This window comes from Nelumbo lutea, chromosome 8 (assembly GCF_056320005.1).
Source record: "Nelumbo lutea isolate HS-2025 chromosome 8, American lotus-T2T, whole genome shotgun sequence".
NCBI classification, from domain to species: Eukaryota; Viridiplantae; Streptophyta; class Magnoliopsida; order Proteales; family Nelumbonaceae; genus Nelumbo; species Nelumbo lutea.
The window spans coordinates 30,848,727-30,969,715 of NC_142691.1; the positions used below are offsets into that span (position 1 = coordinate 30,848,727).

Sequence of the window (120,989 nt, forward strand, 5' to 3'; positions counted from 1 at the left end):
CTGCACTTTGGTTGCAGTGGAAACTTTGTATCTAGTTCAGTTTTGATTTCATTTGTTTGTAATTAGGTTTTCATTCCTATTTGATACAAAACTTGTATTTTTCTTTCTTTTGCACTCACTGTTAGTGCAAATTTTGCATACAAAAACTGATGCAATGCAAAATTTGCATCCCCTTCCTCCTACTTCAATTCTTTTCATATAAAGTGGGGAAGCATAATATCTTGCATTGTACCTTATTGCTAGACAAATAACCCTTCTCGTTAGGGGTCAACAGTATTCGAAAATTCAATTTCGAATTCAAGATTTGACATAATCGAATCGAATTTGGATAATTTGAATATCTAACCGGTCAAATTCGGATATGACCTGATTTGATTCAATAAATATCTGAATTTGACCGATTATTTAATTCTTATATATAATACATATAAAATTTTTAAATGTTTTATATACTTTATATAAATAAAATATTTATTATATATATTTGTTAATTACCTAAAATAATTAATTAGTCTAATTCGAATCGAGTCGAATATTTGAATATTTAATCGAATTTGAATTCAAATATTAATTTTCAATATCCATTGGATATTGAATTGAATTCGGATATCAAATTTTTTATTTGGATTCAAATTTGGATGTTGCCTGATTCAATTAGAATTCGATCCATTTACACCCCTACTTCTCGTATATCCATTTTCGTTCGTTTAAAGTGAAGGTTGTTTTATTTTACTTCCTATTTTATTTCTCACAAACAAATAAGAGAAAATAAATCTAAACCAAAAGTAAACTAGGCAGAATTTACACTCAGCCTTTTTGCACTCCATTTACACCAATAGAGTAAACTAAACTTGTATTGCAACCAAACACAACCTTAAACCCAAGGCTTGGCCCCAGCCCGACCTTCCATTTCCATCCATATTAATGAGAAGTGAGAACTAAAAGAAAGGTCAGATGAACACGAGTGTGGACCCCCAGAGCTTAATCCTTGCTAGCTAACGCAGTGGGTTCAAGATGTGCCAAGGTCGAACCCAGCCCAAATTCCACAAGACCCATATAGTATAGAAGCCATGTGCCCCCAAGGCCAAGAAAAAGCCCAACCCAAATTGAAACTTTAGGCCCACCTGACTCCATGTCTTGTCTGAAACAAAGTCATGCATGTGTTGTACCAGAAAATTAAAAACAAAGAGGGACAAAAAAAGGCATGTCACAGCCGGAAAAGAAACCAGACCTCTTATTAGGATAAAATGAGACTTTCCAGTCGAGAATGTTGATTCAATCTGGACATAAAAGCGACCCCTATAGATTTGTTTTGTTATCATTCAAAGGCTGAGAGAGAGAGAGAGAGAGAGAGAGAGAGAGAGAGAGAGGTGTTATATGACAAGACAAGTAGGTCTCTCTGAGAGGCTAGCTAGTGAGTGGTGGTTTCTGATTGAAATGGGTTGATGGTGCAAAGGAGGTGGTCGTCCAGAAACCCGGAGTGGTGTTGTCCACTAAACCCATGATATCATGCTTCTGAAAAGCAAATTCAACAGAGGACGGACGGAGGACCCTCTCTTTTCCCTTCCTCCCGCTCTCTCTCCCGGCCCCTCTCTCTGCTACACCATGATAGATAGATGGATATTCATGGGGATTCTCTCTATGTGTTTGTTGTCTGATATCGCTTCGAAATTAAGCACATTTGAGCTAGCTAGACGCCTAGCTACTGGGTCTCTAGGCTTTGTCCTCAGCTGTCTTTGCTCTGGAGCACAAAGCAAAAACAATGCAAAAGAAGGCAACAAGGCGGCCTCTAAGTGAGAGCTCATTATGTAGCTTTTGTTTCTCTCCTGTCCTGTGCATGCAATATGAGAAGAAAGTGTCAACGTCTAAACAAGCGATATGCTCTTGCATGCAAGGCCTCAGTTCCGCAGTTTGGGGCGTTTAGTGTTTCTTCCACTTCCCCCACCCCCACCCTCAGCCCAGACCAGATGAATCCAAATGACTGTGCTTGCTGTACATATCAAAACTTCTGTACAATTAGGACTAGATTCGTTATATTCTATTCCAGTCCACGTGTCATTTCCCCATGCAAACCAACTATACATATTTGCCACGTGTCATCTTCATAGTGCTTTGATTTTTAACTTAATTGACCTTCTGGGTCATCAACACATGTGCAGCCAACACTTGCCAATCTAGAGTGTCACATATGTTATGGTATATATTCTCATCTTCTTTTTTAAAATTCCCAATTGCCATTGGTTTGAGGCTGAAGAGAGGATTTGGTCTGAGCTCTAGAGTTGGTCCCCCATCCAAATTGGGCAACTAGCTGGTAGTTGGCATCCTTCAGCTGTATCATGGTTGGTCAAGATTTGCCACATCACCCCTTCGATGGATAGATGAGAATGTTATTTAGAATTGGGATAACCGGATAAGAACATCTTATCTAGAATATCTTTACCCCAAAATAGGCGACACTTGGGATTCATCACATGTTTAGGGCAACTCCATATCAAATATATTTATTTTTCTCCTAGGAGGGATGTTACTAAGTTTATTTTATTTTTTCCTTGGAAGCCAACTTTCTTTTTTGGACCAAAAAAAATGTTAGATTTCTGTTGTTGGTTGTTTTCTTTCAGTAGGCATTGTGGCTAAGGTTAGAGTTTGGTAAGGGTGTTTTCACATTCTTCTCCATTCAACCTTTTTCACCATTGTAAATTAGACCAGAAGCCTACACAATCTGGTGGAAAGAATATTTATTTTCTTAACAGCTTATGAATTTAACGACTTCTTTTCTAACAAAGAAGTGGCAATAGCATTGTGGACTATGTTGCTGACATGGACAAGTATGATGTACACATGGCTAACCCAAATGACTGGCATATGTTGCTGCAGTGCGACATGTGCCGACCGACGTCTTTCGCTTTTATTTTTCTCTCTCTAGAAACTGTATAGAAAGGGCTTTCTTTTGCCACATAGGATAGGGAAAATGAGTAGTTGTGCTAGCTGAAGGTTGTCCAACATGTACCCCCATTTAGCTGCCACATAAAAGTTTCCATGTTTGTGTAGATTTTACATGATTTACACAACACTCATATATGATCTTATAACATGGGACACAATCAAATGGAAAGATTAGCTATTATTGTAGGGGAGATAACCGGTGAAGCCAACAATATGATCATTTCTATTCAAGGGAAGAGGGCTAATGAAGTCCTTCAATTCCTGCTTTTTTTTTTCTTTTTCTTGTAGTTTGTTTGATTTCTTTCTGGATCATCAATTCAAACATATACAGTTCTATACTCAATTGACCAGTGAAGCCTAATCACCCATGATTAGGCTTTAATTGTAGCTTTTTCTTGTACTTTGAGGCTTGAGGGACAAAAACAGTCATGACATGGTGGGCTCATAATCAGATAATGATATAATGGGTTCTCCTACTTAGCATATTTTAGGCCTCTATTTCAACAGTCATCACCATATGGTCTGTCAATCAGATATGATTTGTGACTCAGAGTCAACTAGCTTCTAACTCCAAACGAGTCACCCGAGTCATGATAACATTTTATATATGTGTGCCCCTGTGAGCTTGGGAATATGAGGTAAGGCATGACAGCAAGAGATTAGGGATATATTGATAGACATACAGTCGTTGACCTCTCTATAGTAAGTTGATGGTCCCTACCAAGTCATCATCATCTGGTTAAATTAAAAGTGGTAGATCACCATTAATTTATGACCGTAGGATCATGGAGACGATGAGTTGTCTGTTGGGTCCCATCCCATGGGACACGTGGGACCCACCAAGGCAGAGAGCAAGAATCTGTCAGTCACAACTGCTACAACCATGAACAAACAGGAATCTCTAAGTGCATCTAAGAGCAGGAAAAGGGAAGCCAATAATATTATTATTTTTTTTTTCCTTTTTGTTCATTTCATTGAATTGCCAAAAACACCCTCACATGGACATGTGTCCATCATACAGAATGCTGTCATTCTCTTTATGAGGATTCTTTCCTCCTTTGAAAGCTGTAAACTAAAGAAAACTCACAGAACCTCAATCCCCAGAAAGCTTTACCCAAAAAGCTACTGATGGAAACACTTCCCGAAATCATCCCAAACGTTGGAGACTTAAATCTAATTAAATAATGGAAGCTAATTAAAAAAATTGACTGAAAAACCTAGTTAAAGCCTCAAAGCTGAGCTACTCCTTTGTTAAATAAAGCCCTCTGATTATTAATCAATCCGTATATTGGGGACATTGTCTCATGGGGTGTCACTTCATCCCTCTTTCTTTCTCTCCATCTTTATCTATCAAGCAATTCTTTAATGATGGTTTGTTTACTTTTTGGTGTGATTACTTAGAGACATGATCGAAGTGCCGAATCCCACGTTAAACAGTTTATTTATTTTTTTTATTCTAATTAAGCTTAGTAAACAATGTTTTAAAACACATGATTCCAACAAAATTGGTGTAATTATGGAGGCGAACTGTGTTGGGATATTCGAGGATTAAAACCCTATGAAAAAGATATTTGCCTGATTCTACATCCTACTCCTTTTAACATTATCTGATTAGTCAATAATTCTTCATTAATGGATGCATTCCATTCTTTATTAGAATTTAGAATCTAAGCTACTGCAATCAATTGGCCGGTGGAGCTACAGTTAAAATTAAAAATACATGGGCACATCAGAGCTGCATGCAAATTTTGCACCTGTTTCAGTTTTGCATCCAATTTGTTTGTTACTATGATTTGCACTTCTATCTGCTGATGTAAAATTTATACTTCAATTTTCTCTAATATACAGTGGGGATTACATCAACTTGTTTCTTATACAGTGTCAGAAAGAAAGAAAGAAAGAAAGAGTGCAAAACAAATTGAGCCATAGCAATAAAAATGCTTTTGTGGAATTGACCAGGAAGTAGAGAGAAGGGAGAGAATCCATGCTACATATATTTAAATAATTCTCAGACATTTAATCAATTAAGGCTGTGTTTGGTTTGAAGGAAAAAGTAGGGAAAATGATTGTAAAGGTTTCCCTACATTTCCCTTCCTTTCCCTACCTTTTCCTTCAAATTAAACCAAACATAGCCTAAGTATTTGATTTATAAAGTTTAAATATACTGTAAAAATATATTACAAATTCTGAAGGCACATTGCATAGACAAAAGTCTCATGTGGTTATTTTATTTATATGCAAATAGGTGCTGCAGGTGATTCAATGGAGATTAATTGGCTTCTTATTGCTCCCACTGTAAGTTGACTATGCATATAATATTCTTCTTTACTCTGATACTACACATATTTATTTTTCTAATTAATAAAATATTAAATGATGGATGACAACATCTAATAATTTTAGTATCTTTTTGCAAATTTTTAGGCATGGCGGGCATATCGTATTGTATCTTTTGAAAAAGATATGCCCCAAAACACCTGTTTTTAGAATCCCACCTTTTTTTAATAAAAAAACATATTTTTAGCTTCCTTAAAAACCAAAATTTGAAAAAATAAAACTAAAAAAAAGGTGTTTCTATGTACTGATACGATACTGTCGATATGCGTATCATATCGATACTTTAAACCATGTTTCTAGGAGTTTTAGGATAATTTTATAAACACATGTATATTCTATGGTATAATGCCACATTAATTATTAGTAGTGGTAGATTGGTAGTGAAAAATGAACCTCAAATTGTAAATATTGCAACATGAGCAAGGTGCCAACTGGTTGGTTGGTAAGGTATCCAAATGGTTGTAGTAAAGACTTGGATCGAATCCTACCTTGTACTAAGGAATGGTAAGGCCTCTAGCTGGTTGTAGTGGAGACTTGGGATCAATTCCACCTTCACCAGGGTTCTAGCTAGGAGATATGTGTGTGTGGGGGGATGAATTACTCCCTCTCCCCCATTTACCAGAAGAGGAAGAACAAAAAGAGCATCCAACCAGGATGTACATTAAATTGCTTTTGGTGCAATGTTTCCAGATTGAATGATTTCACAAAGTTGATAAGTTGATGAGCAAAACATCACATGTTCAAATGCCTAATAAACAAGTCCTATTGCTATGTAGTTCTGTGGGTGAGCTTATACATGTTCATTGCACTGAATATATTATATGCATTAAGATCAATATATAGAGAGAGCATTACCATTGTTTACTTGTAACCATTGTCCTCCAATATGTTTTTATTGGATGAATTTATCACACATAATGCTTGTTCAATGAATATATTATTCAAACCTTTTTTCTTTTTAATGAAATTAATTATTCAAATCCTTTAACTGTTTTTTTTTAATTTCCATGTACAATTCCATTAAACAAATCCATCATAATCATAATTATGCTAAGTGATAAATGTGATTAGAGAGATTCCTTTGTGGCTTCTAGAATCCTCCTAGGCCTTGCTCAGTCTCTTATGCTTATTAAAGTGAAACCCTTTTTGTACACTAGACTAATTTAATAACTTTTACTCCATAGCATTATAGATCAGTTTACTCTCATGGGTTTGATGTAAAGCCACACAAATTCAGTGATCATAATCACCCTAATCGGGAATTATTAACTAAGGTTAACCTAAATTAACCTCTACTTCAATTGAGAGAGAGAGAGGACAGCTTGCTAATTACTTGATTAGAGACTTGGTTGAATAGAATATTATTTTTTGGTACTCCTTTGGACTACACTAGACTCTAGAGGGGGAGAGAGTATTTATTTGTTTGTTGTTGTGTGAGCCAAGGCTGTCAAATAACCGTTTCATTTACACGCTATTTGACGCTGTGTCAAACACGTCATGAACTGATAAACAGAAAGGCGCGGTACGCGCGGAGCGTTTTATTCTGTTTATTTAAAAAGTAAATGACAGATACCACCCTGTAGTTTGGGGATAGTGATATTTAGTCCCCGTACTCTTATTTGTGAAAAAGACCACTCAAAACTTTCAGATTTCAACCTTTGAACACTCCGTCAGTTAAGATTTTATTTCTTTCTCACCTAAGTGAATGAGAAAGAGATGATGTACTTTGACCTATCCATTTTTGTTAATTGGCAATATTGTCCTCTTATGATGTCACCATGCTTAATTCAAAAGGGTGTTTTGGTAAATTAGTGTTTTCATGAATCCGGGGCTGATTGGGAATATCCGATTCTAATTGATTAACATGGTGTTTGGAAGCGTGGGCGTTTTTTAGGACCGATTTTCAAGAAAAAACACCCATGCTTCCAAGACTCGTTTTTCACAAAAAAAAAAAATGTTTCTGCCATGTAGGCAGTGAACAACACTATACTGTTTAGTAAGGTGATTTACATCACCGTTTTTCATGTACAGGTAAACACCACATTGGTCAACCGTTGGGGGAAACGGTTCACTGATGTTGGCGTTTCATGGATTGGTGGGGTCCCGATTTTCGAGGCATGCCCAATTTTTTAATAATTGGTTGAACCAAACAATGAGATACATGGACGTTTGTTGAAATACCTATGTGGATCTAATGTGACATCGTTTTTTTGAAAAACAACCACAATTCCAAACATCCCCTAATTGGGTGGAATTGGAATTCCACTCCTGACACCCTCTATTTGAGAGAATGGCCATTCCCTCCTCCCGATTTCAATTTCCATTAATCAAATGGAACCGCAGTTAATTGAAAGGGGTAAAGTATTAAAACCTAAAAATTTAGAGGGTCTTTATTGTAATGAAAGTTTAGGTGGCTAACTATCACTAGTACAAAGTAATGGGTAGTAGTATGTAATTTACCCTATTTAAAAATTAAGCTTCGTCTCTCTCTTCACAGACTACACTACAGGGAGGGGAAGAGAGGGAGAGACAGTGAACGGTCAGGGATCGTTGGTTTCTCGTCCAGATTTTTAGATTCGCTCATCAGAAGCTCAACACTCTCAGAGAGCATATGAAGCAGAGAAAATAAGTAGGTGGGTCGTCGAAAACAAACTCTGAAAATCGACAGAGAAGCAAAAGGATTAAATTTCTAAACAACTCCTCAAAATCTATCTCTTGGAAAAAAAAAAAAAATTTGACCTCTGCGCATGGATTCTTGTGATCTTTCCATCATTTATTATTCTCTTGTTTCACATGCTATCTCCCTCTCCCTCTATCTCTGAGCTCTATATAAGACTCTGAAATGTTTTTCTTTGTTTTTAATGCTTAAATACGTTTTTTAATGGCACTGAAGGCTCTGGTTCGAGTGGTCACTTCGAGAGATTTCTGTAACCGCGTTGAGATCGCCTGAGAGAAATCAGATACTCCGGGCCGGGATAAAGAGTCAAGGTAGCTGCCGTTTTCGTGTTTGGTTGACTGTTTGTATCGGGTGGTCAGTTCACTTGAACGTCTGCATCTTCTGTGATCGATGTCGACACCATCTAGCTATAGCAATGTAGTGGATAGTTTGGTTGAGAACAAAGAAAAGATTTTGATCCTTTGTTGCATTTGACTTCATTGCTTCTCAGAGATGGATCTATCTTTTGTTTGATTAAATTTTTTTTTTTCTTGTTTACAATGCTCTATAATTCATTGTTCTTTTCTTATAAACGACAAAACTTCATTTTAGGATGAAAGATAGAGCGGCTTATGTGATCTCTATCGTTGGTTAGAATCGGATTGATTAGACAGAAACCATTGAAGTCCTATAATGAATTATAGCCTTTTGGTTTCGTTAGTGCTGTAAATTTTATACATTATTAGTTTTCTAACAATATGACTAAATTACATATCAGACATATGGCTCATTATACTTGTTACAAATGGTTTTATAAGAATAAGGCATCTCGATTATGATTTTGGCCTTCTAAAATTACCTAATTGAGAGGTAGGTATGACTTTGTATGCTATTTGTATGGCACTACAATATTTCACTGTCCTTTTTTTTGTTGCGTTATTCTTTAAATTCACCAAAAGATGGCTTCTAATGGGGTAATTGGTAGAACTGTATGAGGCTTAAGGACTGAATTATGGGAATGAAGTATCTATTAAAGTTAGTGACAATATCCTCTATTTAATTATGATCCATTTTTCTTAAGAATAGCCTGACAAGTCCTCTGGTATGCCTACCACATCTCCATTACATTTTGGATAAGGAATTGCAAATTTTAAAGTGTAGGGTATAACAGATTGGGTATAGGATTTCTCAACAAGAGTTGTTATATAAATAAATTAATGTTTCCTATATATATAACTTAAAGTAAATCTGTTGACTCTCTGCTTTTCCTAATTTGTGCTTAATAGTGAAATCTTTTGTCAATTACCATATATTATTAATGTTAACTGAAGTTCTTTTGTTGTGACATATCCAGTCACTATTAATATTTTTTATGCAGGTTTATGAATTCTTTTTTGAGCTTCCAACTATGAAAGACTTACAAGATGGTGATACTTGTCTATTTCTCCTAGTGTTATTTGTCTTGTGAAACTGATACATTATGGCAGAGTTAAACCAAAGTTAATTTAGATGTTGAAGCTACAAGCTCGTTCTGTATAGTTCTTTGCTTCTAAAGATAAATTGTGATTTCAACATACATTGAATGTGATACTTAAGTTATTTTCATGGTTTGTGAGATGGGGGCTGATTGTCCTGAAGACATGGACATAGAAGTCCTTTCTTCAATGTGGCCTGGTGATCTTGGTCATGAAGTTGGTAATCAGTTCAATGTGGAAAAGCCTGGGATTGATCAAGATATGTTAAAGGAGGTTACAATTAATGAGGAGCCTTCTATTGTTGACTTCAAGCGCCTCCTAGAATTAACCAATTATAGTGAAAGGGGGTCTTCTCAGATGATGTATCTTGTAAAGCAGTGGGAGTATAAGCAGGCTAATGCTGTTCGTCTTCTCAATGAAGAGCTTCACATCCTTAACAAACAAAGGCAAGAGGCAGAACTCAAGAAATTGGAGATTCTTGAGGCACATCAATTTGAGGAAGAAAAGAATGTTGGTGACAAGCGGTCAATTTCCATATTGGATGAAGTCTATGATTTATGGGAAGCTGTACCCAGGAAAAGAAATGATGTTATTGTTCAAAATAAGAGACTTGAAATTGATGCTGAGTATGACACAATCAAGTACTGGAAGCAAAGGGCCATGAAATTGGACAAAATGCTGGAGGCAAGCATCCGAAGAGAGCAAGTGCTTATGGAGAAACTGCAGGAAAACATTAAAAATCTGGAAAGGATGTCTTCACCGGTAGAAGAATTGTCTCAGATGTTGAAAAGAGCAGACAATTTCTTACATTTTATTCTCCAAAATGCACCAGTTGTCATTGGGCATCAAGTGAGTTTATTTTTGTACTACTTCCTCAGTGGATTATGTGTGTATTGCAATTCTGTTAGGTAGTTCTTAATTCTGGTTATGTCTGCATGTAGGTTGACATTACATTTCTCTTTTTTATTTACTTTAATTTGGTTTTCAATCATTAAATGTGATTTTATATGAATTCTGCTTTTTGATCCTGAATTTTTCTTCAAGAAGTTAAATTTGCAAAATGAACTGGACATGATACAGTAAACAAGGAAAGTTTCTCTCTGCCTATTGTTGAAATGTTTATTTTATAGAATATCATTGCACAAATGGTTCTTTCATCCTTTTATTTGTGACTGCATTATCACTTTCGTCTTTACAGTTTCCATTACCTACCAATGGCGTTGAACGATCTCACATCCACCATTGCTACTCTTCTTACTGTCCATTATTTTTTACACAAATTAGAGAATATTGTCAAATTAAGCTGCCATTCTCATAAGGTAACTTTTTTGAAGTCCAGAGTCAACTAGCCTGGTGCTTGAATTTCAAACAGTTTCTACACCATACCATCCTTCAGAACTTCATTATATGTTATCATGCTTTCCTCTCTGTTCTCCATGCATCTGGTAGTTTGCTTTCAGGAAAGATTCTTGGAAACATATTTGCGTTTATATCATAAATAGGGTTAATTAATATCATTATGACTATATTTTGAAAACATGGGTTGAACTATTAGATAATATCTTTAAGAACTTCCAATTATTGTATGATCAACTTCCCCCATCTACATATTTGTTCTAATGGTATAACATCCAATTTTTACTGTAGTTTTTTGAATTAATTTCTCTGATGAAAAGTGATTCTCTTATTCCTAATTATTTTTCCTTTTGTTAATTGACACATCCGTAGTGAGTAATTTTCTTTCTAAAATCCTTTTGTCAGGACAAAGACATGAGGTACCGGTTCATTTACAATCATTTCCCTAGTTTGCAAGAGAAGGTAATTTGTTGATCATTTCCTTCATGAAGTTGAAATTATGCAATTGCAGTCTAAATGTTGGTTGATGTCAATATTTATTTCTTGTATTAACTAATTGAAGGTAGTGCTTCTTTGTAATGGGAGAATGATTTTCTCCTTGAGGCTGTGATTGTTTCTATGTGAAAGGGACAGAAAACAATGCTTTTGCCTTAAAAGAGGCAAGAAACCCTGAAATCTTGCAGATTGAAAAATTGTTTGATTCTTTTATAAAGAAAAAGATAGAGTCCTTATAATGGACAATTTTGGTAATTCTGGGAATACATCGCATTGACAAAGGCATACTATCCTCAAATTTTCTGATTTTTTCAGGACATTATAGGGAGAACAGATCTGGAGATATTTTCTGGTGCTGGTGTTAAGGAATCCCAGGACTTCAAGAGAGAAGTCATGGAACGTGGAATACCTGGAAAGAGGGAAATTACGTTTGAGACAGAGTTATTTGGATCAAAAACATTTTTGATATATGTGGAACCTGTTTTTAGTAAGATGGGAGATAAAATTGGTGTGAATTATGTGGGAATGGATGTAACTGACCAGGTAACTTATTATAAAAGATTCAGTGATTCTCTCTGAACTGGAATTTTTATTACCAGGTTCTGTTAATGTGTGAAAATGGTTGTTTTTTTTTTACTTGTACTATTTTTATGCAGTAGCAATCATTGATTCTGGTGTTTTCTAAACTTTATAACACATTCAGATCTTCACATCTAATTGCATTTAGACACTGGTTTAGATTACCTTGTACTTGTTCATTCTTGTAACTACAAACTGGACCAAAAATTGATACTTAGTGCAATATGAGAACTGTTATATAGGAAATTTTGTTTATGACAAGTTATGGTTTCAATCAATAAAGTCTGAACTTCATGCTTGACCCAATTGTTTCAGTTGGTAGATGTACACTATCACAAAACAGTTTAATTTATCTCAAACAGAGAAAAATCAGACACTTATTACCCATAAGTTAAAAAAGTTATAGAAAAACAAGCCTATGATCTCTGACTGAAACAGCTTCATGTCACAGTGAAGTGTGGAGACACTTGTTGTACTATAGTTCTATGGTCCCTGTTGTACTATAGTCTTAGCCTCTTATTTTTTTTCTTTTTACCTTTGAGCCCTCTAAGGGCTCTGTTTGTAATTCTTTATTTTTCTTCTTTAGCCCTTCAAGGAATCCCTTGTAATTATACATAATTAATATATATTTTGACTCATTGGGGGTGGGAGTCAATTCATTCTGTTAGACACCCCTGAAACCTTTGGTGTACTCATGAACTGGAAGATTGACAGAAAGTTGTGTAAAATTTACATAATTAAGAAACCACCTTTGGACTACTTCTATCTTTGCATGTCTTCCTCATACATCATATGGCAACGTGTTGTTATAGAGTGTTAGTTTTGAAGTTAGAGAAGAAGAAGAGAGAAAAAGAAGAATGAGAGACATGGGGCTGCAGCACCTCTAACAGCCCCTAATCTTATTATTTATAGTTTTAAGAGGAGTACAATGACAATTTTCCCCTGATTAGTTGGCAGAAAAGAATATATTAGTATAATAAGGCCCAGGCCCATTAAACCTAAGAAAGAAACATAAAAGAGGGACACAAAACATAAACAAAACAGTGAGCCTAAGCCCACAATGCTAAGTCTCACAACACTCTCCCTTAAGCTAAGCATAGATACCTTTCATGCCCAACTTGCATAACAACTCCATAAATCTTGCCCTGATGAGCCCCTTGGTAAAAATATCGGCTAGTTGTCTCCTAGATGGCATATAAGGAATATAGAGGTCCCCATAAACAATTCTTTCTCGCACAACATGTCTATCAATTGTAGTATGTTGTCTTGTCATGTTAGATTGGGTTGTTAGCAACATGGTTTTCGAACCGCCGTTGACCCGGACGGTCGGACTGTACAGCCCAGGAACCGTCCAAGCAACCAGTTCTGTTTTACCCCAAACCCAATCCTTGGCCAAAAACCGTTGAAAAAGTCAACGACCCGTTGACCCGGGTAGTCGAACCATCGACCCCAAACCTGTTCAATGTTTTTTAGCTGTTTTTTATTTTTAATTATTTTTTGTCAGAACGGGCTGTCTGTTCGAACCGGACGATCAGACTATCGACCCGGAAACCGGTGGCTAGAATGGTTCCGTTTTCAGATCATTTTTTAAAACCATGGTTAGCAATGTTGATTGCAGCTTGATTATTTTTTTGATCAATAACACTTTCATTAATTCATCAGTAGAAAATTTACAAGTGGAAGACAAACACACTTATCTTTCAAAAGTCACAAAGAACTTCAAGAAAGGAAAAAATACAAAGATACAAAGACACTACCATTACAGCTTAGCCCAAAACAAAGAATCCCTTTTTGCCCCTTGTTTTGCTAAACCGTCAGCTAAGGAATTAGCTGATCTTTTAATCCAACATGTCTTAACTTCCATCTCCCGCACCAGCCATTTGAATTTCCTCTTCTCATTATTATACTTCCATAAATCATTTTGATCTTTAGTCTGCCACCCTATCACCACTTCTGAATCCCCTTCAATTATAAGTTTCCTGATGTTCAATTCCTTAGCTTTCCGGGCTCCTTCCATAACTGCACATATCTCAGCTCTAAGGGAGTCACCCACTCCAATTGGGCCTGAGAACATAGTAGAGATGACCCCATTATCATCTCTAAAAACACCCCCGATCCCCGTTTGTCCCGGGTTTCCTCTACTGCATCCATCAAAGTTTAATTTCAAGAATCCACTAGGTGGGGGGGTCCAAGCCACACTCATTACTGACTTGGTCTGCGTGCAATTTGCAATTTCACCCCACTTCCTCAACATGTCATCCACAGTGTAATCTGTGAATATTTCCAAAGATTTCAGCCACTGTGCCACCCTAAAGTGTATGATAGCCCTCAGATCTGCTGGCCCTCTCTGAGTTTTTGAGAATATCCTGGAGTTTCTTTCTTCCCACAGTGTCTAACATACTGCAGCCCTTAGTCCTCTCCACATTGTCTTTCCTCTTTTTAACCGCCACCTGAAAAAGGAAGGGGAGAAAAGGCCCTGCATGTCTGATGGGGGATTCCAGCTGCATCCAAATAAGGAGAAAGCCCAATCCCACAATAACCTCGCGAAGTGGAAAGACACCATTAGGTAAAAATTCCCCTTTTTAACCGCCACCTGAAAAAGGAAGGGGAGAAAAGGCCCTGCATGTCTAATGGGGGATTCCAGCTGCATCCAAATAAGGAGAAAGCCCAATCCCACAATAACCTCGCGAAGTGGAAAGACACCATTAGGTGAAAACCAGTCTCCCCATCTGCTTTACACAGAACACACCACTGAGGTGACAAGCAAGTATTGGGTCTCTTCTTTTGGAGTAGATCACCAGTGTTGATTCTTTCCAGATAGGCTTCCCAACAAAAACTACCAACCCTAGGAGGTATAGCTCTACACCAAACCTCACCAACAGGGAAAGGGGACAAGGTAGGACTGGTGGACTGACTTAAGACTTTGAAGAACGAAGCACAAGAGAAAATGCCATTGGGGGTAGGTGTCCAAATTCTAGAATCCGCCCTAGTGGGGTCTAAGACAACGTTATCAAGAAGTGCAAGATGGCTCGAAATACAGTCGAAGTCTGAGTCCCTCAAATCCCTTCTTAGACCCAAGTTCCACCCAATCCCAGAAATGGAAGAGGACGGGGTGGTGAAAGACGAGATCGGCTCATTTTTCAAATCAGAAAGGGCATACAAAGACGGAAACTGATCCTTTAGAGGGGCGCTCCCCACCCAGGTTTGTTCCCAAAACTTTATGGAGTTACTGGAATTCAAGTCATACCTGATATTAGGAATGAAAACTGGTAGCAGGTCATGAATGGCTTTCCAAGGAGAATTGCTTGTGATCCTAGCTCTGATTCCAGCGTCCCATCCATTGTGCTCCAGCCCATGAATACTTGCCACTATTCTAGCCCATAGCTTCTCCTTCTCCAAAGGAAACCTCCACAACCACTTCCCCAGTAGAGTCATATTCCTTCTCCTAATACTCCCAAGCCCCAAGCCACCACACGACTTACTCCTACACACTATTTCCCAGCTAACTCTATGATCCCTCTTCTCTTCTCCTGGCTCTCACAGGAAATCTCTCATTATCTTCTCTAATCTGTTAGCAATCTTTACTGGGATTTTAAACACCGACATGAAAAAGATGGGTAAGTTAGCAAGCGTGGCCTTAATTAGTGTAATTCTCCCACCAAGAGAGAGGTAGTTCTTTTTCCAAGATACCAATCTTTTTTCAAACCTTTCCATCACCGGGTTCCAGAAACTCTCTCTCTTGGGATTATCACCTAATGGTAATCCTAAGTAGTTCAGAGGCCATCTCGAAACTTCACACCCCAGCACTTCAGCACTCTCCCTGATCTCTCCCTCCTCCAAATTCACCCCCACTACACAACTTTTCCCAAGGTTAACCTTCAAATTGGACATTTGCTCAAACAGTTGTATCACCGACTTTAAATTCCTGATAAACCTCACATTACCACCTTCACAAAACAGAATCGTGTCATCAGCAAACTGTAAGTGAGTGAGGGGGGTTTCCACCCTCCTAACCCTCCAGCCTCTAATGAGCCCCCTAGAATCTGCTCTGTGAATCAGTTTCCCCAAAACCTCCGCAATTAAAATGAACAAGAAAGGAGAAAGGGGGTCTCCTTGTCTTATACCCCTACTGGCTGGAAAGAAATCTACCACTGTTCCATTCACTAGCACTGAATAATGACAATTCCGGACACAACCCATGATCCACTTACACCATCTAGCCCCAAACCCGAATTTAGTTAAAACTTTCCTCAAGAACTCCCAGTCCACCAAGTCATAAGCCTTTTCCAGGTCCAGCTTACAGACCACTCCCTTTTTCTTATCCCTCTTAAAGTTCTCCACACTCTCATTAGCAATTAAAATCTGGTCTGTAATTTGTCTTCCACTCACAAAAGCTCCTTGATAGTGTGCAATGATATCTGGCAGTACCTTCTTCAGCCTCAAAGACAACACTTTTGCAATGATCTTATACAAGCTATTAACCAAGCTTATTGGCCTAAAATCCTTCAGGTGGGATGCATCTTTCTTTTTTGGAATTAAGGCTATAAAAGTAGAGTTCACACCCCGATTGACAATTCCTCTCCTGAAAAACTCCTCAAACACCCGCAAGAGATCATCTTTCAAGATATCCCAACAATCCTGATAAAAAGCCATTGTAAATCCATCCGGCCCTGGAGCTTTTGTTCTATACATAGAGAACACAACCTCCTTGATCTCTTCTATATTAAAGCTTCTTTCCATCCTTCTCATGTTCTCCACCCCTACATCTGGCCAATCCAAACCTTCTACCCACACCCTTCTACTCACAGGCCTTCTTAGAATAGATTTAAAGTGCTCCACACAGGTCCTGGCAATCTCCTCTTGCTGTACTAACTCAATCCCATCTACTACCAATTTGGAGATAAAGTTCTTCCTTCTCCTGCCATCTGCTAGAGAGTGGAAATACCTAGTGTTTCTATCTCCCTCTTGCAACCATTTACACCGATATTTTTGCCTCCAGCTAATTTCCTCCTTGTACAGGCATTCCTCTAACTGTCTTCTCAATTCTCTCCTGAGTACATTGTCTTCCTCTCCAAATTCTCCCCTTTCCTCTTTAAAGTCAAGGCTTTCAATCTTCTTCATCAAGTCTCCCTTTCTTTCTTCTGTCCTCCCGAACTCCATCAAATTCCACTCCTTGATTCTTGCTTTCAAGAATTGTAGTTTCTTATGGAATCTCATCCCCTCCCACTCCACCGACGGGTTACACTCATGCCACCACTCCCTCACTTTGTTAGGAAACCCTGGATGAAGTAACCACATATTTTCAAATCTAAAGGGGGTAGGACCTCCACACCTTCTTTCCTCCTTACATAACACTATGGGCCAGTGATCCGAGGTCACCCTTGGGAGAGCTCTAGCATCCAAGGTTCCCCAATGTTCTTCCCAATCCAAAGAGAACAAGAATTTATCCAGCTTAGAGCAAATGGGTCTAGATTGGAGATTTGACCATGTAAATGCCTTATGTGCTAGGGGAATCTCTTTAAGCTCAAAGGCATCCACAAAACTGTTAAACTTCCTCATGCTTTTTGTTATCCTCTGGTTAATCTTATTAGACTCTTCCGAGAATCTAATCACATTGAAATCCCCACCCATGCACCAAGGCCCATCCCACAACCCTCTAATATTAGCCAGTTCCTCCCACAACTCCTTTCTCTCTCTGTAGTCATTCGGTCCGTAAACATTTGTGAGCACCCACATATAATCATCCTCTTGCTGCTTAAACTTCATGGAAACCGAGTACTTTCCGATCAACTCCTCCAGACCTTCAACCACATCCCTCTTCCACATTGTTACAATCCCCCCGGAAGCACCCCACGATGGAGCCGCCACCCAGCTAATCCCCCTGGCTTTCCATACACTCCTTGCCCATTTGTCATTAAACTCCATTCTCTTCGACTCTTGCAATAGCACAATGTCTGGGTCATACCGTCTTATTACCTCTTTTATTGTTGCTCTCTTCTTTGCACTCCCAATTCCCCTCACATTCCAACTAAGAATCTTCATTCCGTTTCTTTTTACAAACCCCTTGCCACCTACCCGCTACTTTCCCCCTTTCCTTCTATCTCCTTTTACCTCGAGCTTCTTGTCTCCTTCTACATCTCTCTTTAGTCTCTCTACTTCACTCACTCCTCTTCTTTGTTATGATCTGCATCTTCCTCTTCTGTAAACTTTCTTTCAACTCGTTCAAATCTTCCAGCCTACAGCCCAACTTCCCTACAAATTTTGCTATCGTGTCTTCTCTCACCGATTCCACCACCCCTACCCTTCCTACAGAATCCCCTTCATCTCTGTCCACCTGCCTTTCCTTCCTCTCCTCTAGTCCCACCTCAGTTCTTTCCTCTCCAACCTTCCTCCCCTTAATGTTACCTCCCTCCTTCCTTGCTTTCTCCCCGTAATCCTCTCCATCTCTACCCTCATTCCTTTCCCTCCTCTCCACTAACCCCTCCTTTCTTCCTTCCTCCCCTTCCCTCCTCCAAATCAGCTTCCCTTCCACGTCCTTAAACACTCTTTTAATGATTTCCCACACTTTTCCACTCCTATACCTTTCTTCCCGCACCTTCCCACAATCCTTCCTTCCCCTCTCCCCGTCCTCAGAGAGCCCGCCTACTAGCTCGGCTGCATATTCATGGGCTACAGGACATGGTACAGGAACGGAATCTGGAGCCAAAGACACAGGAGACACATTAGTAGCACAAACCGAAATCACATGGTTACTTGGGACTGATGGACAAGCTAGAATAGGACTGCTCCCGGCCTCCTTCTATTGTTCCGGAGGTTGGTAAACAATTATCTTCCTGAGTTGTTTGGAAGTACTTCTGTCCTTTGGTCAACCTGGTGATCTTTTCACTCTACCCCTGGGTCACCCCTAGATGGCGTATTCCTGCTCTGCTTCTGGTTCACCCGGTTTTCCCCTTCTGATAAACCTTGCGCACTCTGTGGTCTTGGGAATGAGACAAGCCGATTGCAGTCTTCACCCTGGAATAATCTTGCAATATTCCACCCTTCCATATCACCTCCAGCACAGCTATCTTCATCGTTTACACTGCCCACGCTAGAGCCATCAACAGAAAGGTCTTCCGATTCATCATCGCCTTCACCGCACTGCACCCATCCTTCAAACTTCTCTTTCTTCTCTTCAGTTCTTCCCCTAGTGAAACTTGGCTTCAGCCTCTCTGAGAAGCCTCACACGGGGCTAATCTCCTTCAAACTTCGTCGAGAGACCCACTGTAACGCCCTCTTCTTTTCTGGTTTCCGGTGCTGCATGCAATCCCTCTTTTGGCTCGCAGCTGGGGACGATGATAGACCGTAACCGATGTCTATCATAGTCGAAGCCCTAGTCACGTGTTTCTTTGAAGGCTCACGCGCCTTTTTAACAAGCTGGGTCGGGCCCGCTAACCTGTTTGGGCCTTTAAACATACCATTAGCAGCCCACATGGGCTTTTGCTTTGGCCCAATCTTAAATACCCGCGAGCTCACGTGACTTTTAAGAAGGTCACGCACGTCCAACCCCGGCCTCGGTTTGGTTTTAACAGGTCTAAGTTCGGTTCTTCCTTGGACCAACCCCTTTTCCTTGTTCAAAAAAGTCTTGAAGCTGGTTACAACCTATGCAAAGGACCTGCCACCCTCCAGACTGTTCACTTCTTCCACACGCGAAAATCCCCCCCCTGCCTGCTACCCTTTTGTTTCTCCAGCAAATGTTTTTCCATTTTAGTGAAAGTACTTTTCTTGTTTGAATCCTCCAACCCTTTCTTGCCACACAGCTCTTCTTCTTCAACCTTCTCATCTCCCTCCCTACGAGCCTCTTTCCAGAGCATCGATTCAGTGGATGAAGCCAGCTACACTGAGTAGCAATGCCTTTCGACTAGCACCTCTATCTTCCGAGGAATCTCCTCAGGTTTTACTCCATTCAATAAAATTGAAGCTGAACGAAGGTCTCCCCAAAAGGCACCTCCTAGTGATCCTCCACACATCAAAGCAATGGCTTCAGCAGTTTCTTGCTTCCACAAGTGAAAGGGAAGACCTAAAAGACGCACCAACACTCCATCTTCAACAAAGAAATCTTTGGAGTTTGATCCCGGACACCATCTTGATACTGTGAAATTTCCAAGTTTAGCTTGGATATTTAAAGCCTCAACTTCTACTCTGTTCTCAAGCAGATCCAGCAAAGCCTTGTCCTTCTCAAAAGGTGTTAAAATAAATGTGCTCTTCAACTTTAAACTTGCTGTTAACAGATCCAGCAAAGCCTTGTCCTTCTCAAAAGGTGTTAAAATAAATGTGCTCTTCAACTTTAAACTTGCTGTTAACAGATCTGCAACTTTCCTCCAGTCAAGAATGGGAGCTGAAGCTTTAACTATCAGTTTTCTTTCCCAATCACCTCTCTGTATGTTTACTCCCATTCTGTAATTACCTGCCCCAGCTATCACTACAAGATTCTCTTGCTTAATATTGTTCACCATACTACTAGAACTGCTTATCTTCCTTTTTACTATTGCCTCTCTTTTAGCACTCAGGCGTTTCAGCAGTTCACATAAGGCTCCATGAACTGCCTTCCAGCCCTGACTCTTCCTTCCTTCTGGAAAGCAGATCATCTGCTTTCTACCCTTGCCAAAAAATTCTGTCAAGGAGATAAAATAACCTTTAAGGTTTCTCTTACACTCTACAACAAGCCTTCTTCCAGTTTCTGAGAGAAGCTCTTTCCAATTATTTTGCTTGCCTTTGTTACTTGCACCTTCCACAAACTCCTTGAGCCCTTCAATTACCCTCAACCCTTCTAACAGCACCATCCCTCTCTTTGCTTCCCTGATTTTCAAGCTCAGCTGACCATTTAATCTCAGTTCCTCAAATAGGAGCTCCTTAGATTCAATCTTCAAAGCTTTTTTCCAACGGCCTACCTCCACAAATTCTCCCATCTCAGTTCCTCACCCTCTCACCCTCTCACCCTCTCAGCAACCTTCTCTTTGCTTCACCCTCTCACCCTCTCACCCTCTTACCATCTCAGACAATGGCAACAGATGAAAACACAGTTCATCACCCTCTTACACTGTCACCCTCTCACCAGCTCAGACAATGGTAACTTGTTGAAAACAAGGAAAATCTTCACTATCAGTAACTGTGTAAACTACTAAGAATCATCATCATCACCCAAGCCTTAAACAAGAATCCTGTTTCACCTTTATGTTCTGTTTAGTGCCATATCAATTGTTAAAATTATGGGCACTTAAATCATTTCTGACTACTTCAACCCATGTCCTTTTTGGTCTACTCCTAGCCCTTTCTAGCCCCTTCATCAGCACCAGCACCAGCACTAGCACCACCATCATCATCCAAGCCTTATCCCAAGTTCCCAACCACATTCGGTTGGCAGCATGAATCCTGTTTCACCATTCTGTTTTGTTTGATTGCAGCTTGATTATCACAATGCAACTTTAGAGGCCCGGTCACATCTATCCCCAACTCTTTTAAAAGAATTTGGAGCCAAAGCAATTCAACAACTCCATGAGCCATAGCCCTATATTCAGCCTCAACACTTACTTTTGCTACAATAGCTTGTTTCTTGCTCCTCCAATGTGACATGACTACCACCTACAAGGTTATAGTATCTAGATGTAAACTTCCTATCTCCAAGAGAGCCTACCCAATCAGCATTAGTATAGGACTCCACCTTTATTTTGTCATGTTTTTTAAATAGTAATCCCTTTCCGGGGCATGTCTTCAAGTATCTCAAGTTCCTTTCCACTGCCTTCATATGTGTAACTTGTGGAGAATGCATAAACTGGCTAACCACATGGACTGCATATGCAATGTCAGGTCTAGTAAGGGATAAATAAAGCAGCTTACCAACTAATCTCTAATACCCTCTTTGTCAGGATGCAATTCCCCATCATCTTCCTACTACCCATGATTCTGCTTTATAGGAGTATTTGTTGGTCTAGTTCCTAATTTCCTTGCCTCCTTTAGAAGGTCCAATTCATACTTCCTTTGGTAAATGTAGATTTCCTCATAGGATCTAGCCACCTCTATTCCCAAGAAGTATTTTAGAGGTCCCAAATCCTTAATTTCAAGCTTGAAGGTGAGAAAGCCTTCAACTTTTGAATCTCATCTGAACCATTTCCAGTAACCACCATATCATCAACATAAACAATCAACGTTGTTAGTTTTCCTTTATTTTTTATTTTTTTAGAATAAAGTGTGACCAGCATTTCAACATTGCTTTGCTTGTACCCAACAACCTTCATTGGTTTGCATAATCTTTCAAACCAAGCTCTTGGAGATTGTTTGAGGTCGTATAAGGTCCTCCTTATCTTGCACACCTTTCCTCTCATGTCATACCTTGGATGAGGATCCATGTAAACTTCTTATTGTAGATCTACATTTAAGAATGTATTCTTAACATTCAATTGATGTAGTTCCTAGGAAATGTTGGCTACAAGAGAGAGTAACACCTATATCTATATAGTGTTCAACTTAGCAATTAGAGCAAAGGTCTCCTTATAATCAATACATTCTTTTTGGGTGAATCCCTTTGCAACTAATCTAGCACCGCACAATTCTCTTCCCAACCGGTAGATCCACTAGCTCCCAAATGCTCACCTTCAACAAGGCTTTCATCTCCTCATCCATAGATTCCCTCCATTTGGGATCAACAATGGCCTTTGAGTACTTGGAAGGAGTAGAAACAGAAGACAAGGTAGAAATAAAAGAGTGATGGGCAGGAGACAAGCGGCAATATGAAACAAATTTATTTATAGGATGTAAAGTACATGAATGCTACTAGGTCTCTCTATCCCTTCCTTTGATAAACACTTAGATGTCTTTATTCATCAACTTGAGGCGCATTTGCTTCAATACAAGGAGCAGTGCTAAGAGGATTTTCATCACCAGTAGTCTCAACTAGACAAGTAGACTCAATAGGAGGAGAGCTTGGGGAGAGAGAATCAAAGGGAAAAGTTGGAAGAGAAGAAGTAGGGGCTGGGACAAAAGGAATATCCTTAGAGGAAGTCTCTTCCACCCTACTAGTCTCCCCTTGAAGAGTCTAGGGAGGCTTAAAGAAAGATTATGACTCACAAAAAGTGACATTTTTGGTGATGAACTTCCTTCCAATAGTTGGATCAAGACATTTGTATCCCTTTTGTGGAGGAGAATAATCAAAGAACACCCCATGGATTGCCTTAGGGTCCAGCTTTGTCCTTTTGGATCCTTAACATTGATGGAATTGGCACAACCAAAGACCTAAGGAGGCAAAGAGAACATAGGTTGATATGGACAAAGGACAAAGAAAGGAGTTTTCATTCCCAAAATCCTGGATGGTATTGATGATATACAAGGCTGAGTACTGCATGACACCAAAACTTCTTTGAAACCTTGCTTTGAAACAATAGAGTATGAGTGGTTTCAAGTAAATGTCTATTCTTCCTTTCTACAACTCCATTATGTTGTGCTGTGTAAGTACAAGACGAGTGACGTAAAGTCCTTTCATCTTCAAAGAAGGCAGTTAGAGAATTCTTGAAATATTCAGTTGCATTATTTGAATGAAATTGCTTAATCTTCCTTCCAAACTAGGGCTGTTCATGAATTGGGCCAAACCGGTTAAACTGATTAACCCAACCCAACTCAATCCAAGTTGGTTGGTTTTATTAAATTTTTGGTCGGCCTCGATTTAAAGACCTAAATAAACTAATTGATCGGTTTGGGTTGCAGTTTTTGAATTTACAAACCGAGTAAAACCGATACATAATGTGTTATAGCCGTTAAAAACAAGTCAATTATCTGATATATACTGTAGACTACTTTTTCTAAAACATCACAAGACAATGGCATGACCTATCAAGTTTTGTAGGTCTGCAATCCTAGCCCCTACCCCCTAGGCCTATTTTTAGGCAAATGTGTACACTTCCTATGCATTGTTTAATTCTTTATCACTTTTTCATTAAATTTGTATTTTGATATTTGATTAAAATATTCAAATAATTATTTATTATCAAAACAAATGTCATAAAATTTGTACCAGACAGTCATAATGGTTTTTCATTTTTATTTTCAATTTTCATGTCATTTCATACAAACCCCAAGCTGCAACCTATAAACTGCAAAAATACAATAAAATGGTGGATATCTTGGTTCGGTTAAAACCGACCAAACCAAGCATCTGACAGCATTATTTTAACTGGTTTGTGTTATTTTTTGGTTGGTTTCGGTTGGCTTATTAGCCACCCCGAGATGGTTGGTTCGGTTGCTAAAATACTATGTAACCGAACCAAACCGACATGTGAACAGCCCTATTCCATACCATGTCTCAATCATCTTGTAGAAAACCATAGTGATTCTAGGTACTTTCTCTCGTTCTTTCATCAAGTGGATCCAAGTACATGTTGTAAAATGATCAATAAAACTAATGAACATGGAAGTAATGGGTGAAGGACCCCTGACCTCTGAATGAATTAAACCAAAAGGAGCACTGACTTCATTGCTAAAACTTGGATGGTTTGTTTTAAAATGTTGAGACATTTTGACACACATGATAGAAAGACTTTCAAGACACTTTTTCAAATAACTTTGGAAACAAGACTCCTAACAACAGAAGAGACAAATGACTCAATCTAGCATGCTGGAGATAGACCAAAGTACTAGACTCCTTGCATTCACTGATATGAGTGGATGATGCCTTAAGATCTGAACTGATGTTTTCATTGAGATAATAGAGACCTCCAGACTCATGACCACTCCCAATCATTTGCTTTATCAACCAGTCCTGGAAAACACAATGACTGGGAAGAAGTCACAATACAATCTAAAGTTTTTGTTATTCTATAAATTGAAAGCAAGTCGGCAATAAAGTTAGGGACATGCAAGGTAGACTTGAGAGAAAGGGCTTTTCCAAGTTGAGTATTCCCTTTCCCATGAATAATAGAGAGAATCATCAACAACCCTCACTTTGTCTTGTCCGAAAACTAAGTGCAGAAGCAATACTTGTTTTGGAAAAAGAGAAGGAAGCAATAGAGGACTGTTTCAACCAAGCCTTAGCCTGATTGAGGATGTCTACTTCTTTAGGTTTGAACTTGGGTAAGCTATTTAAAGGAGTAGTGGTCTGTCTCATACCAGAAGAGTTATTAGTGGTTCCATTTTTGTGCATTCGATCCATCATATTTGAAATTGCTACATGTCCATGGGGTTCTAAACCTTTACTTGGTTTTTTATCCTTCCTTAGAGTTGCTGGTTTTAGATAAGGGTGCAGAATCCAGCATTAATCTTTGGTGTGTTTCTCCCCACCACAACGAGAATACTTAAGATTTTTCTTGTCTACCCCTTTCCAACTATTTTGAGTAGCTGAAGAAAGAGTAAAGTTTTCAACCTGTTGTGTAGGAACCTCCACATTCATCTCTTTCCTCCTATTTTTTTCATTTCTGATTAGGTAAAACACATGTTGAAATCTAGGGAGTTCATCTCTCCTCAAAATTTGAGACTGAATACCATCATATGAAGAGTCTAATCCAACAAGAAATTTAAACATCCTTCTTCAATTTGTTTTTGGTACATTTCCCTATCTTTAGAAATTTTTTAATCAATGATGAGATGATGATCAAGTTCTTTTCAAAGCCCTTCAAGTGTAGCAAAGTAAGTAACAATGGACACATTTTCTTGGTTCAAAGTTGCAATATCATGTGTCAACCTATAAACCCTTGCATTTTTTTTTCTGTTGTCCATAAGTATTAGATAGCTTCTCCCAAATTTTATCAAAAAAAAAAAAAAGATAGTGCTGAACTGTCATAGCAATCTTTGGTGTCATGGAAGATGGCGGCCATGACATAACCAAGCATTTCTCTCAGTTCAACTCCCATAGGTAAGGTCTTCCATCTTTGGTTCCTTGACCTGTCCATTGATGTATCCTAGCAAACTATGACTTGTAATATGGAGTTTTGCAGAAATTGACCATTCTTTAAAGTTATATTCGTCCAATTTCACATCAGTAATTTGATGACTAGGGAAACTAGGGTTTTCACCATGTTCAAGAAATCTTCACTTGATCTGTTTTCCTTTGGGGTTACTTCACTTGATTTTTAGGATGGCATTTAACCTTCCAAAAATTCAGCTATAAAAGAGGACAGCACTATTTCCACACTGGAACCAAAGAAGTAGTTTTAGTAACAATGTTTCAACTCGGGTTCTGCTGTAGCTTGCACAGGAACACTAACAACAACCTTTCAGCTTTGGTTCAGCTCTATGCTGAACCAAAATTAACCTGTGGTCTGAGAAATCTTTCACTCGTGGAGCATACCCAAATCTTCCACTCATGTGGTCCGAAAAGTCCCTTGAACTACACCTGCTTGCAGTCCACAAACTTGATGTCTTGACCTGTCTTCTACAGGTCACTCTAGTAGTCCAAGGGCTAGTACAGCTCTGTGACTTTGTCTTGCTCTTGTAGAGCATACTCAAACCTCTTCTGGGTCTCCCTAGATCTTCTTCCAAGGGAAAAACCCTAGGAGGAATTCAGCAAACCATTACAAATACTAATTTTTTTTAAACAACTTAGAAATAGAAAGAAAGGAGAAAGGAAAAAGGAAAAAAGCAACAAATGGTTTGAAGTCGATCCAGAAGAAAAACTAGTAGTTCTTTGATACCATGTTAGGTTTCATATTAGAGAAGAAGAAGAAGAATGAGAGAAATGGGGCGGTGGCACCTCTAACAGCCCCTAATATTATTATTTATAGTAGGGTTTTAAGAGGAGTACAATGACAAATATACCCCTGATTAGTAGGCAGAAAAGAACATATTTGGACAATAAGGCCCATGCCCATTAATCCTAAGAAAGAAACATAAAAGAGGAGCACAGAATATAAACAAAACAGAGAACCTAAGCCCAGAACGCTAGGTCTCACAACATGGAGCAGGAAAGATTAGTTTTTAAATTTTTATTTCAGGAAAAATTTGTTCCTTCAAACATGAGATGCTTCACTAGAATTTTTCAAAGTGTTAAGTTACTTTCTTAGAAGGTATATTTGAGACAACATAAAGTAAAACATGGATCATTTTTGTTGAGCTTCAGGAAATGTTTAAATAGAAAAATTTACATATTAAGGACCCTCAAACCCATTAAATTTACCATCAGTAACAAGTTTCAAAAGTTTAATTTACATTGCAAAGTAGGTTATTCCATTAAACAGGCAGTGTGGCATGGCAGCAGTGTCATATCAGTTTCTTGCTTTGATTTTACATGCCTTTATTTCTGGGTTGAATCAGTTTCACTTTATAAGACCAGAAGTTGTTTTTTGTGATATTGTTTTTGAACTTTTCTTCCTCCTTTTTACCATTTATTTATAATCATGGTTATTGAAGTGTATTTATGGAAAAACACAAAGAGGATAACTGTTTTCCTCACTGAATAACAGGTGAAAAAAAGAGAAAAAATGGCAAAGCTTCGAGAAGAAATGGCTGTTCAGAAGGCCAAGGAAACAGAACTGAACAAAACGATTCATATAACAGGTCTGTCCATTTATTAATCATTGAGTACTCTTGAAATTCACAGTGTCAAGCCTCTATGTTTGCAAAAACATCTCAATTGGTTTCATTCTATTCTTCTTGCAGAGGAAACCATGCGAGCAAAACAAATGCTAGCAACCATGTCTCACGAGATTAGATCTCCCCTTTCTGGTGTTGTTAGCATGGCTGAGATTCTAGCCACAACAAAATTAGATCGTGAGCAACGACAACTATTGAATGTCATGTTGTCCTCTGGAGATTTGGTTTTGCAACTTATCAATGACATTCTTGACCTTTCCAAGGTTGAGTCAGGTTCGAAGTTCATCTTTCTTTGTGTCTTTTTAAAGTATAACTATTTTTTTTATGATTCTAGATTTTCCTTTTCAAAATTTTAGTTTTAGAAAAGGAAAAGGAAAATGATACTGATTGTTTGTTTTTTATAATAGGAAAACTGTTCCATCCATTGCATAGGGAGTCCTTTGGACTGGCCAGGTGTCCAATCCTTCAGTTCACATTAGCACTATCCCCCATCTTGTATTGATGGTTTCCCCAACAAATATTAGCAGTTAAGAGTTAGAATTTTTTAATGGCTTTCCTGATGACCTGGTAGTTGAGATGGTCATGGACACTTAGCATCACTCTGAAAGTGGAGGTGTAGGATCAACCCCATGAAACATTAAGCTCCTTGTGGGATGGCTTGCAGGCTTCATGTACACCCTGCACTATCCTTATCTCAGAGTCCCTACTAATGATAACTAACCTGCTAACTTAAGGTCTAACCTTGGTTTGATGAGAAAGGGCTTGATAATGGGCCCAACCAAGGTAACTCCAATGAACATTGGCACTTCAGATTATGACATTTGAGAAAGGGCTTGCATGTGCATAGCCTGCCCTTATGTTGAACCTCCACCTTTAGCACAAGGCACAGTATTGTTCCATGCATTGTTTTCATAAGTTGGTGTGCATACACATGTTAAATTGTATATGCCATGTTGGCCATTAGTGAAGGCCACCCCACAAGAGGATGTTGTTGGTCTAGGACTCCCATGGTTTGGCACCCAAGGAGAATTGCCACCCAGACCCAGTCACCCATCAAAGAGTATGCTAATCTTGTGAGGGGTAACCAATAGAAAGCACATATAGGCAAAGAATATATTGTCTTATTTACAACCCAATCACTCAACATAGATGCACCAAGATTTTGCATGCTGAGCACATGTAAACCTTTATAGGCTCCCCTTCTCAAGTCATTGTTGTCCTTGATGATTCTCAAGTATAGTTAACAAACATTTGTTTCAGATTCATCCACATTGTTCTAATTTAGACTCTCTGCTTGAAACAAGGCCACCTTGGTATACCTGGATTTTACCTAATATTGGTTTCCGCTATTGGGAGGCTTCAACTTCCCCCTGCTAGTCATCCTAACTGCACCCATCAGCTTGGGTTAATTAAACCATGCCATGGCTATGTGTATCCACCCTTGTAACTATCTTCACCTTCTCTGTTTTGGGTACTTATCACACTGTGGAGAGTCCGCCTTTATTCTACCTCAAAGCTTGACCTGGTATATTGATATAGTCTCCCTCTTGGAGTTGGGGCCAACTTATAAACCTTACTCTTCAACTTAGACTCCCTGTTAAGTCAAGGATTGCCTAATGAACTCACCTTTTGGTTTAGTCTCCCGTGTTAGAGTCAAGGCACATCCATGAATTCACTTTGTCAGTTTAAACTAACATTCTCAAGTCAAGGCTGCTCAATAAGCTTGCTCTATTGGTTGGAGCATTGATGGTGTAAGTTTACCAATGTTGCTACCAAACATACACCCAATGAAATTATGTGTTGGCTTCTGTGGAGGCTTTACTCAAAGATGTGAATCAGTCCTCTAATATCAGGTTTAAAATCAGTGATTAACAGTACAAATCAGATCTGAATGATAGTGCAAAGAGAAGAGGTAAGAGAAGAAGTCGAATTAGTCTTCCTTCTCCTCTAACCCTATTTTTTATTAATCTCTAAAACAAATTGATGATGACAAGTATACCCTTAAGTGGGCGGCCAGCTTGGCAGTTACATAAAGAAAATAAAATAAGAACAAATAACAGGCCCATTAAGTGAGGCCCATCAACATAAAATAAAAGATAAAATAAAGGATATCACATAAGAAGCTGTTAGGGCTCATTCGGCCCAGTCTCTTTACATTCCCCCTCAAGCTGAGCATAGATGTCAATCATGCCCAGCTTGCTTATATAGTGTGTCAATTTCCCCTTGGGAACTCCCTTGGTCAAGATATCAGTCAGTTGCTCTTCTGATGTGATAAATGGTAAACAGACTTCTCCTGAAGAGACTCTTTCCCTTATGAAATGCCTATCAACCTCAATGTGCTTAGTTCTGTCATGCTGAACTGGATTATGTGCAATGTTGATAGCAGCTTGGTTGTCACAATAGAGCATCATTGGTTGCTCGTAGTCCACCCCCAATTCCTCTAGAAGGGATCATAGCCATAGTAATTCTGACACACCATGAGCCATTGCCCTGTATTCTGCTTCAGCTGAGGATCTAGCAACTACTGATTGTTTCTTACTCCTCCAAGACACAATATTCCCAACAACGAGAGCACAATAACCAGAGGTGGACCTTCTGCCATCAATACATCTTGCCCAATCTGCATCAGTAAAGGCTTCCAGCTTCAAGTAGCACAGAACCCTTTCTGCAATAGCTAGATGAGTATCTCTGGGAGAATGCATAAACTGACTGAGAACACTTACTGCATAGGAAATATCTGGCCGAATCATGCAAAGGTATAACAATTCCCAAGCAGTCTCTGAAACACTCCCTTATCAGACAACGGTGCACCATCTGTGGCAAAAAGTGGGAGTGGAGATGGGTTTAGCTCCAAGTTTACCAGTGTCAGCAAGAAGATCAAGGACATATTTGCGCTGAGATATGAATATACCATCCTTAGATCGAACAACTTCAATGCCCAAGAAATACCGAAGATCTCCCAAATCTTTAATTTCAAATTCAGAGTGGAGAAATGCTTTTAGTTTACTGGCCTCTTCAATGTCATTCCCGTGACCACAATATCATCAGCATAAACAATCAAGGTCACCAGAGAGTCATTTCTCTTCAAGAACAGTGTATGATCAGATTGTGTTTGAATGTAGCCAAAGGAGACAAGAGCAGCCCGAAATCTCTCAAACCAAGCCCGAGGAGATTGTTTGAGACCATAAAGGGATTTGTGTAGTTTACACACCTTGCCTTTCATTTCTTTCCCATACACTCCTGGAGGTAGAGACATATAGACCTCTTCATGCAGATCTCTATTCAAGAAAGCATTTTTAACATCAAACTGGTGTAGGGGCTAGTCAAAGGTAGCTGCTAGAGAAAGCAAGACCCTAACTGAAGTCATCTTAGCTATAGGAGCAAAGGTCTCAAGATAGTCAATGCCATACATTTGGGTGTAACCCTTGGCAACCAACCTAGCCTTATACCTCTCAACCGAGCCATCTGAGTAATATTTAATGGTAAACACCCATTTACACCCCACTGGTTCCTTCCCTTCCGGCAAGTCCACAACATCCCAGGTATGGTTCTTATGTAATGCTTCAAGTTCAGTCATCATAGCATCCCTCCATTCAGGTTGAGACAATGCTTCCGGTACAGACCTGGGTATCACATTTGAAGAGACAGAAGCAAGAAAGGAGTGGTAGGAAGGAGAGATTGGAGATGCAATGGGCTGTACACTTCCGCTTGCCCTTGCGAAAAGCAATAGGAAGGTCAAGGTCAGGGACGGTCGAAGGTGGGTCGATAGAGGGCTGACTTGTTTCCTCAGGAACTGTGGGAGTGGCCAGATGCTCTTCTGAAGGAGTGGGTCCAGTGGAAGAGGTGGACACCCCATGATCAGACTCACAAGGGATGGGAAGAGGAACAACTGGAGACATAGCAAAGGGTTCATCAGATTTCTCCCCCTCAAGAGGAACACTAAAGAACGGAGTCAACTCTGCAAAGGTGACATCCCGAGATACAAAGCGGGTGCTACGAACTGGATCAAAACAACAATAACCCTTTTGTGTAGAGGCATATCCCAGAAACACACACTTATGAGCTTTAGGTTCAAATTTATGCCTTTGGTGACTATGAATATGCACATAACAAGTACTCCCAAATACACGGAGAGGGAGAGAAAAGAGATCTTTATCCGGGAAGAGAAGACTAAAAGGGGTTTTAAAGCCAAGGACCCTGGAGGGCATACGGTTGATTAGGTAGGTAGCAGTATGAACATCTCCCCAAAACCTTACAGGAACATGGGATGCAAATAAAAGGGATCTGGCAACCTCAACCACATGTCTGTTCTTTCTTTCCGCCACCCCGTTTTGTTGTGGAGTGTAGGAACAAGAACTTTGATGAATAACCCCAAAAGTTTCAAGATAGGTGGAGAGGGTTTTCTCAAAATATTCCTTAGCATTGTCAAAGCGGAATATTTTGATACGGGTATTAAACTGGGTGAGGATGAGTTCATGAAAATTTTTCACAATGATTGATACTTCATCCCGGGATTTCATGAGATAAACCCAAGTATAACGAGAATAATCATCAATAAAAAGGATAAAATACCTATAGCCCCCTATGGTTGGCATGTGATATGGCCCCCACACATCATAGTGAATAATATGGAAAGGAGAAAGAGATCTTTTATTACTGATTGAATAGGAATGTCTACAATGCTTTGCTAGCTCACATGACTCACAATGAAGACTAGATAAAGACACTCCTTTAAACATATCTGGTAACAAATGACTTAAAGCAGAAAAAGACAAATGACCAAATCGAAAATGACATAACGAAATTTTGTTAACAGACTCTTGACACAATTGACTCTAAAGCAACTCTATGAGGTGATCCCAAGGCTTGATCTGGTGCGTCCAATAGATATATTCCGTTCGCCTCATGGCCACTCCCAATCGTCCTCTGAGACTGTAGGTCCTGAAAAACACAATGAGTGGGAAAGAAGGTTATGCTGCAGTTCATGGACTTTGTTAAGCTACTAACAGATAAAAGGTTTGTGTTAAGCTTAGGAACATGGAGAACAAAAGATAAGAACAGGGTGTCAGAGGTCTTTATATCTCCTTTACCAGAGATGGGGGCAAGTGACCCATCGGCCAGGGATATTTTCTCTTTCTCAGAGAGGAGATGGTATGAACAAAAAAGGTTAGATAGGCTAGTCATATGGTCTGATGCACCGAAATCTATAATCCAAGGGAGTTTATGATTACCTGAAACTGAAGCATGATTTGCTGAGGCATATGTACCTGAGTGAGCAAAAGCCGATGAAGATGATGTATTGTTGGAAGGGTGAGTTGAAGAAACCGTAGCTTCTAGGTGATTTAGGAGCCTCCCATACTTCTCAAAATCCAGCTTCATTGCAGCCAATTGCTCAATAGTTGATTTTTCTTCACTTTCCTTACTTCCCCCCTCAGGCACTGTAGCAACATTAGCAGTCTTGGATTTTCCCACCTGACTGCCCTTCTTAGGGTTATTATTGTTCTTAAACCTATCGGGAAGAAGTTCAGGATGAAGCTTCCAGCAGGTGTCCTTTGTATGTCGTGGTTTCTTGCAATATTCACACAACTGCTCTCTTTTCTTAGTAGGGCCCTTCGGTTTCATTCCTGCATGTGCAAAATGTTCTGTAGATGGATTCTGCAACTGCACCTGCCGCCTACTCTCCTCACTACTTATCATAGCATATGCCTGTGAAAGAGTAACCTCATCCCTGGCCAAAATGTTCTGTCTGATAATATCAAACTCAGGGTTGAGTCCAGTGAGAAACTCAAACACCCTATTTCTCTCCACTAGCTTTCTATACATTTCAGCATCCTTTTTACTCTCCCATACCACTGTTTCCATAACATCAATTTCCTGCCATAGGGACTTTAGTATGGAGTAGTAGATTGCCACACTCTTCTCCCCCTGTCTCAGGTTCTTCACATCACTTTTCAATTTGTATGCTCTAGCTACATTCCGTTTCTGTGAATAGGTCTCAGTTACACTGTCCCATATCTCCTTAGCCGAAGACGTCCAGACATAGTGCTGGCTTATATGAGGTTGCATAGAGTTGACTAACCATCCTATAACAGTATAGTTCTCTTGCATCCATCTTTCAAATTCAGGGTCTGTCTCTTCGGGTTTCACCTTGCTGCCTGTGAACTCGAGTTTTTCTCTACTACAAACAAAGATTTTTATAGACTGTGCCCAAGCAAGATAGTTCGTCCCATCTAGCTTAATTGTGGTAACACCCGTCAAAATGGAATCTACTGGAGCAGGTCCAGAAGTTGGCACCTGCTTGAACTCACTTCCATATGTCTCCATTAATCAAACGAAAATCAAAGAACAGAAAATTTTGACTATGTGAACTTACTTGAAGTCAAACCAGAACTTGGATGCTTGAAAAGCTAGGGTTTTGCTCCGTCCAGCAGATGGGCGGGAGAGAGAAGACACTGCCATACCTACCAGAGTAACCCAAACTCTTCCAAACCTGAACCGCTCCTTTAGCAGTCACAAGACACCTTCCAAGCACAGACCGCCACACCCAAGCTTCACCTTTCCTGGTAACTCGAAAATCTCTAGTCGGCTAGGGTTTCAGGCAGCAGTAAGACAGCATCACTTCTTGGCAAAATTTGGCCAGAACTAAACTCTCCAAACCCTTCTACCAACTAGGCAAGTGATTCTCTATACTATAGAGAACCTATCTCTCCATACACTCTCTTGATTTTAGAGTGTACAGGAACAAAGAAAAAAAAGAAGAAAGAGGAACTGAACCCGCTCTGATACCAAGATGTGAATCAGTCCTCTAATATCAGGTTTAAAATCAGTGATTAACAGTACAAATCAGATCTGAATGATAGTGCAAGAGCTGTGTATGTCGAAGAGAAGAGGTAAGAGAAGAAGAAGTCGAATTAGTCTTCCTTCTCCTGTAACCCTATTTTTTATTAATCTCTAAAACAAATTGATGATGACAAGTATACCCTTAAGTGGGCGGCCAGCTTGGCAGTTACATAAAGAAAATAAAATAAGAACAAATAACAGGCCCATTAAGTGAGGCCCATCAACATAAAATCAAAGATAAAATAAAGGATATCACATAAGAGGCTGTTAGGGCCCATTCGGCCCAGTCTCTTTACACTCAAACAGTCACTGCTTCTGTTTTCTCCATCTCATGGACGTTCCACCAATGCTAGGCATGTCTATGGATGTGCTTCATTTAGTTCTTGTGCTGCTGTGCCTCAACAAGTTTTCCACCAATCTTCCATGCCAATATTGTGGCTTCCCACCCAAGTATCCTTTTGTTTGTTGTCATCATATTTTTGTCAACCAGTGAAAACCCCAATTTTGAACATGTCTTTGCAAGGTTATGAAACATGATCCATCCTTTAATGAATAGTGATGCAAGCATATTGTCTACGCCCCACGAAAATGAACAATTGTTCTTTGTCCTGCGAGAGAATGCATGCACCACACACTCTGCCACACAAGTTACAACATTATACCTTTTGTGGATGTTATCTTTGTGTCTTCCCCTGCATAAACTTTGCCTTAGGGTCATTGGAATGGGTAAAATGAGATGAGGTTTCTTCTTAAGCTAGACAATTTTTTTTTGCTTCAACTTGGTGTTGAATGGGAGTGCTATTAGACCACACTACCCAGGTGTCTACAACTTGTTTTTGCTTTCTGGATACAACTTGGAAAACCTTCTTTCTATTATATAATTTGTCATGATAATGACATTTCTGCACCACATAGGAACTCCAAATACTACTTTCCGTAGTTATTTTATTTAGAAGCAAAGATGACTGTCTGGCATCCCAATCCCTGGCAGCCAGGAGCAAACCTTTTGATGAGAAAGGGCCTTCTAACAAGCCCAATTGAGGCTTTACCAACAGCCGGTGGCACTTAGGATCATGATCATTGACACATGATGGGGGTGAAGTCGTTGAACCTCATTCCCCTTGTAGGCGCCCATGTGTGCACAACAGGTGCTTTATTTTATGTGTATACGAGAACTGGTTGGCTGAGGACACACTTGAGTGCATAGGAAAAGGATAACCCAGTATGTCCAACCATTGAGTGGCAAGGTTATAACATGTGCATGGTTGACTGACATGTTGCACCTCCACGTTTAACATGAGGTGCAATGCTGGTCCATGCACTGTCCCTATAGGCTTGTGTGTGTGTGCCCATAAGGAATCCTGGTAGCCACGGTGACCATTAACCAAGGCTGCCCCACAAGGTGATGTCGGTTTAGGAGTGCCCTTGCCACCCAAGGAGATTGACCACCCCTTCTTAAAGAATGTGTTAAGCTTTTGAGGGGTAACCAGTAGAAAGCATCAATAGCCAAAGAATCACATTTTGCTCATCTACAAAACTGCCACTCACCATAGGCACACCGAGGGCATGCTGTGCCCATGTAGTAGACTGTCACAGTATATCACCTTGCCCCTATAGATGCCAAAGACACATTACAGAAAAAAATGAATTATAGTTTTCTAATATAAGACTTGCCCTCTCAAAAAGGGATTATTATTGACATGTGGCTAATTTGGAGTTGAAATTTGCTCCATGAATGGAGGCTACCAAGGCAAAGATCTGGTGCCCCTTTCGTCTCCCAACTAGATTGCCACATGGAAGATTACTGGCTTGTTTAGAGAAGCTCATTAACCACCTAGCAGTACTGCTCCCTTACAAGTGGTGAACTCACATAAAGTTCCAAATGATTATCCAAATGTTGGCACCAAACCCTTAAAATCTTACAGAATATTGTTGACATGACAACATTAAATTTGTTATTCTGGTTTGCAGTTTTATGGTGATCTAAATGAGGATTTTGAATAGGAGCAATAACATGAAATAGGAATTTTAACAGGTGAATATATGCATCCATGCAACACTAGGAAAAAAAAAGAAAAAGTTGAAGCAAGAAAAAAGCATTTTGCTGAGTTTTTTTTTAGTTTCATGTAAATCTAGAAATTTACTCGATGGTCACCAATTCATGGACTTGGCAAACTCAGATGTTTATTAATTTAGTCTTGAAATCTGGGATTTATGAAGTTAGGGATTCTGATGTTGAGGAAGTGATTATGGATGAGACTCATGAAATTGAAGGGACAGTTGATATTAGAAAAGGTGATGGAGATACTTGTGCTGTAGAGACTGTAATTAGTCCTACTGTAGATGAGAATTCGACAAGAGAAAGTTCAGAAAATAGAAGAGAGAGAAGAAAGAGAGATAAGAAGAAGAGAAAAATCGTAGAGAGGAGATTTCAGAAAAAGAGTAGGTCAGTTAATGATTGCCACTCCACTCAATTGCTGTTTATATTAACATTTAAAACATAGTAGACTTACAATATTGCCCTACTGTTAACACAAATAAACAGCAGCTAACATAACTGAAATAACCTAACACTACTAACATGCTAACAGCAACATAAATAACATGATAACTAACTCTACACTCCCCTCAAGTTGGGAGTAGATATTAATCATTCCCAACTTGCGTGCAGCTATCTCCAACTTGGTCTTTGGTACTGTCTTAGTGAAGAGATCGGCAAGCTGCATGTTAGAGGCAATATATGGAAGACACACTTCTTGAGAGGCAATTCTCTCTCTGATAAAGTGTCAATCCACTTCAATGTGCTTAGTTCTGTCATGTTGAACTGGATTATGGGCGATGTTAATAGCAACTTGATTATCACAGTATAGCATCAGGGGCCTCTTAGAAGTAATGACCAATTCCTCAAATAGGGATCTCAACCATAATACTTCAGCCACACCGTTCGCCATAGCCCTGTATTCAGCTTCAACACTAGAACAAGCAACAACATTTTGCTTCTTGCTTCTCCAAGAGACAGGATTTCCTCCTACAAAAGCGCAATACCCAGAGGTGGATCTCTTATCATCAACACACCCAGCCCAATCAACAGTTGTGTAGATTTCTATTTTCATGTGACCATTATCTTTGAAGAGTATGCCTCTGCCTGGACATCTCTTCAGATAAGCAAGGATCTTCTCAACTACAAGGAGATGAGTGGTTCTGGGGGAATGCATATACTGGCTAACAACACTGATTGCATAAGAAATGTCCGGTCGTGTGAGGCAAAGATAAAGGAGTTTTCCAACCAACAGTTGAAACATAACCTTGTCTTCAAGGAGCTCTCCCCCTTCTACACTTATCTTATGATTTTGTTCAATAGGTGTGTCAGCAGGTTTAACACCTAGCTTCCTAGTTTCCTACAAAAGGTCGAGAACATACTTCCTTTGGGAAAGAAAAATCCCATGTTTAGATCATGCTACTTCAATGCCCAAGAAAAATACATTTTGAGGCTTTAGGATCAAATTTAGAGCAATGAGGCTTAAGAATCTAAACAAAGCAAGTACATTGAAAGGTCTTAATGGGAATAGTAAACATGTCCTTATCAGGATATATTATAATATGTTGAATGGAATTTTCATGTCTAGGACCCATGAAGGAACTCGGTCGATGAGGTACATAGCATTGTGGATAGCGTCCCCCCAAAACGTGTGGGAACATTGGAGTTTAGCATAATGCTTCTTGCCACCTCCAATATATGCTTATTTTTCCTCCCAAAAACCCCATTTTGTTGAGGTGTATGAGGACAAGTGCTTTGGTGGATAATTCCATGGTCAATGAAGTATGAGGCCAATGATTTTGCAAAGTATTCTTTGGCATTATCAGATCTGAAAAATTTGATTTTGATCCCAAATTGGGTCAAAACCATCTGAAGGAAAATCCGAGTTAGGGTAGGAACCTCATCTCAAGAGCGCAAAAGATAAATCCATGAGAAATGAGTTTAGTCATCAATAAATAGTAGGAAATATCTATACCCCCTCCCCCCAAACATTAGTATGCACAATTTCAAATAGGAATACTACTTTTATTGCTCAAAGAATAGGTTGTTCTACAATGCTTTACAAGTTCACAACTTTCACATTTTAAACTAGACGTTTGGACTGACTCAAATAAACTGAGAAATAAACTCTTCAAAGACTTAAATGACAAATGACCTAACCGATTATGCCAAAGCATAACCTGACTCATAGATTGAGAAATTAATAACCTCCCCACTTCTTTATCTTCCCCATGTAAATGCCCTCCCAATAGGTAGATTCCATTTGTCTCACAGCTAATCCAAATCACATTCTTTGTCTCTAGATCCCAAAAAACACACCAACTAGGAAAGAAAGTCATTGAGTAGTTTTAGTTTTTAGTAATGCTACTAACTAAAAGCAGGTTAGTACTAAGTTTAGCAACATGCAAAATTGAGGACAAGGAGATTGCATTAGACAGTCTAATGTCTCCCTTGCCAGAGATGAGAACAAGGGAGTCATCAGCAATAGACACTTTGTCTTTGCTAGAGGATAAGCAATAAGTAGTAAACAATGAGGATAAGCTAGTCATATGGTCAGATGCACCTGAATCTATAACCCAACAAGGTTCATTGTTACCTAGGAATGAGGCATGATATGCTGAAGCTCTTGTACCTGAATGAGTGAATGCTGAAGTGGGAGTAGCTGATGTTGTAGAAGGTAACTGAGATGAGGGGGCTGAAGTGCCAACTTCACTTTCCAACTAAGTCAAGGCAACTTGGACAGCAGCTAAAGTGTCTAGAGATGTGGCTCTTGTGTTCGAGGATGATACACCATCAGTAGTAATTGCCACATTAGCATTCCCCTTTTTGTTTTTGAGCTTTGTTGGAATTAGATGTGGATTCAACTTCCAACAAGTGTCCCTTGTGTGCTTTGGTTTCTTGCAATGATCACAAATTACTTCCCTCCCATCTTCTTTCTTCATATACCTTTTGTAAAATCCCTATTAGATTCTAGGTTAAAGTAGAGAAGAAGAAGAGAAAGAAGAAGAAGAGAAGAAGAAGGAGGAGAAGAAGGGTTCGGCCAGATTAGGAAAAATCAGTCCACCTTTAGCCGACCCACTTGTATTTATCTCCAATAACATAGTTACAAGAAAGACCATATTGTCCCTCATAAGTGATGGGACACATAACTTAAACTTAAATAAAATAGACCTTTCACTCTCAAATAGATAAACCCAAATGACCAAAATACCCCTGATTTGTGTATTCTAACACCTTTCCTTGTCACCCCTAAACTTCAGTTTCACTACTGTTAGGGCTGATTCCATAGGCTAATATTGTAGCATAACCTTTCTCCTACTTTCTTCACTGTGCACTAAGGAATAGGCCTGAGACAAGGTTGCACTCTCCTTGGTGAGAAGTTGTTGCCTCACAATATCATATTCTGGATTCAGATCAACTAGGAATTCAAAAACTTTATTGGTTTCAACCTGTTTTATGTATGTCTGTGCATCTTTTTGACTTTCCCACTCAATTGTCTCTAGGTGATCAATTTCATGCCACAAAGACTTCAAATTAGAGAAGTAAACTGAGACCAGCTTCTCCCCCTAGCAACGTTAAGTGGCTGGGAATAGGTTTCTCTCATGATGTCCCAAATTTCCTTAGGAGTTTTGGCCCACAAGTAATTTCGGCTGATATGAGGCTGCATGGAATTTCACAACCAAGTCATAAACAAATAATTCTCCTAAGCCCATTTCGCATATAATGGGTCTTCCTTGGCTGGTTTCTTTACATGCCCCATCACATAGCCTAATTTTCCTCTTCCCCTAATAGCCATTGTAGCTGATTGAGCCCATTCCAAGTAATTTGATCCATCAAATTTGATAGTGGTAATCTGAAAATTATTTTCAGTCATGTTTCCAGCTCCCAACACACCTTCCCCTTGGGTCTTTAACTCAGTTTCTGTTATCTTAGACTCACATGAGAAACCCTAGGTTGGCTCTAATACTAAGTTGTGTTGTAGAGACTGTAGTCAGTCCTACTGTAGATGAGAATTCAACAAGAGAAATTTCAGAAAATAGAAGAGAGAGAAAAAAGAGGGAGGGAGAAGAAGAAGGGGAGAGAAATCGTAGAGAGGAGATTTCAGAAAGAGTGTGGGTCAGTTAATGATTTCCACCCCACTCAGTTGCTATTTATATTAGCACTTAAGACATGGTAGACTTACAATATTGCCCCTACTGTTAACATAAATAAACAGCAGCTAACATAACTGAAATAACTAACTTTCTAACACCACTAACATGCTAACAGCAACATAAATAACATGCTAACTAACTCTACAGAGATAAAAGTGGAAGTAAAACTTTGGGGCTTCATATTCTTGGAGATAGAAGTGGAAGTAAGTAATCTAATTATGAAGCCCCAGAGAAATCTGATGCCTTTGCAGGATAAAGGAAATTATAATTTGGGTTCCAAAGAAAACATTGTTAATTCAAGGTCAGATTTAGATCAAAGAAATCTGAGTCTAATTAAAGGAGATGGGGTTGGGTGTAGAGGATAGAGAGACTGGTATAGGTGGCACCAGTTTAGTTTTCTAGTAGAAACGTGGTCCTAGATTTGAAAAGAATCAATGATGATCAAAAGGTGTATAAGTTCCTGGAGAGTTTATTTTATTTAAGTATTTCATTGTAGGGTTCTTTCGTGTCTTGTTTTTTTAGAGGGGATAGATGTTATTTGGTATGTCTCCTTTTGTTTTGTGGTTTGAAAAGAATCAATGATGATCAAAAGGTTTATAAGTTCCTGGAAAGTTTATTTTATTTAAGTATTTCGTTGTAGGGTATAGGTGGCACCAGTTTAGTTTTCTAGTAGAAACGTGGTCCTAGATTTGAAAAGAATCAATAATGATCAAAAGGTTTATAAGTTCCTGGAGAGTTTATTTTATTTATTTCATTGTAGGGTTCTTTCGTGTCTTGTTTTTGTAGAGAACATTGATGTGGGTCCCACAGCTGTGGTCCCATTCTGTCCGTAGGGTAGAATGTATCTAGTCACAGCTGTGGTCAATTTGTTATTCTGTTATTCCTAGTTGCTATTTACTTTTCAGTTTTATATTGTTTGTTATGTGTTAGCAGTTATGATGTAAACACCAAGGGCAGATATGTTCTTTCATGTAACTAGCATAACATATATATATTAAATTAAAGTGGCAGTGGCAGAATAATTGACATTCTGTTCTTCTCCTCAAAATCTGTGTTCTACTGCTCTCTCACCACTCTTTCTTCTACTTCTTCTTCACTTTCTCTTCTCATCGAACCTGAAATTTCTTAGTGGTCAAGACTGATAGCAGTCTTGAACACCTACATGGTATTAGAGCTAAGTTAGGGTTTCTCATGTGAGCCTAATACCAGCCGATCACATGAGAATCTCCTAGGACTGGAAGCTGAAAAGGAGGAGTTCGCAGACTGATTCTTGGAGATCGCCAGAGGTGCTAGCAGCTATTGGAAACTTGCTAGGGTTGCAGAGTGTTGGTGGTCAGGAAGGATCAGAGAAGACTAGGGTTCGGGTAACCTTAGAAGGCAGCGAACAATTTTTTCTTGTAAGTTGTTTACTTTCTAAGAGAAGTTCTATCAGAGAAGATAGGTTGGACCTATCTGGAGGGGAAGGCCGAACCATTCTAGTTTTTTCTCTCTTCGATTCACTAGGGTTTTACAGCAAACCCTGGACCGAACTGTCTCAACTGTGTTTCTCTCTACTCTAGGGTTTGAAAGTGATTTGCGGCAAGCCCTAGTGTTTGACTGAACCCTGTGATCTACCTAGAGTTACCCTTAAGTTTATTGGTAGGTCTGATCAGATTCTAGGGTTTCTTATTAACCCTACTGCAAGCCTATCTATACAGTTCTGTTTGGATTGTGGAACTGAATTGCTTACTTTAAGGACTGATTAAAACCCTAACTTTCCCAAGCATATCAGATTTTTTTTAAGCTGTTCTCAGAGTCCTAAGGGGTTAGAGCTCTACGGACAGCTACTGCTATGTTGGCTAGTTGGTTTCAGATCAGAATTATCTCAGTTTTGTGCACATACACTGAGAATACAGATCAAGCCTATACTGTTTTGATTGTGATTGGTAGTTCAAGTGATGTTTTGAGACTATACAGAAATGGAGTTTAAAAATCAGGCAGAAGGCAGCCTTGGGAACATCAGTTATGGTAGTATTTCTGAGATGGGTGGTCAGATTACGACCGTAAAGTTTGATGGATCAAACTATTTGGAATGGGCCCAATCAGCCATGATGGCTATTGGTGGAAGAGGTAAATTAGGGTACCTCTTGGGAGATATGAAAGAACCTCCCAAGGGAGACCCGACATATACCAAGTGGATGCAAGAAAACTACTTGGTTATGACATGGCTGTGTAATTCTATGCAGCCTCATATTAGCTGGAATTATTTGTGGGCAAAGACAGCTAAGGAGATATGGGATGTTATGAAAGAAACTTACTCCCAACCCCTTAATGTTGCCAGAGCATATGAATTGAAATGTGAAGTGAATACCCTTAAACAAGGAGAGAAACCGGTGTCGGTCTACTTCTCTACCTTGAAGTTCCTGTGGCATGAGATTGATCACTTAGAGACTCTTGAGTGGGAGAGTCCCAAAGATGCTCAGACCCATAGAAAGCACATCGAGACAAACAAAGTGTTTGAGTTTCTGGCAGGACTGAATTCAGAATATGATATTGTGAGGCAGCAGATTTTGACTAGAGACAGTGTGACTCTCTCTCAGGCTTACTCATTTGTACACATTGAAGAGACCAGAAGGAAGGTTATGATGCAACCTCACCCACCCACAACAACCTTTGTAGCGGTTACACCCAAATCAGGGGGTGATTCAGAGAAGGACAGGAGGAGGGAAGACAAGAAGGATGTAGTATGTGAACATTGTAAGAAGCCCAAACATACAAAAGAGACATGTTGGAAACTGCATCCTCACTTGGTTCCTGCGAAGTTGAGAAACAAGAAGGGCACTGCTCATGTAGCCATGAACACTGATTCAGCATCCTCATCTGGCACAAAAGGAACATCTTTGGAGACCTTAGTTGCAGTTCGGGCTGCCCTAATACAGCTAGAAAAGGAAGTTGGAAATTCAGCTCAGCCACCGCAGCCTCCATCAGCCCCTGCCACATCTGCCTTCGCCCATTCAGGTACTCGAGCTTCAGCCTATCATGCCTCGGCTCCAGGTACTACTGATCCTTGTTGGGTAATAGACTCAGGTGCATCTGATCACATGAATAGCTTGCCTTCATTGTTTACTACTTACCATTTGTCTTCCGGTAGGGATAAGGTATCTATTGCTGATGGCTCCCCGGTTCCTATTTCTGGGAAGGGTGACATCAAGCTTTCAGATACTATCTCCCTGTCATCTGTCTTGCATGTTCCTAAGCTTGATATTAACCTTCTTTCAATCAGTAGTATTACCAAGCATATGAACTGCTCAGTAACCTTCTTCCTTGACCGATGTGTTTTTCAGTACTTGGAGACGCAGAAGGTGATTGGGATTGGCTGTGAGACGAATGGGATTTATCTACTCGGGGAGCGGTTCCGTCAGGGAGAGTCAGTTGAGAAGTTGTCTTTTGTTTCTCAGAATGTGAGTCCGGTTATGCTTTGGCATAACTGATTAGGTCATTTGTCTTTTCGATCTTTACAGAGTCTGTTTCCTGCTTTATTTGAGTCTATTGAGTTGTCTCAGTTACAGTGTGAAAGTTGTGAGTTTGCTAAGCATTGTAGAAAGCCTTATTTATTGAGTAATAAAAGGAGTGATAATTCTTTTGATATTGTGCATACTGACGTTTGGGGGCCTTATCATATCCCTTCCATGGATGGGTATAGATATTTTTTGTTATTTGTTGATGACCATACCCGTTTTTCTTGGGTTTATCTCATGCGTTCACGAGATGAGGTACCTTCCCTGACCCAAAATTTTCACCAAATGATCCTAACCCAGTTTGATGCCAAGATCAAAGTTCTCAGATCTGATAACGCAAAGGAATACTTTGCTAAATCATTGACATCTTATCTTCTTCATCATGGGGTTATCCACCAGAGCTCTTGCCCTCATACACCTCAGTAGAATGGAGTTGCCGAAAGGAAGAATAGGCACATTTTGGAAGTGGCTAGAAGCCTCATGTTTACTTCTAATGTTCCTATTCGCTTCTGGAGTGATGCTATCCTCACGGCGGTATACCTTATTAATCGGGTTCCTTCCAGGGTCCTTGATATGCGATCTCCTTTTTCCCTTCTACACCCACGTGAGGACTTGTTTTCTATTCCCCTTAAGACATTCGGTTGTATTTGCTTTGTTCAGCTTTTCGGACCCCATCGCTCCAAGTTCGAACCCAAAGCCTCCAAATGCATCTTCCTTGGTTATGCACAAACTCAAAAGGGTTATTGCTGCTATGATCCTGTCTCTGGGAGGAAGTTTGTCTCCATGGATGTCACTTTCTTTGAGGGGACACCCTATTATCCTTGGGTTTCCCCTCAGGGGGAGAGCAGTGAGAGTGGGGGTTTGAGTTCTTGTCTTCAGGGGGAGAGCAGTGAGAGTGGGGCAGTTCCTTTACCTATTCCATTGGGTGATGAGAGCTGCAATGGTGATGGTAGTCAGAGGGATCAGGAGTTGAGGGAGAGCTGCAATGGTGGGGGTGGTCAGAGGGATCAGGAGTTGAGGGTTTATCATAGGCGGTGCAGGCAGGTTGATCCTGATCATCAGCAGTCCAGGCCAGCTCCAATCTCATCTACAGCTCCAGGTCCAGATACTACAGTCCCAGAGCCCACAGAGACTTCCCCTACAGATGATCTTGACCTTTCGATTGCAGTCTGTAAAGGGAAACGACATTGTACCACATCTACAGCCCACTGTATTTCCCATTTTTTTCCTATGATCGCCTATCTCTTACCTACAGGACCTACCTTAGTTCCATTTCCAATGTCCCTATTCCAAGAACAGTGCAAGAAGCCCTATCCATCCCTGAATGGAAAGATGCAATGCAAGTTGAGATGGATGCCCCGTTGAAAAACAACGCCTGGGAGGTAGTTGATTGCCCAAAGGAAAGAAACCAGTTGGATGCAGATGGGTATTTACGGTGAAGCATAATGCAGATGGATCTATTGAGAGGTATAAAGCTCGGTTAGTTGCAAGAGGGTTTACACAGACTTATGGCATAGATTACTTGGAGACCTTTGCACCGGTAGCCAAGATGACTACTATTCGAGTCCTATTGTCCCTTGCAGCAAGTCACACTTGGCCTTTATACCAAATGGACGTGAAAAATGCCTTTCTGAATGGAGATCTGCAGGAAGAAGTTTACATGCGTTTGCCTCCTGGATTCTATGATGCAGAAATAGGTAAGAAGGTCTTCCGGCTCAACAAGGCTTTGTATGGTTTGAAACAGTCACCTAGGGCTTGGTTTGATAGATTCAGACTAGCTCTTGTGAAGTTTGGTTATGTACAGGCCCAGTCAGATCATACCCTATTCATCAAGAGGGTGGAGTCCTCTTTGACACTACTGGCAGTATATGTTGATGATATTGTGGTCACAGGGAATGATAGCCATGAGATTGAGTCTCTTAAACAGCTTCTTCATCAAGAATTTGAGGTGAAGGACCTTGGTGTACTCTGGTATTTTTTGGGTATTGAGGTTGCTAGATCCAAACAGGGGATCTTTATTTCTCAGAGGAAATATGTCCTAGGCCTGTTGGCAGAAACTGGAAAGTTAGGTGTCAAGCCTGCAGATACACCAATTGAATAGAACCACAGGATTAGTGCCGAGAGTGGGGAGCTTCTTGAAGACAATGTTATGTTCTAGCAATTGGTAGGAAAGCTCCTATATCTCTGCCTCACTCGGCCAGATATTACTTATGTTGTTAGTGTTGTCAGCCAGTACATGCATTCTCCTAGAACCACACATCTTCTTGCGGCAGAAAGAATCTTAGCCTACTTGAAGAGATGCCCAGGTAGGGGTATACTATTCAAGAACAACAATCACATGAAGGTGGAGGTCTATACGGATGCTGATTGGGCTGGGAGTGTTGATGACAGAAGATCCACCTCAGGATATTGTGCCCTTGTGGGAGGAAACCTTGTCTCCTGGAGAAGTAAGAAACAAGGTGTTGTCTCCCAGTCAAGTGCTGAAGCAGAATACAGGTCCATGGCCAACGGAGTGGCTGAAATCCTATTGCTAAGATCTCTACTTGAGGAGTTGGGTATTGAGTATGAGAAGCCCCTGATGCTGTACTGTGATAATCAAGCCGCCATTAATATAGCACATAATCCAGTACAACATGACAGAACCAAACACATTGAAGTTGACCGCCACTTTGTACGAGAGAGGGTCTCATCTCAAGAAGTATGCCTCCCTTACATCACATCCAGTATGCAACTAGCAGACATCCTCACTAAAGCCGTATCAAGAAAGAAGCTAGAAGCGGATCTATCCAAGTTGGGAATGATGAACATATACTCCCAACTTGAGGAGGAGTGTAGAGAACATTGATGTGGGCCCCACAGCTGTGGTCCCACTCTGTCCGTAGGGTAGAATGTATCTAGTCACAGCTGTGGTCAATTTGTTATTCTGTTATTCCTAGTTGCTATTTACTTTTCAGTTTTATATTGTTTGTTATGTGTTAGCAGTTATGATGTAAACACCAAGGGCAGATATGTTTTTTCATGTAACTAGCATAACATATATATATTAAATTAAAGTGGCGGCGGCAGAATAATTGACATTCTGTTCTTCTCCTCAAAATCTGTGTTCTACTGCTCTCTCACCACTCTTTCTTCTACTTCTTCACTTTCTCTTCTCATCGAACCTGAAATTTCTTAGTGGTCAAGACTGATAGCAGTCTTGAACACCTACAGTTTTGTTAGAGGGGATAGATGCTATTTGGTATGTCTCCTTTTGTTTTGTGGTTGGATTGTTTTGGTTATTCAAGGGGGTTGGGGCGGTTCTTTGGAGGTGAAGTTTGTTTATTTCTTCTCTTGGGTGATTGTTGCTCACCTCCCTTTGCATTCTCTTTTTATTTCTTTTGAATTTTTTTATTATCAAAAATGAATTTTGAATTATTCCCTAACGATTCAGGATGCTGATTTGAGTAAGAAATTGTAATAATCCAATCTTTCTATTTTTTTATTTACCTGAAGATGAAGGTTATACTGTTATAGTTAATAATTAGATTCAACTGCATGTGTTGTATCAATTGTTGGTCTAATGACATCTGTCTAATTAGTTGATCCATGAAACTGAAGCTAATAGCTGTCCATTAAGTAACATCCTAGTCAAGAACTTATTTGACAAGTTTGAATAATCTTCTGCTTAGTTTTTTTTTGGTAAAAATCTCCTGCTTAGTTGATCTATCAGGAGGACATTTCTAAGATTAAAATGTTTTTACCTAGACAATTAGATCTCCTCAAAGTTGACTACGAATTTTTAATCTCACTTGGTTATGCAACTAATATATCCAGTTTTATCTATTTCTTTCCCTCAGGAGTTATGAAGTTGGAAGCAACAAAGTTTCGACCAAGAGAGGTAGTAAAGCATGTACTCCAGACTGCTGCAGCATCATTGCAAAAGATGCTAATTTTGGAAGGGCATGTAGACGACGATGTTCCTGTCGAGGTAAGAGCTTTATCAGCTAGTTTAACTAAATTTTTATTATGTCAAATATATACATATATTACATGAATCAAAATATGTCTAACTGCACCATTCTTTCAATTTGTTGCCCCTCTTTTTTTAATTTAATTTTTAGAGTTACAATTTTTCCCTCAAATGGCTAATTGCACAATTTTTAGAGTAACAAAACCTGAGCTTTCCCTCAAGTGTCCAAGGATGATCATGGGTTGAGTTAGGCTAGGCATCTAGGATGCCTGTATAATCAATAAAGTTATATTTAAAAAAAAAAACCTAAATTTGAATCTAAGTTTATATTTAAAATTATAGAATATATATGATACCAGAAAACTTATAATCAAGGTTCAAAATTTCAATACTATACACCCCATATTGGGTGTATCATTTCATACCAGTAGCTCCCCAAAATCCCAAATAAGGGGTATTTTGGAATTTGGTCATTTTCAGGGGCTAGGCAAGCCTAAAACCGACCCTCCTAAAACAATTTTGAAAAGAAAAACAGAAAAACAGTTATGAAGTATCGAAATACCCAATACACTTGCCCATGCATATCGGGCGTATCGATACTTTATGCCTTGCTTATAACTGATCAACTGGTATCATAAAAGTGGCAACCAATCAGGTAGTATTCATCAAAATTTACAAAAGAGTTTTGATTGGTCAAAGCTCTTCTAGTATCAAACATTTCCAGTGTCATAGATATACCCTAAATATTTTTATATTCTATAAGTGTTATTTATATAATTCATATATTATCTATGTTATATTATATTATTTATATTAAATTTCCTGGATTGTCCAGGCCGGGCAATGCAGGGTTGGACAGATATAATCAACCCTACAAATGTGTCTCTTTGCTTTTGTTTATTGGAGAGCATCATAGTTTTCAAGGTGCCAAGGTGAGGCTAGGTGATAGGGGGCACCTTGTCGTGTAGTCACCTAGATGATGGATTTTTTTAATCCTAGGGTAGTTCCCTAGGTTCCACAACCATATTTCCTTAATAACTATGCATATTTTTCATAAGAAAAGTATAAACTTCATGTTTAAGTATAGAAAATCAACATATTCATGAGAAAAAGAAGAAACAAATGAAAATTCAAAAAAATATTGGGGGCTGAACCCCTATTTTGTTATAGGAAAAGAAGAAAAGAAAAGTAGAAGAATATAATGTGTTGATTAGACAATCTTAAGTCCTTAATTTTTTGAGGTTACAATTATAAAATAGACATTTTAAAACTAAAATATTCACTTTGTGTGTTTATGTACTAATTTCTTTTATTATTTTCTTATTTGCTAGGGTTTAATCAACACAAACATTGCTAAATTCTGTATTGAACCCTCAAAGACTACAAAACCTGAACCAAATAAGTAATGAAGAACTTAAAATGTTGTCCAATCAACACATTTTCTTCTTTTTCTTTACTAATTTTGTGTGTTTATATACTAATTGCTTCTTCTTCTTCTTCTTCCACTTTTTCTTTTCTTCTTTTCCTATAGCAGAAATAGGGGTCAGTCCCTATATTTTTTGAATTTTCTTTTCTTACTTCTTTTTCTACTCATGAAGTTGGAATATGTTGATTTTCTATATTTTAACATGAAGTGTATACTTTTCTTCTGAAAATTATGGATATTTATTAAGGAAATATGATTATGGAACCTAGGGAACTACCCTAGGATACATGTTTTTAGTTAAAAAAATCCATCACCTAAACGCCTAGGCGACAACGCCCCCCCTATCACCTAGCCTTGCCTTGGCACCTTGAAAACTATGGTTACAAGATTTAGATTTAGTACCCATTTGGGAGGGCTGAAGCATAGTGGCTTCTGGCTTTCCATGGTGATCCACACATGGACAACCCATAAGCTATGTTTGGTGAAAAACCTGGAGAGCTCAAATTGGCTATTAGTCAGTCATTTGAAGGGATGTCTGCTTCAACCTCTTTGAATAGCTTATCCAGAGTGCTTCAAAGCAGCTGAACAAGCTTAGCTGAATCTTCAGATCTGCCCTCCCAAAGAGGCCCTTATTAAAATTAAACCAATACATTTTGATTTTTGACAGGGTAAATTTGTAAAACAGTCCATTTTCAGGTATTACAACATTCAGATATTCAAACAGTTCAAATGCACTCAGAGGTACAAAAAAGTTAAAAAGCAAATTCTGACTAAGAGTTCAGAGCCACACTCGGATCATTTTTGCTTTTCAGAGATCAGAGTTCAGTTCTACCAAATTCAACTTTAGTAAGTGAATCATACTGGAATAGTAAACCAATCATCTAATCACTGAATAACAATTTGTTCTTTTAGGAAACGATTTTTAAACAATTATGATGATTACAATGAAATATTGGAAATTTTTTTGATCATGTTCTTAAAATTTTAAATCTTAAATGTATATAGTCCATCAATGAAATTTGAAATATTGCTAACATATCGGCAATGTATAAGAGATATTAGAAAAAGATTCCTAGAAAATTTCGTATCACCACCTAGCAAGATGTGGAGATTTTTGGGAAATTTCACCAAACCTTGCCGATATAGTGAACCATGGTGGGAATGCAGGAGGTAGCTTTAATAGGTGATAAAATGAGGGAAAGTAGACTAAAATGGTTTATTACATTCATTAAAGATCATCTACAGCACTAGTAAGAAGAAATGATCTGTTGCAATTCGAAAGGTCTAGATAGCACAATCATGTAATTATACCTTTTCTTAACCATATTTCTATATATTTTAAACATTTGGTACGATCATCATTTCTAGATGGGCTTATTGATGATTTGTTATTTGTTCTTAATATCAGATGATATTACTTCATTTCTTTTTCTGCTAAAATACTATGGAGATAGACAATTTCAAGTGTTCTAGAAAGTGTAGGTCCAGCTTCAAGGTTAGTCTCAAGGAAAAGTCTTCAAGGCTTAACCTTGAGGCACATGCCTGAAAGTATGAAGCACATGCCTCACACCTTAAGATGTCTTATTTGTGTGTAAGTGTACTTGTACATGTATGTATACATGTGCATGGCTCTATGTTTCAAAATATTTAAATCCAGTTATATTTTTTTCAAATGTTGAGCTTATTAATTTTCCCATTAAATGGATTTCATATAAATAAGCTAGGGAACACATCAATTTGCTATTTATCATACTTCTCACAAACAAATATGACAAAGTCAAATCTGAAGCAAAAGAAACAAGAATTTACGTTAATGCAAATGAAAATTTCCCTACAACCAAATTGAGCCTTAACCAGTGTTTTAAAAGCACAAGGTGCAAAAAGGCGCAAGGGCCATTTTGTGCCTGAGGCACAAGGCGCAAGGTGAGGCACGCGCCTTTTTGAGGCAAGGCGCAAAATTAAAAAAAAAAAAAGCTAAAAATTCAAAAAAAATTGCAAAAAATTCAAAAAAAAATTATAAAACATAATATTAATAAAAATATAAACTTAAGTTTTAAAATAAATGTTTTAAAAAACCTATTATCTAAAAGTAAAATACATAAATATAATATGTAAAGCATATTCAAATGAGAATTTAAAAATGAAATAAAACATATAAAACATTTTCAAGCATATAAAACCCACAATCTCTTTTTTTTTCTCAATTGCATCAAGTAGCTAATGTGACATATTGCATTCCTAATTCTACGAGCCGCCTTTGTGCCACGCCCCTCGAGGCAAGCCCAAACAAGTCCTTGTTAGGGTCTTAAATTCTTAGATTTCACATAAAAATAATAATTTTATAGTTTTAATTGCTTTTAAGAAGATATTTTATTAAGATGAATGAATGGACAACATTACCAAATAGGGGATTCTCGAAGCTTCGATGAGTGAGCGAATCTATGAATTTAAGACCTTAACATGGACTTGTTTGGGCTGGTCTCGAGGGGCGTGGCACAGGGGTCCAGGGGCGGAGCCCCCGGCCCAATGGCCATATTCAATAAAAAAAGGAAAAATCGGCAAATTTTCAAAAGGTGCACGCCTGGACTAAGGCGCAAGGCGCACCAGGCGCTTGCCTAGGTGCACCAGGTGTGTGCCTTTTGAATGGGCAGCACCTAGGACCTAGGTGAGGCGCCTACCCTAAAATGCACCTTGCCTGAGCGCCTAGGCGCGCCTTTTAACTCATTGGCCTTAACCATCATGCCTCAAGGCTTTCGCCTCACTCACCTAAAGGTCCTGGTGCCTTACCTGATTCCACTGCATTTTTAACACTATTTCAAACAGTGCCTTCAATATACTGCTTTGATGCATGGGTGATCTTTCTCTTGCTTCCATTGCATTGTATAAAAGCTCATTGTGGGGTGCATCCATGTTTTAGGTTATTGGTGATGTTTTGAGGATTCGACAAATTCTTACAAATTTGATCAGGTAAGAATTTAAGAAAGGCCCATGATTATTCCCATATTATTTTGGTAGATTGTCTTAACACAGTTTGTGGTTCAAACAAGATGCTACATGGTCTTTTTTGGACATTGCCGATAGAATGATAGGTGGTTTTTTTCTGTTTACTTGGAAAATAGTTTACAATAACAGTTCATGATTTAGTTACTCTTGGCAGATCCTATTATATAATTTAGTATGTTTAAAGTCATTTTCATTCCTCAACAATGCAAAATAATTGAAAGGTTCCAAGTATTTATGTTTTAGTAACATTTGGCAAGATTAGATATCTAGTTGTGTAGTACTACTCTTGGTGTTCAAATCCCTATTGTCTACATATAGATTAAAGAAAACGGTATTTTAATTAAAAATATTAGATCATAAGTTTGCTTAAAGTTATTGGCTTAATTTTAGTAGAGGGTAGCAAGAACATTGAAGGATAAACAATTCATTTGAAAAATATATTTCACCAGCACTAAAAAATGGAAATATAGTGAAGTGTAATTGCATGCTTCTATCTTAGGTTTTATCCGATTTCCAAAATTTTCATCTCAATATTTTTCCAAGATTTTAGTAAAATTGGAAGATGCAGTAAATTCCGTGCTGGAAATCATTTAGATAAGTATACATTTCGATTCTTTTTACAAGAAATCATTTAGATCAGAAGGTATTTTTCTAGGGTTTAGTTATTAACAGAGAAAAAAAAATTATATATTGTGCTTTCCCACTTATTCTAAAGCATATATCCAATGCTGAAAATCTTTGATTATGCATATACTGGAATGCTTTTTAGTTCATTGAGGAATAACCATTGGTTAGCTAGTTCATGTGGTGCTTATATCTCAGATCAAATTAATAGTAAACTCTTATTATCTTACATAAGAACTATGCTGTACGCTGATAAAATACAAACATGCTTTTAATTCAAGCTAAAAATTCTGATTACCAAAGAAAATGTCTGATCAAAATTATAGAACATTCTTAATTAAATGGGTCTACAAGTTGTTCTAGGTTGCTGAGTCACAGTTCATTATGCAGTACATTCTTAGTGATCCCAGAGAAAAATATCCCATGCCTTGTTATTAGATATTTGTCTAACTTTTTGACAAGTTTACCCAAATTTCTTTTCACATTATTATGCACCTATTGATCATTCTGTTCCTGGCAGCAATGCAATCAAGTTTACTCATGAAGGGAAGGTTGGTATAAACCTTTATGTGGTATCAGAGCTAGATCCTGGCAGCAGAAAAGGATGCCATCAAAAGTTCATCCCAGATCAGCCTTCAGTTTCAGGAAATATGCTGAAAGAAGATAACACATCTTCATCTCTAAGTAGCTATAACCAGAAAAGAGAACATTGTCAAAAAGGGTGGAAAGGTCTTGAACAAAATGGTACCCCTGATTCAGGACCTGGGACATTAGGTAGAAAGGAAACTTCAATTGATGGAGATATGGAGAATCTTTCTCACCCATGTGAGAAAACAGTTTGGATACAATGTGATGTATATGACACAGGGATTGGAATTCCGGGTATCGTATTATTATCTTTATGATATTGCAACAGTTTGTTACTTGAAGAATCTGACAATGTCTTTCCAACTCTTTGTTTTATCTTGCAGGATTTTGTTTGATTTATAATTCTATCTTAATTTCTCTTATCTAAATTAGGGATTTGTTTGTCTATTATCATGTGCAGAAAATGCATTGCCTACTCTATTCAAAAAATACATGCAAGTCAGTGCAGATCATGCTCGAAAGTATGGTGGAACAGGATTGGGCCTTGCAATCTGCAAGCAGCTGGTGAACTATATTTCCTCCAACATGTTTCAGATTCCAACTTTTTGCTTGTATAATCTGTATGAAGCAATCATGTTTTGACAATTGATAATGATAAGGCTTAGATGCATGTGATAGTGTATGTTATAAACTTGAAACTAGGCAATGAAAACTGCCACCTGTAATAAAATATAACTAGTCTACACTCTACAGCGCTCAAGGTTAAAGAGAAATATCAGGCTGAATATTCACAGGTTTGAGTTTTAACTTCTTACTGTAGTAGTTTCTTTCAATAGTAGTTTATGCTTAACATTCTAACTACTATATTTTGTACTCACCAAATAAATACAGATAAAATTTATACTTGAACTTGTCAATCTGAGAATGGTTGGGATGTTGGGGTATCTAATAGGGCTTCTTGCTCCTCACCATGGAAAGCAATTCACAAACTTCTTCCATTGTTTCTCAATCATGTCAGATTTGATCTCAATTCAGGTAACAAAATCAATTTCTGGGAAGATGTGTGGGTGGGTGATTCTTCGTTAAAAACCTTGTTCCCCTCAAACTTTCGCTCTCTCCTATCTCAAAGGCAAACCAATTGCTGACTTCATCATCCTTTCCCCCTCCCTGTCTGGTTTGCCTAGAATCTGGGACATCGCTGAAATGTGAAGGATTCAGAACTGGGTTCTATTTCCTCTCTACTTCATCTGCTTGAAGGGGTGTTTCTAAACACTTCTAAACAAGACACTAGGCTTTGGACACTTCATCCCTCTGGAGCTTTCAGTTGCCCCTCCTTCCAGTCCTTGTCTTCTCCTGTCCAACCTGGGGTACCCTTCCCTGTACAAGAAGTTTAGTGTTGCCCTATTCCCCACAAAGTGGGTGCTTTTTGTTGGGAGGTCTATCATGGTGCAATAAACACCTGTGATTTGATGCAGAGGAAGAGACCTGACTGGTGCCTTCCACCTAATTGATGCTGTTTGTGTGAGTCGAATGGTGAGACTGCTTTTCATATTCTTGTCTCCTGTCCTGTTACTAGTAGTATTTGGGATTGGTTCTTCTATCTGTTTGGATGCAGGTGAGACACCCCGGTAAGCTTGGAAAAGGCTGTTTGACTCATCTACATTCAGATGGCCCAAAAGAAGAGGGAGAGCACTATGGAGATGCACAAGGGCAGCAGTGCTATGAGTGTTGTGGGAGGAAAGAAATCTGAGAATTTTTTAAGAGAAGAAAAGATGCAAGGAAGAACTGATAGAAAGTATCACGATAAAGGTGACTTCATGGGTGAAATCTCTGAAGTTATTCTCAGACTTTATTGTGGATGATATAATCAGGAATTGAAGAACAGTTGCTTCTTTTTCATCTGTAAAGAAGATCTTAAAGGATAGGGAAGATCTGAAATTGGAGGAGTTTTGGTAATCTGGGAAGATCTGGAATTGGAGGAGTGATAAGAAATTACATGGGCTTGTGGTGGGGCTGTTCTCGGGCCCTATTGGAATGGGAGACTCCACTACATCTGAACTAAAAGCAGTGGTCTTTGGGATACAAAAAGCTAAGGATATTGGGGTGAGAAAGCTTGTTGTGGAAGGTGACTCCAGAGTGGTTTTAAGCTGGCTAAAGCAAAATGAAAAAACACCCTGGATTTTTAGAAATGACATCAAGAAGATTAAAAGTTTATCTTTTGTTTTTTTTGGTAAGAAGATTAAAAGCCTACCCAAGGATATGCAGTTATTAATTCAGTGGTCTCCAAGATGGCAAATGGATTTGCAGACCAGATAGCTAAACAAGGGGCTAACAGGGAACACTGTTTTTGGGCTCAGTTGTAAGGATGAAAAGTGAAATCTGGTAGTTGGCATATTAAGTTATAGTGGGATAGCCAAGGCTACTCATAATCTGCAATTTTCCTTATATTAATGGAATTTCCTTTCATTGATTAAAAAAAAAAATCTGATCTTAGATTCAGTGCAAGAAAGAAGAAACAAGAAGAAAAGGGGAAAGAAGGAAGAAAGGAAGAGAGAAAGATAAGAAGAATTTGGAAAATGTGAGTGAGTATCAGGTTGGCTCACTCTTCTTTTATTAATATTATAACAAGAATTGATGAAATTACATAAATACCCTTTATGTCTATTATTACTATCTCTATACTCCTCCTCAAGTGGAGCAAAATAGATCTCAAATATGTTCAACTTGCACAAAATGTCCAATAGTTTTGTCTTGCAACTCTGTTAATGAAGAAATCTGCTAGCTGATTTGGTTTGATTCCCATCACAAACATCACACCTTAAGCTGGGAAGGAGAGAAGAGATAACTTTCTAGGGAGAAGGTAGGGAGGCCTGTTATGCCTGACTGATTTATATTAACAATTTAACATTATCTGTACAAAAGAATAAATCTAAATGGAAAACTCTTTTTTTCCATTTCTGTAGTCTTTAATGATTATCTCATTATGAGTAAGATTAAATGGCTAGCAGATTTTGAAGGTTTGAACTTTTCTCATTTATGTAATGACTGGGAAAATATGATATTTGGGTCTTAGTTGAGAGAAACAATTTTAAATGTTGTAGAAGCTTAGATGTTCATAGTTTGTTATATAAAGGGGGATAAGTGACTCCATACTTTTTGACATTGATACAAACTAACACATATTACCTACCAGAAGAATATATGCATGTATATGAGGAATGCTAGAAAACAATGATTTATGTAGCTCTTGGTTTTCTCCACCCTACAAACAAGGTGGGCCCACTAAAGATATGTCCAGATTTGTCTTTTGGTGTGCCTTTTCAATGATCCCACCATGTCTGTAGGGTAAAGTTTCAAAGAGTTGATTAAACTCATTGTTTTTTGCTTATTGGCATTCCCCCTCCTCTCTCTCTATCCTTGTTATACAAATCTTGTTTTTTTCCTTCTACTCTTCTGAAGGGCCATAACTTCCGCAAAATTGTGACACACATTGTTATCTTTCCCTACCAAATCAAACCCATGTCCATTTCTGCCTCCTTTTGATTTTTGTAAAACCCTCAACTTGTAACAGGTCACTTTTTTCCATCTGGTACAGCCAGTGGTCTTCAATGTTTATACAACCTTCTGAGTTACCTTTTTTTTTTTTGATAAATAACAGAAACTTTTATTAAAAGATATTAAGAGAAAAAGATACAAGAGGAGGGGTAAAATCTCTTAACCCTCCCAAAAGGTACATTTCAGTTTACAATATTGCCCGGAAAAAGTTGACTCTTCCCACCCCTTGTTTGGCCGCCAATGAATCTGCCAAGGAATTGGCACTCCTCTTGGTCCATTGAAACTTGATTTCCATGTTTTGAGTGAACTGTCTAACTTTCTTTTTCTCATTGAGATATTTCCACAAACTGAAATCGTCTATTTGCAGCCAATTGATAGCCAGCTTAGAATCACCTTCCACCATCAGTTTTCTGATATTCAACTCTTGGGCTCTTTTTACCCCTTCCAGAACATCCAATATTTCAGCTCTTAGAGAATCCCCCCATCCAATAGAACCAGAATACATGGCAATAATTCGACCTTCTTCATCCCTGAAAACTCCCCCTATACCTGACGGGCCTGGATTTCCTTCGCTGCTACCATCGAAGTTCAGTTTAATGAACCCCAAAGCTGGAGACCAAACTGGGTTAGATAAACTCTTCATTGGATCTGACGAAACGTCTTCTTTCCACTTCTGAGCTACCTTATTTTCATCTTCTCATCTACTGGGTCAATACCTAGGCTTGTGGGAATACAATCATTTCTAATTTTACCCTTATTAGTCTTGGTACTCATCTGGTTGCGCATACTGAGATCACCTTCACTCATTTTATGTTTTTCTTTCTTTACTTTTCAATATTTTTTTTTATGACATTGACAATCTTTAGCTGTATTTAAGATTCTTCATTTTAGTCCAATTGATGAATGGAAAATAAACAACGTTCTCAAATCATTTCTCTACTTTGTTCACTCCACTATAATTATACAGGTAAAAATACTTTTCGATCTCTATAAGAATATACTATAAAATGAAGGTAGCAAAACTGGTTGATTGAGGAATATCTTGTTCATAAATCATAATGATACACTACTATTGCTAAATATGTAATACCAAATAAATTTCCTTCCCTCTCTAATTAAATGTATTAAAGTTATACTGTCTGAACAAAAAGAAAAGGAAAACAAATTTGCCTGTGTTTCTCCATGGAAATAGTTTGGCACCTATAGTTTTCCCAGAAGGGATAGAAGATGAACCTAAATTTCCTGATTCCCTATATGATTTGTTGATTAATGTGGTGAATATCATAGGTTGCTTTGACCTTATAATCGTGCATTAGTAGGGCTTGTATATCATAGCAAAATAAATGTGTGAACCTGGTTCATGGGATTTGTGGACTCTTTTGAAAAAATATAGTTTAATTTGAGGAATATGCCAAATTCAAAAATGCTTCAGTGAGGAATCAATTCTCAAAATATTGATGAAGCTTCAGTATGCATATACATATTTTGATGATTATAACATTTTTCCGTACGCTTTCAACTTGACAATCTGGATGCATGGGATGCAGGTTGAGTTGATGGGAGGTCATCTTAATGTGACCAGCCGTGTGAACTCTGGTTCTACATTTACATTTGTTCTACCTTATAAAATTTCACCCAAAGAGGAGCATTCTGATGATCCTGATGAACTCTCGTACATGGATGAACATGAAGGTGTATTTGATGCCAATATTGATGATACAGATTCTGGCATCTTTTATTTTCAACCAGGCACCCTAGGTTCTCTCTTCTCACCTGCTGGATCTACAAGGACTCAAAAAGCACCAACAAACAATATTGGATATGGTTTTCCCAATAAGCCCAATGGCTTGCCAGAGGAATCCTACTCATTCCCTTCTAATAACTGCACATCAAGAGAGACAGCTTCACTTGAGGATGCTTGTTCAGTAGCTGATGGTGCAGAGACATCATCTGAACCTGAAAGTTCATCAAAGCAGAATCTAGACTCTGATAATGAAAATTCCACTGGTAGAGGCAAGCAATGCCAAGTTCATTCAAATGGACAAATTAAGGGTTCTAGAATGGATACCTTTCACTTGGAAAGAACATGCACTGAAGTTGGTGAAGTGGCAAAGGCAAACAAGCATGCAAATACATTTGAGAGGCTGGAGCATGAAAAATCAAAGATAAGCCTCCACAGCATGTCTAGTGGCAAAACAGAACTTCCCAATTCAACATTTAAGTCCAAAATTCTACTCGTAGAAGATAACAAGATTAATGTAATGGTGACACAGTCAATGATGAAACAGTTGGGCCACAACATAGATGTTGTGAATAATGGAGTTGAAGCTGTGCGTGCTGTTCAATGCCATAAATATGATCTAATTCTAATGGTAATCATTTCAAACCTCATGGTTGTATTATTTGTTTTAAAAATTAGCTAGATTTATGAAAAGGTCTACCACCATTTTAGTACACATACACTTACCATAGGATAATATTTTTCATACTGAGTGTTATTTCTAATGTGCCTTTCTTTGTCATTTCTGATAAATTAGTTTGTCTCTGTTCATAAAGCAGTGGATACAACTTATTCTACAACTTGGAGAGTCATATTTTAATGTCTTGATTATTTTAATCATTTTTATTTAGTTAAATTTTCATTATTTTATAGTGTTTTGGTATTAAGTTCTACTCATCTCAGTGAATGATGAAATTTTCCATTATTTTGCAAATTTTGTGTTGAGGATGATCCACATTTTGAGGTCAGAACAGGAGAATATGATCACAACGTCCTGATTATGGATTTTTATGATACCTCAGATCAGATGTGGTTTGATGTCTAGATATAGCAACTCAAATTTGGGAATGGGTTGACTTACTCCCTTAAAAAATGGGGTCAAGATTTTTTCAACTTCGAGAAGAAATTTCTAACCTTGGACATAGGGGAGTTACACTATTACAGAATTATTCATTTGAAGGACTGTGGGGATGCTAAGCAGTTTCAGAATCATTCATTTAGATTGTTTTTCATCATACACAAGGTGGTTAAGTTCTTCCCCTTGAAGTTAAAACTTCAATGCAATATGAAAGAATATTTTTTAAGAAGGCTATTGGCTGCATTTAACTACAATTGAAGATAATCATTCATTAGTTATTAAATGCATTATGTGTGGAAGGAAATGGTATATTCTCTATGTGTTGGGCAATATAAAGGACTGGTTAATAATGTTTTAGGCATTTAGGTGGAAGTTATAGATACCAAGATAATTTAGAACACAATGATGCCAATTAGGAAGTAGACATAGAGCTACTGAAGACAGTGAGAAATAAGCATCTTGAAACAAGTGCAAAAACACCTTCCCAATTTTCTTTCCTTAATATTCCATAATGCATAAAATTTTTATATGTGAAAAATGTAGTTGTAAAATATTGTTATTATTTACCCAAGTAGAGCTTTCCAGTGTGGAAAACCAGAACAACCAACATACTAAACTTTACCTGCACGCAGGATGTCTGCATGCCAGTAATGGATGGCCTCCAAGCTACAAGGTTGATTCGATCTTTTGAAGAGACTGGAAATTGGGATGCTGCTTTAGATGCTGGAATTGAGCTTCCTTCTTCATATTCATCATCAAATGGTCTAGATGCACCGTCATCCACAAGGCGGGTACCCATCATTGCGGTAAGAGATGCAGTTTATGCTTATAAATGTCTGTTCACTTTGTTGCAACTTCTTAATATATGGAAAATGACAACAAAGGTTTTTAACTCGCTTGCATTAAATACTCTTTCTCCTGCCTAGCTATCGTTTTTCTTTTCTCATATGTTTCATTAGCTAGACTCTTTTGTATGCTACCAGCATTAGTTTGGGAGCAGGTTATGGGAAGAAGCTATTTTTTCTGCATCCATCATAATAAAACAGGGCAACCTAAGCCCACAACATGGCATTTAATACCAAGGTCCTATAGGAGGCATAAGGAATAAGTATTCAGTATGATATAACATTTTTCTAAAGCTATTTTTTTCATTTTTTAACCATTTAAAAGAATATAATTATCTAGATAGTTAAGACCATCTACTCAAATGCTGGATCTGAATTCCTTGAATGTACCAAAAATTGACATTTGACAATGAGAATGATTATTTCTTCTTGTCACCCTCTTCCAATGCAAGTGTCATCTAATTTAAAGTATTAATTTCCAATAGAGAAAAGTTGAACTTGATATGCATTGGTTTGGACAGTACGCAGTTCTGGCTTCTCTAGTCAATGACTCAATGCAATGATTAGTTGGTGCCTAGGTGCTAGCTAGTTGATAAGAAGAAAGTTGTTTTCTAAATTTAAGACTTTGATGCAATCTCATAAGTATGTTAGTATAGACTATAATATAGGCTAGAATAGGGATTACAATCTTTGTTTTTTCCAAAGAATGAGTGTAACCTTGACTATTTAATTTATTTGTGACAACTGCATACAGATACACCACTGATTGGAAGAAAACCTGAAGGAACTCCTCTGCTGCCTTCTTTTATTTTATGGTTTTCTCTATTTTATATAGCATCATCCAATCATGTTCCATCACAAAATGTAAATATAAACAAACAAATAAATTTTAAACTGACTTTGTGCTTGACTGGATCAACTAGTCAACCTATTCGATGCTTAGTCGTCCCTAGTTAGTGATGCAGTTGGTCTGGCACTCAATTCACTTCCCAACACTTAGATAACACTGAAGGAAGAACTATAAGCAATGCTTGAATTACGTAAATTCCTGATAGAGGTACAAAGTGGATATCTAACCTCTATACATTTGAAGGGTAGAAGAATATGCAATCATCATGGGGTACTACTTAGACTTGAAGCTCTATCTTTTGTTTGCATAGTGGTCATTGTCATTTGTCAAGTGACACAGTAGGACAGACAGGTAGCACAACTTTGTTACTACTATAATAAAAGGTAGTTTTGTATTTATACCAATAAAAAGACAAGGTATGTAAATTAACAATTTCTCATTTAAATCATATGGGGCCTGCTGTGCAAATCCTGTTCCTACATTCACTCATTTCATCTTTCATATAGTGAATCCCTAGATCTTTTCTGAATACCTCAACCAATTTCTTCTTTGCATTGGATTGCTCCTTCCTACTGCTTCAATGAGTTCTCTCTTATGCGCATGCCAAACCATCTGAGTTTATTTACCCTTATTTTATGACCTGTTTGTTCTAATCCTAGATGATAAGATAGTTTCTAGCAATGTAAATTATTGGCCACAATACAATCAGGTTCACTGGGTGCTTGAGCATTCACATCATGGAGTAAATGATATTGCATTATTGGAATAAGTGAATGGTGATTTCCATATTTTCCTGATTCACTGTTGCTGCCTTATATCCATTAGATTAAGAGCATGGAATTTGATGCAGGAGCACCTCTAAGGGTGACTAATTATAATCAAGGTAGAATCACAAGGAAAAGAAAGAGAGGAGTACTTAAACTTTTAGGTCCCTTGGCTATTAAGCAAATATAGATAGGTTTGTTAGCTACTGAATTACCATTAGTAAGGGTGAGGAAAAAGGGGTGTTAACTATGTATAAAATATCTGTGGAAGGGGGTTTGTATACATGACTTATTTGAGTGGATTTCAGTTTCTGTGAAAAAGTCTTTCCATCTCTCCCTTATGCCTCTCATTTCTATTTGTGTTTTACTCTTTCCACTTCTGTTATCTTACACTTTAGTGTTCTTTTCACCTACCATTTGGTGGGGAACTCAGGCTGCATCAGGCTTAGCTCATGAACTACTTGAGAGTCGAATGCATGCATCCATGCTTTGTTTTTTTTTTAATTGGTTTCGTGGAGCTATCCCAGATAGCTTGGGCCAACATTGAGTAATGGCTTTTCTTTATGGGGCTACATAATGGGATGGGGTGGGGTGTACCCCATCCCCCATAACCTTCCCAATCTGGCCACATAATGGTTTGTTGCTACAACCAGCCAGAAGCCTTACCAAGTCAGTTGGTACCTTCTGTATCCATATTATGTTGATTAACATAACTTACATGTTACAACCCACAGTTTCTCTCTCTCTCTCTCTCTCTCTCTCTCTCTCTCTCTCTCGCTCATGTGTGTGTGTGTGCACAAACTCCACTTGTTTGTTCCATAAGAATGGGAATTCCATGGTCTATCTAAACCTTCAATTGGAAATAGGGGTGCCTTCTAATTTTCCTTGCATTCACTTTCGGTCAATATTTTCTTATACCCCAACTTGTACTAGAGTTTTCTATAAGTCATACAATCCATATAGAGTATGGTATGTTTAACTTACTCCAGCTTCAAAGTGGAGGCTTTCAATGATAATTTGGGATTATTTTCTTCTTTTTCATTGGTTTGTTTCTGCATCCCTTCTTTTGATTTTTTATCTTGTAGGCCAAGGTATGCCCTCCCATGAGTTTGTTGCATCAATTTTATATATAGTAACATTTGAGTAAGAAAACAGGGTGTTTGGGGGTTATATGTGAAGATGTCCTCCCCCTTTCTTTTCTAGGGCCTTTTTGAAAGCTTGTTCTCTTAGTGATTTATTTTCTTAAAATGAAGGATGGTTAGGGCACGTGCATATAAGACAACCAACTGCACTAGTTAGAAGAAGTTATTTGTTACACATTGCAAGGTAGACCAAAAAGGACAGCCGTAGAAGTAATAAGAAATGATTTAAGCACTAATAATTTAACAGCAAATATGGATTTAAATAGAACAGATTGGTGAAACAAGATTTATGTGCCTCACCCCATATAGTTAGGATAAGGCATGGATGACGATAATGATGATGACAATGATGTTGAAATGGTTTTGGTTTGAAACTTGCTCTAGTAACAGAGGATGAAAGGAATAGGAGGGGCCACTGGGTGCATTTCATGCTCTGTTACTAGAGCAAGTTTCAAACCAAAACCCTTTCAACATCATTATCATCATTCATGCCTTATCCCAACTATATGATGTCAGCCAAATAAATCATGTTTCACCAATCTGTTCTATTTAAAGCCATATTCGCTGTTAAATTATTAGTGCTTAAGTCATTTCTTATTACTTCTACGGCTGTCATTTCTGGTCTACCCTGCAATGTGTAACAAATCACTTCTTCTAACTGACGCAATTGGTGGTCTTCTATGCACGTGCCCTAACCATCTTAGTCTACTTTCTTTCATTTTATCACCTATTGGAGTTACTCCTAGGTTCCTACAAATAACTTCATTCCTAATCCTATTCTTTCTAGTTTTTCCACTCATCCATCTTAGCTTTCAAATTTCTGCCACATTCATTTTCTAGACATGTTTTTGACTACCCAACAATCTGCTCCATACAACACAGCTGGCTTTACAATTGTTTTATAGAATTTTCCTTTTAGTCTAAGTGGTATTTGCTTATAACATAAAAGTCCAAATATACCCCTCCATTCTGCCCATCCTGCTCTGATTCTTTGGGTAACATCCGTCTCAATCCCTCCCTTGTTATGAATTATTGAACCAAGGTACCGGAAATGGTCCCAATCCTAAGTGTATCTTGATTTACACTCCTATTATTACTAAATTTATATGTTATATTCTATTTTGTCCTACTTATTTTAAAACCTCTTGTTTCTAAGATGTTTTTCTATAAGCTCATTTTTGCATTTATCCTCCATTAGTTTCATCAATTAAAATAATGTCATCTACAAAACCCTTTCCACATATTATAAATAAGTTGTTGCTTAAATAAAAAAAAATGAAGCTTTAATATCACTTGATGATTATAGCAAAAGAAGGGACTTAAAGGTTCCAACGAGGGTTATGGGGCTTTAGGCAAGTGAATACATGGCCAATCCAGAGGGTCCTCTACTACTTTCCTTCCAGATGGACGGTTTGAATTGTGCATAGTAATCCTTCCATGTGACAGAATTGTGGTATTCTAGATGTAAACTTAATTGACACGATTAGGCTATGTATTTGCATGTGATGTATGCATTACACAAGTTGGTTACCCAATGAGTTGGTTAAACTGCAGATGACAGCAAACGCATTGGCTGAGAGTGCAGATGAATGCCTTGCAAATGGTATGGACTCATTCGTATCCAAGCCGGTCACCTTTCAGAAGTTGAAACAATGTCTTCAACAATATTTGTTGAGTTAAACTAAATCATGTAAATTGATACCTCTGTAAAATATAAATGTAATTCAGGAAAGTTTTGTAATCAATATATGATGCCTTCATTTTATTCTAGCCAATCAATATCTCATAGTTAAAAATTCTCAATCAATGATTCAGTCTTTAGATTTAATTCTCTCTCAAAAAAAAAAAAATAAAATAAAATAAAATAAAGTAAAATAAAAAAGAAATAAGCATTGAAGCATTGGCTGCTTTTGATAACATGAAGCATCTTAAAGTCTAAACATGGCCAAGCATTGAACCATTGGCTGTTTTTGATAACATGAAGCCTCTAAACATGGTCATTCACTCAAATAGTATTGGAAGATGAGCTTTCTTGCAAGGTTGCTTTCTTCCACCCATGAATTCGCATATAAAAAAAAAAAAAAAAGGAAATCAAGCGAACACGTAACTAGACCCATACTTGACAAATAATTGCTGGCTGTCTTTTTGTTATCTTGGGTGGTTTGGTAGGAGGTTGGCTGGATTTCTCCTGTTCCATTGTATGGTTGTTGGGCTAACCTCCCTTGTATGGTTTCCTTCAAGAGGTCAGGTTCTAGGTACCCCCTTTTTCATTAGAATAAAATTTTCGGTTGCTGCTCCACCGGGAGTAAATTTAAGGGTTAAGAAATTAGACCCCTGCTTTCATTTCAATCTTAGTGAGTTTGAAATTATCTCTGCAACATCAAACCAAATTACCAATATTTTGAAGCATAGCTTTTAAGGTGCCAATACGAGGCTAGGCAACAAGGGGGGCGCCTTGTTGCCTAGTCATCTAGTCGGGCACCTAGTCATTGCCTAGGCAATGAAATTTTTGTAAGTAAAAAAATATATTCTAGGGTAGTTCCATACGTTCTATAATCATATTTCCTTAATAATTATCCATAATTTTTATAAGAAAAGTATAAGTTTCATGTTAAAATATAGAAAATCAACATACTCAAGTGAAGAAAAAAAAAAGAAATAGAAAAGAAAATTTAGAAATATAGGGGCTGAAATCCTATTTTTGTTATAGAGAAAGAAGAAGAGAAAAGATGGAAGAAGAAGAAGAAGAAAACATGTTGATTAGACAACTTTAATTTCCTTCTTACTTATCGGTTCAGGTTTGGAGATCTCGACAGAAAAATCAGAAACCCGATTCAAATCCTCAATTCTCAGCAGAGGAAGCATCCACTGCAGAGATCCCCAGAACTCCTTAGCACCACACTTACCCTTAGCTGCCAACCTATGAGCTGCACCAAGGAAGTCCCGCTTTGCAAATATCAACTTGAAATCCACTTCAGAAAAATCATACAAATTATGAAGGATCGGCCAAATAGCTGAGTCACGATCAAAACATCTTCTAAGGATGACATTTACAATATTAATAGAGCCACAGGAAATAGTCACTTAGTTTAACCCCGGTCTATTGACAGTCAGGACAGATTCAAACACTGCCGAGGCTTCTGCATACAGTGCAGACAAGACTTTACAAGGACCACATTTTGCAAAAATAAAATTGAAATCTTCATTTGAGACCCAAAATCCAAAACCACTGCTCCCTCCTCCAAAACCACCATCACACATTGCTTTACAACCTGAGAAACCATTCCAGCATTCCAAAAAGGACTTGTCCCCTGCTTATGATGAGAACAGTCGGCTAATTTTTGAAGGGAAGCTCTCCTCACTTCCATCCTCCACTAGTGGGCAGCATACAAAGTAGAAATTGGGTTTGGAACTACTTCAAAAACAAATCCATTCCTAGCTTTCCAAACAAACCAAAGAGAAAAACTGAAAGGTGTGATGCAGTTTGAGCTGGTAAACCAATAAGAGTGCACCAAATGAATAAGGTGTGATGAGGTGAATTTTTTAGTGAAATTTGGTGAGTCCACACATTTTTGGAGTTACTAGATGTAATGGTGGGGTTTGATCTATCAAAAAGTATTTGGATAATGGGAATTCAAGGGTTGAATGGCTTCTATCTATTAGGGAGTTCGAAATGAAATTTTGGTTTGATTAGGAGGCAAATAAAGGTATTTTGGGATTGGGGTAAGTCTTTTGCTTCAAATACAATCTATCATGCTCAAATCAGTCAGGATCAGGTAGGCACATATGGTGAATACATTGAATAAGCACTTAGAAAATTTTTTAACATGTGTCACTCAAAATATCCGTAGCCACCCTTGAAAAAGATTAAAATCAACTTTTGATATAGCTGTCAGAATATTTATTAAGTGCTTATTGAATATGCTTACAATGCTTTGCCTAATAGATTTGGACTATATTATATGCTCAAATAAAACAGGAGGGTGTTAAAAATTCGTATCACCGGCCACCCACCCAAGTCGAAGCACTTTGCATGGACTTGATTTGCATGAGATTTACGTAATTGAATATAGGATAGCAATTATCCTATATGCTTCTATTTCATTTTCCAAATTTCAAATCTTGTAACACCTTAGGCTGCGTTTGAAAACGATACAAATATGTGTGAAAGCAAATATGTAGTGTAAAACGGTTCATATAAATTGCAAAGTTGGGTTAGTTTTGCTTTGACAAATTTACCTTATTACCGAACAGACTTTTAGCTGTAATGAATGCAAACACGAATTCCAATAAAATATATGTTTTTTTTATCAAAATCCCACTTGAATGCAAATTTACTTCGTCTTTATTGATGTACTTTTACATCTTATTATCAATGTAAATATGCATTGCTCTGTCATTTGTCAATGCAAAAATGTAATGTTGCCAAACACAATAAAAAATGAACTAGAGTGCAAATTTACTTTGAACCAGGATTTACACTTCATTTGCATCATTTCCAAACGCAGCCTTAAGGATGTGTTTGGTTTGAAGGAAAAAGTAGGGAAGTGAAGGGAAATGTAAGGAAACACTTACCCTTGTCTTTCCCTTCCTTTTGATCCCTACCTTTTCCTTCAAACCAAACATAACCTAAGAGTGGACAAGGGGAGGAGAGAATTCTATAACCTTGTAAAGCAGGGATGAATTGAATGGTCCATAGGAGAAAAGAAAATACTAAGTTTGAGAGATACATACTAATTAGCATAAACCTTTAAATTTGTTAAGATTGATAAAAAAAAGCTAACAAGCGTACACAGAGAGATTTCCTGTGTTTAATTCCATATCAACGGTCAAGCTGTAATTAATGACGTTGAAATATTCTCCATTGTGTCATTCTACACTTGGAACGATGTATCAAAACTCTCACCAACTTGGCTACACAAGGTATTGCCGTAGGAAGAACTGAGGAAATTATAATGAAGAGAGTTTTCGTTCTACCATTCGGGATGATAGCACCCATAGCGGTATCATACGTGAGCATCATCGCTATCAAGGAGATTTGCAGCTCCAGCTGCAGAGGAAATCCACTTGTGAGAATATTGATCATGAAAAGAGATAGAAAGAACCCCGCCGAGTTGGAGAACACAAATAGACCAAAGGAGATGAGGTCAACGGAACCTAAGATGGATTTCCCTGCAGTGTGTGCTTTCATGGTGTAATTACCATCTGGTGCAGTGCTGTCCTGCCACAGACCGCCGGGAGGGCTGAGCACAGCTTGGTAGGTTGCTGTTGCTATGAGTATTGCTATCACCAACAGTGCACTACGGGCGTCGCTCGGCGGATCTCTGCCCCTCTGAAACTTGAAGAACTCTACCAATCGGTCCATTGGACATTGAGTCCTCTGTGTCGTCTGTGATGTGGTTGGACGATCGATGATAACCTGTTCATCAATATTATTCATTGGTGAATGAGGGGAGGTGCCATCACGAGCTCTCTTGGCTCCAGCAGATTGAAGGATCTCCAGAATTTCTCTATCACCTGCTTCACTTGAAAAACTAACCAAGAGATCTAGGGCTGTAAGGCCAGTCTCATTTGTAGCATTTACTTCTACTGTCCCACTGTCAAAGGTGCTAAATAACAGCTCTATCACCTGCTTCCCAATAGCACACACACAATAATGATGCACAAGAAGAAAAAAGCATATAAAAAAGAGAATATCCCATATGCATAATCTTGTTAAAAATCATCATCAGTATTATTATTACTGCTTAAAAAGATTGATATTAGAAAACATTGACTAATCACAACCTCATGAATTGTGATGAATACCAGTTGATTGTTTATCACTTTCATGAAATGTTTTAAAAACCAATTTGAAATCAGAACCACTTTGGCCACCGGTTTCTGGATCAGCGGTTTGATCGTTTGGGTCAGTGGGCACTAATCAAATTAACAATAGTTTTTGGCAAGATCTCAGTTTTGGGATAAAACAGAACTGGTTTATTAGATGATTTCCGAACCAAACGATTCAACCATCGAAGTCAATGATGACTGGAAAACCATGCTTTTATGATACTGGTTGATTGATTATCAGTTTTTCAGGTATCATGCGGCCTTTATTACTGATTTTGACCATGTCAAGTATTTATTGATAGACAATGATCAAATGGTTATTGAGAACTTTCATGAGTGGCTTGGCATTTATAAGTATAAGCTATGTTTGGTGAAAAATCTAAAAAGCCCAACTACAAGAAATGGACTCTCTAGCTGATCAACCCTCCTATAATGACTCTTTAATTTAGCTTCTTCAAAGTGCTTTACTCATTGCACCTCAATCACAGCTGATCAACCCTCCCATAAGGACCTCAATTTGTATAAAACCTCCCCCATGAGAAACTCCACCAGTAGCAACTATCCAATCAGCATGGAGAATGCATTTTGGTCAACATGGGTGACAAACAAGGGTCTATACAATTTTACCAAAATGCCCATAATGACCAAAAATCCTTCTTAGTCGTGCAATTAACCAATCAGCACAGGAGTTTGATAATGAATTTTGGTCAGCATATACAAGTATACACTCTTACCAAAATGCCCATATTGACCAAAAATCCCTCTCAGCCGTGCAATCAACCAAATCAGCACAGGTGTTCGAGAATGAATTTATTTTTGGTCAACACGGGTGACAAACAAGCAGGGGATACATGATTTTACCAAAATGCCCTTACTGACCTAAACTAATCCATCTCAGGCGTGCAACTGATAGAATCTCCTCCCTGATGCCTCCAGGGATTACTAATTTTCCTAAATTAGGATGAAAACTAAACCAGGATACATGTAAAGGAAATTAAGGGTTTGAGAGGATATATCATATATACTTGCCTCGAGTTGTTTACTGTATGTTGCTAAGTGCAATACAGTGTTTCCATGCTTGTCTTTCCTGTTTAAGAGATAGTCCTTGTTGAGGTGTTTGATCCCTTCAACCAGCACTTTGAATGCTTCGAACTGGTGATTCTTCACTGACAGGTGAAGAGCAGTCTCCCCCAGAACGCTCACATCACCCAGAGATTCAGTGCAGGCCGAGAGCAATTCTGCTATGACATCAACTCTCCCTTTCATGGCTGCATGGTGAAGAGAAACTCTTCTATCTTTGCCCTTGATACGGCAAAGCTCAGAGCCTAGTTTCAAGAGCTCCCTCACAATCTCTAAGTGCCCGTTTGCCGAAGCCATGTGCAGAGGGCTGAGCCCATCTTGGTTAACTTCTTTGGCAAACTCTGGCTTCAAACCAATCATCATCTTAACAAAGTCAAGGTGGCCGGCCATTGCAGCTATGTGCAGAGGAGTCTCTCCAGATGACAGTGCAAGAGCTTCGAGCGCAAGGGGGTCGTCTCTGATCAACTGGAGCAGGTGGTCGACGTTCCCTGTCCGAGAAGCCTCGAACAATCTTCCATCCACTGTTGTTGACATTTTAATTAGGACTAAATGAATTTGCTTTGGGGGGTTGAGTCTTTTCTTAGTCAATTTGGTTCCAATAATCCTTCACTCTCAGATGATAATTCTTTAAGTAAAAGAAGGAAAAAGAAAAATCTGCTCTTGTTTTTGAGCTTTTGGCTGTGGAAAGCAAAAATGAATAATCTTTTAAAAACCAATAATTTAAAGTCAAAACACTTTTAAGAATCAAAGCACAAAGCTTAAATTGGGACTTTGTGCTTTTGGGGTTTAAGCCCGAGTGCAACTGGTTAAGACTGGTGATCTACTGACCTGGAAATTAGATAGGTTTCAATTCATTGTCAGAAGATGCAAACCAGATAAATACTATTTAATTTGTTCTGTTTGGGTCGTCAGGGTTATTTGATTTAAATATCAATAGGATAAAGGGTAAAATACTTATACCTCCCTTGACGTTTTTGAAATGTAATTAAACCTCCCGTCACCTTTAAAAGTTCTAAAGACCTCCCCTCACTTTTGGTGTAAAAGTTTCTTATTGGCCCCTTCCGATAATTCTAGATGGAGAGTGAAAAATTCCCAAACTAGTGTGTGTATTTACCGGAAAAGTTAAAGTTTTATATTACCAAAATTACCCTTCTAGGATTATTATGCCATCACTTGAAATAATTCCTGCTTAGTTCCTCTTTTCCGGTTCTGCCGCACAACTCAATATTCTCAAGGATTCTAAAAAAAACCCTATGTGCAAATACTTGTTGAAGGTGATTTCACACAATTTTTTGAGTTTACTTTGATTTATCTATTATTGTTATTAATTGTTTATATAGGCAACTTCACTGTTCGTTTAATACCTGGGTCTAGTCGTCAAGGGAGGTCTTTGTTTGTTTAATACCTGGGTCTACTCGTCAAGGGAGGTCTTTGTAATGTTTAAAGGTGAGGGGTGGTTTAAGTATTTATCAGAAACATTAAAGAAGGCTTAAGTATTTTATCATGGGTATTTTAAAAAATTTTGAACAATAAATATCTATTTCTGTTAAGTTTTTTAACGTGCAACTAACAGAAGGGGTTAGTAAGCAACTTTTACACCAAAAGTGAGGGGGAGGTCTTTTCAACTTTTAAACGTTAAGGGAGGTTTAAGTACATTTCAAAAATGTCATGGGAGGTTTAACTATTTTACCCTAGGATAAATTTGATATAAGATGTATTATATCATTTTTTTTTTCCTTTTCTGATTGATCAAGAGAAGGCATCGACGGAATGTATGGGCTGATACCATCTCTTTTTAACTATATGATATATTGCCACATGGCACAGCCGCACAGGTGGAAAGGTGCAATATCATTGTCACTCCACCTATATCGGTCTGTGTTGACCGAACCCGTATTAGATATTTGTCTAAAGGTGCAATTTGTGTTGGGTTGGGTTAGGAATTTGTTAAATTTTCAATGGACTCAAACTTGTCAAGGGTACCGTAATTCAAATTCTTCAATTAGAGCAACCCGATTTCAGCCCTATATGTATCAGTTTGTATTATCGTGAACGTTGATATATATATATATGCCCATTAAACTTTATTTTATTTCACTATATTAATTTTTAATTCCCATTAATTTTGTTTTATATTTATTTAATACATCAAAAGTTCCACAATGAAGCCGGTTTCACCCATTTAACTTTCCTCCAAGCAAAAGCTTTCAAAGGGTACTCTACTGAAGTAGCTCTAACATTTGGAAGTGATTGAGAATTCGGCTGCCAAGCAGGTTTCAAAAGTTTCATAGCCACTTAGACCATCTAAATATCAAAGTTAGAGAGTCTTCTTTTTAATAGTCTCATCCGCCGCATTGGATTGTAGAGAAATCTCCACATGAAAATTGAGATTTTTGAAGGTAGACCTGATTTTCAGATAAAACAAAAGGACATGACATTATCAGCTTTCCTCCTAATGACGTTGATGTCCCAGGGCTAAAGAAATAGGAAAAAGATGAGGCATTTGTATTTCCTTTCAACACTAGAATATCATAATTATTTGTTTGACAACTTGCAGCTAGTTCTTAATTTCATCATTCACATTGAGATAGCAAAATGCCAAGTATCATCACTGTTTTGAACTTCATTAAGCTTAAAATCAACAATGTTTTGAAATTGAATTTTCTTAATAATAGGTCCACCACCAAGCCAACTATCAATCCAAAAAATATATATACGTTACCTTCATTACTAATTAATAGCGGTGGCAATTGGGCAGGTTGGATTGGATTTGGTTTGGGATGAACTTCAACTCCATCCACTTAACACATCAACCCATTAATGACCTAGTTAGATAAAGTTAATTGGGTTGGGTTCAATCCAAACCCACTTTAACCCAATCCAACCCGCCCAACTCATTGATCTTATAACAATTTAGTTTACGTACTTAAAAGAAAAAACCAAGTCCCTTATAACAAAGAAGTTGGTCATGACTTGATAGTAATAGCGGTTATTCTTTAAACAAGTTGGTGAAGGTTCAAACCGCATTACATGCAAATTACTTTTACAAGAAGAACAAAAAGCAATTAAGCACATGGAGCCATTTGATTATGTTTGAGTTTTAGGTTTGGCCGAACCACTTAGGTTCAAATTGGTCAAACCAACTTGAACCATCCAAACCTGGACTGTGGTGGTTCGGGTTAGACCAGCCCAAATCGGGTTGGACTCAAGACTGTACCAGGTTCAATAGACCCAGGTCGATACCAACCGTTTGGATCCAAATCAATACAAATATGTCCAGACTGAGCCCAAACAAACTAGAACTGGGCCAGACTGGTTGACCCGAACTAGGTCAACTTCAATCTACTTGGATCAAATTGGGTTGACCCAATTTGTTCTGGTTTGGGTCAGCTAGGGTCTGAACTGCTTGGATCCGGGATCAGACCGGCCGACACGAATAGGATATGTTCAGTTGGGTCGGTCCAGACTGGGTCAAACTGACCTGGCTGATCCGCACATGCTCATATCAGGCCTTAACTGTCTGGATCTGGGTTAGACCAATGGGTCAGTTTCGGTAGGGTCGGCCTAGACGAGGCTGACATGGGTTCAGATTTGGGATCAGATCACCCGACCCAAAACAAATCAAGATGGGTCGACCATGCAATCCAAACTCAAATCAAGTTGGTCCAACCCAAGCAAGTCCAAATTGGGTTGGGTTGGGATGCATGAATGATCTAATCCAGAGTTGGATCTGGCCGGCCCAAATCGGGTTGGTCTAGATTCCTGGGCTGTTTGGGTTGATTTGCGCTAAAATCAAATTGAACCAAATTGATCCATTTGACTGAATTTAGATTTATATCGATTTGGGTGAACTATGTTGGTTTGAGTCAAAACTAGTTTTAGTCAATAATTAATAAAAAATTAATGCATTAGTATTGAAAGCAATGAACTATATAACCACGCCTCAAATTAGCAAAAATGGTCTCTGAACTTCTTGAAAAACTTGAGATCAAATATGGAGCGCAGTAGTATTTTTCAGCCTCTTTTGCTGGCAGGGCCACTCTACTTAACTCTACTATTAGTTCTATGCCACAATTTATCATGAGTTCATTTAAAATTCCAAATAATGAGTTGGGTGAATTTTCTATGCCACAAGAGTCAAAGGAATGTTCTATGGTCAAAATGCAATGATAAAAAACCCATTCATTTAAAGATTTAGGGAAAATTTGACTCCCCAAGAGATGGGGTGGTATGGAACTTAAAAACCTTCATTGGATTAATGAGGCTTGCCTATCAAAGCTAGGTTGGAAAATTCTAAAGGATAAAACATAATTTGTGGGTCCAAGTGGTTTCCCACAAATACCTTCAAAGTGAACCCTTTTGGAATACCAAGCTTAAGAATTGAATTTCTTAGGCTTGGAGGGGAGTTTTGAATTCCAGAGACTTACTCAAAAGGGGTATGGATTGGATTGTTGGCAATGGAAAAAATATAAAGTTTTGGAAAAATAACTAGTTGGACTATACTCCAATTAAAGGAATATTGAATAGAGACCCTTGGGGTTGTAATTTAGCAAAATGAATTGCTAGTGAGTGATGCTATTGATCATGAAAGACAAATTCGGAAGGAGAATAAGATCCGTAACTTAGTTCTCCACAAAATTTGGTATGAAATTAGGACCATATTTATCCCCTCTAACTCAAATGATGATAAGTTGATTTGGAGGCTAAATCCGAAAGGACACTTTACTTTTAAATATGCCTGCAAAGAAGCTATTATTATGCATAGGGGTCAGGGTGACCAAAACCTTCAGCTCATCAAGATTTGGAGGCTTAAGATTCCTCCTAAAATCAAAACCTTTTTATACTTGCTACTTAACTATAGGCTGCCTTCTAAGACCTTCTTGAGGTCTAGGGGTGTCCCCATTAATGAAACTTGCAATTTCTGTGATGGAATTGAAGACAGATCACAGTTTTAAAAATTGTACTATTGCCAAACAAGTCTGGAGTATCTTAAACCCAAATGTTAAGGGGCCTTGTGACAATGACTCCTCAATAAGGGAGTGGTGGGGTGGCATATTTTCCAATCAGACTGATTCTACGATCCCTTTGAAATCCTTCTTTATCTTGTGGCAGATTTGGAAAAATAGAAACGAAAAAATCTTCCACAACTGTTGTTGCCACCCCTCGGTCATTATAAATAAAGCTTTGTCTCTATATGTTAATCACAATGTAGAGAATATTTCTAACTCCATCCCTATACAAACTAAAATATGAAGGCCTATCAAATGGAAAGCACCAAGTAGGGGCTCTATCAAAATCAATTTTGATGCGTCTATAAATGATAAAGGTGAATGTGTGATTGGTTCAATTGCAAGAAATCAATGGGGGAATGTTCTAGAATCCAAAGCTTATTTTGTTGGGAATTCCTCAATTAATGTAGCGGAGGCTTGGGCTGCGTGGGAGGCCCATAACATAGCTCTTAACTATAGGGGTCTCCTCATTTGCATTGAGGGAGACTCTCTTCTAGTGATATCGTGCTTAAAGAACAGAGTGGACAGCCTATGGAGACTGAAGACCATCGTTGAGGAGTGTTTGAAGCTGGCAAGAGACTTGGATTGCGGAACCACAAACAACCACGTTTTCAAATAAGCCAATCAAGCTACAGACTGGATGGCTTTCATCCCCTATTAACACTCTCTGTTTTTGCTCTTCTTTTGGTTTTTGTGATGCTTGGGGCCAAGCTACCTTCCGTCTTATGTAACTCCTATTTCTACCAAAAAAAAAAGTCCCACTCGGTAGGATGATGACTAACATGCTTCTTAATTTGGTTAAGTCACATAATTAGGCAAGTACATGATCAATCTGTAGGAATTATCTATTCTGATTAATTCTTACATCCATTATAATACATTTTAGGAGTTCAGATCCTTACACATCTAACTATCCATACCATACTGTTGATCATTGTATTTGTTAACATAGTCATGTTGATTATTAGTCCTCTACACTACCAATGTTTTTATTTGGATTGAGTTTTAAATTTTGAATTTAGAATAGTCATAGGCACATGCTTCAAGTTTTCATTTGATCGCCAACAATTTAGGATAGTTCTTTCAATTCTTTGAATAGAGTAAACATGTATTTCACATAGGCGTATTTGTGATACTCTCTTGTTGTTTTTAAATTGAGCCATTGAGTAATCTTTGCATGCTTTTCTTCATCTAGTTCATCATATTAGAGTTGGATTATCCCAGTTGCATAATAACTATAGATTCATCATGTCCATTTTGTGATTAATCATGACCATCGGTTCATCTATTGCTTGGTATGTAATGAGTCATTACATTTTTTTAGTAGGAATTTGTTTAGGAAATTGACTAACTCTATCCTTTCTTTACTGTTTAAAGTACCTTTAAATTTGTTTAAAATAGATTTAAGTTTTCTAATAATTGTCTAAAACCTCTCTTACCTTTTAACTTTTCATCACAATCCGTTCACATATAATATCATGTGATTAATATATTTCTTGAAAATTTCTAAAATACCCTTTTATTGGGCAAATCCCAATGGGAGAAAATCAGCCAATTCCCGATGGCAGACTACGACCCGAAACTTATTACATTATCGAAGGGGATTCACGCCATTATTCATGGAAACAACCAACTACCTCGTTGGAATGAGTTAAGGATAACTAACCTCGTTGGAGATGACATTGAGCTTCCACTAGTCTTCACCTTGGACGTTGACGATGAGATTAGTAATGAAATGTTGGATCTCTATAGGAGAGAAGCCATCTGCTTGCACGCCAATGAAATGCTAGAGACAACGATCACTAGCTCAGAATCAATGATCCCAGCCCATCTCTTCCTTCAATAGTAACAATAACAACTATCAAAAAGGGAACCGAGAAGAGGGGACTCACCTCTACCCAGCCACCACTCCACCATGGTTAAATTTCCTTGGAATTTGTTTTTTTAGATAAATGAAAGATAGAGCCAATTTGCCTTTGAATTGCTCTTTGCATGTGGAAACCAAGTAATAACGTCGCCCGATCTGAAAGAATATTATTGTTATTAGTCTATGCTTTTTGCTTTTCGCTGTTAAAGCCTTTTTCCCATTCAACTCACTAGTGCGTAACAACAATTCGGTATCACCGAGCACCTCCACCAGGGGCACAGTTGCTTCGGATCAGATCTTGTGCCATGAGTAGTGATTTTTGAAAATTTGAAGAATATTGAAGGGCAAATTCAATATTTTGCTTTTTCCGTTAGTGCTTTATGATAATGTCAATTGTCAAAAATTTAGGGGTACTTTAAGACAATATATAAACAGCAATGGTGGAGTTAGTCAATTTCCTAAACCATAGGTGTACTTTAAGAAATTTGTCCTAAATTTAATTGATTTAATTTTTCTGATTTTATAATTTAGTTCATTTGTCCTTCGTTTATTTACCTTTATCTTACCTCATATTTGTCTCTTATTCATTTTGTAATTTCTCTCTTAATGAAAGTTTCTTGTAATAACTTCTCAGCCTCAAAATTTATTAAAATTTTCCTTGGAAATTTAGTGAAGTAGAGGCCAATTTAACTGGGTGCATGCATGCATGGTGTCTAACACCTTCCCACACCATACTTCGGTTCCCAAAGTCACCATAGAGTCTCTAATCTCCATTGGATCAAGAGTCACCAAGAAAACTTATTTTCTTGAAAATCCAAATTTTCCAAATTTCCTAATTCTTAAAATTTAGGTGGTCACTCCAAAAGTGAACCAAACTGGTTCAACCCCCTTGGGAAAGCAGTCCCACATGTTGGATCCATTATCCCTTAATGTTACAAAGTTTACTAACCTGATATATAGTGGGCTACCTTGTTGTCATCAAGCCTTATCTCTAATATATGGGGTCGACTACATGAATCCTATTTCATCATTCCATTGTGTTCAATGCTGAATCCATTGTCAAATGAAGAGTACTTAAATCATTTATTACTACGTCGACCCATGACTTTTTTACTCTACCCTTAGCCCTTTTAGCCCCTTTAACTTATAATTGATCACTTTTCTTATGGGTGTTGTAGTTGGTCTTCTATTCACATGGTCAAACCATCTAAGTCTATTTTCTCTCATTTTACAACTTATTAGAGATGCTCCTAGGTTCCTTCAAATAACTATTTTTTACCCCATCCTATCTTGTTTTTCCATCCATCCATCTCAGCATACACTTTAACAAATCAAATATTTGGAAGAATAAGATTATACACTTGATTTGGAGGTGTGTTGATATATTTATAGTGTATAATTTGAATAGATGAGATTGTTACAATAGATCAGAAGAAAAGTACAAAAGGAAGGAGATTACAAGGGAGAGAAGAGACATAGTTCCAAGGTTTTTTAAACCAGACCGGACAAGGAACTATTCTGGGGTCCAGTTCCCGGGTTGAAGAGTCCAAATATCCAGTCCGAATGGACAGCCTACTCTGATAGAAAAAATTAAAAAAAAAAAAAACAAAAAACAAAAAACAGCCAAAAATCATTGTCTGGTCAACAATTCAACCACTCGGGTCAGCAATTCACTAACCAAATCAACAGTTTTTTGCCAAAAAACGGTTTTGGAGTAAAAATAGAACCAGTCAGGTGACCGGTTCCAAGTTTTTCTGGTTCCACCCTCCGGTCCAGTCTAGTTTTAAACCATGCATGGTTCTACTTGAACTCAACTAGTGATAAGGTAAGAGTTATCTTGTCATTTAAGGTTGATCTCCAACACCCCCTAACATTTAACTTGGAATGCAAAAGCTGGAACCATTGTTTAGAGAGGCCTTTGGTGATAATGTTATCCAACTGATCATGGGTGGAGATATGGCAGATTATCAGTAGCTTCTTGGCCACATGGTCACGCACAAAGTTGACATCAATTTGGATGTGCTTAGGCCTGTTGTGAAACATGGGATTAGCAGAGAGGTACATGATGCCTAACATTGTAACACCACAAAACTAATGGTGTAGTGAGAGACAAGTGAAGTTCATGCAAGAAAGCGAATACACAATAGTTCTGAAGTAGTGATGGCAATGTTACGGTATTCAAATTTAGTGCTGGAACAATACACCATAGCTTGCTTACGGGAGGCCCAAGAAATATGTAAAAATCTCCTTGAAACTTGTAGTCATCGAAACAACCTACCCAATCCGCATCAAAGTAGACATGTAGCTATAAAGAACATTTATAACTACATGGGAGATAGAACCTTTATTCAAAGTATCTCTCAAGATATGCTTCTAGTTTATTTTTGAGAATGGTTGGGGTGGGTGGTTTGGATATATTTGAACCGCCTTCCTTCTTCACTTTCATACCTTGTTTGTGAACAAACATATATTTCATATAAAATTAATTTTTAGACCAAAGAATGAGGAGATTCAGTTTATACTTTTTGTTTTCTACAATTGCTTGTAAGGAAACATATTCCCATCAAATTGTTAAAACCCTAGATATTTTCTAAACTAGAGGACTTTATGAAATATCTAAATCCATAAGACTCCAAAATATAATGAAGATAGGGGATCAAGAGAATAATAGGGAACCACAAAATGTAGAAAAAATGAAACCTTTCTCAAACCAATGGTGAGATCTCCCCTATTGAAATTTAAAGCAGCTATAGTAATCAAAAGTTATCCATTCTTTGCTCTAATAAACTTTACCTGCACCTATTTCAATCAACATTAAATTTCTTTGAAAGCAAAACAAAATTTATTAGAACTTCTTCACATATTAAGAGACAATAGAGGAAATTTAAGAGAGAGAGAGAGAGAGAGAGAGAGAGAAAGAGAGAGTACCCATCATCACCACTTCCACTACTAGAGCCAAAAATCTTGAGAGTCAAGGATCTTGTGTTCACTCGATGTGTGCACTATTGTGTGTATATTGGTCACCACTAGAAGGAAACCATCAGCAATCAATTTAAAACCATCTCCCTTTTCTCTATTATGTTTTTTTATTCCTCAATTGTGATTTGCAATAGAGAGAGCGAGAGGGAGAGATGAGTAAATGGAAAAAATAAGGAAGAGAGAAATTCAAATAGGGAGATAGAAGTTAGTAAGATAGGTTCAATTTAGTTGTAGGAAAAGGTGTTACGTGAAAAATCAAAATTAGCTTACCTATTTTTATTTGGATGGAGAAGAGAAGAAGAAGGTTCAAGTCCGGTTCAAAGTAAAAACCGTCGTACTAGTTTGAAAAGACTGCCACCCGATTTTTATTTTTCTTATTTTATATTTGCTAGGTGGTGGATTAATTTAGACTGCGGCCTTAGTTTTTGCTTTAGCAGCACTCTTCAAGATCGTCAATTTTAAATTGTTGCTTTAGCCCATTTTTCTTGTAGTGAATAGATTAAGAAATCATAATCAACTAATTTTCATGAACAAGATTGTTTGTAGATGGTTATTTCCTTATATATAAAATAATGATTTCATGGGTTAAAAGAAAATAAAGAACCATAATCAACCAAGTTTCATGAACAAAGATGTAAATAGTTATCTCCTTAAATATGTTTAAATATGGTACAAAGAAAAAATAATAAATACATAAATAAGGAGAGTGGTGAGAAGAAATAAAAGGATTAGATGTACTTCTCCTCATAAAGGAGGCTCGAATATCATAGTGAAGAAAAGAAAGATGAATACTTTGATGGAGGGTGATTTGGCCCGGCCTCGTAGCCCGGATACACGTGGGCGTGACTTTGCTCAAACGATGACTCAGCGCGACATCATAGTAGGCGCAGCCACAACTCGGAGGGAAGGTCCCACCGAGTTCAGCCCGGCAACTCGGCGGGATAGACTACTCGTCGGGAGCCGCCTGGCCTGCACCTCCTCCCCGGGGCTAAGGCACCCCGAGCTGCCCCCGAGCTCGGGGTCCCCTGACCTTTCCTAATACCCAAGCTCCTCCCAGTGGATCTCGGGCCACTCCTAGACAGGAACACATCGATCCGCCTATAGATACCCCGAGATGGAGACACCTCGGGCTAGACAGCTCGGCTTAGCTTGCCGCTTACGAGATAGCCCGACACAGGGTAACTCGCAGAAGGGTAGTTCAACATACTACAGGAAGATCTCCTGCTCGACCACCGTACCCGACAAATCTGGGGACAGCAGCCATATCCCTCGTCAGACAGCGTCGTGCCTGCCACCTTTAGAGGGTGCCTTACACCTGACAGGCACGTACCCTGCGATGCCGGCCCCGCGTGTGCCACCTCAGCCCTGCCTGTAATGGCTGCGACAGGCTGATAGTGGCGGTTATACCTGCCCTGTCAAAGGCCAGTGGGCCTGATGCAACGGATTTCTGTTATAAGGAGTCTATTCTCAAGGAATAGAGGTATCATCTTCTATCACTCGCGCTATTTGCACTCTTAGCCTTCATCCTCTCCTTGCTTCTCCTACAGAATACTAACTTAAGCATCGGAGTGTTCCCACCGGGCAAGCCCCCGGGGATCCTTCTTCTTCTCCATCTCAGGTACCTTCCAGGAGCCACGTAAGTGCCAGATAGGAGTGACCGGATTGTGCACCATCATACTCCATTCCCTACCTTCTCTTTGTCCTTTCACTTGTTTCTTGTTGTTGGAAATCCTAGAAATAAAATAGCACTATAAAAAGGGGTGGGCCCAATCCGAGCCCGAATAGGACCAACCTAAAATTTTACATGGGTTGGGCTTGGATTTTTAGTCCTCGAGATGGGCTTGGGCCCAAGAAATTAGGTTTTTTTTATTTTTTAGGTCGGGCCTAGGCCTAGCCCTTAGGTAGCCCAAACCCAACCCAAGCTTGGCCTAACTATACACATGTATAAATATGTTAATTTTTCATACATACATACATACATATATATATATATTACAATGCGGATTGGGCTCAAGTTGGGAAAATCAGGCTTGACCTCAGGCTCAGTCCGAGCTTGGGCCTTAAGCCCAAAATTTAGGGTCGGGCCCGAGTTGACCATAAACATGCCCAACTTGCACCCCTCACTAGAAAAGACCCATGCGATGCATAAGCTAGTGTACTAGTGTTAAAAAGATGCCTATTTTCATTCAATTTCTTAATTAAAATGGTTGTGAATGAGCTTAAATAGCTCTATATTTAATTTTTAGTTTTTAAAATTTGAAGAAAGCAATAAAATTATAAAGGGGTCGGGAAGCACATGAGGAGTCTAAGGTGAACAACTACATTTTAAAATAGAGGTAAGAGGTGGTTAGGTAACCCCTTTTTTCTAAGAGTGATATGTATTCCCACCCCCAAACTTAAATGGCTAAAGGAGAAAAGGATCCTTTCTCTAACTTGATGCAATCGGTGTAAAGTTTTACATCGATTCTATTGATGTAGTATTTATATCAATAATCGATGTAAAACTTTACATATGATGAGGTTTTACACTTATTCATGACGTAAAATTTCACTCCATCCAAACGTGTGCAAAATTAAATTAGAATGGAGTTTTACGTCGATCCTTATTATACACTCTTTTAAAACGCCAACAAAACTAAATCAATATAAATATTTACATCATTCTTGATTTACACCGATTTCAAATGCAGCCTAAGGTCACGTGATAGACATAATTGGCGATCCATGAATGGCAGGTCCTAGATTGTCCCATTTCCAAATTTGAATTCTAGATTATCGCATTTTAAAGTTTGGAGAACAAAATTTGTCACTCGAGCAACACTGATCGGGAATTTTCCCTTTTTCATATCGATTAATCGTAACGAACCAAACCGTGATTTTCAAATCAATTTATAACGAGCACCCGCGTGCATCCATTCTCTACTATCGAACTCGGGAGCTCACCAGGTTTCCTTCATTTTAAAACTCTGTTGTAGGGCCAATTTGCCAATTTGGGTTACCGTCCTCTCTAATCTCTGAAGGCATTAAGGCAACTACATACCCCATTGGCCATTACTCCAGCAGCTCTTTTTTTTTTTTCACCGGCGATCCTTAAGTGGTAGTTTTCACCATCTCTCTCTCTCTCTCTCTCTCTCTCTCTATGCGCACAGGCTTTGTTCGCTTGCTTCAAACAAAATGCACGATTCTCTTATAGCACCATTTATTTGAATGTTAACTAACGTCTTCATTGGCATTTGCAAATACAAAAATGGGTGCCTCACCTTTATATATTTGGAGATTGTCTCCATGTGCACGACCCATTTGTATTTTCTCAGAGAACTAAGTATTTTTGCTTCTATGTTCCCCAAATTGCTGAAAATTTATCCTTTTATTTTGTTTGCCTTTGTTTGAAGCTTTAAACGTCTACGAATTTTTTTCACCCAGATTATGCAACAATTGCGGAAAGGATATTACTGAAACGTTTTATCTTTTAATTTGCTTGACGATTGTTGGAAATTACATGTAATGGTAAAGACAAGCCATGGCGGCAGACCTAGATAGATGCATTCACAGTCTTAAGCTTTAAGCATTGTATCTAGGAAAATAATTCCAAAATTGTGTTTATGGAAAGATTTTTTTCCAACTGAACTTAAATCTAATGCAATGATTAGCTTATGGAATGGTGGGCTTTCGGTTTGAGCACGCTAGATGATACGTCTTATTCATGCTGAATTTCGAATAATAAATTAGGTGGGAATTATGGGGTTTTATTGCTCTCTTTTTTCATCTGTTCTGGATAATATTTTAATAAGTTTTGTGCAGTTCAGTGTTGCCTCTTTCTTTTACTAATATCTTAAAGAAAATCATTAGAATTTTGAAAGATTGCATGGATCCTAAAAGGTTACTGCATGAATTTAGTTGTCACCATGTTTATGTCAAAGGCTTTTGGGAGGACACTGTTAGCTGCTACCAAGTTAGAAACTTCCGTTGTTGCTGCTGCTTCTGCTAGGATATAGCACACAATCCTTTGGAGGAGTTCTTTGAGGCAGATAGAAGTCAAGACCAAGATAAACCTGTTATCTATCGTAAAGTTCCTTTTTCTTTATGTTGGTTGAAAAATCTCTTTATGACCTTAAATAAGCTCCTAGATTATGGTTTGAACACTTTAAGGAGTCACTAATCATGGCTCAAAAGAAATCAAGGGTTACTATTCTCTTATTGTATGTTGATGATAACTTGGTGATTGGAGATCACGAAGAAGGTATTACTGCACTTAAAACACTTCTTCATTAATCATATCATACAATCATATGATGGATTTGAGGCCATTATTATATTTTCTAGGCTGGAAATTCACAAGAGCAGTCAAGGTTACTTTGTGAGTCAACATAAGTATGCCTTCAATTTTTTTATGTTTGGATAACCTTATAGACACCAAGCAGGTTGATACTCCCATGAAGCTAAACATTAAACTCTCCAAATTCTCCAAGTTTGATGGGGAATTTCTTGATGATTCTACTTTGTATCGACAATTGGTGGGATCTCTTATCTATTTGGTTGTCGTGCATAGGATTCTTAGATTTATATGGAGGAATAATATCACAGGTATTATTCTTTTCATCTTCCTCTTCTGTTTAGTTGAGAGCTTATGTTGATGTTGATTAGGTTGGTTTCTTTGACACAAGACATTCTACCACTAGATCGTGTGTATTTATGGGTAACTCTCTTATCTCCTAGAAAAGCAAGAAGCAACAAACTATCTCTAAGGCTCCATTTGGAAAGAGTGCAAATGCAAATATGCACGGTTCATACACATAGGCTCCGTTATACTTGTATTTGCACTCTTCCCAAATGGAGCTTCTTTTAGATCAATAGCCTCCAAATTTTATTAATAATAAAAAATAAAGAAGAGTACATATATGCAATTACTTTTTTAGAGAAAAAAAGCCTCTCATCTCTATCCCTCTCTCTATTTTCTTTAGCAATTGTGCCCAAAACAAACCATCTCTATATCTTCTACCGAAGTAGAATATCAATCTATATCATTTGTTTGTAGTGAGATTGTCTGGTTACAACCATCTATGTTGAGCTCAATGTGTCTTTTCCATTGCCTATTCTTCTTCCTGTTGACGACACTAGTGCTATAAGGATTGCATCTAATCCTATTTTCCATGAGAGGACTAAACACATCAAAGTGAACTATCACTTTGAGTTATAACGTAGCCAAGCTCAATCTGATCCAACTTGAATTTTGCATGCGTTGGGCCTTAGTTTTTAGGTTGTGACCTATACTTGTGCCAAAAAACATAGGCTTGACCTAAACTTGCATTGGGCTTGGATTGAGGCCTTTGGTAGCTTGACCCCTAACCTAAGCTTGGCCTAACCTAGCCTGGGCCTACCTAAATAAATACATACGTACTTGCATTTTATTTATATAAAAACATATTTTTTCTAATTATTTATACATGTATAAATGTATAAAATATGTATATGTAGTATGCACATTTGTAAGTGAAACTTTTTTATTAGTAAATAAAATGGACAACTTGGTGTTACGTGGCAGCATCAAATGCACTTCGTGAATGATGGAACCCTATTTTCAAAAGTGGTTAAACAAATTTTGAAGCTCTCAAAAGCAGGGGGCCAGGAGGCGAAACCATGGTTTAAAATGTCCCTAATTTCCCTAACATTTCCACAACATATTTCCATTTCCATGGGTAGCGACACAAAATTTTATTGGAATCAACATTTCCCCATTGAACACTACCAACACTATGTGGAGTACAAAAGATAGTTTCCACGACATACTTCTATTTCCACTTCCATGGGTAGCAACATGAAATTTTACTGGAATTGACATATTCCCCATTGAACAATACCAATACTATGCAGAGTACAAGAGATAGTATTATGACATAATTTGGTAACAATATTGTAGGTATGTAAAGTAGCAAGTTATTGCCCACCTAACTTCTACGATTACCACTTTGAGCTAACTCAATATTCATTTCAAATATAAAGTTAAATATTAGATTTTGTTTGTGTAATAGATTATTTGGTTAGTCTATTACAACCATTTACATTTTCTATGAGTTCAAATTTTGCTTTAACTCATTCTATCATGAAGCTCCGAATCTTAAGGTTTATAAGGCAACTTTAGAATATATTCTTTTGTTTATAACCTTAGTTTCCTAGCTTTGTTTAATAATTTAGAATAAGATAATAATTTAAAAATGTGTGCCTATGCTTCTTTTATCATTTCATAAAATAGCATTCTATATTTTGCACATTTTACAAAGTTTCCACCATATCTATAATTTTTACGGTATTTCTGTACAATATTTTTGACATTTCTAACATGTTTCTTATATTTGGATGACGATATTTCCACCGACATCAACATTTCAAACCTTGGGTGAAATACTAACCTCTTTTAGTGAAGAAAGGTTGGCATGTGGCAAGTCCCCTTTCGAAGATTCAACCAATAGGACGGAAAACCTCATTAATGGCTCCACTAGGATTGAAGAGTGGGAACTTGAAAGGCCATGAGGGAATGGTCAAGTGGGTTTTTGAAAATGCACCAATAATTTAAAAGGATTTTAAAAGGGCAAGTGGTGGTCGCATGATTAACTTGGGCCCCTACTTACATAGTGGGCTAGTTAGAATTGGTTTAGGTTCAAGGTCTAAAGGGAGTGGGCCCAGAGATGGGACCCATATTGATAAAAGAAGATCTAGGCCAATAAGTTTCGAACCGAAGGGTTTAGAGTCTGTTTAAAATTGTTCACTTAAAAATCACATGAGCAGTAATGCAATATAAGCTCTGGTGCTTTGATAGACCCATTGTATGGTCTATCTTCGTCTACTCTTGAGGGGCTCTATGGAAAGAAAGAGGAGAAGTATCACTTCAAGAAAGGTAAGGCAACCCTTTCGTTGAGAATCAGGAATTCAAATGATCGCAAAAATTGGATCCCTAAGAGGAATTTCAAAAGAAACTATTGAGTTTGGGCCGATTTTATGTTATTGGGCCAGCTTTGTTTTATTTTTATTTAAGTTATTGAGGCTTAAGCCCATTAGTTTATGCTATTTTAAGTTGTGACTGTTCATCTACTTAAAGTAGCCGCCCTACTAAGGGTATTTTGTAATGTTTCATTCTTTTATTTTAGGTATATAAATCAAGAGGGGTTGGCAGCCAGATCTATTCAATTCTGGCGACATCCCACTCTCTTTTTCTTCTTCTTCTCTCTCTCTTTCTTGTTGAAACCTTTTAGTTTCTACTACTTTTATTCACAAAACATACATCATAATTAGTTATCAACAATTTCTACTTGGTATCGGAGCAAGCCGAAGGTTTCTTGAGTTTCTCTATCATGCAGCCCTAGATCGGCCGACTGCATGGTGATATGAGAGGCTGATCGAAGACCTCAGGTAAGCCCAATTTTTGAATTTTTTAGGTGGATCTGTTTTGCCTTGTAGCTGGTCTAGGGTTTTCCATCAAATTCAAGAAGAACTAGAAAAATGGGGAGAGTCCTATTTTTTTAGGACTCTTCAATTTTGACGTAGGAAGTGGCGTCCTAATTTTTTAGGGTTCCTTAGAGTTTTCTGAAGGGAGCGGTTCAAGTCCCACCTATTTTGGAGGCCTCTGGAGGGAGTGGCTGCTTCTTCTCTCTCTTCTTCCGTCCCGCGGAAAGGAAATCTTTTGTGAGAGGATCATCTAGGGTACCTAAAGGGTGTCTATGGTGCCTGAAGGGATTTATTTCATATTCTTTCATCTTAAAGTGATCTTCTAGCCCTTTTTTGGGAATTATGGAGGGTCACAGAGTTGAAAACAAACCGGGGAGTGAAATGGGACCAATGAGAGGAGGTGTTAGAGACCTTTTCGGGGTTGGGACCAGCACTACAATTAAGTTAGATGGTACAAACTATTTAGAATGGTCACAATCTGCAAAGATGGCCATTGGTGCTCATGGGAAGTTGGGGTATATCAATGGTGAGGAAGTGAAACCTGAGACTAACAGCTCTCGGTGGGTACAAAAAATTTATATGGTAATGATTTGGTTGTGCAAATCTATGCTGCCCTATATAAGTAAAAACTTTTTGTGGGCAAATTCAACTAAGGAAATTTGGGATGGAATTGTAGAAACCTACTCACAGATGAAAATGTTGCTATGGCCTATCAGTTGAGAAACCAGATTATTGCTATTAGATAGGGAGATAAACCTATTGCGGATTATTTTTTGGCCCTTAAAACCCTATGGCAGAAGATTGACCATCTGGAGACAGTGGTTTGGGAAACCACTAAGGATGCAACTGCTTACTGGAACCTCTTAGAGAAGAATAAAATCTTCGAATTTATTGCTAGACTTAATCCCGAATCTGACATTTCAAGGCAACATATCCTTTTCAGTGATAGTGTCACTCTCTCTCAGGCATATGCCTTTGTATCAGGGGAAGAGAGTAGGAGGAATGTGATGATAAGGAATTCGGGTCTTGAACAGTTAGCTATGGTCAGTATTGTGAAACCTAAATAGAGTGGAGACCGAGGTAGTAGTGAAATCAGGAAGGAAGATAAGAAAGATCTTATCTGTGACTACTGTAAGAAGCCTAAACACACAAGAGATGCCTGTTGGAAGCTTCATCCTCACCTCGTGTTGAATAGACTCAAAAACAAGAAGGAAAATGTTAACATGGCAATCACTGGTGACTTACCTAGCCCCCCTACTATAGCTACTTTGGAGTCTGTTGCAGCTGCTGCAGTGAGGGTTGAACTTGAGAGATATGGGCAACTACTAAATCAGCAAAATACAATCAGCCCTAATCCATTATCAAGTGGACAGCTAGGTACAGGTGGTTCTAGTGGTGGATATTCTACTTCCTTTGCTCATACAGATAGTTCACATGCCACAGCAAACTATGTTTCTACTACAAGGAGAGACCTCCTTAGATTATAGATTTTGGAGCCTCAGAGCATATGACGCATAGTTCCACTATCTTCTCTTCTTACCAACTCTGCTCTGGCAGAGACAGAGTTTCCACAGCCGGTGAATCCCATGTACCTATTGCTGGGAAGGGATCTGTCAAGATTATTGATTCCATTTCCCTACCCTCTGTCCTTCATGTACCCAGATTGAGTACTAACTTATTATCTGTTAGTAGTTTAACTAAGAACTTGAATTGCTCAGGGACTTTTTCTCCTACCCATTGTGTTTTGCAGGATTTGGTTTCAAAGAGGACAATTGGGAGTGGTCGTGAGGTGAATGGAATCTACCTTCTAGATGCACTTCCTCATCATCAAAGTCATCATGTAAATAGGGATTTTGAGTTAGAGTCTATAGGTCAAATTATTCTTTGGCATAATCATTTGGGATATTTGTCTTTTCCTTCTTTGCATTTCTTGTTTTTGAAGTTATTTGAATCTGTTAATTTGTCTAGCTTGGAGTGTGAAAGTTGTCAGCTTGGAAAACATTATAACATTCATTTAAAGCTAGCAATAAAAGGTGTTCATCTGTTTTTTATGTTATTCATACTGATGTGTGGGGACCATACCATGTTCCTTATATGGGTGGCTATCGATGCTTTCTTTTATTTGTGGATGATTTTTCCCGGTATTCCTGAATTTACTTGATGAGATCCCGTGATGAGGTACCGTCATTGGTTTGACAGTTTCATTAGATGGTGCTAACAGAGTTTGGGGTACAAGTGAAGGTGTTCAAATTAGACAATGCCAAGGAATATTTTGAGAAGAACCTTGTTTTGTATCTATTAGAGTATGGAGTAATTCATTAGAGCAGTTGTTCTTACAGTCCACAGCAAAATAGTGTAGCAAAAAGGAAGAACAGACACATTATTGAGATTGCGAGGAGCATGATGATCACATCTATTGTTCTGGTTCATTTTTGGGGTGACGCAGTTCTCATAGCAGTCTTTCTGATTAATAGGGTTCTTCTCATGCTCTTCTGTTTAGCACCCCATTCAGCCTCCTTTTTGCTCATGTTCTTGGTCCCCACCGTTCGAAGCTTGATCCAAAGGCAAAGAAGTGTGTTTTTCTTAGGTATGCAGAAAATCAGAAAGGGTACTATTGCTATGACCCAATCTCTGGGAATCGATATATTACTATGAATGTCAACTTTTTTGAGTCATCTTTTTTCCCGAAGGGTTCTTCTTAAGGGGAGTATTTTGGGGAAGGAAGTGAACAATCTATTCCTCTTCTGGTTCTAATCCTTTTATCCACTCGTGTGTCTGATCCTCCTATGTCACCTAAGTTACTACTTCCCTTGTGTCCTGTCTCTTAGTGTTACTCACGATAGCGCCTACGACTTCACAGGGAGGTTGATTCCACTGTAGAAGAACCCACATCACTTCCTATTGGTTCCTTGGAGACTCCAGATTCAGCTGACACAGACTCAGGTATTCCTCTTGATCCCTCTAATGTTTTAGTTTCTATTGATTCCACTAACCCCATTACAGATGACCTGGACCTTCCTATTTCACTCAGAAAATGGAAGAAAAAGTGTATTGCTCATTGTATTTCATAGTATCTCTCATACAATGGACTTTCTCCTTCTTATCGAGCCTTCCTTTCTTCCCTCGACTCTGTGTCTATACCAAGGGTGTTAGTGAGGCTCTCTCCAAACCTGAGTAGAAGACAACTATGCAGGAAGAAATGGAAGCCTTAATTAAAAATCAGACATAGGAGATTGTGGATCTACCAGAGAGCAAGGAAACTGTTGGATGTAGATGGATTTATACAGTTAAATACAAAGTAGATGGAAGTATAGAAAGTTATAAGGCCAGATTAGTTGCAAAAGGGTACACTCAAACCTATGGCATTGATTACTTAGAGACATTTGCACCAATTACAAAAAGGACTTTTGTTCGGATCCTTCTCTCTCTTGTTGCTACATACTCTTTGCCCATTTTCCAACTTGATGTAAAAAATGTCTTTCTTAATGGGGATCTACAAGAAGAAGTGTATATGGATCTTCCTACAGGTTTTTACAGTGATGCTGAAAAGGGGAAGGTATGCAAATTGAAGAAGTCTCTTTATGGTTTAAAATAGTCTCTCAGAGCATGGTTTAATAGGTTCAAGAAGGCTTTGATTACTTTTGGCTATACTTAGACTCAATCAGACCATACTTTGTTTGTGAAGCGAAGAGGGTCCCTAGTGTTAATTCTGATAGTTTATGTGGATGGCATTGTAGTTACAGGAAATGACCTGAGTGAGATTGACAGTTTGAAGAAGAATCTGCACAGAGAATTTGAAATTAAGGATCTTAGGGAGCTGAGGTATTTTTTGGGCATTGAAGTTGCAAGATCAAAACATGAAATTTTTGTTTCTCAGAGGAAGTATGTTCTTGACCTTTTACAAGAAATAGGGAAACTTGGAACAAAGGCAGCCAATACTCCTATTGATCAGAATCATAGAATTAATGCATCAGAAGGTGAGCTAGTGAAGGACATTTGGAGATATCGGAGACTTGTGGGGCGGTTGCTATACTTATGTATGACAAGACCAGACATCTCTTATGTAGTGAGTGTGGTGAGTCAATACATGCATGCCCCTCGAGTCCAGCATTGGGAGGCTGTTGACAGGATTCTTGTTTATTTGAAGGGACACCCAAGCAGAGGCATACTATTTGCTGACCATGGACAGTTGAAGCTAGAGGCTTACATAAATGCTAATTGGGAAGGATGCCTTGACGATAGGAGATCTACATCAGGAGATTGCACTCTTATTGGGGGCAATATAGTTTTGTGGAAAAGTAAGAAACAAACAGTTGTGGCAAGGTCAAGTGCAAAAGCTGAATAAAGAGCCATGGCACATGGAGTTTCAGGGCTTCTCTAAATCTGTTCCTTGTTAGGAGAAATTAGTATTGAGGCGGAATAACCTATGATGTTTTACTATGATGGCAACCATTAACATTGCCCACAACCTTGTAAAGCATAACAGGATAAAGCACATTGAAGTGGACAGGCATTTCATAAGAGAAAGGGTGACTTCAGGGGAAGTTTGTCTCCCATACATTGCTTCTGATTTGCAATTTGCTGATATTCTTACAAAAAGTGTTGAAAGAAACAAGTTAGAGCATGATCAATGCAAGTTGGGAATGTGTGACATTTACTCCCAACTTGAGGGGGAGTGTTGAGTTTGGGCCGATTTTAAGTTATTGGGCCAGTTTTGTTTTATTTTTATTTAAGTTATTGAGTTAGGAAGTTATTGGGCCTTAGGCCCATTAGTTTATGTTATTTTAAGTTGTGACTGTTCATCTACTTAAAGTAACCACCCTACTAAGGGTATTTTTGTAATATTTCATTCTTTTATTTTAAGTATATAAATCAAGAGAGATTGGCAGCCAGATCTATTCAATTCTGGCGACATCCCACTCTCTGCTTCTTCTTCTCTCTTTCTCTTACTGAAACCTTTCAGTTTCTACTACTTTTCTTCACAAAGCATACATCAGAACTAATTATCAGCAATTTCTACTCATATGAAAAATATGAAAGCTTATTTTATTTACCTTTTTTGAAAAAAGTAAGGTAATTTTTATTAAAGAGAACCAGAATACAGAATACAATCAGCCCCTCAACAATTGGGGCCTAAAACCAAGAATACATTACAAGATATCACCAGCCATCAGGCTGGGCTCCCAAGACCCTTGGTTGAACCCCTTTCATAGCAGCAATCCAAGAAACTAACTTCCCAAAAGTAAAGGAGATTAATTGATCCACTCTACTATGCTTATTCTTGAAGATTCTGCTATTTCTTTCCGCCCAAATGGTATTGATTACTGTAGTAGGGGTGGAGGATCGTACACTTTTTGCTACCTTTGGACAGTCCTCTTTGATCCCAACACCATAGTAGGTTGTACACAGTCGCTGGCATAGCCCAATGGAGATGCCAGTGGGACAGGAAGTGGTTCCAGATTGAAGTGGAGACAGAACAGTGCAGCAATAGATGGTTACTATCTTCTTCCACTTGATTACAGAAAACACAAGACAGATCCTGGATCATGATTCCTCTCCTCACCAGATTCTTTTCGGTGAATTGGAGAGTGATCAGAAACGGGCCACGGAAGGGCAACCTGCTTCACTTGTTGGAAAGACTCTTACCAATGCGAGGAGATCAGAAATCTATCCAACTTGACCAAAGTCAGATTTTCTTGTTGTCCAAGTATATTGCCCCCCTAAGAGAGGCAGATCTATTAATTCAAACTGATTAACAAAATTTGCAAAGCTTCTCATCTCCCTTGTCCTCCTGCTCTCTCACTTGCGGTCCTCTAGGAACCTGACTACGTCAAAATCCCCTCCCAAAACCCAAGGAATGTTGTGCCCCCTTCTCGCCTCGGCTAAATCCTCCCAAAATATAAACATTGGTGAATAGCAACTAGCCACCCCCTTAAGCTCCAACACTATTGAAACTGAGAACTCCCCTATCTGAGAATGAACCAACCTACCCTTCAGTCTGTCCCAGAGGATTAGTAAACCTCTTGCTGAACCTCTGGCCGGCTTCCCTACTCACTTCACTTGGCCCTGACCGCATATACTTCTAAACCACCCCAGCCTCCACACATTCTAGCTTTGTTTCTTGTAGGAACACCACATCTGACTTCCATCTATTAAGCAAATCCACACCACCATCCTCCTTCTGCCCCACCCCAACCCCCTCATGTTCCAAGAGAGAACTTTCAGATCCATAAAGAACAGAGATCCCCCACCCCTCTTTAGTACTTCTTCTCCCCCCCCCCCCCCCTTTGATTGATCATCCCCTTTTCCACACTATCTATCAGACCCAAGATAGCCTCATCATCTCCCTAGTTTTCCTCACCACCGTATTCCCTTTCTTTCCCTGAATTTTCCCTCTATCCTCCGAGCATCTCTTCTCGATATTTTCCAAGTACTTCACCGTCTCTTCCGCCAACCCCTAGAAATTTTCCCAAGCCCAACAGTTTTGATAACACCCAAGAAGATGATTCCGCCACCCTGTTCCCTTTATCTTCCCTAATTCTTTCCCTTGATTTTCCTTGAAGATTTTTGACAGACTTGAATTGAGTTGCTTCCCCATTTCCTTTCCATTCCCAAAATACATAACAGGGCCTCACTTTGGATCGCTGCTTCTTCTCGCCTTTGAGGTGGAGGATTTGCAGCTTCTAAGATGGCCAAAGGGATCACTTCCGTTACTTCCATCTCAGAATCAGTTGTCAGCAAGAGAATCAGGGTTCTGTTCTCTCCCCCATCTCCTTTTCTTGTCGGGTTGCTGAAACCTGTGCCCCTTGTCAACGTCGAAAGGTTTCCCGGCAGCTGAGGGAACAACGGCGAGTGGTTGAGCTCTTGGCCTGAACTAGATTGGCAAATATCTCTCGAAACCTGGAGAGTGTTTTGTCTTACCATGGGCGCTAGTAAGGTGGAAGCCCCAAACTGACCCGAGCCTGGGGTCAGGTTGCACCCAGATCTGACTTAAATGAGTTTGCTCCAATGGGTTCAAGCTTTAGGGGTTCGTTCTTTCATTCCCCAAGGCTACTCCTTCCCTTTTTCCAAATTTCGAAACAACCCTCCCCTCAGCCTCATTGAAAGTTAATCCTCCTCCACTCAGACCTCTAGCAAGCAGCAACTGCAGCTCTTTCAAGCATTCTAATGAAGTCTCTTTGAGACAATTTTTGGATAGGCTGAGTTTTTCGAAGACTCCCCTCTAATACCCTTCCGCATCTAATAGTTCCTAGCAAGTGCTTCTGACAACCCACCCCCACTCTCGAAACGAGGTTTTTTCTTCTATGAATCTCTCGAAACGCGGTTGTAGCAAGGGTCCCGTCCTCTTCACGGGTTGTCTTCCAACTCCAGCTTCCACTTCTCTCAACAAGCCATCTTCTCCACTGGTTCCCGGCGACCCTTTCCCTCTGAAGCTTTCCACTTCATCTTGGATTGGAACCACCATCTCTCTCACCTCCGAAACATCCTGGCCCGGACCGCAACCTAAAGCCCTTTTCCTTTCCACCCCCTCCCTCTCCCTCTTTTCAAATTTGCTCACTATCAGCCTCTTCTCCTAACCACAGCCACACCCAGTAGGACACCTCCCTTGCTATTATCTCTACTTTCTCCGGCACCTCCCCCTCGGCCTTCACTTTAATTCTCACCCACTCACAAGTCTTTAGTTCATCCACCAAGTCATCCGTTCCCAAAAAATCCCCCGCAAAGATTCCCGATCCCTTCTATTATACTTGGACACCACAAAGAAAGCAGGAGCCTAAATACTTTAATCCACTTCTCTTTCGGGTTGTTCGACTGATTTAGCTTTTCCAGCCACAGGCTTACTGCCGTTTCCTTCCACCAATCCAACGCCAATCTGTTTCGGCCTATACTCCATGGACAGTTTAGGGCCCATTCTGCCTCAACCTTGGAAGGAAATATGAATAGCAAATGGTCTTCTATTAGTTTCTTAACTCTCACCCCACCCACTACACTCCAGCTTCCCGTTGCCCAGGTTTCCACATCTACTGGGATTTTCCAGTCCAGACAACCCACCAGACATTTCTGCAAAAATAGCTCCCTTGCCCCAACTCCTTCAACCTCCGTTTCAACTACTGTTCTATCTCCAAGGTTCCGTAAAGAAGTTTCCCCAAAGCTAGGCCAGATTCCGGTCACCACTGCCTTTTTAAAAGATAAATCCTTTCTAGCTCCACCTCCTATTCGAGCTGGGTTATACCAGGTTTCTGCCCTCCATCTTCTCCCCCCTCTTCCATTATCCCACACCCTACTCCTTTGTAAACTAGACATTCCCACGACCAAACACCGTCCAGATTCTGACCGCAACACTGTCTCGTTCTGGTTCCATAACTTGTTGTGGTCTGGTCTGGTCTGCAACGGAAATACTCGTTGTTGTCGTCACCAGAGTTTCAGTTCCTTTGTAAACTAGCCTTTTTAAACTCGCCGTCACCGTCGCTGTTCATCTCCATCTTTCAAACAAGGAAAGAGTGGGTGGTAACAAAGTTCAACCAAGAAAAGAGTGCTTCAATGTTATTTTTTTAAGATAAAAAAAAAAAAAAAAAAAAAAAAGTTATTAAAAAAAAAAAAAAAAAAGAAGATTACAAGAAAGGTGATAAGCAATCACCTAAAAATAAAAACCATCCCAAACCAACATCCTCAGAGGCAAAAGCAAACCCAAATCAACTAAAATTGGCCCAACCAAGACATCAATCCAGCTCAACCCAATGCCCAAAAATTACCTAAACAAAACTTCCGACCCCAGGATACCGATTCAAGCATCTATCAGCGTTAATACTGTACAGGAAAGTCTTCCTTCAAAGGTTGGACCTATTCTCTGTCTTTTTCTGCTGATCTGGAGGATGTGGTTGGTAACTGTGGGAAAGAAAAAAAGTCAGGAAATCATTACAGCATCAGAAGGGGTGAAGCAAGAGCACACTTGGTTTGTTTGCTGTGGAGAGGTAGGGTCTGTTCTTCCCTTATCTATGATTGAGGAAGAGACGGTGGCAGAAGATCAAATTGTTAGGGGTGAAGTTTGCTTGTAGGAGTTTGATGCAGTTTCTCTTCCGGTTGTCTCTTTGACGTCAGTGCGAAGATCAAACACCTCTGAGGGAGTTGATGTAAGTAATCGAGCTGGTAAGAGTTCTGAGGTAGCTTTCTCAGAAATTTTGGTGGGGAAATTAGGAAAAGATCTTGGTAGGAAGAAGCAGGGAACAAGAAAAGGTTATTGAGACAGTATAATTCCTTCTCAAAATCCTCAGTGAATTCTAGGAAGACAAGTGTACCAATATTGGGCATCTAATTTACATTACCAAAGTATTCTCCAGGTTGAAAGATGGGCTCAAAAGTGCAGGCCCAAGCAGCAAATTGAAGAGAGTATATATAAGGAAACAATTGAAGGATAAAACTTGCTTAGAGACACTATGTTGAGAATCTCTCGAACCCTTTTTCTAGTTGGTGGTGATAAGGGTGATAATCAGCAGTTTTCACTGAAGAGATTTTGGCAAAGGGGCTGTTGGGGAAAGAGGATGGTTCAGAAGAAGATGTTGAAGCTGAAAATGAAGGAACAGAGTTGGATAGAGTTCGAAAATTGAGCAAAAGGTGGACGAGGAAAAAGTGGTGGAAACTGGACTCCAAGTTGGTAAGAAGTTGGGCTTATTGGTTTTAGGAGGGGTCGAGGGGAAGAATACACTAGAGGAACATTTCAGGAATTAAGAGTTAGGGTTTCCGTTGAATGCTGAAAGCCCTACCTAGTGATAGTTTTGAGTATTTTGTTCAGGAAGATATTCTGTTGGTTGGGCATTTTTGTTTTTGTTTTATTGAGGGTTGCATGCTTCAGAAACAAGTTGGGGGTTAGTTTTCTGAGGGTTAAAAGTTAGAAGTTGTTAATTCTTTTGTTTGGGCTCGGGAGCTTTTGCTTTGCTTGGGTGTTTTGCTTTTCTTAGTGGATGATATCTTATCACCATTATTGTACCTTTTTTTTCTTAATAAAATTACTTTTTATTTATTACCCAAAAAACGTTTTATTAAGAAAACATAACAGACACTTATACAATGAGGCTTCCCATAGAGAGGTGCTAGATGCAGCCTCACTTAGAATTCAGATTACAATTGAGCCCAAAACAGATTCTCCCTATGCACTTTTTGCTTAGCTAAGCAATCAGCTATCCCAAAACAGAATTAAATGAAACTTGTACATGGTTTCAATCACTTCAGCTCCTAAATTTGGCCGTAGAGCCCAATGAAAGATGTCTATACAACACTATATTCATAAATTCTTTCAAACCTGACTAGCCCGTCCAAGCCCTAATCTGACCCAACCAAAGCTTGAGCCCAGGCCAAACTTTGTTGGGCTAAGCACCTTGGGCTGGGCCTGAGTTGTGACCTTCAACCCAACCCGCACAAGTTGTACTTGCACCAACTTATCTTGTTGGCCATAGCTTCTGATTTGCGGTTTGCTGATATTTTCACCAAGACCATGATTTGAACAAGACACTTATTTTTCTACTGGACAAACTGATGTTGATGCTTCTACTCAAACTGTAATTTTACCTTTTTCTACATTTATTTGTAAAGTATGTTATAATTGGCTGTTTTGCATCCTCTTGCCTTGAAGAACAGCAGTGTTATTTCACTTAATATAATACTGTATTGATCCTATTGGGGTGGAGGTCAATGACTTTCATTACACCCCATTATTGCCTTCTCCCTTTCTCTTGTTTGATCCTATTGACAGCAAGGAGATCAACTGGATTGTCAACCATATGACTGACACATGGATAGAAAGCATCAACCATGTAAAGCAAGAACAGCAGTGTTATTTCACTTAATATAATAATGTATTGATCCTATTGGGGTGGGGGTCAATGACTTTCATTACACTCCATTATTGCCTTCTCCTCCCTTTCTCTTGTTTGAACTTTAACAGCAAGGAGATCAACTGGATTGTCAACCATATGACTGACACATGGATAGAAAGCATCAACCATGTGTTCTTGGACTTCGAAGCAAGAGCAGATTTCAAAGCTTGATGCCAACAGTAATGATTTCATGTGCCAAAAAGGATCATAATGATTTGGACAAGACAGATGAGTGAGGAAGGTGGAAGAGTTGTTATTGGGGCAATTGGTTTTAGCTTGGTGTTCAGAATTTGTTAATGTTGGTTTCTATTGGGGCTTTTACTTTGTCTAGCTTGGTTATTCTCTTTAATGAAAATTTTATTTTATTTTCAAAAAAAAAAAGCTATTTAAGATATACAATTTGACCTATAAGTAAGTGTTTGTAGGTCAGATTTGACAATTTGTCAGTTTCTCCTTGGACCGATGAATCTGCAAGACCCAAGAAGTAGGTATAGGAGCTGAAACTTTCTATGAAATTTTGTGTGCAGACTCAATGTAAATATATATGCGTTGATTTCATTTGAAGAGGTTGGCAGTTTGGGAACAAAATGATGAAAATCCTTCTCTATCAGTGAAGAGAAGACCTAAAAGTTCTGAAACATAGGGTTTTAGTTGGAACTTTTTAGTGAAATTTGGTAGGATGAATTATAACAGAGAAGAATGAGAGGTGACCAAGTTTGAAAGGGATCTAAGATGGTCTTGTACAAAAAGATTAAAATTTCCCAAAGAGAAAAGAACTGAGAAAGTTGAAACTTGAAGTATTGAAAGAAGGGAGAAATTTACTCAGGTTATTTGGAGGGTCCCAAGGAGCGATTTGAAGTTTTAATGAGAATTAGAAGAGATGCTAACTAGAGTTTTTTTTTTTTTTTTTTTGATAATGATACTAACTAGAAGACTTTAATAAAACCTGTAATAAAGATTTAAAAGAGAAGAGAGAATATAGAAAGAAGAGATAAAAGGAAAAAAGAGAAAACAAGGGCTGTGTTGAGAAGAAACACACAAGGAAGACTTGCACCATTTCAGACTTCAGAGAACTCTTTTAATTCATTTTCTGTTTAAAATATGGCTTACAAGATCAGGGCTTTGGTTATTGATCACCTGATTACAGAATTTCCACCAGCAAGCTTCAGCCCGAAACATCATAAATCCTGGTATACTTATACTACAGCTATGAAGCATTATATGCAACCTAAATACACCCAAATAACACAAGTATCAGGGATTCTTTTGAAAACTAGCAAGGTCTGGTTAATTGGGGAAATATTCTTTTAGCACACCCATGGTAATGTGTCATGACATGAAGCTCCAAAACAGCAAGTTTTTCCTGGTTAATTTGGGTCAATGAGGGAATCTGGATTAAGTAAGCAGCAAGTAAAAGAATAATGTATTTTCCACATTGCTGTGAATAAAGCATTCTGACAGGGTTTCTACAAAGGTTCCAAAATAGGGGTTTTCAAGGCCTACTATCATTTCCCATAACTTGGTGCATTTCAAACATGTAAAATTCACTTTTTTAACAGGTTTCAATATTCTAGACACAATCACAACATTCAATCAGAGTTAGGGTTAGAATTTTATGGTTTCCATGTACAGGTCATAGCTTTTTTATCCTTGATATCCATGCTAAGTCATCATAGGAGTTAGGACAAAGTGTGCTCTAGCCTGGGCTGTTTTGAAACTTCACATGTATGACACGTTAGCATGGGTGTCGGGTAAAAGAGTAAGGGTTTCTATCATATAAGGGCAATTTTTGGGGTTTAATATCAATAAAAGCCATGTTTTTTCTAGCCTGGGCTGTTTTGCCCACCTCCGCCTCCTGCAACGTTGCTGGATGTGGTCGGAGGCAGAGGTGGCGGCGTTGGACAGAGAAACCACCAGCGCCGCCGCCACCTCTGCCTCCAGCCACCTCCGGCAACGTTGCCGGAGGTGAAGGCGGCGGTGGACGGTGGCTCTGGTGAACAAATGGCAAGAAGAAGAAGATGAACAATATTTTTGTCCTTTATTGATATTATTTTTAAAAAGTTAACCTATTTTTGAAATTTTTTAAATATATTACTTCTATTGATATTAAACCCCAAAAGTTGCCCTTATATACTATTACCCAAAGAGTAATTGCAATTTTGCAATCAATATTCTTTTAATTAAAAAGATAAATAAAAAACTGAAGTTTTCAAAACAACTCAGGCTGTTTTTTTTTCCACAAAAAGCCATGCTTTTTCTCCATAGGTGCACAGTGATCACTTTTTGGTAGAAAGATGGATCTTTTGGTTCAGGGGTTCGAAGGGTAGGAAAAAGGGGTGCCAAATCTGGTGGTGTTGGCCTTTGCTTATGGTTAGTTGCTTTATGTTCTTAATAAAATTGACAGGTGAGGAAGTCAATGTGCGGAATCAAGCATGTACTCACTGAGAAAGCCCTCGGAGAGCCTGATCCTAGGAGGGCTGCTGAAATGAAGAGGATGACAAATGCTTTGTAATGTCTTCCAATTTACATTTCTTCCCTCCTGATGTAGAAAGGATTTCCCTTGGTTTTGCATAGGGCTAGTATCTCTTTCAGCAAGCTTTATCCTGTTAATTTTGCAGGTTTCCCAGTTTTAGCTTCAATTGTTAAGACATCATTGGTTATGATCCAGCAAAGCTGAGCCTTTTGAAACAGAACTTGGTAAACCAGAAATTGACATCAAAAGTAGTTTTATTTTTACCCCAAATCTGGTCAGTCACCTGCTGACCCTAAATCTGGTCCCGGGTCAAAAACCGTTGAATTGGTTAGTTACTTATTGATTCGGACACTTGATCTATTAAATGGTTTTTGGTCATTTTTTTATTTTTTATTTTTTTAAATTGGAATAGACTGTCCATTTAAACCAGACAGTCAAACTATCGGCCTAGAAACTGGGGGCCAAAACGGTTTTGATTTCGGACCGGTTTTTAAAACCTTGATTTTCCATCCCCATAAATGCATTTACTCATCGTGTAGGTCCAGCATATGGGATAACTGCAATTGTTAGTTTGGATGATCTGGATAGTGTGATAGTGTCTATTATGAGATAATACTATATTCAGTTGAAAACCACATCGAGGGTATCAGCAATCCAAGACACTGTAAAAGCATAAAAACGGTAATTAGGTCTGGCCGAAATGATTTAGGACGTCAAACATCTTTGACCATTGTTGTTATATGATGTTAGGGCGTCTAGCATCCGATTGAATTCAGATAGGGGGTAATTCGGGTAATTTGAATCTGGGGTATCCCAAGCCCATTTATCTGATGGATATGTGAAAAATATATTTGAATTCGATTCGTTTATATATTAAATATCCAGTTATCCGATTTGAATTCAATTCGATTCAAAATTCAATAAATCTGTTAATTTAGAATGAATCTATAAAATTAAGTATAAAACAAGACACTTTGTATTATATCTTAATTGTAAAAAGAATTAAACTAATAAATTTTAAAAACAGTTGAATAGTTATATATTTATGTGTAAGTATATATAATCAAATTAGATCCTTATATTAGATCAAGCAATATCCAAAGTAAATCCAACTCACAAATTAACATAATATTAATTCGGATTAAATCCGACCCATTTGCAGTTCTAGTCCAGTCTTTTGTTTTTTTTTTTATATATTTTTTAAGCCAAATTAAGATGATTTAGCTTTTTCTTCTCTTGGTATTGATTTACCAAGTGTATAACAAATTATGACATTGTATGATTGTATCATGTACCAATCATGATCAATTGAACGCTGGTTAAATATTATGCACTTTTCTAAAGACATGAAATCACTAGACGTTAGAAAAAAAAGGGATAATAGCAGATATGGGCAACTTTTTGCCCTTAATATCAATAAAAAATACTATTTTTATATAATAACTAAAATGGGGTATTTTTGGGGGAAAAATATCAAATAAAGGCAGTGTCATCGTTGATCGTCTTCCTCTACCTCTGTATTCACCCACTTCAATGGTGCGAGAGGGGGCAGAGGAGGCGTTCCCATGGAAAAAGGGCAGTCGAAACTGTTGGTCGTCTTCCTCTGCCTCTGTGTAAGTCCTCCGGCGATCGTAAACTTCAAGGCTTGATAGCAAGACATATTCAATAAATTTAAGGGACTAAACATAGCAACTGAGAAGCAGGGCTTGGGAAACAAATCTGAGCTAAGAAAACAAGAAAATCAATCATTTCAATTGGGCTGCTATCTATACATCTCAACTTCCATTAACGTTGAAATCGAAATACCCATCCATGGAGGTTATACTATACTACACACCCCACTCTCCCTTGTGCACCTAAAGAAGAAACCAGAATACATCGATTGACGTGAACCCAACAGAACTACTGACGTTGGAGGAAGTATTGGCGTACCATGATTATTTGCATCTGAAGCACGGATCTATAAACTATAGGCCATCGCCATGAGGAGGTTCATGAACCTGAAGACGATTAACAGTGACACTACCCTTGTTTGAAAGGGCAGTCGACACTATTGGTCGTCTTCCTCCTCTGCCTTCTTTCCCGCCTGGGCAGTCCATAGGAATGCCTCCTCTGCCCCCTCCTATGCCGTCGAAGCGGGTGAATAGAGAGGCTGAGGAAGACGAGCGACTGCCCCTCCTTTTTTTATATTTTTCCAATAAAAGTTACCCTATTTTGTAAAAATATTATTTTTTATTGATAATAAGGGCAAAAAGTTGCCCTTATCTGCTAGAATAGTTAGGCTCCATTTGGGAAAAGTACAAATACAAAACCAAGCCTTGGGGAAAATCTAATATTCAAGAAAATAGTGATTGACAGAAAAAAAAAATCATATCTTCATTCATTCACCAGGACCAGAAACTGAAATTCTTGCACATCCATGATTTGGTCTGTGAGATCAAAGTATATAATCTGCCCCTTTTTACATGCTATATAAGCTAGGCTATACGCCATACAAATGAAAAGGAAAATTACTAGAGGTGAAACTTGGGTTGGGTTGGGTTGAGTATTTGTTAAATTTTGCATAGGCCCGAATCCAAGGGAAAGTGGTTTCATTGTTGGGTTGATTTTCAAAACATTAAAAATAGTGCTTGACTTGGGCTTGGGTTGGCTTAGCTAAATTGAGAATGTTGTTGAAATGGTTTGATTTCTTGTATTTTATATGCCAAGACAAGTAGAGAAAAAAGAGGGACAAAAGAAGAGAAAGAAGGAAAAGAACGAAGGCTATAAAGAATTGTCGAACCGGAGAGAATGAGCTCTTAGCCTATTTGTTTATTATATAGGTTTTCAAACAATGTACAAGGACTATCATGCCCTTACCTAAGTAAGGGACATATAACTTAAAGCATGATTAAAAGGTCTAATTACAATTTAAATGAGTATAATGATCAAAAGACTCTTGACTTGTTGACTCTAACACTTCCCCTCAAGTTAGAGGTATATGTCATATAGGCTTAGAATATATGTAACTCAATCCTTAGTAAATAGAGATCTTCCCATTGATTTTTTGAGTTCAAATGTTCTGTATTGATTCTTCCACCCAAAACCTCTTTTTTTTTTTTCTTATCAAGTGATTCTCTCATGAAAGACTAGGTTAGATGAAATATGAACAACAACCTCATAGGGTTGTTCACTTAATACCAATTCTCCTGTGGGAGGTTCTTTAGCCATATTAGCTCACTAGTATGGGTCATGGTTCTATACTTAGCTTCAACATTGCTCTTTGTCATAACCATCTACTTCTTATTCTTCTATGTTACTAGATTTTTCCTTAGAAAAGTACAATATCCTTTGGTGGACCTTCTATACTGAGCGAACCAATTTATATCAATATAGTCTTTTATTTTTAGCTTTGCACTAGACTTATATAATAGTTCCTAGCCTTGGTGCTCCCTTCAAGTATTGCACAATTGTAATAATTATGTTCTAGTGAGGCACTCAAGGGTTTTGTATAAACTAACTAACCCATTGACTATGAAGGAGATATTTGATCAAGTGATAATCTGATAGTTTAACTTGCCCACTAATCGTTTGTACTTGCTAGGATCAACAAACAATTTATCTTCTTAAGTGCTTAATTTAGTATTAATTTCTATAGATGTTAATTGGTTTAGCACTTCAAGAACATAATTTCTTTAGCAAGTACTAATACCATGCCCAATCTAGCAACTTCTTTACCAAAGAAATACTTCAAGTTGCTATGATCTTTTGTTTGGAGTGATCTCGTAGGGAAGATTTTAATATATCAGTTCCTTGTTTATTAGTGTTAATTATAACAATGTTGTTTAGATATAAGACCAATAGAATATACCCAACTTCAAAGGCATTGATGAATATTAAGTGATCAATTTTGCCAAATCAAAAATGTGGATATTGTTTTAGCCCATAATTTGCCTTTTTAAGTGAGACCTTACAATTCTCCCTTGAGCAACAACCTTGGTGATTGTTGTTGACCTAGGTAGCCTAACCCAAGAGGGGGAGAATTGGGTTCTATTGGTTTACCCGCAACTAAAGCCTTTTTGAAATTCAAGGGCTATTCACAAATGACAAAGAGCAATAAAAATGTAGTGCTTATGTGATAGAATAGTAGTGTGTTAGACATTTTTTGTGTGCCCTTATCTTCAATCAGAACGATGTACATTATGAGTTTATTGTAAATGAATAAAGTACATATTTGATTCATGTTTCTTTGGTGTGTTTCTATGTAATACCCTTAAACTGGACACTTATTGAGACTCGTGTTAGTTTAGAATGTTCATAGCCAGTGGGTCGGTCTGGGGAGACTTATCCTGATAAGGCTGACACTGATGTGCCACCAAGTCGGTTGGGGTGGCCTGTCTCAACTGCCAGGGTGAGACCAAAGGCACATGCAGTGTAGGATTAATTGAATATTTGAACCAGACTAGATTTCCAGTATTGCCCTCGACCTTGGAGATTAATGGGCAAAACTGAAAAGTTACACCCGACCCCTAGACTCGATTATGATACTGCACTAGGTGTCAGATTGGGTTGTCTTTGATGTATCAATCAGTGAGATCCTTAGTGGGGGGTCAAAACCTGGTTATGTTGAGATAGTCTGAGAATTCATTTGGGTGGGTGATCATAGTGACAGGATCAGCCCCTTTGTCGGACAAAGGTAATGATCGAGGATGCACTATCACTGATGGAAACCAAGACTACTGGTAGCCGATTTTAATCATTGAGATTTGTTTTGCAAAATATATTTTATATGAGATATAAAAGTATATATATATTACGGTTTCCAAAATGTTTGAAAGAAGGTTTTAATTCCCAGGATCCATATAAGGAAAGAGTGCAATATTGTTCCTTGCAGCCAAGGGAGAGGTCCTCTCTTGTCGGGCAGTGTTTGATCATTATGGGCTAAGAGGTTGAGTGTAAGACCATAGAGGGTAATACCTGATGGGCTAATCTTGCATCTGCTCACAGTCCCTGGGTGTTACAAGGTGGGTTGGCATAGGGACCATTTAGAGTAAGTGTTGGGCCTATAGAGCCCATATGATGGGTTTCAGGGGGTGCACTGTCCATAACAGTGTATTCGGTTAGGCCTTGTAACAGAGGCTGGGTTGAACCCATGTGGCTGATGTGTAGATCAATGCTTGGATCCCACGCCATACAAGGAAGCCCAACTGGGCAGCAGTTAGGAAGGCTAAGTGAGCACTTGACCTTAATGGGCCTAAAGCCCATTTTGAACTGGGCTATTTAATTAGTTAAATATGGGGCAAATTCTGAGATGGATTAGCAGATAGGATAGGGTCTTAACCCTATCCACTCAGAAAGTCTAGATCTAAATGTGATTTAGATATGTAAACCTCCTAATGAGATTAGAAGAAGGTTGATCTAATCTGCAGATAAGATAATGGTTTATCCTTATCACCTAAAGGAATGTCTGATCCAAATATGATTTGGATTAACAACTCCTAATGGGATTAGGAGCTGATCCTTTAAAGACACAAAAAGAAGGAAATGGCAGCAGCCTTTAGATCACCACAAGATCATCAGATCACTGCAAGTCTTTAGAACTGAAATCATAGAAGAGAGAATTCAGCATAGCTGTAAAAATTCTCTCTTGCCACCTCCTTCCTGCCGCCGCCTCACCTGCTAGTTCGACCTTCTTTCAGTGGGAGAAATCAAGATTCGATTTTGATATCAGTTCCTTGTGAATGGACTGATAGGAAGATGTGCTCACGTGCCGTCCTGCTATTTCTTACAAAGGACTAGGTTCTTGGAGAAGAACACTGCTGATTCTGCTCCATCCTACACTATGCCATCTTCAGTGGGAGCAGTCTTTGGATCATTCCTTGGGTGTGAACACCTTCGTTGGAAGATATTATTTTTCCGTATCAAGTATAATCCTCTCCTACTCCTTTTGTTCAGATCTGGTTCAGTTTATGGTTCAAGATTGATCATTAAAAATATGATTTTCTAAATAGAGAATGCGATTCCCAGTTGTAGGGAGAGAAAATTTTTGAAATCCGCCCACCTAATTCCGCAAAGATTTGGGCGTCCATACGATGGATCTCTCATCCCTTCATAGTGTGTATAAGGAATATAGAAAAACTTAAAGAATGACCATAAACAATCAAGAAAACACAAACTTTGTAGAAGTTTGTCCAACCTAGGCTTACGTCCTCTCTTCAATCACACCACCTAAGAATTTCCACTAGCTCATTTGAACTTCCCTAATGCAAACAAAACCCTTGCAACCAATTGAACTTCCCAAGTGCCAACAAAGCCCTTACAATTGTTGGGCTTCCTAGGTACCAACTAGACCTTCAACTGCATAGACTTAATTGGTGCTATCCCAATTACTACTCTCAAGAGAAAAGTAAGTAGTCAACTACTACGTTCTTATAGTTGATTACTACTCTCGAAGAGAAAATATTTTCTCTCTAGTAATTAGCTACTAAGTGTATTATGTTCTCAACTATCAAACAAATACCCATATTTCAATAGTTGACTACTAACCAAAGTCAATTGTCACAAGTTGTTGATTACTACCTCATGGCTAATCGACTACTTAGTGACACCGGTCTCATCTATTATAAATCGTCGACTAATGACTATGTGTTACCTTAGAAATTTCAAATAGGCAATTCCAACCATCTAAGTAATTAAAACAAAAAAATGTTGAGATTAAAATATTTTCACCCTAAGCATTTAACTTTCATATTTTGGAAGTTTTGCATAATTAACTTATTACCAGTGCTATTAACATTTCTCTCAATATATCTCATCAAACAATCATTCAATAAACGATCCCCCAATTGATTACATACTTGGTTTTTCACTATCTTCATTGCAGCAAATGCCCTTTCTACCATAGTTATGGCAACATGTAAAATTAATGCTAATTTTACAAGAAAATAAATCAATGAATAAACAAGGCTCATTTTTGTCTCAACTAACTTCTATACAAGGTTCAAGTTTAAATATTTAGTACTTGTGTGTATGGATGATATAAATCTTCAATTGATTATTAAATGCCATAAAATCGATTAGAGAAAACATTATTAGGATTTAAGCATGTTACACAAAGAAGCAACTTGATATTTACCTCAATGAATTCTTAAAATTGCATATTTATAACAATGTAAAATAAGTCAATATGATATTGGTATAAATTTGTAATCCGTTGAGCTTTGTGTCATGACTGTCCTTTAACTACAAACATTTCATCCATATTGGGACTGTTAGTATCATGATTGCTACAAAATAAAGAGACTTCATTCAACAAAAGTTTCCATCTATTATCTTACATCATTTGCAATTGTTTATTAAAAATCTTGACTAGTTTTATAGCATTTATGATATCCCGGTCTTCTGTTTCAATGTTTGTGATAATTCATTTGTGATTCTCAAAGCATGTTCATCAAATGTAAAATAAATGCAAAATCAAATTATTGCATTGAATGAAAGAAGCCCTTAGCCTTAACTTTTTTGCTTTGAATTTGAACCATGTTTTATAATAATCTCTAATATATCAATCACTAGAGAAAACATGAGAACTAAATTCATAGATGATGCTTGTCAGTTGTCATATTAGAAAAGATAGGAGGGTATAACCGTATAAGAATTACTTAACCTCTCATTACTTTAGTTTTTAAATTTTAAGTAGGTCCTAGGACAAGGGTGTCATTATTTGACCCCTTACTCATTGCCAAAAAAATAATAAATTGAATTGCTACTATTTTATTCGAGTGGGGGCAAATTTGAAAAAAAATTAAATCTTTTCACTACCATATAAATATTTTTCAGCTTCCAATGGGGGCAATTGCCCACATTGCCACCACTAACATATACATATATCCACATATGCATATACATATACATTTATATCAACTTTTAGTGTGGGCTGATTAACGAATTCAAGCCTGACATTCCAAGTGCACCAAATTTTAGTGTAAGCTAAGACTGGGTTGAATAGATTGGGCTTATTGTCCAGTCTTGGGCCTAGGTTGAGCTTAAACTCGGCCCAACCTGAATGATTTGCACCCTTAACCAATCTTATATTTATTTCCTCTGATAAAATTAGGATAAGCTTGCATATGCCTTTCCACATGTTTTAGTCATAAGAGATATCCAAGTAACTCTATATCCCACCCATTCTTTTAAATTCCATAATTCTCAGCAGAATTCTTCTTCCATAAGCCTTTTAGGCTCATTAAAAAATCTCCAAAGTCAATATTGAAATTCTTGACTTTTCTAATGCCCAAATCACCATTCTTAATAGGTTTACAAACATTCTCCTAATTGACTAGGTGAGATTTAAACTGATTTCACTAACTAGACCATAACAAATCCCTCATAACTTTCTCAATCCTGTTTGTTATCTCCAAAGGAATGGGGAGAACAGACATATAATATGCCACCATGCTCACAAGGAAACTTTTAATTAGAGTAATTTTACCTCCCATGGGAAGGAATTTAGTCTTCCATGAGGACTAAATTGGTAGTCTTCCTTTTTCTTTTTCCACCACTTTTGGATCCCAAATCCTCTTAAATGTACATTTGGCTACAATTGGTAGCCCCAAATATTTATTATTTTCAACCATTCCTACTAATAGTATTTCACTGTTTGATGGGTTAGACCTTTAGCACAAACACTGCCACCTCAAACCAATAGAGCAACAATTTCAAATGCCAAACTTGATCTTCTTAGTATTATAGAAAAATACTAGTAAAAAACCCATATGGCTGGTGTTAAAAGATGCCCACATTTTATAGGGTAGTGCATTTGTTTTTCTAATAAAAAGGAAACTCATCGAATTGTTTGCAATTACTTCATGTTAGATTTTTTATTTTTTGTTTACATCAAAAAAGGGGATTGATGCCTTTCTAATTTTGAGGGCATTTGATTTTGAACTACTACTTTTAACCTCATTTAATTCCCTCTTGTTGAGTCTTATGCTTGTGGTATCAATTCTCATTTTCTTTCATTAAATCCTATATTTAAATTTTTTTCTTGCCACCAATAAATTTTATTAAATAGATCTCAATTCAATACTTTTAGTAACATAAAACCCATGTTTTCAAAACAAATTTAGGAACAAAAATTCTTCTTCCATCTAGGTGGTCGGTTAGAAATTCAACTATCCGGGATAGTTAAATGGGTCAACCCATTATTTCATAGTTAAATAAAAACTATAAAAATAAAACATAAAAAAACTGGATGCATCTCCAATATTTTTCTATTAATCAAATCAAAGAAAAACAAGTGTGATAAATAAAAATGATTTTTACTGATGATGAAAATGAAATACAACATTTAAAATAATCAAAAATAAAATTGTGTTCCACAATTGATATTATAATTAAATAATAAGAGTTAAAAAAATGATAAAGACACAAAAACTGAAAACAACGCAGAAATGTTATACAAAACATTTAGGTAAATCTCTAATATTTTATACTAATCATATTAAAGAAAAATAAATGTAGTAAACAAGAATTGTTTTTATGATAGGTCAATGGTTCAACCTTTCTAATAAAATTTGTCAACCCTTGATGCCAATAATTAAATGATAAAAATGAAAAAGATAGAAATTCAAAAAATTACAAAAAATATAGAAATTTTATGAAAAATATTTGGCTACATCTCTAATATTATATATTCATCATATTAAACAACAATAAGTGTGATAAACAAGAATTCTTTTTACATATGAAAATATAAAAAAAAAAATTGTGAAAAAATTTGGACACATTATTATCATCATCATCATCATCTAAAATTTCCATATGCCAAGAACATACACACTAATTTGCTAATTGAACTAAAGAACCTTCAAATCTGTTTTTCCAACTTGAAAACAGTATGCATAAGCCTTCCATAACAATGAGAAGAAGAAAATGATTACAGTGAATCACCTTGGACCCTATGAGCTATGCAAATTACCTCTAGCAGGACAAATTGGCAAGATAAAGAATAGGGGGGGGGGGGTATATCCAATTCCTGTATTTTCAATGGTATCTTACCTTCTAAACATTATGAAATTTTCTTTTCCCCAAGTCTTTCAATGGTATCTTACCTTCTAAACATTATGAAATTGTCCTTTTCGAATTATTCTTTATAGGGAATTTAATTAAATGAGTCCAATACCCACATACAACACAAGATTGAATGGGCGCAGGTGGGTTAGTGAAACAAGAATATGCTGAAGACATTGCAAGAAACAACATTAATATTTTATGCAAATAGTTCAACAACTATTACAGGTTTGCCATGTGTCATTACATATCCATAAATGATAAAGTGAAGTCCAAGCATCAATTGCTACCTAGAAGAGCAAAAGGACAAGGTAAAAAAAAAAATATAGGGTAAATTACTGACAGCCACATGTATTTAGGGTGTAGTGACCCTTAGGGGTATTCCTTTTCTGGATTTTGAGAGGAGGAAAGTTGGTCAATAGGATTTTGAATTCCATTGACCAAGAATCTCATAGTTTTTTTTTTTCAAATTTATGTGGGGATTAGGGAAAGTTTATTTTCCTGGGTAAGTGATACCCATCTCCTAGGTGGATAAATAATTTTTCCACTTGGATGAAAGTTGCCGATATTTGAATTGGACAAAAAAGCCCCTTTTAATAATGAATTTTTATGACTAAAATGGTCATTTCCTTATTTATATGGGAAATAAAAGAACATAAGTAAATGCAATTACCCGGATAAGTCTTTCCTAGGAAACACTTACCGAAAAGCAAACGGGGCCTTTGCCTTCATTATTAACATTTTGCCAGTTAACTTTATGGAATATTTTTTCAAATATTTCTAAAACCCCAAACGATCGTTATGCTATTTTATAAGATCATTATACTCTTTTAACTAATTAATTTTTGTAGAATCCTATATTATACATTTTTTCTCAACTTTCTTTTAATAAGGTTCATTTGGAAAAACAATTTGAGAATGGTCAATTTATTAATGCCTTGAGAACGATTTTGTGCTTTAGAATGGTTACTTTCATCGTCTTGATATTTGTTTATTAGCCCAAACCTTAAATCGGCAATTTAGTAATTTTACTCATGGTTCAAAGTATCAATATGCCTTTGTGTATCGGCAGACGTGTATCGATACTTAGATACAAGCAAAAATATCTTTTTTTTTTTTAGTTTTTTTATCAAAATGTGGTTTTTGGAAAGCTATTTAATCATATTTTTATTAAAAAAGATTAGGGTCTCGAAACACCTACAAGTGTATCAGACCCCAAAGATACGATACGATACGATACACCCATACAGGGCGTATCATATCAAAAATTTGAACCTTGATTTTACTCTCATAGTCAACTCTGTTAGTGGGTCAACCATCCCCTAGGTGCAGCTCAACTACATATGCAATGCACGATAGACAAGTAGGACCCGTGAAAAGACATCCCAAACATTTTCATGGGCCCCACCAATCTGTATTAAGTTGGTTGTGCAACTATCTAAAAAATTAGGGATTTTTAGACTAAACTCTACTTCAGAATTCTGAATTAAGCTGCAAACCTACAACAATTTAAAATTACAAACACCTCCACCTATAACACTCATACCCGCCTGTAAATTAACATAAATTCCAACTTGGCATCTACCCCCAATTATATGATGAAACTAAGATTTTGGGAGTGGATTGAACAGTAAAAACCAAAAAAATAATAACAATGTATATACATTATAAATACAGATAAAATAATATAAAGTATAATATTTTGCACTTTTCATCAACAAGTTCCCTATATATATAAAATTAGATGCACATATTTTCCTGTTTGTTTAACTAATCCAACCCATCACAAAGTGTTTGCTCAGCTTGCTTTCTAGTAAACGGCGATGACAAAGCAGCATCCTTAACGGTTTGACCTGTAAGGGAGTAGAGAAGCATTTTTCTTTACACTTACGTCAAAAGGTGTTTTACAAGAAGAATAGATTAAAAGTTTAACAGTGTGGCACGTTTTCTATTATTATTATTTTCTTTGATTGGAATTTGCAAAGGGGGTTGGCTCTTTTAAGTGGATAATGTGTTATCACAAAACTTCAACAGCATAAAACAAAAACAATGTGGTAGTTCATATCGATGCATCTTTCATTGACATTTTTAAGAGAAAAATGATGGAGAGAATAAAGAATCCTTCAAACATATGTTATAGGAATTATTTTAGGGTTTGTTTTGTTTGTAGTCGGAATCGGAATCAGAATTGGAATCAAACCTTTCAAAATGGGAATTGGAATGGTTCATTCCCATAATCTGTTTGGTTCAGACAGGAATGAGAATGAGAATTAAAATCATCAAGAATGGGATTTCATTCCCAAGGGAGGGGCAGGGAATGGTTATTCCCTCAAATGGGGGAATGCCATTCCAGCAGGAATGAGAATGGGATTCTAATTCTGTCCAACCAAATAGTTAGAATTAGATTAGCCCATTCTAATTCCGATTCCAAACCCCTACTCCTATAAACCAAACGGACTCTTAGTTGTTGTTTTCGTAGAAAAGAGATGGATGATAGGCCATAAGTCAGGATAAATATAATATGTGTGATGAGGGCAAATTTGGCCCTCCACTGACATCATGACACATGGCATATCAGAACAATTGGACTACATCCCAGCAATACTTAGGTGACAACTTGCCTTAGCCAAAATGGGGTCCCAGCTGATGACCTGCCTTTGCCGCCAACCTAGCGACCTACTTCTGCTGTCGACTTGGTGACCTGCCTCTGTCGTCGACCTGGCGACCTACTTTTTCCACTGACCTGGCAACCTACCTCTACCGCCAACTTGGCAAACTGGCAACCTACTTCTGCAGCCGACCTGGTGACCTGCCTTTGTCGTCGACCTGGTAACCTACCTCTACCGCTGACCTGCCGACCTGGCGACCTACCTTTGTCACCAACCTATCGACCTAGCGTGCCTCTATCGCCGACTTGGCAACCTACCTCTCTCTAGAAGCTTGCCAGTTGTCTTTGAACCTTTCGGGATCACGCTGCATAACTGTAGGCCTTATCCTCATACCATCCGAATCGGAAGTAAACGGTAAGCCTTATTAACTAGCATGTTATCCTCCTTCCAAAGAAGAATGGACATGTACGTCATGGGCCAAGGATTCTGGGAGTATTTTGCGAGACCCATGACAGCCCAACTATATAAGGGCGTTAGCCGTTGAGACTTAGGTAGATGCGCAATTTAGTTCTCGCAGCTCTCTAGCTCTCTCACATTTAGCTATCTTAAAATCTCTGATTCGCTAACTTAAGCATTGGAGTGTCCACCCCGGGTAAAGCAACCTGGGCACTCTGACATTGTTTCCTTGTAGGTCACATCAGATCCACCTCTCTAGCTCGTCACTATTTAGTTAGGAATCAGAGCCACTTCTCTAGCTTGTCACTACTCAGTTAGGCATTAGAGCCACTTCTCCAGCTCGTCACCACTCAGTTAGGCATCAGAGCCACCTCTCTAGCTCATCACCATTCAGCTAGGCATCAGAGCCACCTTCCACGTAAAAACCATTCAGCTAGGCATCCAAGCCACATTTCAAGTAAGGATTATTTAGCTAGGCATCCGAGTCACCTGCTAGTCGGGAGTTGCCAAAATGCACATCATCAATGTGCAATATATTTAGGTGTTTTTAGGTGTTTGGTAAGAAGCTAGCTAGTAATCAATCTCTTCAAATCACTTTTTAGAAAATCATCAATTTGAGTTATTTGGGGAATCACTAATTTCTCTATGAAGGTGTTTGGATGGAATTCCTCCCAAAAATTAAACGCAATTTATTTGTCTCAACCATGCAAGTCAGAAAATCAATTAGCTAGAGAATTACCCAGTCTTCAAAGCCATCCTTAAGGTGTGTAGCATTGTCCTAAGGCCCGTTTAAGAGGGTTGAAGTTTGATTGAACCGCTTTCATTGAGCCACTTTGGAGAAGATACTAACGCTATGTTTGGAAACATAATACAAGGTTTGTAAAACCTTTCCCTTCCTTTCCCTACTTTTTCTTTCAAGCCAAACACAACCTAAGTGTCTGTTTGGGAGGGCTTTCGGGACGTAGCTTCTAGCATTAATTCCAAGTTGGGCCCCAATTTAGAGAAAGGTATTGTCACCGGTTCGACCGGACCGATCAAACAGTTCAGACGACATCATCTATATATACATATGGGTCTACGTATATATATGTATATATAAGCATATATAAGTATGCATATAAATATATATTTTATCAATAAATAATATATAAATATGTTATATGTATTATTTTATATTTAACTCAGTTTTTATTTTTTGTTTATAAAAAATATTAAAAATTACAATTTGAGACTAAAAAAGGGGGTTTTCATGAAAATAACAGGGTATGGCACCTTGGGACGTATAGATCTCGAAAAGTTACCCAAAATAAAATAATCACCCTAATCGAATATCAAAGTGCAAAATTATGGCCTCCGAAAGTTGACATGTATTCAGTGTGTAACCCGCAACCTGGTCACCAAGTCGAATAGATTAACAATTGAATTGGCCAAGTTAAATGATTCTTGACCAAATCAACAGTTTTTGACCGTCGGATAGGTCTTGATTGAACCAAACCCAAAATCCTAACCAAATAACAATTCGAACAATTCAACCGATTAAGTCAACGGCAATTTGAAAATTACAACTTCTCCGAAACACAGTTCCTCAACCACCGCAGCTCAGTCATCGCAACTCACATGAGCTCTAAAAGATGCTTCAGCAGAAAGCTCTATTTCTATTTCTAAGTGAGACCCATTTCAAAATTTGGGAAATTGACTGATGCAGCAACTAGCAATATCATAATTAAATCAGATCAGAATTAAAAAATCAATTAAAATAGCCTACGGTTTGTGGACCCACCATCATAATAAATCCAATTATCCTTTTCAATTATCTATAGTGACTAGCTTTAGCCATTAATGAATGGAAGGTAATCAAAAAAAAAAAAAAGAGTAAGATGTTGGATGGTTGTAATCACATGGGACCTATTTGCAGCTGCCCCAATAGATTGAAAGCAATGGGTCATACAGAATAAGGAATTTGATCATATTCCATAAAATATATTTTGTCCGTATTCGTATAAATTCTACCTATCTGTGTGAATATATTAAAAAAACATTCATAACTATCTATTCAATTTCATAAAGCTGTCTTTATAAGACTTGAGAAGAAGGTGCCAATTTCTGAAAAAGTATAAATATAAATATCTACAGTATAAATATATACAAAATAATATAAAATGCAAGGTTTTGTTTTATATATTTTGTATTTATACTTTTTTTGAGAATACTACAAATGTAAATACATACAAAATAATACAAAATAAAAGGTTTTGCACTCTATTTATTTTTATTTGTATTCCTTCCAAACTAACATCCTAAGCTCAGTTTGGAAGGAGCACAAATACAAAATACAAGGCTTTGCACTGAACATATTTTTGTTTGTACTCATTCCAAACTGACAGATTACCAGTTTGGAGAGAATATAAATACAAATATGGGGAGTGCAAAACTTTATATTTTGTATGTATTTGCACTGTACATATTTGTATTTGTATTCCTTCCAAACTGAGCCTAGGTTTCAAAATATCACAACATATTGGTCTTTTATCATACAATATGTATTAATTTATTATCCCTAAAAACTCTATTTAAAAGGGTGTAGAGGAGGTCATTGTGTTTAATAGGCAGTACACCTATTTTATCTAACCCTAAAAAGGTAAAAGAAAAAATATATAAAATATGTACATTTAAAATGCATAATTGCATTTCATGCATATCAATATTTTAAACCTTGGTTGCAACTGAGATTAGAGATCATCCCACCCACCCATATGTAGCCCATGGAAGAAGAAAAAGAAAAACTTTTAAGAGGAGCCATCAACAACTTTTCCAAGTTGTTAAACTTGAGCAATAATGAGCCATTTTGAATGAATATATCAAGGCCTAGTTCGTTTGTAGGTAAATATGCATGGGAAATTTGGTGAATTGACAACTTTTTTCCATTCACCAACTTCTCGATGTTCAATTTACATTAAATAATGGGTCTCATGGTAAAGCTATTGGATAAAACTTATCCATCTCCTAAGTGGGAACCTGGGAAAAATTTTTACAAAACACGATAGAATCATTTTACCTATTTTAATAATTGCATTTTGTGAATTAAAATATCATTTTATTATTTATCTTAAAATTTAAAAATCAAAAGAATATAGATAAATACACTTACCTAGATATATGTTACATAATAAATGCAGATACCCAAATAAATTGCATTGTTACAAACGAACAAGATCCAAAAGAAACAAAGCTTCCAATTCCAATATAACTAAAATTGGAATAAGGGGATCATACATAAACCACCTAATTTGTAGATTATATTTGAATGTTCAATAGAATCCATATTGCCATTAAAATGTAAAATTACTTTTGAGTGGACATGGCTTTAGCTGTTTAGTCATCAAATCATGTTGAATAATGCTACAACCAATGCTGGATCCAACAGTAGGACATTCATAGCTCCATGAATACGGCACCCGGTAGGTGTAATCAGCCAACCTCCAATTTTTATGATAAAAAAAGTATCCAAATGGTGAAGATGAATGTTTTTATTTCAAAAAGTTGTATGCTGGCCATCTTATCAAACTCAGTGGTGGAACCCAAATCAGAAAATCTTTATACCAATACTGTTAAGTTTCCATTTGTATCTCATAATATAACATTCTTGTCCCAAAAGGCTAAAATTAAATCGTAAATGATAAATATGATTGACCCGTTTGACATCATTTCTTCTAATTTATGATAATGAACCACAACATCCATTGGTATGATAAAAGATGTTCTCAATATACGATTAGGATATGCTGTGGGGCATTTAAATTTGTGGGGCGCCCTTTGTGAAGCGCTGATGTGAATTCCAAGATCTAACACTGATCAGTCTTGATGTTCATACTTTTCGTGGGCTTTGGTGAGTTCTTCATGGATAGACTAGTATTTTATATTCAATGTCAACTATATATTGGGAGCCAATTCAAACCTTTGGCCTTGAGTCACTTCCTACATGTTTGGCTAACCGAAATAGCTTTCACTTTTTTTCTTCCTGCAGTTGCCGCATTAACCAGTCCAGTCTGTAACAGGTGTCTGGTCTCATAGGAAAACTTAATTACTCTTACAACATTACACACATACTATAGAACGGATTAGCTAAACATAATGGCTGTTTAGCGGGCTGTGAAATTAATTATAATTTTTCACATTAGTAATAAAATATATGAAACCCACACTCTCACAATAAGGCCTATGAATTTATTACTGACGTGGAATATTACCATTGGTTCCGCAGCTCACTAAACAGTAATCAGGTTCAGCTAATCTCTCTCCCTTATTAGCATATAATCTTATCCTCTCTCCTTATCATTTCTACAGTTTATTTTGTAATTGAACTCTAATTCTACTATTATAACTACATCCCTCACTCCCTGTATTCAGGGCGTCAGATTTTTCCAAAACCTATGTGCTTTGGTAAGGACCAACAAGATCAACATCAGCAATTAAAATTTTAAATAATCTTTCTAGCAAGATGTGGATTAACCCTTATCTCCAGCAAAAAACAAATACCTAGCATGTTTGTTCTAATGAGGTTAATAATATGGCATTACAGCCGGAGTCTCTCTTCCCCTCTAACATTCCAACTAATAAAGCTTCATTTGAGACCAACAATCTTGAACTTAGGACCTATGTTGTCCTCTTCAATAGGAATCTTTTCCTCCCCACGAGTCATTTTCATTTGAGCCTTGTCTTGTCATTATGTAGCATTGTTCTCTGGACCCATGCTGTCCTCACGACCCCAAGTTGATTAATCATGAGCCTTGCCTTGAACTTAGGACCCATGCTGTCCTTCTTGTGATATTGTGTCCTATGTTTGGATAATATGAATGATGCAATTTTGTTCCCTTTATCTATTGTTAAGTAATGTTGGGGTGCAACATTAGAACCCTAGCTATGTAACTTATACAGCCCCATTTCATGGCACATATCATGAAATATGTTTCGAATTTCTTTAAGTCATAGGATTGTCTATAAATAATTAGGGTCTGTTTGGGTTATAGTCGGAATCAGAATCGAAATTTATTAAAATCAGAATCGGAATGACCCATTTCCATAGTTTGTTTGGTTCAGATAAGAATGGGAATGAGAATTGAAATCAATAGGAATGAGATTTTAGTCCTTAGGGAGAGATAGGGAATGGCCATTCCCTCAAATGGGAGAATGTCATTCCAGCAACAATGGGAATGGAAATAACCATTCTGATTCTGATTCCAGACCTCTATTCCCATAAACCAAACGGGGCCTTAATCTTGTAAACATCGTCAGGCTTGAGTCTACATATGTACCAATGGAAACTGATTCAATGGTTAGCTCCTATTTAATGATTGATTACTAAGGAACTTGACTTTCTATCTGAAGGAACATACTAAGCAAGTTCTATACACAAATGCTTTTTCCCTGCCCGCATACCCTATGAGTTGATTGATGACCTTGTATTAATGTTTGTTTGTCCTTTTCCCCATCCCTAATATAGAGAATAGAATAGAAAATAAGGTTGCATTTGGCATTCTTTATTTTAAAGACTTATCTCCTTTTTAAAGTTGAAAATTCAATATTCATAGAGACGTTTTAACAGTAAAAAAGAAATAAATCCTTAAAATAAGGAGTGCCAATGCAAGCAACAAGATTTAAAAGCACAAGTTGATCATTGTTAATACATTAAGTCATATAATAAATATGCAAAATAACTTTAATTAATGAAGAGAAGCTTGAGGATTGCTGCTCTTGATTAATGCATTTGGGGAACAACGTTGAATCATATGTCAATATATGATGATGTATGAATGCATGAATGTGTAAATGCTAAGTTTCCATTTTTTGCAAGTATTAATAATGACACATGTATAAATATTATTCTTTGAGCTGTATCTCTATTAATGTGAGGACCATTTTGCTACTGAATTATGGCTATCACCATTGTTGTATGACTATACTTTTTGATTTATTTTCTTAACAATCCCTTCTACTTCAAGTTACATGCATCAATGATCCTTCAATCAAATTCATTCATCACATGGGGGCTAGTCCCACCTATTCACTTTCCACATCACTTTCCACAGTAACATCTAGATTAGACGTGTTCATGGGCCGGCCTGGTCCGGCCTGACCCCCGGACGGGCTTGAACATACTTATAGGCCCACGGGCTTAAATTCCGGCCAAAAATCTCAGCCCGCAATAAATTCGAGCCGGACTCGAGTTTTGTCAAAATGGCCCGGCCCGAGCTCGGCCCGGCCTGACCTAATATTAAACTTAAAATTAGTTATGTGATTATGTCCATTTGAATAATTTTTTAATTTAAGAATATAAAATTGTGTTTTAAATATAAAAGAAAGGGAAAAATACCATCTCGTAGGCCCATTGTTCATTTAAATAGAAAAAAAATACTATCTGAATTTTTAATTCTAATTTGAATAGGAAAATTTGTTTTTTTTTTCAATTAGGTCGGGCTCGGGCTCGGGTTTTGGGCTTTTTACTAGGGCCGGGCTCGGGCCCAAGTTATAGGCCCGTTGGTCGGGCCGGGCTCGGGCTCGGGCCTAGTATATTTTCATTAGTGACAAGTGAAAGCTCGGCCTAAGCCCGGCCCGGCCTGGCCCATGAACAGGTCTAATCTAGACCTCTATTACCACCATGCATTAAAATTCTCCCAAATATTTGAGAAGTTTTTGAAAAAAATCCATAATTAAATAATAAAATACATGAAAATTACCTTCTTTGGTCATTTAAAAGGATTGGGTTCAAATTTGTTCTATGGGTTGGGTTGATGTTAGGAGCA

The 120,989-nt window shown here is 37.9% G+C and overlaps 2 protein-coding genes across 3 annotated transcripts; one reads left to right on the forward strand and one right to left on the reverse strand.

Moving 5' to 3' along the window:
- Nucleotides 1-7,775: 7,775 nt before the first annotated feature.
- On the forward strand, nucleotides 7,776-65,301 carry HK5 (histidine kinase 5). 2 transcript variants are annotated; one of them, XM_088956704.1, is made up of 14 exons: nucleotides 7,776-7,913; nucleotides 8,174-8,268; nucleotides 9,315-10,260; nucleotides 11,173-11,229; nucleotides 11,578-11,805; nucleotides 27,264-27,357; nucleotides 27,460-27,666; nucleotides 47,759-47,889; nucleotides 52,215-52,264; nucleotides 53,445-53,806; nucleotides 53,973-54,076; nucleotides 58,615-59,439; nucleotides 60,558-60,731; nucleotides 65,081-65,301. In XM_088956704.1, the coding sequence occupies exons 3-14, from the start codon at nucleotides 9,541-9,543 to the stop codon at nucleotides 65,204-65,206; spliced, it is 3,078 nt and encodes a 1,025-aa protein (XP_088812830.1). In that variant the 5' UTR covers nucleotides 7,776-7,913; nucleotides 8,174-8,268; nucleotides 9,315-9,540; the 3' UTR covers nucleotides 65,207-65,301. The 2 variants fall into 2 exon arrangements, with proteins under 2 accessions (XP_088812830.1, XP_088812831.1); XM_088956705.1 differs by lacking the exon at nucleotides 8,174-8,268 and having other exon boundaries at nucleotides 7,781-7,913.
- Nucleotides 65,302-68,267: 2,966 nt separating this feature from the next.
- On the reverse strand, nucleotides 68,268-71,023 carry LOC148843684 (ankyrin repeat-containing protein BDA1-like). Its single transcript, XM_088959956.1, has 2 exons — nucleotides 70,388-71,023; nucleotides 68,268-69,158 (listed from the first exon to the last, which is right to left on the reverse strand). Exons 1-2 carry the CDS (start codon nucleotides 70,970-70,972, stop codon nucleotides 68,367-68,369), a joined length of 1,377 nt encoding a protein of 458 aa, XP_088816082.1. The 5' UTR covers nucleotides 70,973-71,023; the 3' UTR covers nucleotides 68,268-68,366.
- Nucleotides 71,024-120,989: the final 49,966 nt, after the last annotated feature.

Excerpts from the sequence above, each read along its gene's own strand:
- HK5 (XM_088956704.1), top strand. The coding sequence starts at position 9,541 with ATGGTTTGTGAGATGGGGGCTGATTGTCCTGAAGACATGGACATAGAA. Across the intron at positions 27,358-27,459 it reads CAAAACGATTCATATAACAG|AGGAAACCATGCGAGCAAAA; the intron begins GTCTGTCCATTT and ends TTCTTCTTGCAG. Across the intron at positions 27,667-47,758 it reads CCTTTCCAAGGTTGAGTCAG|GAGTTATGAAGTTGGAAGCA; the intron begins GTTCGAAGTTCA and ends TCTTTCCCTCAG.
- LOC148843684 (XM_088959956.1), bottom strand. The coding sequence starts at position 70,972 with ATGTCAACAACAGTGGATGGAAGATTGTTCGAGGCTTCTCGGACAGGG. Across the intron at positions 69,159-70,387 it reads CATACAGTAAACAACTCGAG|CAGGTGATAGAGCTGTTATT; the intron begins GCAAGTATATAT and ends GCTATTGGGAAG.